The following is a 105,476-nucleotide window of genomic DNA, read 5'->3' on the forward strand; positions in this document are numbered from 1 at the left end:
CTGGAAAAGATCAGTTTTCATTCCAATCCCAAAGAAAGGCAAAGCCAAAGAATGCTCAAACTACCACACAATTGCACTTATCTCACATGCTAGTAAAGTAATGCTCAAAATTCTGCAAGCCAGGCTTCAGCAATACATGAACCGTGAACTTCCAGATGTTCAAGCTGGTTTTAGAAAAGGCAGAGGAACCAGAGATCAAATTGCCAACATCCGCTGGATCATGGAAAAAGCAAAAGAGTTCCAGAAAAACATTTATTTCTGCTTTATTGACTATGCCAAAGCCTTTGACTGTGTGGATCACAATAAACTGTGGAAAATTCTTCAAGAGATGGGAATACCAGACCACCTGACCTGCCTCTTGAGAAATCTGTATGCAGGTCAGGTAGCAACAGTTAGAACTGGACATGGAACAACAGACTGGTTCCAAATAGGAAAAGGAGTACGTCAAGGCTGTATATTATCACCCTGCTTATTTAACTTATATGCAGAGTACATCATGAGAAACGCTGGACTGGAAGAAACACAAGCTGGAATCAAGATTGCTGGGAGAAATATCAATAACCTCAGATATGCAGATGACACCACCCTTATGGCAGAAAGTGAAGAGGAACTAAAAAGCCTCTTGATGAAAGTGAAAGTGGAGAATGAAAAAGTTGGCTTACAGCTCAACATTCAGAAAACAAAGATCATGGCATCTGGTCCCATCACTTCATGGGAAATAGATGGGGAAACAGTGGAAACAGTGTCAGACTTTATTTTTGGGGGCTCCAAAATCACTGCAGATGGTGACTGCAGCCATGAAATTAAAAGACGCTTACTCCTTGGAAGGAAAGTTGTGACCAACCTAGATAGCATATTGAAAAGCAGAGACATTACTTTGCCAACAAAGTCCGTCTAGTCAAGGCTATGGTTTTTCCTGTGGTCATGTATGGATGTGAGAGTTGGACTGTGAAGAAGGGTAAGCGCCGAAGAATTGATGCTTTTAACTGTGGTGTTGGAGAAGACTCTTGAGTCCCTTGGACTGCAAGGAGATCCAATCAGTCCATTCTGAAGGAGATCAGCCCTGGGATTTCTTTGGAGGGAATGATGCTGAAGCTGAAACTCCAGTACTTTGGCCACCTCATGCGAAGAGTTGACTCATTGGAAAAAACTGATGTTGGGAGGGTTGGGGGCAGGAGGAGAAGGGGACGACAGAGGATGAGATGGTTGGATGGGATCACTGACTCAATGGACGTGAGTCTGAGTGAACTCAGGAAGTTGGTGGACAGGGAGGCCTGGCGTGCTGCGATTCATGGGGTCGCAAACAGTCGGACACGACTGAGTGACTGAGCTGAACTGAGGGCAAGCAAGCCCATGCACGAAGGGCCAGAGAGGCATGTGAGAAAATGTGTAAAAATGGAAGTCTCAACCTGGGGCTCCCTAGGGTCACGCAGGACACCAATCCAGCGACTCTCTAGCTTCATTCAAGAAACATTAAGTAAGCATTCAGAATATTCCAGGCATGTGTTTTTCAAATTGTAGTAAATGGATAATGTCTGAATTCTCTCCCGTGCTTCCGGGGGTGGGGAGGGGGCGGGAGCTCAGGAATCCGCATTTTAAAGCAGGTGATTCACAGTTCCAGGCACTGCACTGGGTGCTGGGCCCGACTCAAGGGAAGGCAGACGTGGTTCGTCTTACCACTATATTTATGTGGGAAGGGGGCAGTGAGGGAGTGAGAGAAGAGATGATTACAATAAGGTGATAGGATGCTAGAAAAGAACGACGGGAAACCACAAGAGATGCACTGGGCTCAAACTGAGGAAGGTCAGAGAAGTCTTACCAAAGGACAGCGAAACCAAACGTGGAGGAGCTACGGCTCTGAAGAAAAATGTGTATCTCACAGAAACATGGGTGTTTTCAGTTCGTAGAGTAGGTATAGCAGCGATTGTGAACTAAATGGCTGGGGGAGGGTGCCGAGAAGCAGGCGAAGGACCCAGTTGTGAAAGACCCCAAACCACCTGAGCCTCGAAGATGTAATCTCTCCTTGTCTTCGCCCGCCCTAACGCCTTCGAGGCCAAACCCACCCGCGGCCACTCGGTAGCCCTGGAGACACCATCCAGCTCCCGGACGCCTGGCAAAACAGGAGGGGCGACCCTCGGCTCTTCCGGGATGCGCCCCGCCCCCGCCGACAGCGAGGGACGTGCCCGCCCTGCGCGATGACGTCACGCGCCCGCGCGCGCCAAGGGAGGAGTGAGAACTGCGGTCCGGGAGGCTCTGACGCTCCGGTAAAGCGGGCTGGGTCGGGGGGAGGAAGGGGCGGGACAAGGAGTTCCCCCCAGAGTACGGGGTCGCGATTTGGACCCAGAGCTGGAGCCCTCGGGGAGCTCAGCATCGCGTCCTCTCCCAGCAGGTCCCCGTCCGGCCCGGCGATGGAGTTTCCGGACCTTGGGGCTCACTGTTCGGAGCCGAGCTGTAAGCGCTTGGGTAAGCGGGTGAAGGGGTGAGGGGCGGAGCACGCGAGAGGCGGGGCCGGGCGGACTGGCGGGCTCCTGGGCTGGCAGTGCCCGAGGAGGGCGGGGCTCGAGCTTGGGGCGTGGCGTAGGAGATAGTGGAGTAGGGCCAGGGTCCAGTTGGTTCCTAGTACGGCAGTGTTTTCCTGCCCCTGAGTGGAAGGCTTGAGTGAGCAGGAACGTCGAGGTCCCACTGGACCTGCAGTCTGACCCATTTCCTGCAGATTTTCTGCCGCTCAAGTGCGATGCCTGTTCGGGCATCTTCTGCGCAGACCATGTGGCCTACGCCCAGCATCACTGTGGATCTGCTTACCAAAAGGTGAGGGGGCGGTCTGAGGATGAAAGGGGGCGGGTGGAGGATGCGTGCAAAATCTCCGGAAGCCCTCCGCCTCACATTTCCCCTCCTTTATTGTCTTCTTGAGGCTCAGTGCTGGGAACATTATTTCCTTTTGCGTTTATGGAGGGCATGTCCAGGCTCTTTCAGGGGGATTCTCTCAGGACCAAAGATCTGGCTGGACTGGGAGTAGGCCACAGACCGAACCCTGCTCCCTAACTATAGGATATCCAGGTACCTGTATGCCCGCTCTGTAACGTGCCTGTACCTGTGGCCAGAGGGGAGTCCCCTGACCGTGCTGTTGGGGAGCACATTGACCGAGACTGTCGCTCAGATCCAGCTCAACAAAAACGTAAGGTAAGTGTTAGAGGGATCAACCATGGTCACATGGGACTACAAACGCCTGGAACTCTGCACAGCTGTTAGGACAGGACTGAAAAGGGAGCAGAGATCTCAGCAGAGACAATCCTTCCTACTCCACCTCAGATCTTCACCAATAAGTGTGAACGCGCTGGCTGCCGGCAGCGGGAAATGATGAAACTGACCTGCGACCTCTGTGGCCGAAATTTCTGCATCAAGCACCGTCACCCACTGGACCATGATTGCTCTGGGGAGGGGCACCCCACCAGTAGGGCAGGGTAATTGCAACCAAGTTCTCTACTTGCCTTTGGGACCTGAATGAACCTTTGTCCTAACAGTTGGGAAGCTTCACCCTATCTCCTTTGGCTAGGGAGTCTTTTCTTTTTCAAGTGCATGTTTTCCAGATCTTTTGGAGGAGCTCCCCTCCTGACTTCCTGGGTCAGGGGTGGGAGGAACTTGTAAGCTGAAGGTGCCTGGAGGCATGCCCAAAGTGTCTCTTCCTACAGACTGGCTGCCATCTCCAGAGCACAAACCCTGGCTTCTTCTACAAAGACCACCCCCAGCCCAAACCAGACCTTGCCTTCCTCTTCCTCTACCAGCAGGTAGGCCTGCCTGTTTCCCCTCCCCCTTTTTTCCCTTCGCATCTTTGACCTGAGCCTCTTGAATATCTGCCATAGAGCCAAAACTCAGTCTCCAACCCGGACAGCCGCTCCAGTGATTACTTTGCAAAGTGGCTTGGTGAGTGGGGCAGAGGTTGGATGGACAGAAGCAGACCCACAGAGAGTGAAGTCCAAGGCACCTGGTCTTATTTTTCCTTTTGCAGAGTGAGGATGAGGCTCTGCAACGAGCCCTGGAACTGTCCCTGGCAGAGACCAAACCCCAGGTCCCAAGGTACCTACTCACTGGTAAAAGGGTGGGGTGTGGATGAAGGCTCAGTTTGGAGGGAGGGAGGTGGGACTGCTGTCATCCAATGCAGGATAATAGGAACTTGGGCTCAAAATTAAGTTTTTGAACTATATGACCTTGGACAAGTTCTTTGGCCCATTAGGGTCTTAATATGTTCAATAAAATAAGGACAATACCAACATCCTGTAAAAACCTACATGTGAGAATTGAAACAGTACTTAGAAGGGCTCAGCACAGTGATGCCTAACAGAGGAGATGCTCACATTTTAGATACTAATTAAGCTGTTCCTCCCTCCCAGTTCTCAGGAGGAAGAAGACTTAGCTTTAGCACAAGCACTATCGGCCAGTGAGGCAGAATACCGACAGCAGCAGGTATGAGGATGGCGTAGAGATGGGCCCTGTGCTGGGAGTAAGTAAGGAGTTTTCGGGGTAGGGGGGAAGGCAGGGAGGGTGTTCTTCCAAGTGGTAGAGTTTATGATGGTGTTTATCCTTTTATTTTCCTTATGACTCCACTCATAGCGCATGCTGAGCTCTGCAGTAAGGACTGTCCCTCATTTCCTTGACGTTGCACCCTGTCTTCCTCTCCTTCCCTTCCCCTTGCTCCAGGCTCAAAGCCGCAGCTTGAAGCCGTCCAACTGCAACCTGTGCTAGGGTCCTGGGCTTGGGGAGGGAGGCTCAGCTGAGGAAGACTGTGGCCCTCACACCTCTAGGGTCCACAGGGAGAGGAGGCCCGGAGCAGCCAGAGTGAAGACGAAGAGGAGTGACGTGGAGGCCACCTCCAGGGAGCATCTGGAGAAACAGCATGTGGAGCTGAGCCTACAGAGGGCTCTGCTGGCCGCTCCAGCTGCATGGGAGTGAGCCGCTCTGAACTGCTCCCTGGCCAGGTCCCACTCGGCCCCCCTGCATCTTGTCATCCCCCATATACTGGGGCTCCCCTCCATGTATAGGGGGCAGGGAGGGGGGCCTAGAAACAATAAAGGATGGGCAGTCTGTAAGACAACAAAGTGGTGTGTTTCTTTCTCTTTTCCAATCAAAAACAGAAGAGTCCCATCAAGAATGCTCATCTGACCTGCCGTGGAGGCCTGCTGTAGTTCCCCACACCACAAAGTCAGTGATCCTAACACAGTCCACACTTTTATTTCCCCCACAATGCTCTTCTGAAAGTCCCCGTTCCATCACTGTAGCTAGCACCAAGACCAGGATGAAACATGGCAGGGAAGAGGGATACAGTGTATTCCCCTCAGAGCTATCCTTCAGGAAGGAAGTGGCCACACCTTTTGTCATCATGCCTTAGTCTGGGGCTTGGTGTCTTCAGGGACTTCTTGTCCCTGCTGCTGTAGCTGCCACATGTCAGCATACACCCCACCTCGGGACAGCAGAGCCTCGTGCCTGGGGCAAGGAGAAAAATGTAAGTCCCAACCAACTGTTATTTATACCCCAAGAGTCCTCGCCACCAGTCTGAGATGACGAGGAACTGGTGAGGGAGATCCTTCCAGAAACCCCTGGGATTCCACGACCTTTCCTTGGGGCCCCCACTTCAGAGGCCCTTCCCTGTTTATCATGCTGTGTCCCTTACCGTCCTCGCTCCACGATGCGGCCATCCTTGATGACAAGGATCTGGTCAGCACTGACCACCGTGGAGAGCCTGAGAGGTCAGAGGTCAGTCAGTCACCCACCACGACACCCGAGGGGGACCCCACCTGCTGCCTGTCCCATACCTGTGTGCCACCACGATGGTGGTGCGGTTGGCACAGACTTTGGCCAGAGAAGCTTGGATGGCCCTCTCATTATGGGTATCCAACGCAGACGTTGCCTACAGAGAGGGACTTAGGTAAAACTGTCCCTCCCACCAGATCCCTGGTGGGAGGAGGATGCAAGTGGCTGGCTGAGGCCTCAGGAATCAAAAAGGACCTTGTTTTGCGCTTGAAAACTGTTATGTATTTTTGTAAAACATGCATTTGTGCTGGCTCTCCTACATGAAGAACGGTGTTCAGCAGGAATGGCTGGGCACAGGCTCAGGGAGGAAGGAGGGGGACAAAGCATCTCAGGGCCCTCACCTCGTCCAGCAGAACAATGTCTGGAGCCTTGAGAATGGTGCGAGCGATGGCGACACGCTGTTTCTCCCCACCACTCAGCTTCAGTCCCCGCTCGCCCACCTGGGTATCATACCCTGCGGAAATTGCCCACCTCTCTCAAGTCACATGTACTACACATGGTTTCTGTGACCAGATGGGCAAGGACGGGGTAGAATGGATGTCAGAGGCAGTAACAGGCCTGAACTGGGTGGGGGTAGACCCTGAAGGGGAGGCTCACCTTCAGGGAAAGCTGTGATGGTGTCGTGGATGCCTGCAGCCTGAGCCGCAGCCTTCACCTCGTCGTTCCCAGCTGTGATGCGGCCGTAGCGGATATTGTTGGCAATGGTGTCATTGAAGAGGACAGTGTCCTGGGGCACGACTCCAATGTGAGACCGGAGAGAGGCCTGGGTCACCTGGGGCCAAAAGACCATATACTCTGGCCTGTGAGATCCCTCCAGGCCTGGAAGGTAGGATGGGCTGGTGGGAAGCACATGAGATGAGAGACTCTGCATGAGAGTCCTGCCTTCACCTCCCCAGACCTCAGCTGCGTGGGCAAGTCACTTAATCTCTCTGTTTCCCTGTTGATAGTAAATTCATTTTCTCTCCCTGCTGCCCTGGATGGCTGCAGATCTTTGTGCCTCATACGGCATCCTAGGAATCACTCCTATGACTACTTTCCTTATACAGACCATGTGCCGCTAGAAAGGCTGAGGTCTCCTGACCCAGCTTTTTGCAGGGGTGACAGCTCTTTCTCTACTCCCTGGATGCCCAGCACCCACCATTCTTTCACATATGGGCCCATAAATTATAGTCTTCCCTCGAGCATCCTTACCTGTGAAACATCCTGCCCATCTATTCGGATGCAGCCGGAGCTGATGTCATAGAAGCGAAATAGCAGACGCAAAACTGTGCTCTTCCCCGCTCCCGATGGGCCCACCTGTTGCATGAAAAACAGAGGGAGAAAGGACTTCCCTGGTGGTGCAGTGGCTAAAAATCTGCCCACCTGGGCACATGGGTTTGCTCCCTGGTCTGGGAAGATTCCACATGTCTCGGAGCACCTCAGCCCATGCACCACAACTACTGAGCTTGTACTCTAGAGCCCGAGAGCCATAACTACTGAGCCTGCGTGCTGCAACTCCTGAAGCCCATGTGCCTGAAGCCTGTGCTCTGTAACAGGAGAAGCCACCACAATGAGAAGCCTGTGCACTGCAACAGAGTAGCTCCTGCTCACTGCAGCTAGAGAAAGCCTTCACACAGCAATTAAGAGCCACCACAACCAAAAAAAAAAAAAAATTTTTTTAAAAAGGAAGGAAAAACATTCTCAGGCCCATTGGCTTTTAAGGCTTTCTCTCCAAGAGGCCATCAATGTCCATGGAGGCTGCCACATTCAGTACTGTGACCCAATAAGACATGGCTCTCTGACCTCCACAGCCTGGGTCCCCAGCTACCATGGGCACTGAAATAAGGGAAGCTCAAGGAGTCTGGGTCAGCTGGCTGGGTCTCCTCTCACCAGGGCCAGTGTCTGTCCAGGCATCACGGTGAAGGACACATCCTGCAGGGTCTCCCGCCTGCAAGGAAGGGTGAGCATGGTCGACAGGCTGGCTGTACTGCCAGGGTCCCCTCCACCACGAGAGCTACTACTGGGCCCTGCTACCTCTCACTCAGGCTGTCTTCCCAGATGGTGGTGGGCTGAGAAGCGGGGTGGGGGGAGGGCGGGGCAAGGGGAGGAGCAGTGTGTAAATGGACACGGAAAGGGGACTGCGGGACAGTGGAAGGGGAGGGGCTCACCCATCAGTATAACTGAAGTGCACGTTTTCAAACTCAATCTGACCCCTCTGAAAGCGAAGGGGCCCTGCGCCGGGAAGGTCCTTCACCTGGGAGAGTGCCACCATTGTGTGCCATTACAGGCCTGGTATCTTCCAGACACGAGGAACACCATGCCAGCTCCCACTCCCTACAAACCCACTCCTCTCTCCTCACTCACTTCTGTCTTCTCTTTCAGCAGGTCAAACATGTTCTCCATGTCGATGAAGTTGGTCTGAATCATCCTGCAAGAAGAGGGCTGGTTGGAGCTCCTCTCGGGAGCTGGGGAGATAACAGTGCACCCTGGACAGGTGAGGGCTGGCATCAGGTTACCTGTAGTAGGTGCCAAACCAGTTGAGAGGCATGTACAGCTGGATGATGTAGGTGCCAAACAGTACAAAGTCCCCGACCTGTGGACATACAGGGATGAGGACAGGGTCACAGGAGGCTGGTGGGCTGTCACCCTGCCCACTAGCTACCCGCTACCTCCTTCCCACCCATGAACCTGATGGCCTAGACAAAGTACCCAGGCCCAGGACAGTTCCCTCACCTGTAGCTTCTGCTCAGTGACAAAGTAAGCACAAAGCAGGGAGCCGGCGAGGAGCCCAAGTCCAATCACCAGGTTCTGGGTCTGATTTAGCAGAACCAGTGAAGCATTTGACTTCCACTCTAAACTCTTGGGCAATGACAAACAAGGAAGGAATGTCATATACATGTTGACAGTCACCAAATCCCAACCTGGGCCCAGGCACATCAACCTCACAGCCCAAATTTTACTCCTCTCAGGCCTGGTGATTCCACAAGTCCTGGCTGTTGCTCTCAGTAGGCCTCAAACCAGCATCCTCACCTGATATTTGATGATGGCCTCACGATAGCGTTCCACTTCATAACTCTCTGCGTTGTAATACTTCACCTGATGAATTTCAAACCAGTGCTGTTTCACACAGCCACAGCTTTCAGCTCCATTCCCCATCCTTCCTCCCTGATTGTAAGCAGCACACTTCGCATCCTCCCTGCTCCTTGTCAGCCCCAATGACCCCAGGCACACTCCTCTACATCTCCAAACCTCACAAAACTGCCACTGAGGTCTCCGTTACCGTCTCAAAGTTTAGCAAAGAGTCCACAGCCCGGGCCCGGGTAGCATTCTCCTGCATGTTCATAGCCCGTCGAAACTTTGTTCTCCACTCAGTGACCACAATGGTCAGGGCTAGAGAGTGACAGGAGAGGGAGAGGGAACAGAAGAGAGCAAGTCACTCCCAGCAGCAGTGACCACATGTATGTCTGCTGCTGGTCACGTGTACAATAACCCTGTGCTATAACCCAGGGGCCCAGATTCCCAAGGAAGGGAGTCTTAAGCTCCCTGAGGGAAGGGGCTGTGTCCAATACATCATCACAGTCCGCATAAAGCCTGTGTGAAAACAGTTTTGGTGAACCAATGGAAGCAAGCTGCATCCTATCACATGAAGTTCCTCCTTGACTTGAGATTCACAGCGGGAATCTAAAGTGACCAGGATGTCCTTCCCTAGGGAGAGTTGGGGTTTCCGTGACAGAAGATGCTCATCCATCACACTGGGGAGCAGCAGGAGCCTATTGGAGCCCACTATCTACAGCCTCTCAAAGCTGGGCCATCTGAGTTGGGGCAGGACTCATGTTCAAGGTACTCCATAAATGGTTCAGGGAGATGGTTTCATCAAACCATCTCTCATCACTCACCAAGGTAAAAACCCATGCACAGGAACACAATGAGGCCAAACCAAGCATTGAAGAACATGCTGAAGTAGACGATGCCAATGATGATGTCGGCCAGTGTGGGAATGATGTTGAATACTAGGTAGCTAGGAGGCAAAGTCAAGCAATGAAGAATAGTTTAAGGGCTCAGAGCCAGCAATTCTACCTAGGAGGATTTTGCCATAGTGTTTTGTTTTCCATAGCAACAGACTAGAATCAAGCTAAATGCCCCTTAAGAATCAATGCCCCTTATTATGGCTCAATAAACCATAGAATGCTTTGGATCAATTACAATGCATGAGAAAGATCTTCACGTATGAATGAGAATGTTGTTGTTTAATCACTAAGTTGTGTCTGACTCTTTGCAACCCTGGGGACTGTAGCATGCCAGGCTCCTCTGTCCATGGAATTCTCCAGGCAAGAATACTGGAATGGGTTGCCATTTCCTTCTCCAGGGGATCTTCCCAACCCAGAGATTGAACCTGCCTCTCCTGCTTGGAAGGCAGATTCTTTACCACTGAGCCACCAGGGAAGCCCAGATAAGAACACATCTCCCTAACATTTTGATAATAAAGCCATTCTGAGAAATGACACCTACATCATGATACCATCTGTTTTAGGAAACACCTCCACAATACCTACTAGTTCTACATGTACATATGTAAAAAAATGCAAAAAAGCAGAACTCTACATACTACACAGAGTGGGAACCTCTAGTGAGTGGAATTCAAGAGAGATTTGCTCTGTCTGCTTCATTGGAATTATTATGAGGGCATGTGTATATTAATTTTATAATTTCAGAAGAAAAAAGAGGACAGAGAGGCAACTCCTCCAGCTGGGTGAGTTGTCCTGACAGCCCCTCCACCAGCGTCCCCAGCCCTGCCCTCCCTTTCCATTGGCATGGCACCTGAGCAGCCCCGTGACACTGGACGTGCCCCGGTCCACGATCCGCAGCACCTCCCCTGTGCGGCGCCCCAGGTGCCAGCGCAGTGAAAGCTCGTGCAGATGGGAGAAGAGGCGCAGTTCCACCTGCCTCGAGGTGAACTGCTGCACCCGGATCCACAGGAACGTGCGCAAGTTGGTCACGAAGCCTGCGGGGAGCCAGGGAAGGCCTCAGTAGGGCTGAGCGGCCCAATGACGTCAGCCCAGCAGCAAGATGTGAAAGGTCTGAGAGCACCGAGGGGCCTGGGGGAGGGATGCCTGTGGGAGGAGGGACAGCGGCCAATACCAACCGGGGTGAGAGCAGAGTCCCTCATACCTGTACTGCCAGTGCCACCCCCCTGGAGGAACTTGAGGAAGACATAGATGATGACCGTCCAGACCAGGGAGTTCCAAGGTGCCTTCTGGGTCAGCAAGTTCACTATGGAGAAAATGAGTCCAAGCCCACTCAGAGACCCTAGCACTCTCTTTGGGAGAAAGTGCCCTAGGCACCAGCCACAGCCTCTACTAACCACCCAGTTCTCAACTCTGTCACACTTCCCTGGGCTAGTCTCTGCCACCATCCAGGCCAATGAAGGACCAGAGTGCTAAGCTGACCCCATCCTTCTCCCCCTCACCTATGTCCCTATAGAAGATGGGGACCAACACATTCAGTCCCCGCTCCAACCCCATGAGCCCCAGGCAGATGAGCACAACAAACTGCAGAGCTGGACTCCCCCGAGGCCACAGGTAGCCACTCAGTAGGCGGAGCTTCCTGCCTAGGTCTCGCCAGGTAGACCTCGGTGGCCCCTCTGTTGATGGAACCTAGGATGGTGAAACATGTAGGGGAGGGGAGCTCAGAAATCAAAATGGCATTAGCCAGAAACCCCCTAAGGAAAACGTATGGGATTATAGCTCCCAGGTAACTTGGACCCACACGTGACCCCTGATGGGCTCAGAAAGGCTAACAGGGATTTAGATTTAGGAAAGAAGTGAGTTATTACAATGAGTAGAAATGATGACGGGGAATGGAATTACAATAGACCCTAAGCTTTAGAAATTGAGATGTACCTGGCTCCTCTCTACATCTTGATCCTCTTCATTGACCCGCAAGGTATAAGACTGCGGTCGAAGTCCAGGGGCCCAGAGTCCCAGGACAAAAAGCCCTCCAGAGACCACATACCGCAGCACCCACAGGCTAAACTGAACCTAGAATTAAACACAGGCGGGGAGACTATCACTGAGGGCCAAAGTCCCATTTTCACTACTTGTAACAGGGCTGGGCACTGGGGTAGTACACACACCCAGGTCCTCTTCAGGGGCCCAGCATCTAATAGGTTTTAAAAAAGTCTACAGTGACTCAGCACTGCCACTCCCCACCAGCTGGCTATCAGCTCCCAGCAGCACTGGCCCCTCCTTTCTTCCCTTTCTTAAAGGGATTTGAAAAGCCTGGAAGCAATGTGAGCAAACACGCCACGCTTCCCCCTCCCCCCACGAGGTCCCTCACCTGCTGGCTCAAGTTCGCCCTTGCCCACCACCATTGTGGGTTGTTCCAAGACACCAGGGCCAAATTCTCGGCTGCAAAAGACACAGTCCAGAGGAGCAGGAGACCCGGACTGTGCCTGAACTTGATCCAGACGCCCATTGCTAGCTTCTGCAGTGCCTGGCTCCGTTCGGTCACGAGCATCGCCAGACCACAGGCGCTGGCCACAGTCCCCAGTACAGAAGCCAGGAAAAGGTAGCCTGGTAATGGGGCACCCTGGGCAGTGCCCACCCGGCCAACGAGGCCGGCTAGGGGCAGCGCTACCTGAAGTGTGGCCAGAAGCAGCTGCAGCACATAGGGAGCGACGCGAGGGCCGGCTGCCCAAGACACCCTGTCGGCGCCACCAGGCCCCTCCGGACGTCTGCAGGGAAAAGCCGGCACCAAGGCCAGAGCCCCCAGGGCCATCAGAATCGAGGGCACGAGCGTAAAGAAGAAGCAGGGGCTGAGCCCACCCTTCGCCCAGACCGGACCCGCGGGTCCCTCGGCCTCACAGAAGTTGCCCACAGTCACCATGGCAATGCGTGGTCACCGACCGAGACTGCGGGGACTAAGGGACAAAAGAACTGGAGCGGCGGCCGCTCGGGGCGGGGCGCAGAATCCCGAGTATCTCGGGTCATGGATCCTCTGGGCGCTGAGCCGCGGGGGTCGCCGGGCAGGGTCGCACGTGGACCCGGCCACACCACCCACTCGCTTCGCGCACGCGCCGCCGCCACGCACTCACGCCGGGCACGTACGCTATCTCCGCCGTTCGGCCGCTGCTCGCGGCAGGTGGCCCTCCGGCCGGGTCCGAGCCCACGGGAGTGTTCAACGTCCGACTCCAGCGACTCTCTTCCTCAGCAGCCCCGCCCACCGGGGCCGCCCCTGGCCCCTACTCAGGTCCCCATTGGCCGAAAGTCTCCGAAGGGGCGAGGAGGGGGATGGTGCACGCAAAGGGCAAAATAGACGGGCGGAGCCGGCATGGTCACGTGCTCAGGGCGGGAAATCTGACCGCACGTCCTGCTGAAGTCCTTGACCTCCAAGGAACCATGGTTCGGGAAGCTGCCCTTCTGCTCGCCCGCTAGGTCGGTATATCCAAGTGATCGCATAGACCAGCTTTCTCACGGGGCGGACACGCAGTTCCCAGCCACCTGGGTGGTTCACAGACTCCCCACTCCTCCTGCCCCTCCAAACCCTGCCCGCTCCGGACAACAAGCCGCGACCTAGTCAGTCCCTTCTTTATTAAAGGTTGTCAAGCTGTACACGGTCCCCCACCCCTTTCCGCTGTAAGTTCGGCTGCGTAGTTCAACCGCTCACCCGCAGCGGACACGAGCTGGGGGAGGGGGGGCGGGGGGAGGGAAAGGAGTTGGGTCCCAGCATGCAATGCGGCAGCCCACAGCAGAGGGCGAAGCCATCCTGTTGCCCCTCCATCGCCGTCTCGGGACAGCGGGATGCAGGCCAGAGCGCTCTTGCTGGGAGACAGACAGCCGAAGTCACACTCCGGCCCTTTCCATCCCATGTGCAGGTGGTACGGGGTACAATAAGCAGCAATGGGGGCCAGGAAGGCCTCAAGTCTCCCAGGGGCCCATCCTAAAATGTTGGAGAAGACAGCAAAGACTTTCCATCCCTGCTCCACAGTTTAGAAACCTTCCTTCTTAGTGTCAAAAGATAGCATGAGGGGAGCTGGGAGCTAAAGCTTCCACACCAACACAAAGCAAAAGCTGAACAGAAGGGGGGAGCAAAGGAACAGAAGGGGAGCAAGTGGCAAACATGCCAGTGATGTATGTGCAGGAAGCAGGGGAGAGGTGAGCAGGCTGCAGCACTGGGAGAGAACTGGGGGTGAGGTAAGGGCCACAGCCTGAGCTGCTCATCTGTTCGGGGGTGGGGAGGGAGGCTGCAGAGGTTGAGGGTCCAGGCCCAACCTCCCCACTCCACAGTTGGCACACGTTCTCCCTGCTTGGCAGCTTCTGGGGTGGGCAGTCCTCTGGAGACTTGCAGGGGTGGGTGCAAAGGTGGCAGTACTGGGGCTGGGCTGGGGACCAGTTTCTAGCACCACACTCTGAGCCAAGGGGGGTCCTGGGGATGAGGCTAGAGTCCCGTGTGCCCTGTTTCCTAGGCCCCCCTCTCTCTCCTGGGGCTGTGGCGAGCCCAGCATTGGCACCTCCCTTGGCCAGGCACGGACACACAAACACCACACGCGTGGAGCCAGGCAGCACTCAGGAGCCCTCCATGACGGACGCATGGGATGGCAGGGCAGCAATGGCCTCCATCCTGGGGCACAGGGACCCTCCTCTGGGATGATAGGGCAACGACGGCCTCCATCCTGAGGCATAGGGACCCTCCTCCGCCTTGTCTATACCTGTGGAGAGAAATGGGTTGGTGATGGAGATGGTCTTCAGCAATCTGCTTACACAACAGAAGCCTGGATATAAAGGAAAAGGAAATTTTGATTCTGGGGCAGGTAAGCAAAGGAGAAATCAAGTCCTGGGTTTCATAGTTGGTGAGGGGAGAGAAGGAAGTCTACTTTGGAGGAGAAGTTGCAGCGTCATTTGCTCAGGAGGCCACCTCCCTTCACATGAGAACCTTGACCTCAGCCTGGAAGTTACTACTTCTGGCTGTCGGTTTCGGGTCTTGGAGCCCTTACCTTGTGCACCTGAGGGGGGAGCTCATCCTCTGAGCCCTCTTCAGGCACAGGCTCCGGGTGCCTTGATGCTGACTGCCCATCTTCAGCCCATCCTCCCAGGGGCAGCCGAGAGAAGTGAGAGGGAGCCCGGGGCACTGTGCCAGGATCTGCAGACACAAGTGAGTACTCTTAGTCTGCACACAGACAGGAATGAGGAGACGGGCTCTGGGGCTGCTGGGGGAGTTGGAGGCACCAGGGAGGGACTAGTCTCCTTGGATCTGGTCCCTCTGACCTCTTTCCTCCCCTAGAGGCCCCAGAAGGACCACTCTTCCCTGAAGGCTCTGTGTCTTCTGTACCCCCAGTGCATACCTGTGATGCCTCCATAACGCCTCTGGAAGCCCCCCTGCAGGGCAGTGGTCTCAGGAGCTCCAGGCCGGGGTGCAGCACAGGGATAGCTGGCAGAGCGGGGGATAGGCTGGGTGGCCCGGGCCCCCTCTCCCCCCTCTTCAGGGGCACTCTCCCCACTCTCATCACTCTCCCGGCGGTGCCACACATGCCGCTCAGGTTCAGCCTGGGCCTGCTGCTTGTGGAGCTGAGAAGTGGGGGATTCGTTAGTTGGGGACAGAAAGTGAAGTTGCTCAGTCGTGTCTGACTCTTTGCTATCCCATGGACTGTACATTTTGTGGAATTCTCCAGGCCAGGATACTGGAGTGGGTAGCCTTTTCCTTCTCCAGGGGGATCTTCCCAACCCAGAAATCGAACCCAGGTCTCCCCCATTGCAGGTGGATTCTTTACTCGCTGAGCCACAAGGGAAGCAGTTGGGGACAGAAGAGTATCTAAAATAGTTTCCCTCCACCATGGTATTGGCCAGTTCTGATTTATATTGCCTCATCTAGAACCACTCACTCAGAGTACCTGTCGTGTTAATAACATGTACAATACATGTAATGTTTTCCAAGTTAAATTCTCAGCAGATTCCAGGAAAAAGCCTGTGCACAGATTGTAATGGCTCTCATTTTCCCCAGTTATTTGATTCCAGAATAAATTGTTTGTGAATTTAAGTGCCAGGAGCTCTTTTAGGTGCTAGGGATACAGCAGTAAACAAAATAGACAAAAACCCCAACTCACTCCCTGGGGCTTATATACTTGGATGGGGTGGGAAGAGATAGACAATAAACAAATAAATAAGCAAAAAATACAGTGTCAGATGATGCTAAATGCTATGGAGAGAAAAACAGAACTGGAAGATTCAGATCCCTAGGCAAGGGAGGCTTTGACTCAGGGTGGCCAGAGATGGTACAGACCTGAATGAGAAGGAGGGAGCCATGTGGATATGTCAGGGAAGTGGATTCTTAGCAGGGGAAACCACAAGTGTGGAAAAGCCCTGGGTGAAAGTAAGCTTGTCTGAAAAGGATGGGAAGAGGAAACATGGGGAATGGAAATTGCAGAGCAGGTAAATGGCAGAGAAGGGATTCGAGCCCATGTCTTGCTTCTCCATGTCTAAAACCCTCAATTCTATTTTCAGCTGCCACCTTGGTTCTACGGCCCTGCCCCTTCCTGCCCACTCACCTGGTGCATGTAGAGGGCATGTAGGCTCATCTCAGTGGATGCATATTCTGACAGCACCAGGCTCTGCAGTTGGCCTTCCCACACGCTGCTCCCGGAGCTGGCTGTCCTGGCATCCACCCTGTCCCCGCCGCCAGCACAGACAGCAGTCATCAACATTTCTGAGACCGGCACAAACTGCTGGGGGCTACTGCCACACCCTCCCCTCATGGCCCACTGCTACTCACCCAGAGCCTGTCATGGTGCTGGGAGCCCGGCCCGTGGGAGCCTGACCAGGCTGCAGAGGCGAGAAGGAGCGCAGAGCAGAGGCAACTTCAGCCCTGTGCCTGGAGCCCTGCAGGTCTCTAGGCAGTGGGGGTCCCCGGCAGGATGAGCCAGCTACCACATTTGCAATAAGGCTCAGTGGCTGTGAATAAAAGGGGTGGTAGAATTCTCAGGGCACAGGGAGGCCTCTGGGTCCCTGACGACTCTGCACATTAGGACCCAGTGGCACAGACTGAATGAACAGAGAGAAGGAAACTGACGGGGTGGACCCTTCTGCCCCACACCCTCAAGTCCCAGCTCCTGGCATCCACTCTGCCCATCATATCCTAGTCCCTAGGAACGCACCTCAGACTCGGATTGTAAGGACTGGATGGACGTAAAGAGGGCATTTTCCGGGAGCAGACCCCCTTGGGCAAGGCCAGCAGCTGCTCCATCCCGCTGAACTTGCTCCTTCAGGAAACCTAGGAAGGCCGTGCTCTCACGTGGTGGCTGCCAGCCAGGGTTGGTGATGGCAAAGTGCATGAGTGACAACTCTGTCTTCCCATCCTCGGCCTGCTGGTACACTGAGGCCTCCGTCTGCCCACCGGACAGCCACTGCACAAAGGAGGCTGCAGTGAGCAGGACTGGCCCCTTACAGAAGCCCTTTTGGTATCTTTCCTGCGGCAGAGTGGGGAGGCCTTGCCCCTGGAGGACAGAGACCACACTGCACTGCTGTATTTTGTCCAGGGGCCCTAGTGGCCACCCTGCGAGTAGCCACATACTGTGTTAGCTGCTTGGTTTGTGCCTTTCTCAGGGGAGCTTGGCCAAGGGTACAAGTTTAAGGCTATAATCCACTCCAGGCTCCTGTTTACAAAGCCGTGTGTGCCCTGGTGCATTTTGGGTGCCACTCTGTGATGCGTTGGCTCAGAAGGGGTATCTTTTGCAGTTTGCCCCAAGATGCTGCATAGGCCAGCATCACCTCTAGCCAACTGCCCCGCTCCTTTCCTAATACCTGGGGATGCCCATGCTGGCGAACATCCATCTGAGCGAAGGAGCAGGTGTCTCCAACACCGACAACTTCCACGGTGAAATTGCGGAAGAAGTCTATAATCTCCAGGGCCCGTGGGCGCAGACAGAAGATGAGGATGAGAGGTGTGACAATGGGGCTCAGTAACTCCTCCAGGATGAACACCTAGAGAGGAAGAAAGGGATCGAGGTCACAAGAGAGCAGGAGGGAGACCAGCCCTCGGCACCGAGCTGTCAGCCAGTCTCTAGCAGGCCCTGACTCCAACTCCACTCACTGCCTTGTACTGGAAGAGCTGGGCAAACTCGTCCCGGGTCTGCGAGCGGTGGGCATTACCCTGCCAGTGGTCAGGCATGTAGTGGATGTGAGCGAGGATCACGCGGAGCAGCTGCTCAGGGCAGAACACCATGTGCTGGTCTGGGATAAAGGACCTGGTGGGATCAGGGCTGTGGTGAGACGGAAGCCCTCCCCGGAAATGACAGTCAGCCTGCTCCCCCCCTGCTGCCCTGGCCCACCTGCACACGGTCACGGTGACCCCCAGGAGTGTGACGGTAGTGAGGACGTGTTCCACAGCCAGCACGTCTTCATCATAGATGGTGAGGGCAATAAGCACGGCCAGGATGGAGCCAGCGAAGAAGGCGCAGTTCTTGGCCAGCAGTGTCAGCAGCGGTGACAAGAAGCAATTCATGTACTTGGACGCAGGCTTGTAGCCTCGGTTGAGGCGGGACTGCAGCTCGTGCTCCAGCTCGTTGAAGTGGCGGAGGTAGCAGCGGCCGTAGAGCGACCAGCAGCGCGCACCCAGGGCACCCGGCTCCCGCTTGAGCACCTCGGCATAACTGAAGAAGGCGTAGAGGATCTGCCAGATGAGGATGAGGGGGCACAGCAGGAAGTTGGCAATGCCGATCCACAGGATGCGGTTGCTGAGGCGCTGGGCCAGCTCCAGCCGTTGCCCCCCACGTTTGTACTCAGCCTTGAGGCTCCATTCATTGAGAAAGAGAGAGCCAGGTCCCCAGAAGAGGATCAGCTCGAAGTTGTACTTGAGGCCCCGGGTGAAGAAGACAACCTCCCCGAGACCGGGCAGGCGGAAGCGTAGGGGCAGGAGGGACTTGTTCACCAGGGCCACCATGTAGTTCTGGAACCGGAGGATTCGGTGGTAGATGTCCAGCTCTGTCAACTCACGCTTGTGGATGCATATCTGGTGCTCCTTCTGGGTCTGCACGATCCGGGCCTGCACTTCTTGCCATGTGCAGTATGGAAGTGCCGACTGGGGTGGGGAAGAGACGGGGGATGGAAGGTGGAGTGGTTGCCTCAGCCCCTTGCCCTCCATGAGCTGTAAGGCTCAGGGGTCCTTGGGAGCCTTCAAGCAGACCCTGCCTGACCTGCCAAGGATGGAGGAGGTTGCCTGATGCCCAGGAATATACCCCACCCTTCCCAGGCGGTGGAAGACATCCTGGACTGTGGTGCTAACTGCCCAGCTTCCCAGTCTCACCATGGGGATGCGCAGAGCATGCAGGTAGAAGGAGTGGATCTCCCAGTAGCAGCAAATGTTATAGATAAACTTGATGAGCCGGTGGACCCAGAAGACACCAGCGATGACCAGGATGGTGATAAGGGAGCCATTTTCCTGAATCCTGGTAGGGGAACAGGGAAGGGGAGAAAGAGTGTGGCCTGAGGCCTCCGGGCAGAAATGCTGTTGTCCTGAAAGATTCGGAGAGGCTGAGCCTGTGTTCTGGGGAATGTTACCGCCTCACACCCCATCCCCGACCTGCTAGCTGAACTACAGGCTCTAGTGCCCTCTGACCTGTAGTGCTTACCTGGCACTACAGACTTGGGCAGGCAGAAAGGCATCTGGCAGAGTGACCTTGACGGGCTCGGTCGGGTGAAGACTGTGGTTCACCATCTTGTTGGCGAATAGGATGTCGTAGTCCACACAGCTGACCAGGAAGGTGGTAAAGGCAACCACAAAGAGGAACTGCCTGGGGAGTTGGGCAGAGGGGGTGCGGTCTGAGAGAGACACCAGTGAAATAACCGGGAAAAAGTGAGAGTCTGGAAGTGGCAGACCAAGACTAGGGAGCAGCCTCTGGGGAAAAGGAGGGCCTCTCTCTACTGCGTGGCCTCAGGAGACCCAAGGCAGCACCTGTTTTTGGCTCTTAGCTTCAGGTACCACAGAATCAGCCTGCTTTTCTATCTCATGGTAATCTTTGCCACCACTCACTCTTTTAAAGGTTTTTAGACTGTGTGGTCTCTGGTCCCCAGTCCCTGATTTCCTGTTGAGATTGTAGAACCCCTTTGCAGATTTGAATTCTTTTCTTAGGGAGGGCAGGTTTTCCACCCTTTACTCTTTGGCAAAGCCACATGGCTCCTTCCTCCTAGAAGCCCCTCTACTCAGCAGCGGGTCTAAGGTACATCCAAGGCAGAACAGAGACATTTTTCTCAAGTAAGCATCTGGCATCTGATACCTCCTGACTGAACCATGCTCATTCTACTGGAGCTCTGATGAGGCTGACTTCTCTTTGTGGAAGAGACAGGACTTGGAAAGCCTTCCTTATAAGATTGATTAAAAAAGATAAGGCTGTAAAACTTGGTGTCACACCCAGCCTTAAACTATAAAGGTTTGCGGTTTGGAGCCTTGCACCTAGTTGCACTGGCAGTTTGGGCCAGGAGCTGAGCTCAGAGACAGGAAACACTGTGATGTGTTCCTTCACCACACCATCCATCCTTGTACTTACATGAGCTCAAAGATCTCCCCGATGAGCATACAAGTGAAACCATTCTTCTGGTGTAGATTATAAACGTGCGATTGTTAAGAAAAAGTGGTCGGTAGAGGCAGCAGTTAAGAGCACAGACTTTGGTGTCATGTATCTGAGATGAAGTCCTGGCTCTCTCACTTTCGAGCCACGTGACTCTGGCCAAGTTACTTAACCTCTCTAAGCTTCTGTCTGTAGTAGTATAGTAGCACCTGTCTTATAGGATTGTTAGGTCTGAGATAGTACATGTAAAGTATTTAACAAAGAACTGACACAAAGTCAAAAGACATTAATTATTACGATTATTAGCATACCATCAAGAGAATCACCCTCAGAGAGGTTCCTTATAAATTAATACTACAAAGTACAATGCACATGGCTCTTAATAGATGTCAGATATTATTATTTATAACTGTCATTATTTCCCTGGCCTCTATTTAGGTTCAAGGTGCACTCCACTCTTCTTCAAGGGATTAGAGCCAAACCCACACCAAGTTCTTCCCCTCAAAGGGCCTGGCTTAGAGAGGGGCTGAAGGTTCAAGAGCTCCAACACAGAGACACAAAGGATATTCGAGAGAAGAAGAGGTCAAGATTTTCGATGTGGTGCCAAGGTGCTGTGGGTACAGGAGCAGAGATGTCAGAGCCTCGAAGAAACGCAAGCCCCTTGCTCCCTCAGCGTCCCTCCACCAAATCTCCCCCCCAAGTCCCAGTTCTGGCTGTCATGTCCAAGAACTCACACTTGCTCCCCTCAGGAACATGCACCAACAGGTCCTCCTCTCCAGGGGGTGAATCGCTGTAGGAGGCCTCTAGGCGCTGGTATTCAGTGTCAAACTGCGCCATCACCACCGCCCCCTGTCCACCCTGTCAACCTGTGGGTACAGAGGAAAGAGAGACCCAGGTTTAGACCTGCCTTCATCTTCTTCCTGCCTACTAGAACAGAAATGAATGAGAAAGAATCCTTGGGCTTGGTCTTCACTACTAGTCGTCTTGGATTAAAGGCAGAGGAAGAGTAGTAACCCAAGGAGAGCAACATGCTTAGGGCTTGGGAGACACTCACTGACCAATGAGGTCAGTCATTCCCGTAGCCTTTACTGAGAGTCTGCTGAGGCCTTGCTGGCCTGAAGACAGACTCTGCCCCTTTTGCGGGGGTGGGCAGCAGGGTCTGTTTCATCTTCTATTCAGTGGAGAGAAGGGGCCGTCCCACTCCCCTCCTAGAGAAACCCTGGTTTCCCAAGAGACTAGCAGTTTGGAAGCACTTTGTAAACAGAGGTTTGAGATAAGCACATGGCCCTACCAGCTCCATGGACAGTGTCAGCTCCACTCCAGCCCTCGATGCCCTGGCTCTGCAGCTGCTGGAGGAGAAGGTGTCAGGCCCCAGAGAGTGGGGAGTGGAAACAGAAATAAACCCAACCCTACCACTCCCCCCTACCCCCCCAATCTCCCCCACTCCCCACTCAGGGGAAGCCAAGCAAGTGGCAGGGAGGCTGTGAGGCACCCCTCCTAACCTAAGGCTATGCACACATCCTCCTCATATGAGGCCACTCATTCAACTCTAGGGTCCCTTGCTGTGGCTTAATGAACCTGTGGAGACTGAGTCTGTACAGGGCTGGACTGTTTCTCCATGCCCCACCTCAGCCTCAGGATTTAGGTGGACCTTTTGGGGTCTGCAAAGTCCCAAACCCAAAACCCAAGAAGAAAGTCTCTCCTAAAAAGGAGCTGCCGTTGCTTCCCTAGCAAACACCCAGCAGGCAGCCAAAGTTCCTAGATGGGATATCCTGACTGGGTCAGTGTAGACCCAGATCCTGGCTCAACTGTGGGTTCCCTTGGTCCCGGAGACAGGCATGATCTAGGTGGCACTCACCCAGTCAGTGCAGACCCTGAAGCTGTGCAGCACTGCCCAGCCTGGCCCCAGTGGGATTCCCCGAGTTAGTGAGAGCCCTGGATCCTAAGAATCTGACCAAGCCCTCAGGGAACTCACCACTCACAGGGTCAGTGTAGACCCAGGGCCCATAGAGCCCCTGTCAGCCGGGCCCGGGCTCAGGGGTTCCTGCGGACGTTGGAAGAATCGAGCCAGTCCGACAGCCGATACCCCAAGCTGAGCTGGGTTGCCTTCCTACACCCAGCTGCCACGACCCGAGCCCAGCGCGCCCCTAGACCGCCCGGCCCTAGGCCAAGGGCTCGGCTCCCAACAGCGGACAATCTTGCGCGCGGCCCCGCCGCTCACGCGCGCCCCCGTCCGCGCGCCCCCGCTATCAAAACATTCCGGCTGCGCGCTTCCGCCCCGCCCGCGGTGCCCCTTCCCCCCTTACCCGCCGCAAGTCCGCTTAGGACTCCGCGGGCATACCTGGCCAGGCCCGACACGGGTCGTGAGATTTCGGTAACCGGGCTCGCGTTTCACCTCAGGAAGGGTGACCCGGGTGATTCCAGGGGCTCCGTCGCCTCCACTGGGCTCTACCAGACCGGGAGCGCTAGGCCCGGCGTCTGCCACTCACTGTCAGCCGCAGTTAGCCTGGCCAATGAACATGGGGGTGGAGACACGACGGCCAATGCTCGGCGTCCGAGGCGGGACTAAAGGCTAGAGGCGGGCCCTGGAAGTCAGGGAACCAATTGTGCACTCCAGCTGGGGCGGGGCTCAGATGCAAGCAATGCCTTTTGTCCTCTTCGCTCCTCCGTAGTGACGAGTTTGTTACGGTGTTGCAAAAATCCCGGCTTCGAACTGTAGACTTCCGGTGCCTCTCCTCTCCCTCTAAACTTAAGTGCAGCATCTGCGGGCCGGGGCGAGTCCACGCGGTGTAGTCCCTGCTGGAACTCACCGCACGGGTAACGAGGAGAAGTTGGTTAAGGGACTGGTGATTTTAACTCTGCTGGAGTCGACTTGGTTGCTGAGTTCGCGCCCATTTCACTCTTGGTGTGGTCCGAGACGGGATTTCAGAAAGCGGGCTGGGATCACGTATTAACCTTGGGTCCACCCCTGGTACCCGGGTGAGTGGCCGTGGTGCCTTGCGGAGTGGGAGAAACGAAGTCACGCTGGCTGGGGACGCGGCATAGGAGCTTGCTTTGGGAAGCTCTGTTTCTTAACCACTTTTCTGCTCCAGCAGCTGCTTCTAAGTAAATTTCTGCTCAGCCATGTCGCCGGCTCCAGCTGCAACCCAGGCTCCTGTGTCGGTCTCCCTGTTTGACCTCAGCACGGATGCTCCGGTCCTTCAGGGCCTGCGCCTGGTGAGCCACTTTCCCGAGGAGGCCTTGGCCCAGTCTCTGCAGACTTCCTGTCCAGGTATCTGGGAAGATGTGGGGTGGACCTGAGAGAGATGACAGGACACTTTGGAGCTTATTGCTCCTCCAGGGAACACATTCTTACTGGTGTTTCCCAGCTTAGGAGCTCTTGTTGATATCTCCTTCCACTGGATAAAATTTATCAGCTCCCAACTGAAGTGTTTGTTTTTTACTTTTACGCTGAAGTTTGTGTATATTTTTCTTAACTGTTATGAATTTAAGGCAACATTTGTACATGTTTTCTGATTAAAAAAAAAAAAAACTTCACTCGATCGCTGGATTCTAGAACAGGCTCCTGAATTGTCTCCAAGCAAATCTCTTGCCATTGCTTATGCCTCATCACATTAACACCACTGCCTGCAAAAACACGTCACTATTCCTTGATACCACCCACATGTAACTATTCCAATCAAATCATTCCTTCTTGCTGAGTATAGAACAACTTACTGTTGGTTTCATATTACTTTAGTTTAACTGTTTTCTTATACTTAAAAAAAAAAAAAAAAAAAAACAACTGCATACAGTAATTGGAAATATAAGCTAAAAAGATGGTATTGGGGAAGAGTTATTTGCACAGTTTAAAAATAATCTTAACCTTACCAGAAACCATTCACTGGTGGCTCACATGGTAAAGAATCTGCCTGCTCTGTGGGAGACCCAGGTTCGATCCTTGGGTCGGGAAGATCTGGAGAAGGGCATGGCAACCCACTTCAGTGTTCTTTCCTGGAGAATTTCATGGACAGAGGAGCCTGGTGGGCTACAGTCCATGTGATTGCAAAGAGTCAGAGAACTAAGCGACTAACACTTTCACTTTCAGGATTCCTCTAAACAATCCCTGTTGTTTATTTACACACACTGTTTATATTCATCCTATGCATATCTTTTCAGAAGCATATTTATTCTATAAAGTGATTGCTGTGTCATTTATTTCATGATTACTAGATTGTTAAATTCCTTGAAGGCAATGACATGCTATCTCTCTCATTTGTATCTTCTGCTTTGTGTATCAGACACTGAGTGTAATCCTAGATTAGTGTGGATTTGGGTCCCCATTCTACCTCTGTTTACCCTCCCCTTTTTTAGGTTCAGAGGAGCAAATAAGCCCAGAAAGAAGACCATTCCAGGGAGCTCTGGATATTTCAGAGAAGTTGTTTTGTTCAACCTGTGACCAAGTCTTCCAGAACCACCAAGAACAGGTAAAAGACCAGGTGCAGAGCTAAATGTGGAAGCAAAAATGTCATGGTTGGGGTAAAGAGGTAGAAATTTGTCTTTAATGAAGGTCTACATTTTAAGTAAGGAAGTTAGTATTACCTGGTCATACTTGGTGGAGTTCTTTTTTAGGTCTCGGGTACCATAGAAGGCTGGGTCAGGCATATTTCCACATTGTTCTTCCCTCTTTGCCTCATACCAGAGGGAACATTACAAGCTTGACTGGCATCGGTTTAACCTAAAGCAGCGTCTCAAGGACAAGCCTCTTCTGTCTGCCCTGGACTTTGAAAAGCAGAGTTCGACAGGTGATGACTGGTGGGAGAGCATGTGCGAAGCAGTCATGGGGATGGAGAAAGACCCTAGTTGAGGAGCTTGAAGAAAGGTCAGAGATGGGGCACCAAGCTTTCGTATCTTTCGTTGTTCTCAGGCGATCTTTCCAGCATCTCAGGATCAGAAGACTCAGACTCAGACAGTGAGGAGGACCTGCAGATACTGGATGAGGAGAGGGCTGACTTGGAGAAGCCTACGCGACCCCAAGGCTTCCACCCGCATCGGGTTCTTTTCCAGAATGCCCAGGGACAGTTTCTTTATGCCTATCGCTGTGTCCTAGGCCCTCGCCACGCAAGTGCCAGCACATATTGTGTGGTCAGTCCCAGCCTTCTGTACACTCAGCCTAGATTTCCCCTCAGCACAGTCTGTTTCTCACTTCTTCCCTTCCTTCCTCTTCGGGGTGGGTGTCACGCTTGATGGCACAGTCGAACTGGCCTGAATCTTAGAAGGGTCAAGTGCAGTGGAATTCAATTTGGAAATAGAAGGATCTAGGTTGGAATTGTGGTTCTCCTACTTGGTCTTGACTACCTCTGCAAACCTCTAACTTTCTTATTTATAAAATGGAGACAAGCATGGAGCTGTTGTATCAAAAGAGATGGTGCCTGTGAATCACGTAGCACTGGCACTTGTTTCTTATTCCCAGTAAGTGCCACAGAGATGTTTGTGCTGCTCCTGTGTCTCCAGGTGCCCCTTGAAGAATCAGAACTGCTGCTTCAGAACCTGCAGACTGGAGGTCCCAGGGACTGTGTGGTGCTCATGGCTGCTGCTGGGCACTTTGCTGGTGCCATTTTCCAAGGGTGAGAGGGTGCTGCATGGGGCAAGGATGGAATGGAATGGATCCTTTTAGCCTGGGAGTACCATCTGATTTCCAGTACTAAGTCTGTGCTGTCTACAGACGAGAAGTGTTGACACACAAAACCTTTCACCGCTACACAGTGCGGGCCAAGCGGGGCACAGCCCAGGGGCTTCGGGATGCCCGGGGTGCAGCTGCTCACTCTGCTGGGGCCAGTCTGAGGCGCTACAATGAAGCCGCACTCTATAAGGTGAGTTACGTGCCCAGGTCTGGTGTGTCTCTAATCCCCACTTCTCTCCTCTTGATTGATTAAATGGTATAGCAGGGAGGCTGGCTCCTGTGTTCCTGTCTTTGTTCTTTCTGGGTAGATGAAGGTAGAATGGGGTGGATGCCCAGGAGTCTTAATCCTCTCATTCTCCACTCCCCATTCCCTACACGTCATCTGTACGTCAGTTTTTGGTCGGAGGTTTAAAAGTAGCAAGTGAAGAATTACAGAGCTGAGTTACTGTCTTCTCTAGGAAGTTCGTGACCTGCTGGCAGGGCCAGCCTGGGCTAAGGCACTGGAGGAGGCTGGGACAATACTTCTGCGTGCCCCCCGCTCTGGCCGGTCCTTGTTCTTCGGGGGCCGTGAGGCTCCCCTGCGCCGGGGAGATCCCCGACTTTGGGATATCCCCCTCGCTACCCGAAGACCCACCTTTCAAGAGCTACAGCGTGTAGTCCATAAGCTGACCACGTTACACATCCATGGTGAGCTTTCCTTCTAGATCCCCATACTTCCTAAATGTTCCACCCGGGCCTCGGGTTCTCATTCGTGCATCCAGATGGTTTTCTAGCCCTCGGACTGCAGTCTGATGCCATTTTCGTTGACAGAAACCTGAGCTGGCTTCTCCTCAGCTAAGTCTGTTGTTTTATGGCAGGAGAAGACCCCCGGGAGACAAGCAGGTTGGATTTACCTCAGACACACAGGAAGAGAGTGAGAGAAAGGAAGGTTATCGAGGAAGAAAGCAAAGTCCCCAGTGATGAAAATGAGGCACTCGGGCAGAACAAGGAAGCTCCCACACAGGGTTTGCACACCACCTGGCAATTGTCAGGTCTCTCTCTGGGGGGATGTCTGTCCTAGAAATGCAGTGGTAAATCTCCTGCTGTCATAACTTTACCCACTTCCCTATTTATAGGTAAGCCCTTACACACTAACCCCGCCGCCCCGCCTCCCACACACACAGACACATCTGTTCAGTACGTGGTAGCAATTACTGAAATATGTTTTGTGATTTTTCCAAATTTCCTATCATCACTTTTGATCACTGATGTATCTCTAGTTCTTAGGAAAGTCTTAGCATGAAGTCGATGCTGGCACATGTGTTGTGTGGATCTTAACATAATTTACTTGCCTTCTTGGGTGCACTGGTTTGGAGCTAGGGGTTGCTTCCCATGCTGCAGACTATCACCTGCATGGCTGTCAACTGCTCCATGCTCCTCTGTTTTGACTACCCTAAGGCTGTTATGGGAATGTCCAGGGACTCTCGTCCCTGAATAGCTTCTTCTGGGCCTGCCCTGGGGCTGTGAGCCTCATTTCTTCACATGATACTAATGGCTTCAGCTCCTGATATACTACTTTATCTTGGTTGACAAAATACAAACAATTTTATTTCAAGTGATCTGGATTATCTCTCTGTGTACATTCTTAGGCATCTGGGGCAGCCCACACCCTTCTACCCTCTTCTTATTCCTGAGATGGATCTAACATAGCAACTTTTTTCCCCTAGGATCAGAATCAGAAGGAGGAGATGGCTCCCAGGTAGAGTTGGAGCTAGTAGAGGTGACACTGGGAACGCTGGATCTTCGTGAGTTTGACGTATTTCCCAAGCAAAGGAGGAGAAAAAGGAATAAGAGGGAGAGAAAGCAAGACCTGGAGTCTGGGGCACAAATGACTCTTTCCCAGCAACCAAAGGAAGATGAGGCCCTTTCAGGGTCAGCCCCTTTGCGGCCTCCCTTGGATGAGGCCACGTCCCCCTGTCAGTCGGAGCTCTGGGATGTGCTTCTAGCTGCTTGCCGAGCTGGAGATGTGGGGATGCTGAAGGACCGACTCACTGCCAGCCCCCTACACCCTGGAGTTCTGCCTCTGCTCAGTGCCCCCTTGGGCTCCGGTGGCTTCACTCTCCTGCACGCAGCAGCCGCAGCTGGGAGAGGCTCAGTGGTTCGCCTGCTGCTGGAGGCAGGTGCGGACCCCACTGTGCAGTAAGTGAAGTCCTCATGCCGATCTCCGCTAGGGTACAGAGGATGATCTGGACGCTAATCTTGGCCTTGCTTAATTAACAGTATTTCCCTTGGTCTGCTTGGGCAATGTTGGGAGGTGCAGCAGGCAAACTGAACCTGTCTGGGGGGTTTTCGCACTTAGGGATTCCCGAGCTCGGCCACCGTATACAGTTGCAGCTGACAGATCGACACGCAATGAGTTCCGGAGGTTCATGGAGAAGAATCCAGATGCTTATGATTACAGCAAAGCTCAGGTCAGCTGAAGAAGGAAGCAGCAGAATGGGAAGGCATCAGAGATGCTGGCTAGATCTTTTCTACTCTCCTACAGTCTTATCAAGGATAGTTTGTACAGATCTTTACCTTATGCTTTCCCGGAAATCCTCCAGGTGCCGGGGCCGCTAACAGCAGAAATGGAGGCACGGCAGGCCACTCGGAGAAGGGAGCAGAAGGCAGCCCGGCGGCACCGGGAGGAACAGCAGCGGAAGCAGCAGGAGCAGGAGAAGCAGGAGCAAGAAGAGCAGCAGCGATTTGCTGCCCTCAGCGACCGGGAGAAGGTGAGGCTGGGGGTTCTTCCTTCCACAGCAACACTTCCCCAGAGGTCTGATCCCTTCCCTGGTGTGCAGCCATCACTTCTTGGACACACTCTCCACCACTGAGGCCTTGTACTTAACACAGCTTCTCTTCCCCTCAGAGAGCTCTGGCTGCAGAGCGCAGACTAGCTGCCCAGTTGGGAGCCCTCAACCCTCAGACCCCCGACCCTGCCATCACCGTCAGCAATATTCCGTAAGTGGAGGGGGCAGGTGTGGGGGGTGGGCTGTGATGTGGGCGGGGCCATTCTGTACAAGTAGAGCAAGTGCTGCTCTGTGTTCAGAAAGGCTGTTGAAGGGATTTGAGATGTTTTGGGAACCTCTGGAATAAAAACAGAAGTGACAGGGTGGGAGGGGAAAGCTTGGATTGAAATGTTTCTGGGATTCCTCTCCAGCCATTTTCTCCCTCTTATTCAGACGCTGCTGGAGTTGTGGGATGTCTCTCCAAGGCCTTGTTCCTTTTCACTACCTTGACTTCTCTTTCTGCTCCACACGCTGCCTACGGGATCATCGCTGTCAGGCTGGGAAGCCCTCTTCCTGATCTCTTAAAGCTCCACCTGGGGCCAGTGCTAGGCCCTGAGAGGGCACATTCCCACTGGCCCTAGGCTGCTTCTTCCCCCACAGAACCACAGAGTGTTTGGAAGATTAGGGTGAAGACATTCAGGAACCAGGGCAAAGACAGGGCCACAGAGGTGTGTGGAGCTGGTACTGTCTCTGGAACTTTAATCACAATAAAGTTTGGCAAGGAAACTGCACTCATACTTCCATTCAGGCCCATGGCCTTTGTTTCCTTACGGTCACCATGGCTAGCATGAAGGGATCCTGCCCACTGCTCTTGTCCCAGGTCCAAGGATTACCTTTCTTTCAGTGCCCACTTAACTCCATTGGTTCAGAGGCACTTGAGAGGGAATAGACGTACGTCCTGTGCTTGGTGCTATTGAGGATGGGCCTATCCAGGAACTGGATTTGGGGCTGAGGAGGCACATTTTCTAGCTCCAGCAATGTGATTCTGTTGTGGGCTCCCCTAGGAAACAGCAGGGGTCTTGGCACGTAGAGGGTCTGCTGCGGCCCCCGCTTTGTCCAGTAGCGGCCTAAGTTAAACCCATTGATCCAGACTTGGCCCTGGGGAGTAGAGGAAAAGGAAGGATCAGCTCTCAGAGGGGTAGAATTATCCCCTTGCTGGGGGGTGGGGGGGGCTCCTAATCAGAGGAATAATTTGTGCTCTCCCTTCTTCCATGGTTTTCCCCTCTTACCACCCTACCCCTCACCCCACCCCCACCATCAGCAATACCTTCGTCCATCCAGGTAGAAACAGAAATGTGTCCCCGCCTGAGTTTAAAATTGGGAAGGTGGTAGAGTAGAAGGTGGGGCCAGAGGGGGTCTGAGGATGTGAGTGTTTCAGCGGCTGGATGGGAAACCACCCTTTGACAAGATTATCAACTTTCAGGGGGAACATCAGCCACTGGGTAAGGATTGTCTGCCCCAGAATTGGTGGCTGTAACAGGCCCTGTGAAGAAGGCAAATGAAAATTTATCATTCACTAAGTACTAAGGCCAGACTACTGCTACTCAAGCCCTGGAATGCACCTAGTGGCCATGTCCAGATCCCTCACCAGCTGCTGCTTTGCTCTCTAAGCCCTAAGGCTATAGCTCTTCCTTTAGGCCCTTATCTTTTCTAGGGAGTTCAGTAAAGAGTATGGGGGCGAGGGAGAGGGCAAAGCGAGCTCACCTTGAAGTCACTGCTGTTAGACCCAAAACTGAGCCTCCCCATGTTCTCCAGCAGGACATCCAGTGTGGCCCCTATTTTCCCCATCAAAAATAGGTTATGTTTCATGTTTCGTTCCAAAACACCCTGAAACACCTGTGGATGAGAGGATCTGTGAAAGGGAGTGGCTCAGCATCTAGCTTGTGGCCACCACCCAGGAAGCTACATTGGGACACTATTATTTAGAGGGCAAAAAGAATGAAGCCCTTCTGTCAGTTCCTTCTAGAACCTTATCCTTTGTCAAACTCTTCCTCATCCCACCTTATCCTCTGCAAATGTGAGCAGGCAATGGGAAAAGGTAGATACCAGAAACTTTGCTGGGGAGGAAAGGAAATGGGCTCACAGGTCGCCTGGAATTAGGTCCTCACCCCATCCACCATCACGTAGGCACGGTCATGGACTCCATTGTTAGGTACCCAGAGTTGTGTTGGCTCAGAAACAGTATGGGGCAGATAGGTCCGATACAACATATAGCCATGGACCTAGGTGTGGAAGAACGAGTAAATAAGATGTGCTGAGAGACAAGAAAGGATACTGTGGGGAAGATGCATAACTGAGGGGACCCTTGGTATAGCTGTTGGTGGATTATGCTTTACCTGGTTGACAGCCTCAAAGGTCATTGGCAAGACTGAATGGATGGGCCCTTGGGGGCATAGGAAGTCTAAGAAATCCAGCAAATTCCCATCCTATTAGAATAAGGAGAAAGTATCAGAATATAAGGGAACTTTCAGAATAGAGGGCAGGACAGGCTGGGCAGAATCAGATAATAATGGAGAGGAGCTTACCAGGTGTAGGTTCAAAGGTCCAAGTGTCATCTTGGGGCTGGGGGGAGGTAAAGGTCCCAAGGGAACTTCCTGGAACTGAGCCCAAATTCTCTCAGGAGCCATAGGAAAAGCACACAAAGAAACCCTATTCCAAGACCCTAGTGCAGGGTTCTTAACCGGGGGTCCAGGGAAGGGCTTCAGGGGTCATAAAGATTCTCTAATATTGCATGTATTTGTATCTCCCCAGGAAGTCCCATCTGAGTAAGTGAGAAATGCTGCAATAGGCTGCTCAGAGGGTTTTGTGGTCCAGACAACAATCACTGACTTAATGGGACCCCTTTACAAACAATTTGGGCACCCCTCCCCCTAAATTAGTAAAAGCCTTTGGCGCTTAATGAAGTGGTAGGGCACCTTGCTGATGACATTTCGAATAGCAAAAAGCTTGGGTGTGGGGTCCCCTGCTTCGGATATGGGTGCATCGTAGTCATAGCTGGTAGTAATTGGAAGAAAGCGTCCCTTCTCATCAGCACCTAGTCAAATCAATTTAATTAATTCAATGCATCTTTCAGATGATAGGCCTAAGCAAAGAAATTCATGCAGAGAATTTTGCTCTCAGAAGGGGCAGTGGTAGCCATATCCAGCTTCTAGACATCCTAATTCACGCATTCCTCAGACTCTTAATTCCTTGCTGCCTCCCTGCCTCCACCCCAGAGACTGTCTAGACTCACCATTCCAGTATCCAAAGTTGGTACCTCCGTGGAACATGTACCTGAAGTGGGGGAGAGTGGGGAGAAAGGTAGAAGCTGACCCATTGAATCTTAACCTTCATCCCCAACACCCAGTTACAGATTTCATGTTGGCCCCAGTGCTTCCCAATTACATGTTCACACTGGCTCCCAACTTGAGCATTTTCTCTAGTCCTTTGGTTACAGCTGGAATGGAGCGTGTGGAGTGATTCTGGCCCCAGTAATCCAGCCAGCCTGTGTAGTACTCAGAGTTTACCTAGAGCGTGAAGTGAAAGGAGCTGTGAGGAAGATGGGACCTGAGCACCACCCATTCCCCACGCTGCCTCTTGCTTTGATTGGCCTCCCCTCTGGCTCCTCACCAGGGGCCCGCGGGGTTCATACTTCCGAAGCAGGCCAAAGATCTTGGTCATGTTGTCAGCTGCAGAAAGGAGGCAAAGGTGCAAGGTAAGCAACATGAAACAGGTGCCCCTTCCCCAGACTTCATTCTGAACCCTTGCTTGGGAGACCTGGGCCAAAATCTACAGTGGTATAGAGTCCCTGGAGGGAGCCACATTTGAGTCCTTCAGGTCCATCTGTGGTGAAGAGCAAGATCCTGTCTCCAAGCAGCGCTCGAAAGAGCCCAGCTAGGTGCCTCATGTAGCTCACGTCGCAGGCTCTGTAGCTACCATATTCATTCTCCACCTGCCAGGGGAAAGGAAAAGTGGAGGTCAGCTCTGAGATGGAGAAATTAAGGCCACTGGCACCTCCTTCCCCTAGCCCAGTCAACTTTCCACTGGTACCTGAATGCTAATGATGTTGCCCCCATTGTGGTAGAGCCATGGATATATCCTGGGCAGCAAGACCTTGAACCAGGAGTCCACTGCGGCAAGGAAGTCTAAAGGAAGGGGCAGTGCTCTGCTGGTTAGGGCACTGCCACCTCCTTGGCCCCCACCCCTAACATCAGTGCTAGCATCTTGAGTGCCTCCTGAACTCGGGGAAGCACTGTGTATCATCCCACTTGTCCATAACTCCATCTGGGAAGCAGTGACTTGTCAGAGGAAACTCTGAATCCTAAGCACTTGTATATTTGCATGGCAATGAAATTTGAGCATAGGAAACAAAGCAGTATTTCTTGAGAATTCACTTTTCAAATGTCAGAAAAAAATGTTAAAACACATCACATGGAGCTATTACATAACCATATATAATACTTGAGATCGCTATGATGTAGCATACACGTGTGTGTGCCTGTGTGCTCAGTCACTTCTGATTCTTTGTGACCCCATGGACTCTAGGGATTACAGGCTCCCACCAGACTCAGGTATGGGAATTCACAAAATTGTAGAATATCTGACCTGCACCCTGATGGAACTGCCAGTCCAGGACATTAAGTCAGCAAATGAAAGATCATTATATGAGGTGGCATGCCTTCAATTCTCAACTCCTGTTGGTGATTTTTGTTGACTCACCCTCAGGGTCTTCATGCATGACCTCTGCCTCCTTACCTAGGTGACTCCAACTCAGGCTTCAGGACTCAACTTACATTTCACTTCCCCAAGAAAACCTCTGATATCCTAGATGATGGTAGATTCCCCCTGTTACACTCTCTCACATCACCTCGTACTCCCTTCTCAAGTGCTTAAGAAATTAAAATCGAGCGTGTGTGTCTGTAATTGTTTCCTGTCGGTCTCCCCTACTAGTGAGCAGGAACCTTGACTGTCAGGTTCATTGGCTGCATCCCTGTCATTGAGGACAATGCCTAGCAGATAGCAGACTCTCAAAGGTGGAGTTAATGAAAGACGTTTTAGAGGCTATCTTTATATTTTTAAAGCATTTAATTCCTTTACATTTTGTGTTCTGTATAAAGGAGGGCCAGGCTGCACTGCCTCCTTTAATCCAAGCATACACTAAATCGCATCCCTTGAATGATAAAATTTTAACATGACCAGAACTACTGTTTTTCCCCCAAATGTTGACCTTCTGCCACCGCTAGTCTTCTCTGTCTTCCCTAAGTCAGTAAATGGCAGCACCACCTTGACTGGCTGGATACTTGATTCCTTTCTTTCCTCATCCTACCCACACTGTCCTCCCGCCACTCCGCCACTGCTCCCGTTCTCATCAAAATCTGTCAGTTGAGTCCTGTTGACCTTTATCTCCCACCTATAGCTCATTTCTGCCCTCTTCTTTGCATTTCCACCACTACCACAACCAGGAGCCATCTCTCCTCAACTACAATCACAGTCTCCCAGTTAAGTTTCTCCACCTCTACCCTTGCTCCCCTCAATCCATTTTCCACATGCAGGCTAACGTAATCTGAAAACAAATCAGATAATTTTGGTTAAACTCTTTCAGTGACTTTCTACTGTGCTTATAATAAAAGGCAAACCCCTTACAATGGTCTGAAAGGTCCTGCATTAACACTCACTATATAGCTCCAATTTCTCATACTCCTCTCCCCTACCCGCTGTGCTTCAGCCACGCTGGCCTCACTCATGCCAGTGTTCTGTCCTACCTCTGGGCCTTAAAACATACCATACCTGGGAATTCCCTGTGGTCTAGTAGTTAGGACTCTGAGCTCTCACTGCCAAGGGGCCAGGTTCAATCCCTCATCTGAACCATGATCCCACAAGACTCACAGCGCCGCCCTCCCCCCAGAATAGCACACCATTCCTCAACCTGGTCATTCTGACTTCACTCTTCATATGCCCAGTGCTTTCCCTTTCCTAGAGTAACTGAAATGTCATCTCAGAGAAGCCTTTTCTGGCTTTCCTACCTAAAAGAGGCCCTGTTATTCACTATCTCAACTCCTTGTCCATTTTCTTGTGTAGTATTTTAAAAATAATCTTAAAAAGGTTTTGGGTGTTTTGTTTTGTTTTTTTAATTAATGTGTCTTCCACACTGAGCCTGTCTGGTCCCTCAGTTCCCAGCATCCTGCTGGGCAGGATTAAAACAGTAAATAATTTGAATGAATGATCTCTGTTTTGGGTACCCAAATGACCCATTTTGTTATTGTTTGCTTTTTTCTGAGTCCAGTCTTTTTTTCTCTACCCACCTGGATCTGAGGTTCTCAGATGAATTTTAGGTTTTCGCAGCAACCAGGCTGGGAGACCCCCCTGAGACAAACATAATGACAACAAAAAAGTGAGTGGGCTTTGTTGTCTGAGAGTAGGATAGGGTAGGTAAGAAGGGAGGGAGTTGAGGGTAGTGATGGAAGTGGCCCTAGAGTCGGGGCACATGGGAAGCTCTGCTTCTATCCCTTCTCCAACTAACTCACCATCTCCCACTCTGCACAGATGTAAGGTCCTGGTCTCAGTATGACCAACAGGTTCGCTAAAGTTGCCTCTTTCAGAAATGCAAAGAGGTCACGGCTGCCATTAAAGTTATAGACCCCAGGCTCTGGCTCATGGTAGTTCCAGGGCACATAACTGAAAAAGGAAGAGGTTAACAGGGCCCAAGACAGGGAGAAGCCAGGGAGGCCAAGGGGCTCAGGCCTGCAGGAATCTCCAGGAAGCTGTGGGAAGGAGGTCCTGGCCCTCCCCTTTCCCACCCTTGGCAAGGAAGCCCTGGAGCTACAATCCTCATACCCAGCCGGTCTTCCTGTCCTGGTCCCCTTCTTAAGGGCAGGTAGGAGGAGCGAATCCCACCCTTCCATGGCTCTCATGAGCACTTCTTACAACTGTACTACGTTGAGGCCACTCATTCGCATCTTGAGAAGCCGGTCTGCCCAAAGCACCCGCGGTACCCGAAAGTAGTGCAGGCTGCCAGACACGTAGCGGAACGGGGCCCCATCCAGGAGGAATCTGTTATGATCCCGATCCACTACGAAAGACCGAGCGTCTGCCTGTAAGGGGAGAGACCGTGCTCACAGGGGGCTGGAGTCCGGGGTCAGCGTCTGCCAAGAGCAGAGGAGACGGAACTAGCCCTTCCCAGTATTTTGTTGTTTTCACTTTCACTCTATCCTCCGCCAGATCTGACCCTGTCTCACCGCACCCAGCGGCTGGTTCGATTCTCCCATCCTACCTGGGGCAGCAGCAGCGTCAGGAGCGGGAGCAGCAGGAAGGGAAGGCAGAGAGGTTTCTTGGGAGCCATGGCGCTTTTGGGGCTCTTCCAGTCACAGACGGTGGTCCGGCGGTCACGTGGAGGATTCCTGGGAGAGAACCTCAGCGAGCAAGTGGGCGGAGACCACCGCAAGTTGCCAGGCGATTAGCCTGGACTTTGTCTCCAGCCTGCAGCTGCCTGATACTCTGCTGCTGCTGCTAAGTCGCTTCAGTCGTGTCCGACTCTGTGCGACCCCATAGACGGCAGCCCACCAGGCTCCCCGTCCCTGGGATTCTCCAGGCAAGAACGCTGGAGTGGGTTGTCATTTCCTTCTCCAATGCATCAAAGTGAAAAGTGAAAGTGAAGTCGCTCAGTCGTGTCTGACTCCTAGCGACCCCATGGACTGCAGCCTTCCAGGCTCCTCCATCCATGGGATTTTCCCAGGTAAGAGTACTGGAGTGGGGTGCCATTGCCTTCTCTGGCCTGCTACTCTAATAGTTTGTAAAACCCTCTATATCTTGCTACTGGTTCATGAACCAGCTTCATCAACATTACCTGGGAGCTTGTTAGAAATGCAGAGTCTCAGACCCTACCTCAGACCTGTAGAATCAGAATTTGTATTTTAACAAGATTTCTGGGTGCTCTGAGCACATTCAGGATTGAGAAGTAGTTACATTGAGAAGTCCGCTACATTGAGCCCCCTGAGGATAGGGAGAGCCTTGTCCATCCTGAATCCTCTGTTGCTATCACAGGGTTCAGTATATGGCAGGTTAAATCTAGATGAATGTCAGATCCAGGTTCAGACCCAAGGGAAACCAGAGGATATCTTCTCAGTATATGAAAGGGGAGTGGAAGTTGGGGTGGGGATCAGGCTACAAGAGGAATCTTCTTCCTAGAGAATCCTGTCCTGTTTCAATAAAAGAGACCATCTAGGCCATCCTATCATCTTTGGATGTGCGCCCCTTTCCAATTTACCCCTGCCTGGGCAAGAGACATCAAAGTTCCAAGGTTTGGAAATTTGTGAATTTCCATCACTCACTGCCTTCACAGTCCCAAGCCTGGGATGTGAAGACCAGGATAAGAATAATAGTTATTATTGTTATTTCTGCTTATGGACACTACTCAGGGCTATGCATCAAACGCTATAGTAAGCACTTCACCTCTCATTTAATCTTCAAACAACTCCATGAAGTAGATAATAATCTCCATTTACTGATGAGGTGATTGAAGGATAGAAATATTAGCCTGTTAACAAGGTCACGTAACTAGTTTAGTAGCGCTGGGATTTGAATGAGGCAGTCTGGCCTCAGAGTTCATGCATTTAACTTTTGGTACTCTTACACCTATTTTACAGTTAGGGAAAGTGAGGTTCCTAGAGGCTAGTAACTTGTGCAGGTGACACAGCTAATGGGCTATTAAGATTCAGAACCCTAGTCTAGTTCAAGAGCCTGAGCTCTTAACTACTCAGACTACGGTAATAGGATACAGGCCAGAGCCCCCAAGGTTGTACTGATCAGAGCTGCAAAGGGGTGCAGGCTGCCAGCTCCCGCCCGCTCTGAGCATCCAGCTCCGGGCTGGACCCCCAGTCGGCCACCCGTTGCACGGGAGGTATGACGCCTCCTACCTCTGGCATTGGGAGATGCAGGTCCTGGGGGCCTCGGGCCGAGCCCAGCTTTGCTCCCCTTTGACGTAGGTGCCTGCGTCTTGACCCCCACTGCAGGCCAGGTGTGGAACCCTCACCCGGGTTCTGGGACCCTTTCTCCCCCAGGCCTAACCCGCCCCCGGCCTCTCAGCTCCACGCCCCCACATCGTCCTAGAGCTCATTGGTTGCTAGGATACTGCGGGCCGTTACGCCGGCGCGGACTGATGACGTATCCAATGTTTCCGGTCTCTGGCGCTTCCCTGCAGCTAAAGCCGGGTGAGTGCGGTGTTCTGGCTGGCCCACCCAGACCGAGACCCGGAGTGGGCTCAGCACGTGGTGGGTCTGGGCCTAGCACTTCTTCCCGGAACTACCCCGTGCCCTGCCTCTGCAACCCAGTAGGGTGTGCGAGTGAGGGGCCGCCTGAAGGTGGGCCGGGGTTGGAGGAAGTGGCCTAGAAGTCGCCGCGGGGACTGGGCCCTTTTTAAGGCACCTGACCCCAGCCTTTTTGGAGCTGGCGTTGCCAGGGCTTATTTTCTCTAGGTTCGGAGACTTGGGCCTGAGCGCTCCACATTGGCCCTTTAGGGGGTCTGCTGGATTGTGCCCCGCCCATGACCTGCCATTCTTTTCCTTCCAGCATGATCTGCTGGAGCCCCAGCAACTTGCCTGAAAGAGACCACTCGACCTGGACGAACCCTTTGGCAGCTTCAGGCCGTCCTTGAGGAGGATGACTGAGACACTATGGGCCACGCGCTTTGCATCTGCTCTCGGGGAACTCTCACCATTGACCATAAGCGCTATCTCTTCATCCATAAACTGGGGGAGGGGTGAGTGTTCTGGAAATCATTTAGTCCCAAGAATTGTGGTGTTTGAAGGACAGCAGTCAGCACAGGATAGGAGCACAGAGCCTCTAATTCACCGGACAGAGCCCAGCTCCTTGGTGGTCAAGAAAGTGGATTGTGGAACCAGTCTTCCTAGAGTCACCATGTATGGCCTTGATAAAACCTAGTTGCTTTATCTGCTTATTAGAGCTAATTGTGCTTCAATGGCAGGGCTGTGAGGACTAAATGAGATAATTCGTGTCAAGTGTCTCCCCTATTGCCTGATTCATAGCACTTGATAAAGGTTGGCTGTTATTTATTTAATATTTATTGAAGCCCTGCATTAAGACCATAGGACCTAGGAAGTGACTGTGTCCTTGCTCAATGTTAATAATCTTCAGACTTCTTTTTAGAGTCACACCTTGGGAGGGTTGCTAGTAAATGGGAAAGACACCCCCCCCCCCTTCCCCTGCACTTCTCCCCAGGGAATTCCTCTGGATCCCAGCAGTATGGGAGATGACCTTGGTCCTTCACTGACCCCTTTGGCCCACAGTGGGTTCAGCTTTGTGGACCTAGTGGAGGGGTTACATGATGGACAGTTCTACGCCCTGAAGCGAATCCTGTGTCATGAGCAGCAGGACCAGGAGGAGGCCCAACGAGAAGCAGACATGCATCGCCTCTTCCATCACCCCAACATCCTTCGCCTCGTTGCTTATTGTCTGAGAGAGCGAGGCACTAAACATGAGGCCTGGCTGCTGCTACCCTTCTTCAAGGTCAGAAAGTCTCCTGGCTATGGAGGGGGTTGCAACAGAGCCGTGTGTGCCAAGGGCTATTATGAGCAGTCAAGCACATTAGGAAGCAGAAGTCATGTTCTGGTTTGAGCATTTCAGATTTGGGGTTTAAGGAACCCACCTGGGGCTGTAGGGTGTGTGGTGAAATTGCTATAGATTCTGACATAGGGAAAGAATCAGGCTCAGGGAGTGGAGGCTAAAAACATCAACTGCGGGGAAACTTGTTTTGCAGAGAGGTACGCTGTGGAATGAGATAGAAAAGCTGAAGGACAAAGGCAACTTCTTGACTGAAGAGCAAATCATTCGGCTGCTGCTGGGTATCTGCAGAGGCCTTGAGGCTATTCACGCCAAGGGTTATGCCCACAGGTCAGTGGGAGGCTCCATGCACTTGCTGGACAGAAAGGAAGAGCCTCATCAAGAGAAATGAGAGATCTCTGTGCTCTTCTCTAGGAACAGTCCCTGTGATTCTTTTGCCCCGCTAGGATCCTGGCCTTCTGGTTCAGGGACGCTCATGGGTCATTTCTACTTCCCTGCAGGGACCTGAAACCCACCAATATCTTGCTTGGCAACGAGGGGCAGCCGGTTCTAATGGACTTGGGGTCCATGAATCAAGCATGCATCCACGTGGAGGGCTCCCGCCAAGCTCTGGCCCTCCAGGTAAGAGTTTCCAGAGTCCTTTGCTCATCTCTTCCCCATCCTCAAGCCCTTCTGGTGCATGCCCCAGTTTGGTCACATGACCAAGACCTGTGCCCTGCTTCTGAGCTCTGGGGCCACTGTTCCAGGACTGGGCAGCCCAGCGGTGCACCATCTCCTACCGGGCCCCGGAGCTCTTTTCCGTGCAAAGCCACTGTGTCATCGATGAGCGGACTGATGTCTGGGTGAGGAGCGTGTGGGTGGGAGTGTGGGAGGGGAGGAGTGCTGCTCTGTAGCTGCTGTGAACTGGAGGAGCAAGTCTTTGGTTTCCAGTGCATGGGGCCCCAGGAAGCATGTATGTCCCAATCCCCCCTCGACTTCCTTCCTAGGAACTGTCACTGACACTGGACTCAGTTGCTCAGGAAGTGGTATAATCTTGTCCTTTGAGCAGGATAAGTATAACTAAATGTCAGGGCTGGAGGCAGCGGCTCAGCGCAAGATGCAGAGGCCTCAGCTAACTGGCAGTTTCTCTGGGGCCCTGGTGGTGTCACGTGACTAAAGTCAGCATACTGTAGTCTCCTTTCACTACAGAATGAAAGAGAGATGACTCCATTGGTCCCCTTCCAAGGAATAACCAAGTTATGCTCAGTCCCTAGGTTGTGTGCTATATGCCATGATGTTTGGGGAAGGCCCTTACGACATGGTGTTCCAGAAGGGTGACAGCGTGGCCCTTGCAGTGCAGAACCAACTTAGCATCCCGCAGAGCCCCAGGTGAGCTCTGAAAGGAGCAGGGGCACTTCAGGCTCCTCCCTTCCATTTGCAGGAGTCAGAGCACAGGGGGCGGCCGCCCTCCTCACCCTCCCCTCCTCCTTCTGCAGGTATTCTTCAGCCTTGCGGCAGCTGCTGACCTCAATGATGACCGTGGACCCCCAGCAGCGCCCTCACATTCCTCTGCTCCTGAGTCAGTTGGAGGTGCTGCAGCCCCCGGCTCGAGACGAGCACACTACCCACATCTGAACAAACCTGTGGCCACGTTGAGAAGGTGGCCCCTGTGCCTTGGCAAGGAGCCGGCCGCCCTCCGTAGAATCTCCATCCATTCAGTTCAGGACCGCGTCCCTGTCACTGGGGGCAGCTGGGGGCTGGTACAGTTTGCTCAGTCTTCTGTCTCTGATTCTGCTGTCTCACCCCCAAGAGCAGTAACTGGACTGGAGGCCTGCCTGGGTCATGGTGGGGGATGGGGAGAGGGGAACTGATAGAATATAGTCAAGGCTCTGAGCAGGACTGCTGAGCATACATCATGATCTGCTTCCAAATCTGGGGGCAGGAGAATGTATAAAACAAGAATAAAGTGAAAGCAGCTTGGTGTGATCTCAGTCTCGTTGTTCCTGGAGTGAGAGGAGGTGCAGGGCGCCCAAAGGCTGGCTGCCTTTTCCCGGGGAGAGCCTGGGGAGAAGAGGGACTGGCGAAGCCTCGGGGGTGGCGTGACCATCCCTCCACATTGGGAGGCAGGTGTCCCTACCTTAGGTCTGGCTGGTGGGGGAGTGGGCACTTCTTCTCCTAGCTTGTCTTAGTCAAAAACTTCAAACTGCCCTGGCCTGAGCTGGTTTCTATGCCAAGAACTGGGCCAAGGGCCCCCTTAAAGCACCCTCACCTCATTCTTTCTTCATACCCATGGCTGGGTAGCTTAGTCAGAGCAGCTGAGCTGGTTTTCCAGGAAGGGGTTCTGGGTGGAGACACCTGAGGAAGCTTTGGGACAACCACACAACTGGTTTCCAGCCTCTGCCTAGGGGCAAGGGGAGTGGAAGTGGTGGACATTTTAGTCCAGAATCTCTCCCAGATGGTTCTGGTTCACACATGGTTAATGATTAATGGGGCCTGTGTGGTGTGGCAGTATCCAGCTGCCACTTCCTGCCTCCTCTGCTGAGTAAACAGGGGCCCTGCCTATGCTGGGCTGGAAACCTGTTCCCTTGGGAAGGGCACTGCGTCCCTGAATCACCAGGGAGGGCAGGGTTGGCGTCTCCTGCTCCTGAGAGTGACGCTCCTGCCCCCCTCCCCTGCCAACCGTGCCTACCCCCCAACTGCTGACGTCAGTGTGGGTCCTGGGGTGCCTATTAGCAACCTTGAAGTTTTCCCCAGGGCCCCGGCAGGAGGCTCCCACCAGCTAGCAGAGAAGCTGAGGCCAGAAAGAAAGCACAAACAGAGGGGAGATGACCTGACTTTTAATGGCACAACCCTAGGCCCCAGCAAAACAGCAAGACCAAAAGTAAGCTCTGCAAAGCTGCTGGGAGGTGCACTGACAAACAACTCTAGGAGATCGCCCTTGTTCCCTCCCAGCCCCCAAGCTTATGACTAGGCTCCATGCCCAGGAACTCTGGGCCTGCTCAGCCCCACTCCCAAGCCCTTAAAACGCACAGAGGTGTCTGGGCCAAGCTTTGCTTCCAGTGTTGGTGAATGCAGAGCAGCAGGAAGAATAGGGTAGCAGTCTAACTCTCAAATACAGAAACTGCTGGGCTTAAACTCCTACTTGGAAAGGAAGTGAAGCCTCAGATCCTTTAATGGTTCATGTTGGACAGGTCCAAGATCCAGTCCTCATCTCCCCCCTATCCTGGGCACTCCTAGGATAATACATGGGTCATGTTTCCCGGGCCTGGCAAGGGCCCCTTGGCAGGTCTAACCTTCAGCCACGGAAGGAAAAAGTCATGAGCAGCACATAGTGAGGGCAGCAGCAGAAACAGCAGCAGCAGCAGCACAAAAGGGGAAGGCAGCAAAGCTCAAGCACTCACAGAGGGGACGAGAAACCGTGCAAGGAGACTGTTTATTTCGAAAGGATTTTGCAATAAACATAGTGAGTGGGCTCCAGGCAGAGATTCTATTCTTCTCCCTCATCCTCATCCTCATAGGAGTCGATGCCCACTTCCTCGTAATCCTTCTCCAGGGCAGCCATATCCTCCCGGGCCTCGGAGAACTCACCCTCCTCCATGCCCTCGCCCACGTACCAGTGCACAAACGCCCTCTTGGCATACATCAGGTCGAACTTGTGGTCCAGGCGGGCCCAGGCCTCAGCGATGGCGGTCGTGTTGCTCAGCATGCACACGGCACGCTGCACCTTGGCCAGGTCTCCCCCGGGCACCACAGTGGGGGGCTGGTAGTTGATACCGACCTTGAAGCCCGTGGGGCACCAGTCCACGAACTGAATACTGCGCTTGGTCTTGATGGCAGCAATGGCAGCGTTGACGTCCTTGGGCACCACATCTCCACGGTACAGCAGGCAGCAGGCCATGTACTTGCCGTGGCGGGGATCACACTTCACCATCTGGTTGGCAGGCTCGAAGCAGGCGTTGGTGATCTCTGCCACCGACAGCTGCTCGTGGTAGGCCTTCTCTGCAGAGATGACTGGTGCATAGGTGGCCAGGGGGAAGTGGATGCGAGGGTAGGGCACCAGGTTGGTCTGGAACTCGGTCAGGTCCACGTTGAGGGCGCCGTCAAAGCGCAGGGAGGCTGTGATGGAGGAGACGATCTGGCTGATGAGGCGGTTGAGGTTGGTGTAAGTTGGACGCTCGATGTCCAGGTTGCGGCGACAGATGTCATAGATGGCCTCGTTGTCCACCATGAAGGCGCAATCTGAGTGCTCCAGAGTGGTGTGAGTGGTCAGGATGGAGTTGTAGGGCTCAACCACGGCCGTGGACACCTGGGGGGCTGGGTAGATGGAGAACTCCAGCTTGGATTTCTTGCCATAGTCAACAGAGAGCCGCTCCATCAGCAGTGAGGTGAAGCCAGAGCCAGTGCCCCCTCCAAAGCTGTGGAACACCAGGAAGCCCTGAAGTCCTGTGCACTGATCAGACTGAAAGACAAGAAGGAAAAGAGCAATGTGGGTGGGGAAAGGGCCTCAGGATCTCTTATGTTCTGGCTTCACAAAAGTCTAAAATTTCTCAGGTGTTAAGGCAGACTAATGAGTATCCCACAGCTGCAGCACACTCTGGGACATGTACAGTTAGAGATGACTCCATGAAATGGATTTGGAAAAAAATGTTTCTGACCATTAGCATCGTTTCAAAAGCTTCCTTCTTTCTACCCCCAATTCTCACCAGCTTGCGGATCCGGTCCAGGACTGGGTCAATGATTTCCTTGCCAATGGTGTAGTGACCACGAGCATAGTTGTTCGCCGCATCCTCTTTCCCAGTGATGAGCTGCTCGGGGTGGAAGAGTTGCCGGTATGGGCCGTTTCGGATCTCATCTGAAAAGGCATACACCACATCGTTACAGCAGAAACCACAGGCTATGCTCAGCACAGACCTCCCTCCCTCAGCCTGGTGGCTGTGGTCAGATATATGGAAGCATTCATCTCCTGCCAGCCTGAGATAGCAGTGTGTGAGAGAAACCCAGAGCTGCTGCCCAGGCCAGTCTGCGATCAGCCTCCTTTCTTCAGCTTCCAGCAGGGCAAGGGGTTTTCAGGGCCAGGAAAGCCAGGTCTAGACATCCTCTCTCCAGAGAGAAGCTTAGAGTCACTTTCCAGCCCCTTAATTCCACCCTCTCTTTCTCTGCTCACCAATTACGGTAGGCTCCAAGTCCACAAAAACTGCCCGGGGCACATGCTTTCCGGCACCGGTTTCACAGAAGAAGGTGGTGAAGGAGTCGTCCCCTCCACCGATGGTCTTGTCACTGGGCATCTGTCCATCCGGCTGAATTCCATGTTCCAGACAGTAGAGCTCCCAGCAGGCATTGCCCATCTGGACACCTGCCTGCCCCACATGGACTGAGATGCATTCACGCTGAAGGGTAAAGAGAGGGGACATGGCATAAGCCCCACATACATAAGTCCTTACCTCATGAGCCTCTCTCCCATCCAATCACCTACCAGTTAGGATGACTCAGTTGGCAAAAGGGCCTGAGCAGAGGTCAAAGAGGCTGGCATCCTGCCCAGGCTCTCCTGCATAGGACTTCCCAACTGGAGGCACCCAGTAGGGCAGGCCAGTTCCCTTAGCCTACTTCTCCATGGGGACCTTGTCAAGTAAGAGCTGTGGCTCCATATGACCCTGCCATATTCACAGGGCACTCAGGCAGGACGGAGAGGTCAAGTGCATATGAGACAGGCAAGACACTGCAGTCACTGAGACAAGGACAAGCGATTTTTTTCAGCTGTTCCCAATCCCTACTCCCACAGATCAGCTTCTCAAGTGCCTGAGAAGGGACAGAAGGTTTTCTAGAGCCACGAATTTATAGCTAGAGGTCCGCTGTTGATTAATTCTTTGCTTTGAGGATGAACAACTAGAATATCATATAACCCTCTCGCCCTTTCATTCTTGCGAACTATAGAGGTGTCTCAGCCTTCCAGTCAGGCATCAACTGACCATGCTGGCCAGCAGGATGCCCTGGCTCTCACCACCTTTAAATCCCATCTGGCTCTGGGGATCAATCCCATCTGGCTGCTCTCCCCATCTCTACCCCCACACCCTGGGTATCTTCACCGCGTTCATCCACTGCGGTGCCCTCACGGAAACTGCAGAGAGCAAAAAACGGCAGGCGCCGGCAGTGAGGGTTGTGGGCACTGGGGCAGTCGCTGCCCTAGGCTCATTCCTGCCAGTCTGGAATTAACCTCTGAAGAGCCAAAGTGGTACAGAGCAGGGCCGGCGCGGCCTCCCTTTTCGACACCGAAATGGCGGGGTGACGGTTTGCAAACACCCAGAAAAGGAAACGGAACCTGCGGTGAGGCCCCGAAGGTAACCTGCCTTGCCCTGGGCGGGGTGAGCGCCATCCCGCGCTCTGGCCCCGTATTCGCCCCTTCTAGATTCTTTCCAGGTCCATCCCAGTGGAAAGCGAGGATTGGATTTCGGCCCCCGTCCCTGGGCTATAAATACCACCCCCTACACACACCTCTTTCCCCTCCCCCCAACCTGGCCTCGGCCCGCGCTCTCGCTCAGCGCCAGCTGTCTCTGCCCGTCCGTGCACGCGGACTCTGGCTGGAGAGATTCCGGCTCGCCTCACTAGGCCGAACCCCATTCTCGCCACCCCTCCAGGATCAAAAGAGGGGTGCTGAGTCACGGGGGGGTACTGTGGGTAGAAGGGATGCGCCCACAGTCGGAGGAAAGGGGGATGCTGAACCAAGTGATCTGACCCCTTCCCACCTTCTTGCACCAAACACGTGTTTGGTCAGTTCCAAGGACCCGGGAGTGAGAGAGAGGCTAGGGGCGGAGGGCAGCCAAGCGGGGTCTCCCTCGACCGCGGAAAGGACGGGCCACAGGACCGCGTGACTCCCCTCAGGAGGGTTAGGACACAAATACTTGGTGGAGCAGGAGGGGATTCCAGGAGGACTCCTCTCTGCTACTGATGATTCCCACCCCGCTCTACCACCCTCCCTAGCATCCGAAAGTGGACAACTTGGCCCAGCCAAAGCCACCGGGAGGGGGTGGGGGAAGGCAACCCCCCACAACACCTCGAGACCTGAAACTCCGGATAGAGGGCCCTGAGCAGCCCTAGAGAGAGGTTCCCCGAAGAACAGGAGAACTTAGGGGACGGGCGCGATGCCGGCGGGGCCGCACTCACCATGGTGAGTCCGGGTGGTGGGTCTCACGTAGAGTCCGGGTGACGGGTCTCAGTGAGAACTGCGCTAGCTGCAGTGCCGCACCGCTCTTATATGCGGGAGGCGGGCCCGCGCGCTCCGACCGCCCACTAGGAGCCGGGCGGCCCAAACGCCACGCCCCCGAAAGGTAGGCGGCCCGGAGGGGGTGGGGCCAGGGCGAGTCCCCTCCCCGGGGCGTGCCAGAGTCCCTCACCTGTCCCGCGTGAGTGAGCAGTAGCGACCCGAGCTTAAACCCTTCTCTCCCCGCTTTGCGCCGACACTCGGAGCTCCCGAGCTCCGCTGTTGGGACGCAAAGCGCGGTGCCGGGACGTGTCTCTCCTGCACCTGCGTTGTGGGGGCGCCTGTCTCTAAGGTGTTCTGACTTAGGCAGGGTGCTGCAGAGGCTGTTTTTCCGGAGTGGCTGCAGCCAGCCTTCGCCTGTGCCCTCCCCGCCCCGCCTCTCTGGAGGCTCCGGCCGACTGCCTGGTTCTGGCGCTTCCCCCAGGAACTGCTTGCAGTCGCACGAGGCCTGCTGGTCCCCGGCCGGGACGGCTGGCCTTCGCCAACGCCCGCGGGCGGCCGAGGACCGGGAGCTGCACAGTCTGAGCCCCAGGTTGCCGATCCCTTAGGTTGCTCCGCAGAGCCTAACCCCACAGTCTGTCTGCGAGGGCCGACCCCCGGAATCTGTCGCGTCTCTCCAGCTGCCCACTGGTCAGTGGCCCCGTCATCAGCACCGTCACTATTAGCCGGCCCTCGCCATAGCCACCTGCCCACTTTCCTGCAGCCAGAACCGCCGGAGCTTCTGGGATTCGTATCCTGACTGCCCTAAGTGACCTTGGGCAAGTGACTTAACCACGCTGAGTTCTTGGCATCTTCACGGGTGAAAGGAGATAACGATCCTACCCCCAGAAAGCATTGTAAGGTGTTATAACGTTTGTTGACTCTGAAGAGGAAAAAAAAAATGGAGATTCTGATGTCATGGCTGGTGTTGACTTTCCCATCCTCTTCTGTCCTTAAGCCATGGGCAGGATCTGCTACCTGCATCTCAGAGCCCTCGGAGCTCAGGCAGAGGTCTCAGCTAAAGCTATTCCTTCTTTCTACTTTTCAGCCCCATGTCTCGCAAGAATGGGCTTTTCAACCTACTTCTGCTTTCCCTTGCATGCCTTACATTTTCTACCTGTCTCTCTTCACTGCAGAAATCATCAGAAGTACCCTACGTGCCTATTGGTACATCCTGTCTCCTGGGAAAAGATTCACCTGTCTCTCCTATTTGTTTCTCCTAGTGTTTCCTAGGGCCAAGACTGCCTGACAATGTAACACAGCAGGATAAAATAACAAGCAATGGCAACTTTCTACCAACAAAATAGCTAACTGATACCTTACTTTACCAAGGCATGGAAAGAAATACCGTGAAATATGACAAGGTCTCTTTTCCCAGTAGACTAACCATATGGTTGGGAGAACAAGACTCATTCATAGAAAAGAAACCTGGCAAGGACACATAATGAGGTTGCTTTGGGAAATGGGGTCACGGTCTCTACAGAGCAAGGAGCCTTGGTGACTACAGAACACGTGGCCTCGTTCAGACGTTCCCTAGCCCTCTGTTTTCCTTGTGCAGCCCAACCCTGCAGAGTGAGTATTTTAAGAGACTTGTGCTATCTTAGGCAAAACCCAAAACCTATTTGTTCTTCAGGTTCAGCTTCTTTTTCTGTAAAACTGGGATAATAACTTGGATTGTGAGGACCAGATGAACTGGAGGATGCATACGTACACAATAAAGCACTATGTATCCAGCTGCCTGGATTCTTAGAGCATTTTGTTCATTTATTTTCATGCGTGTAGCACCTATGCTGCAGTTATTCATGCATATGTCCATTTTATTAGACAGTGATCTTGCTGAAGCAAAAGACTGTGTCTCATTCACTTTTGTGTTCCCCAGTTCCCAGTATGGCACTTGGCACATGGTAACATTTGCTAAGTGTGTGTCAGATGAATTGTTTCACTATAGAGATGGGACTGAAATTAAGGTAAAATTCTTAAGAAGCCAGAAATTTCAAATTGGAAAACAAATTCCCTCTCTGAAATGTTTTATCTGGCCCCCACAGTGTTAACTGCTATTGCGTTTAGAATATGAAAAAAAAATTAGGAACTTTTTCTGTATGGGGCATTGCCAAAGACCACCCCTATGTTAGGAGACTTACTAGACAGACTCACAGGACTCAGCATAAACTCGTACTCACAGCTAGGGTTTATTACAGTGATGCAAGAACAATACACAGCTGGATAATAAGGGGAAAAGACACAACAGGAGTCTGAAGGAATCCATGTCCTGTCCCTCCCATAAGGGCTTACACAATGTACTCGTTTTCCTAAATGAAAATGGAGCAACATTTCCCTGCAGTGCTTTTGCCCAAGAAAGCCCATTAGAGACTCAGCACCCAAGGTTTTTAGTGGGGGCTGTTCACAGAGGCACTTCTGCCTTGCATGTGCCAAAATTCCAGACTCAGAAGAAAAATGGGTGTTCAGCATAAATCACATTGTTTACACACACTGTCCAGGCACAACAAACCATCCTGATCAATCAGCTGTTGACTGGGAGTACTCTAAGAGCCAAGTTCTCAGATGCCAGCCGAGGGGCAACCATGTGAGCAAGCCTTTCCAAGGATAGCTGTCTCAGGCCTGCTAGGTTAACTGTTTTAATCATGTAAAAATCCAGGTCCTAGCTTATCATGAAACAAATTGGAAGAGATGGCTATTCTAGGCCTGCATTCCCATTTAGCAACTGTGATAGGCAGAATACCACTCCCCCCAAGATGTCCACATCTTAGTCCCTGGAATCTGTGACTACGTTACCTTCCATGGCTAAAGACAGTGTGAATATGATTAAGGTAAAGGTCTTGAAATGGGGAGATTTTGGATTTTCTGGGTGGGCCCAGTGTAATCACAAGTCCTTTTTTTAATTAAAAAAAATTTTTTTAATTATGAAAGTATGATAACACATTAACAGGAGACTTGGAAAATACAGAACAAGGTTACATATAGTTCCACTATACATTATAGTTATTTTTAAAAGTAGATGAATTAAGATTTTTAGTTGGGCTTTCAATATCAAACTCTCAAAAATTAATACAATGAATACAATACCATTTTCTCAAAAAATTAACAATTCTCTTCTACAGAGTAGAAGGATCTAGTAGACCTGAAAAGCACTATGAACCAATTCAACAAAATTAAGATTTATACAATTTTCACACAGCAATAGAATACAAATTCTGTTCAAGTTCCCCTAGACTGTAAACTAGAAGACACTGGAATAAAACAAGGTGCAAAACTTTCACTGTCTAAAGGTATTGAAATCATACAGAATGCTCTTATCACTGTAGAATCATGTTAGAAATTAATATCAAAAGATATTTGAAAATAACCCACCTACTTTCAAGTGGAATGTGACATTTACCAAGAGAAATAGAAGGGTCCTTCTAAATGGAAGAAGGAGGCAGGAGAGTCAGAGTCAGGGAAGGGGAGAGGTCAGAGTGAAGGCTCTCAAGATGGAAGGAGGCCATGGTGAAGGAATGCAGACAGCCTCTAGAAGACGGAAAAGGCAAGGGGCATATTTTCCTCTAAAGTCTTTAGAAGGAAAGCAGCCATGCCAACGCCTTGAATTTATCCGTAAATAGGTTTCCAATTCCAGTGGTGGGAGAGGGGGCTTCCCCACACACCACCAAGCAATTCTCAGACACCAGCAAGGGGTTCTAGAATACAGCTCAATTCTGCACTTTCTGCCTGGAGATAGCATCAGGTTCCGCAGGTTAAAGGTTTGATCCTACAAAACTGTCCCCCCATTTCCTGTTTCAGATGTCAGTCACAAGTCCCAGTTGTTACCTAAGCTTCTGACCCACCTGCTACAAACTGGAAGTTCCAACAACTCCCCTCCAACTCTGGATACCAACCACAAGTCCATATGGTTACTCGTCCTGACTGATGGGCTGCAGATTAGAGCTTACCATCACCTCTTTCTTGGGTTCAACTAATTTGCTAGAGAGGCTCGTAGGGTTCAGAGAAACGTTTTACCGACTAGATCACTGGTTTATTATACAAGGATATGAGCCAGGAGCAGTCAGATAGAAGGGATGCAGAGGGCAATGTATGGTAAAAGGACATGAGCTTCCATACCATCTCCAGGTGCTCTACTCTCCCAGCATCTTCCATGTGTTCACCACCCCGGAAGGTCTCCAAACCCCATCCTTTTGAGTTTTGATGAAGGCTTCATTTCATAAACATGGTTGATTAAATCACTGACCATTGGTGACTGAACTCAATCTCCAGCTACCCAACACTCTCAGGAGGTCAGAAGGGCATGATGGGACTGAAATTTCTAAATCTCTAATTGCTTAGTTGGCTCCACTGGCAAGCAGCCCCCATCCTTGCTGCTGCTGCTGCTGCTAAGTCACTTCAGTCATGTCCGACTCTGTGTGACCCCATAGACAGCAGCCCACTAGGCTCCTCTGTCCCTGGGATTCTCCAAGCAAGACTACTGGAGTGGGTTACCATTTCCTTCTCCAATGCATGAAAGTGAAAAGTGAAAGTGAAGTCACTCAGTCGTGCCCGACTCTTAGCGACCCCATGGGATTTTCCAGGCAAGAGTACTGGAGTGGGGTGCCATTGCCTTCTCTGGCCCCCATCCTTAGGTGGGTCCAAAAGTCACCTCATTAACATACCAAGACACCTTGGCCACTCTCAACACTTAGGGAATTCTCAGGGTTTTGGGAACTGTGAGCCAAGAAGAATGGGCAAAGACCAAATAATATATAAGAAATACATTTTGGTCATATGAGTAGCCAGTTTTTTCTTATAAATCATAATATTGAATTCCCCATAAGATATATTTGGACTTTTGATCTCCAGAACGTGAGATAATACATTTGTGTTGTTTTAAGCTACTAAGTTTGTAGCAATTTGTTACAGCCTGGATAGGAAACCATTGCGGCAACAAATGTAGCTGGGTGATGGCTATGTTCTTAGGATGGGCAACAAGCTGCTCCAGTTCACCCAGCTCTCATTATGCTGTGTCTCCCTGACACAGAAGACCAGTGCCCACTGTCATTTAACATCACATGCTCAACCCACATCACACATTTTTGTTAGCTTGGCTCTTGCAGCAATGAGTTCACAGCCCTAAGCAGGCTTCCTGGCAGGGAAAACGGAGAAGACAAGGGTGCAGGGAGACACACCCAAGGCATGTTGGTGGAATATAGAGTCTGCATCTGGTTGGGAATGTGTGTCTGAGCGTGCATGCTCATGCACAAACAGGCATGACTGAGTGTATATCTATTTTCTCAGGATATAGACAGATCCCCTGAATAAGGGCCATAAGCTCTTGGTAGGTGAGCAGGTAATAGTCCATATTACCAAACAGAAAACTCTTGGACATTCACATAGAATCTAGAAGACAATGCCAAACACTCCCTGATGAGGTATTGTTTAGTCCACTCACCCAGCGTGGGTGTCAACTCTCTCTTTGGATAGCTCTCTCTCTTCACGGTGCCTACTGTTATCTCCATCTTTCCTAACTCCTTCTCAGAGTCTCACCTCCATCTTGAAGCAGTGTGGCAAGGTCATCAAAGTTCTTTGTTTGCTGTTGGCTGTGCCACATGGCACATGAGAGTTTAGTTCCCTGATCAGGGATCAAACCTGAGCCCCTTACAGTGGAAGCTCAAAGTCTTAGCCACCAGGAAAGTCCCCATCAAGGTTTAAAATGTCTCCATGGATTCCATTTGGGAGAGGTGGAGCTGAGCCTTACCGCACATCCATTTTTTTTTTTTTTTTCAGTAGGAGCGTCTACTAGCTGTCCTCCTCCTCACAGCACCATCTTTCCTATGGGATAGCTCCATGTCTTCTCTCCTTCCTGCTGTCCATGCTGGCTTGGTTCACATGCTCCACTGAGATGTTCTTGCTAAGGTCACCAGTGACCTCCATCTTGCCAAACCAGAGATCATGCCTCTCTCTTCATCTTTCTCAGCCTCTCAGCAGTATGCAAAATAACTGATCCTTCCTTTATAGTGTTTCATAGTTGAAGTACTTCCTTCTTGGCTTTGATGACACTTCTGCTCCTGGTTTTTGTCCTAGCCACTCCTTCTTGGTGGTCTTTGATGGCTTACCTCTAAAGGGTGTTCTTCATAGCTCATTCCCAGGCTTTCCACATGCTTTTTCTCCCTGAAGGAGCAATAGTTGAAAGTGGGTGATGAGTATATGGGATTTTATTATGTTATCTCTACTGTGGGGTGTATTTTTAAATGTCTGTAATTAAAAGCAATTGTAACTTATCTAGGGTTACTCAAAAAAGAATAGCTAGAGTATAAACATCCCAAGCTGCAGTGCAAGAATAGAATAAAAAGAAAGCCATATCACCTATATGTTGATGGTTCTCAAAAGTACTCCTCCATTTTGGACCTCTCCTCTGAGGTTCAGAGTCACATGACTGTTTGGCTTTTTGATATCATACCTTGAAAACCCCTTAGACATCTCAACACAACACAAAGTAGAATTCTTATCACACTCCCTGCCAAACCTGCTTCTGTCCTAGGCTCCCAAAAGTGAAAGTCGCTCAGTCATGTCTATACCAGTCCATGCAATTCTCTAGGCCAGAATACTGGCACGGGTAGCTTTTTCCTTCTCCAGGGGGTCTTCCGAACCCAGGGATCAAACCCGAGTCTCCTGCACTGTAGGCAGATTCTTTACCAGCTGAGCCACAAGGGAAGCCCCAAGTCTGAGTAAATAATACCACCTTCCTCCCAAGTCCTTAGGTAAAAATGGAGGACTGTCCTCTATTCCTATTTCATTTTCTTCCTCCCCTCTTTTATTAATTAGAATGTTTTAGCTTCAAATCATGGAAAGCCTAGCTACCAGCAGCTTAAACAATGGGTGTTTAAGAAATCTGAATGGAGGGCAGTTCCAGGATTGGTTCAGTGATGTGACCAATAAGTCCAGTATATCCAGCTTTCTGCTCTGGCATCCTCAAAGGCCTGGTGATGTCTTCTCTCCTGATCACAGGATGACTACCACAGCTCCAAGTATCATGCCCTCATATGACACCATCCTAAGGCAGGAAAGGGGGGCGGTGGTTTCCTCCCACATCTCTTTTTATCAGAGAGAAAAACCTTTCCTTAAAGCACCCCAACAGACTTTCCCTTGTATCTCCCTGACCTCAGGCCTAAACTAGTCATTGGAAGGGGGGACTGGAACTACCATGAATGGTTTGGACTAACCTATACTTACCCTTGGAAAACGCAATGGCACCCCACTCTGGTATTTTGCCTGGAAAATCCCATGGGTGGAGGAGCCTGGTAGGCTGCAGTCCATGGGGTCACTAGGAGTCAGACACGACTGAGCGACTTCACTTTCACTTTTCACTTTCATGCATTGGAGAAGGAAATGGCAACCCACTCCAGTGCTCTTGCCTGGAGAATCCCAGGGACGGGGGAGCCCGGTGGGCTGCCATCTATGGGGTCGCACAGAGTCGGACACGACTGAAGTGACTTAGCAGCAGCATACTTACCCTTAGGTCTAGAGAAAGGCCATCTTCCTTGACCAAGTGGAAGGGTGAAATATTATACAAAATCAGGACCACGACAGCAAAGAAGACATGGAGGCAGGGGTCAGGTAAGGCTGTTGGGTAGGTCTGCACAGCCCAGATTAGCATGTCCTATAGCTTCAACCCAGCTACTTCCCTCACCCCTAGTTTAGTCCAAGCTACCATCCCCTCATTACCGGATATTAGCCATGGTCTCCTCACAGCTCCCTGCTCCCACTCTTGAACCTCTATAATGTACTTTCCACATAGCAGCTGCAATACTCTCTCTAAAACAAAACACGAAGTAGGCCATGAGGCTTGCTTAACCCCCCATCCCCCATCACACTTGTAATAAAAGCCATTCTCAGGACTTCCCTGGTAGCCCATTGGCTAAACCTCCAAGCTCCTAATTCGGGAGGCCCGGGTTCCATCCCTGGTCAGGGAACTAGATCCCACACACCACAGCTAAGTTTGCATGCTGCAGCTAAAGATCCCGCAGGCTTCAGATAAGATCTGGTGCAGCCAAATAAGCAAATAATTTTTTTTTTAAAGCCATTCTCCTTCCCAGGTCCCTTTACCTCTGTGAACTCCCTCCCTCCATTTCCTTATACACACCAGACTTGCTCCTTTGCACTTACTATTCTCTCTGCCTAGAGCACTACAATTCAGATCTTGGTGTGTCCCATTCCTTATTAATTTCAAACATCACCTTCCTGGAGAGTGGCTTCTTCTCAGTAGTAGCCCCCTCTCCTACTCTCCCCCTACCCTGTCTCCTTCTGTGCCATTATCTGTTTTGTTTTCATTAAGTGTTCATTGCTATCTGAAATTTTCTTGTTTGTTTAGTTATTCTGTCTTCCCACAAAAATACAAACTCCTTGAAAGCACAGACTCTTTTTGTCTACTACCACTGTATCTCTGGCAACAGTGCTTGGCACACAGCAGACAGTAAACATTGTTCAAGGAATGAAGAATATTGATTACCTCTCATTTTATAACTTAGATACATTACATGCTCTTTAAAAAAAATCTCAGGACTTCCCTGGTGGTCCAGTGGTTAAGGCTTTGGCTTCCAGTACAGGGGGTGGGGGTTCAATCCCTGATCCGGGAGCTAAGATCACATATGCCTCATGGCCAAAAAAACAAAACATAAAACAGAAGCAATATTGTAACAAATTAAATAAGACTTTTAAAATGATCCATATTAAAAAAAAAACTTAAAAAATAAGTTTCTTTACTCTTGTTTTATATGAGATTCCTCCCCCTGCCTGCCTTGAAGAGAATTTTCTCTGCAGAATTAGTGTTGTCAAGGTTGACTTTGAGATGCCTAACTTCAAAGACCAGTTGGGAGAAGTTGGAGTGCTAGCAGGAGACTCTGGGGCACAGTGGGCCCCAAATCCTTCCATCTGGATAATAATTCCAGAGGTCTATGGCTTCGTGGATCAACCCAGTGTAGACTGGGCTTTCTCACCTTTGAAGTGTTGGTTGGCTGTGTCTTCTCTCCAGGGATCCTGGCCTTTTAGTTCCAGGTAGGAGAGAGAAGCAGAGAGGGCGATGGCACCCCACTCCAGTACTCTTGCCTGGAAAATCCCACGGACGGAGGAGCCTGGTAGGCTCCAGTCCATGGGGTCGATAAGAGTCGGACACGACTGAGCGACTTCACTTTCACTTTTCACTTTCATGCATTGGAGAAGGAAATGGCAACCCACTCCAGTGTTCTTGCCTGGAGAATCCCAGGGACAGGGGAGCCTGGTGGGCTGCCATGTCTGTGGTCGCACAGAGTTGGACACGACTGAAGTGACTTAGCAGCAGCAGCAGGAGAGAGAAGACCTCAGTTCATGGCCCAAACCAGGGTTAACCATCTTAATACTCTGGGTCACACCCTGGTATACTAGGATGAAAAGGGCTCTGATAAAGCCCCGCCCTCAAGATAATTCTTTCACCATTTGCCATACTGACTGAAGATTCACATTAGAAACTACTTCCTGGAGAGGGTTGCTATTAATAGACAAGACTCTTATTTGCTAAATCTGACATTCCTATTCCTGGTCACGGCGCTGGCTGGAAGTATGACTGGAGAGAGGCAACGTGGTTTCCAGGCAGCATTAGGGACCATTTGAGGTTAGTGGTCATGCATTTGAAGTTAGATCAGTCAATATAGTTCTGGGGTTTTCTACAGCCACTGTTTAGTGGGTCAGTGCAGGCAGAATTGGTGAACAAATGGATTTAACCAGAGTTGTGGTTTGGTCAGTCAAGGAAACTGAAGCTAAAGGGAGACAAGGGAGTTGAGGAGTATGTAAGGGAATGATCACCACTGACCACGGAATTTAAAATAAAAACACAGGAGAGGATGAGGAATATCGAAAACTCTGCCATGTGGAAATGGGAGAGGCACAGACCCTGAGTCCCAGAGGAACCATAATTCTGCCCCTAATTAACTCCCTCGTGCCAAGAGGCAGCAATTTCCTTTTCTTCCTCAGGGAGTAGAGGCCTTCCCTTGCCTACCTCACACAAAGTTGTTGAGGGACTCAAAGGAGATAAGGGCGTGGGGGGGTGGTGGGGGGTTGAGGCTGCCCTGGGAACAACAAAGCAGGATACAAATGGGAGAGAGTAACATTTTTATTGTCCCAGGCCATATGGTGACTACTTCTGTGGGAAATAAGGCCAGACTAGACAAGCAAAGACTTGCATTAGAACAGGGAGAGACTGTTAGGAATGGCCTTGAAACCCTGCTAAGTATCTTGCCTTGCCTGTGGACTACAGCCAGTTCTGGACTAAGAACATGCATCTTGTTTAATCTCACAGTATACAACCTCTCCCCAGTCTACAGATGAGAAAACTCAGGCAAAAGAAGTTAAGTGTGTGCTAAGTCACTTCAATCATGTCTGATTCTTTGTGACCTGTGGACCATAGCCCACCAGGCTCCTCTGTCCATGGGATTTTCCAGGCAAGAATACTGCAATGGGTTGCCATTTCCTTCTCCAGGGGATCTTCCTGACCTGGGGATCAAACTCATGTCTCTTACGTCTCCTGGAGATGGGGCTATCCTGAGCTCTAGTTTCTGCTGTTCTCTGGTATTCTGAGTTTCCACCCAGAAAGGCCCAAGTTGATCTCCTGCCCTAGGTAACTCATTATTTCTGGTCCACTGCAGGCTTTTCTTAGCCCCGCCCACTCCTCTTCCAGTCCTCACCAACCCTGGGGGGCTGGGAGGGGTTGGGGGTAGTGCTGCAGCTCAGACAGCTTAGTTTCTAAATCCTCTCCCACCTGTGAGGGCCAGGCTGAAGCACCAGGGGTTGTGTGACTGAGCAACAGACACCGTGTACCCAGAGACCTGGATACCTGTGTGGGGCTACCAGCGGGCCCCTCCTCTGCAGGCACCTCCTCCCCTGCCTGGGCCCGGGCCCAGCGCCTGCCTGCTGCCTGGTAACCAAGTCAACAGACCTGCCCTCCTGGGGCTGTTTCTAACAACATTCCCCCCCACTGAGAGCAGACCAGAGAGTATAAGGAGGCCAGCAGGCTCTGTGTCCCTCACAGACCTGTCCCCAGCTTTGGTCTTGCAGCAGACAGACAGACGACCCCAGCTAGTCCCAGCCAGGCAGCATGGTAAGCAGAGGTGGGGGCTGAGGATGCAAATGAGGGTCCCTTGTGTCCAGGGGTTCATGGGCTGTAGTGTGGAGGCAGGTGAGGTAGGGGAAAGGGAAAGAGACTTGCAGATGGGAGTGTGGCCCCCCAAATGTGCTAGTATGCAGGGGCCTGTTTAGGGGATGGAGAGGGACAGGTGATGGTAACTAGGACCTGGGTAAGAGCCTGAGCAGCTGCTGAAGGGCTTTGAATTTAGGGGTAGGGAGAGTGGGATGAGCAGGATGCAAGTAGAAAGTACAGGTAATTTCCTGTAAACCTGCCCCTGCTGGCCTCTGGTTCCAGCCCCCAGCTGTAAGGACCCATCCTCCTAGCCAGTCCTTTCCCTGTGCCTTGATCTGACTCCTCATTTCAGCTATGTACCGGGGGGAGAGAAATTAGGGGTGGGAGGGTGCTGTGGGGGTGGGGTGGGGCTTATTTGATATCTGTTACGAAAACCTGCCCCCCAGGCAGGACAGAAGAGCAGTTAGAAGTGTGGTTGGAGCCAGGCTGTCCCTTCTCTGAATATTCCTGGTTTTGCTCATGACCTTGAGCGAGTTGTTTGACTCCTCTGAGAGTCAGTAAAATAGGGTAATAAAAATACCTACCTAAGGGGGGCGTTATGAAGATTAAATGAGATCGTGTGTGAACCGCTTAGCACAGTGCCTGGCGCCTAATCAGTGCTTAACATATGGAACTAAGCACCCAAATGACAAAGCCTGCAGAGTATGAAATTATACTATTTTAACCAACAAGGAAAGGCAATGGGAGAAGCCGCCTTGAAGCAACTCTGTCCACGTCCCAGAGGGACAGGGGTTTGAGGCCAAGTCTGTGTGACTCCAGGGCCTGGGTTCTGTGCCCATACCCAGAGTGAGGGGCATTGTTTCCAGAGTCTCAGGCATTCTCCACGTCAGACATGCCTTGCATGGGCCCTCAGCTGTGGAGGCCTGGTCAATGTCTGGCTCTGTGCATGGGACCTGGGCAGGCTCTGAGATACAGCAGCAGGCATCGGCCCTGCTGGGTGATTGATGAGCTGAGTCAGCCCTCCCTCATGGACCTGGGGATTTCTGGAGTCCTTTGACCCTGAACCCTTCCCAGCTTAATTCATTATTTTCTCTTTTTAAATTTTTCTTTCTTTCTTTTTGTCTGTGCTGGGTCTTTGTTGCTATGCAAGCTTCCTCTGGTTGTGGCAAGCAAGGGCTATTCTCTAGCTGCGGGGTGTGGGCTTCTTGTCATGGTAGCTTCTCTTGTTGCGGAGCAACAGGCTCTAGGGCGCTCGGGCTTCAGTAGCTGCAGGTCAAGGGCTCAACAGTTGCGGCTCCCGGGCTCTAGAGCACAGGCTCAGTAGTTGTGGCACACGGGCTGAGTTGCTCTGCGGCATGTGGGATCTTCCTGGATCAGGGATCGAACGTGTGTCTCCTGCGTTGGCAGGCAGATTCTTTCCCACTAAGCCACCAGGGAAGTCCCTGTGACTTTCTCTTACTATGACCCCCGGGGTTGGGTGATGGGGGAATGGATAAGGGGATCCAATAGAAATATGGCCTGACCTAGTCTGTGTTGTGCAGTGAGCCAGGCAACTTGCATTCTTTCATCTGCAGAGTAATTCTAGGAGGGGGCTCTTATTATTGTCATTTCTCATGGAAGATGCCCTCAGAGTATTGAAGACTCTTGCTTGAGGCAAGTGGGGAAGTTATGGGGCTGGAATACAGATGGTCTCTGTATTAATCCCAGTCATCCAAAAAAATCACAAGAAGTTAAGGCCCTTGTATCACATTTACAAAATCAGAGAAGTGTTCAATTTGTGGAGAAAGCATCTTCTTTAAAAAAATTCTGAAATATTTCAGATATGCAAAAAGGTATAAAGGATAATATGATGAACACCTGCTACCCAGCTTAAGCAATAGAATCCTCTGACTGCATTCACTTCCCTCCTCTACCAAATAAAACCATTATTCCAAATTGGGTGTTAATATTTCCTTTGCTTTTTTTATTTTTGTAACACATTCCAAGAATATATAGCAAACATAAAAATGTATCTGTAGATGATGCATACAAGTTGAAGATTCACATAAATAGTATCATGTCATGATTCCTCTTAATTTTCTTCTTTTCTGGTAAGAATGTTTTGGAGTAAGATTCTTTCTTGTATTCACCCACGCCCACTTCTGAATCATTCTTTATCTACTTTCTCCTGTTGAGGGCCTTCTAATTGGCTTCTGTCGCTATGGTGCTATGACTGTTCCTGCACCTGTTTTCTTGTGTACCTGTGTGAGAATTTCTCTAGAGCAAGAGCATCTTCAGCTTTTCTGATATTGCTAAATCACTTTCCAAGACAGATGCATCACTTTGGGCTTCTAGCAGCAGTGTGAGAATTCTCATGTCTCCACAACTGCCACATGATTAAGCCTTAAAGCTTGGGGAAATTTGGTGGGTGTGCTTGAGTTTTGTGTTTTTCTTTTTTTATTTTATGGCTATACAATGGGACTGGCAGGAACTTAGTTCCCCATCATGGACTGAACCCTGACCCTCATCAGTGAAAGTACAGAGTCCTAATTACCGGATGGCCAGGGAATTCCTTCATTTTGTTTTTAAGGTCTGCCATAAACACTTCTCAAAGGGAGCAGGAAGAAACACTCTGGGATCCCACTTCCCACACTGTCACATATCTTAATCATATAAAAGTCTCCCTTTCCTAGACAGTGAGCTTCTTAAGCACAGGGACCAAGTGTTAAGTGTTATGAATTTCCAGTATCTGCACAACGTCAGGCACATAATGGAGGCTCAATACAAGATGAAGCAAGTGAGTCAAGTCTCTCTGATGCTCATGGGTGCTCCCCAGAGCAGAGACCTTTCTCTTTTCTAGGACCAAGCGGGTTACCCCAGTCCTGCTTCAGGGGCAAGAGTTCTTTGACCACCAGCCTTGAACCATGTGAGGAAGAACTTTCCTCCCAGACTCTCTTCACTCCAGAACCACACATAGCCAAGAGGAAAGAACAGCACACACACATCCATTCCAGGCCCACGTTCCCCTTCTTCACTGGCATTTCTAACTGTAAAGTGAATCCAGAGTTCTTTCTGCTCTTATAAACCTCATCCTTGTCTCTCAGCCCTGAAACCTCACTTGGTTCTTGCTTTTCTTATTAATGGATGCTACTTTCTTTCTGGATGTGAGTCAGTTGACTGTTGTGCTCTGGCAGACTCATCTGAGCCCCTCAATGTTCTTTAAGATGCTTAGTCACTGAGAAGGACTCTATAATCTTAGAAATGGTCACATCTTCTGCTTCCCCTGAGGGTTTTATCCGCACCCTACATCCCCCGGGAGATGGGGCACAGAGAGCAAAGTCTAGGAACTTCTGCTCTCAGCTGGAGAACCACTCAAGGAAGGAAGGCAGGAATCATGTCCAGACATGATACCCTTCTCTCTGCCCTTTGCCCACTCAGCGTGAGTGCATCTCAGTCCACGTGGGGCAGGCCGGCGTGCAGATTGGCAATGCCTGCTGGGAGCTCTACTGCTTGGAACATGGGATCCAACCAGATGGGCAGATGCCCAGTGACAAGACCATCGGGGGAGGGGACGACTCCTTCAACACCTTCTTTAGTGAAACTGGGGCTGGAAAACATGTGCCGAGGGCGGTGTTTGTGGATCTGGAGCCCACTGTGATCGGTGAGTGATGATCAGGCCCTGTCACGCCTTGTCCCAGGTACCCCGGCAAGTCATTCTCCATAACTGGAGAGCCCTGGAGTTGCGGTTTCCAGTTGCTGCAGCCAATCAGAACTCCAGATCTGCTATCACTCAGCTCCAGAGTCTCAAGGTCACCACACATCCCTTTCCTTTTTATTGACGTACCCTTAAAGCCAAGAGCAATAGCGACTGCCTGAATGGGCCTGGTGACCCCACCCCTTCTGTGTACCCTGGGGCTCTGGGAGCCAGGCTGCAAGGGGCAGGGCACCTACAATTCTGTCCATTGCAGATGAGGTTCGGACGGGCACATACCGCCAGCTCTTCCATCCAGAGCAGCTCATCACTGGCAAAGAGGACGCTGCCAATAACTATGCCCGAGGCCACTACACCATCGGAAAAGAGCTCATTGACCTGGTGCTGGACCGGATTCGGAAGCTGGTGAGAGAAGGGTTGAGGGCTGGGAAGGGAAATTTGCATTCCTGTCGTGAAGTGATCTGGAGGCCAGATGAAGAAGGGCAGTTTCCATCCTTGGGAGAGTCTCCCAGACAAGAATTAAACACACAGGATCAGGACTAGTAAGGAGGGGAGGCAAAGGGTGGGTTCCAGTCCATAACTGGGTGTCCCCTTTATCTCCTACAATAACTGGCCCAATGCTGTGCAGAGTGGCCACCAGTCGATTGGCTGCCTGGCCAAGCTACGAACGCCCATACGCAGTCCCAGATTGTCAGCCTGTATTGTAGGGATGTGGACAGAAGGCCCTGTGAAAAACAGGGATCCAAGTAACACCAGCCCAAGGCTCTCTGATCAACTTGGGCCTTCAGCAAGGATGTGGACCAGGTTTCTAGGTTGCTGATCTCAGTAAAGAAGCCCTCCAGAGACATCAGAAGTTAGATCAGGAGGCGGGCATGGATAGGAAACCAGGTGGAATTGGAAAGTTATGATAATAAATGACTGTTGGCACAAGAGTAAAGAGAAATGTCTGTGGAAGGTCTCGGGAGGTTTGAGAGAGGAGGAGGGGGAAGGAGAGGAGAGTGGGACTGCCATATCAGAGCCTATATTTTGCCCCTGGAAAAGTCTTCCAAGGATTTTATGAAACTTTTGGGGAAATCGCAAAGAGCACAAGCTGGTTCTTTGCTGTTGGTCAGTAGTGCTTCAGATCCCACGTTTCTCTTCGCTCTAGGCTGACCAGTGCACGGGACTCCAAGGGTTCCTCATCTTCCACAGCTTTGGAGGGGGCACTGGCTCTGGCTTCACCTCACTGCTGATGGAGCGGCTCTCTGTTGACTATGGCAAGAAATCCAAGCTGGAGTTCTCCATCTACCCAGCCCCCCAGGTGTCCACGGCCGTGGTTGAGCCCTACAACTCCATCCTGACCACCCACACCACCCTGGAGCACTCAGATTGTGCCTTCATGGTGGACAACGAGGCCATCTATGACATCTGTCGCCGCAACCTGGACATCGAGCGTCCAACTTACACCAACCTCAACCGCCTCATCGGCCAGATCGTCTCCTCCATCACAGCCTCCCTGCGCTTTGACGGCGCCCTCAACGTGGACCTGACCGAGTTCCAGACCAACCTGGTGCCCTACCCTCGCATCCACTTCCCCCTGGCCACCTATGCACCAGTCATCTCTGCAGAGAAGGCCTACCATGAGCAGCTGTCGGTGGCAGAGATCACCAATGCCTGCTTCGAGCCTGCCAACCAGATGGTGAAGTGTGATCCCCGCCATGGCAAGTACATGGCCTGCTGTCTGCTGTACCGTGGAGACGTGGTACCCAAGGACGTCAACGCCGCAATTGCTACCATCAAGACCAAGCGTACAATCCAGTTCGTGGACTGGTGCCCCACGGGCTTCAAGGTCGGTATCAACTACCAGCCCCCCACTGTGGTGCCCGGGGGAGACCTGGCCAAGGTGCAGCGTGCCGTGTGCATGCTGAGCAACACGACCGCCATCGCTGAGGCCTGGGCCCGCCTGGACCACAAGTTCGACCTGATGTATGCCAAGAGGGCGTTTGTGCACTGGTACGTGGGCGAGGGCATGGAGGAGGGTGAGTTCTCCGAGGCCCGGGAGGACATGGCTGCCCTGGAGAAGGATTATGAGGAGGTGGGCATGGATAGTGTGGAGGGGGAGGGAGAAGAGGAGGAGGGGGATGAATACTAGCGGAATCCTTTGTGTCTGTCCTAAATAAAGTGCTGTGGCCTCATTGTCTCCCAAAAGTCTTTTTCTCTTGGGAAAACCACTGGGGGTGGGTTCCTTCATAAGAGATAAGAAGGCTAGTATCTTAGCCTGGGTTCCCCAGAAAGCAGATCTGACTTCAGATTTCATTCCAGGGAGCAGAATGAAGGCTGAGGTGGGTAAAGCAGAGAAGGAGGGAGAATTCATCCTGGAGAGGATGTAGCGGGATAAATGGCATCTTAGAACCATTCCTTGGGAGATTGGGCAGGAGAGGAGGTGAGGGTGGGGAATTTCTACACTGGCTCCATTCTCGCCTTGGTTAAACCTTCCCCGCATCAAGCATTAACTCGCCTGTACCTCCAGGTTGCACACACTTGGGCGGCAGGGTCAACAGGGAAGACCTGGGGGCAGGAGGTGAGGCGCTGTTAAGTTGTGAAGCTGGTCTGAGCCACACAGGGCTGCAACAAGAGCCTGGTTGAGGCCAGGAGATTCGACATGGTGTCTGACAGAGGTGTCTGACAGAGCTGGTGCTCACTAGCGCCCCTCCTGTCCTCTTCAGGCAGGAGGTTTGAGTGAAGAGAGGTAGAGAGTCCCGAAGCTGGCATTAAGGAAGAATGGTGGCACAGTGGCAGCAACCGTGGAGCAATGGCTGGGGGTCAAGAGGGAGTCTACCTCCCTGAAATCATCATCTCACTCATCACTTTTAGATAAAGACAAACGACCTGTCTTCAAACCTATGGCACAAGCACAACTTCCAACCGGACGACTGCCCCCAAATCCTTGTGTGTAGATTTTCTGTAATGCCTTCTGGGCTGAAGGGATGGTTTGATCACTGGAGGTCTAGAACTAGGGCAACCCCCACCCCTAATGCAGCCCCAGAGATGCAGTGCCTAGTGTTGTCCTTGGCACTGTCCTCCCTGCAGCCTCCCTTTCCCAGGCTTGGATGCTGGCAAGGAAATCCCAAAATCAGCAAAGCCAGGAAGCTGCTATCACCCTTAGGGCTGGAAGAGTCAAGGTATGAGATGATGGTGCCAGAGCTTTGGAGCCAAGATCACCAGGTGACATCTGGAGCCACAGTAGAGCTACTCAGAGGGACCAGGAGTGGGGAGGAGGGTGGGTGTTTGTCAGGGTCTTCCCTGGTGGACTTAGACAGTAAAGAGTCCACCTGCAATGCAGGAGACATGGGTTTGATCCCTGGGTCAGAAAGATACCCTGGAGAAGGGAATGGCTACCCACTCCAGTATTCCTGCCTGGAGAATTCCATGGACAGAGGAGCCTGGCGGGCTACAATCCATGGGGTTGCGAACAGTAGGACTGCTGCTGCTGCTGCTAAGTCGCTTCAGTCGTGTCCGACTCTGTGCGACCCCATAGACCATGACTGAGCAAATAACACTATACTATACCAGAGCCATGCAGGAGACGCAGCATCACCTGAGTTACTTTCTGATTTTGACGGGAAGAGAAACAGACTGGCTTCGCCTTTCCTTACACCCTCAATCTCCAGCCAGTGGTTCCCACTGGGTGAACCGAGACACGCACTAGTTGGTAAGAGAAGACCTAGGAAAAAGGGGGTGCAGCCTGTGAGATACAAACCAGGGCAGGAAAGGTGGGTGATTCTCAGAACGAGGTGAATAAAACACATACCTCCACACACCTGCACCTGGGCCTAGCCCAGGAGGCCACTCAGGTAAAACTGGAAAGGCAGTGACTCCTCCCCTTCCCCATATGGTCCCCCTCACCTGTCCCTGTCACTCTTGTCTCTTGTCTCAATAATTATTTTGTAATTAGAGGATGGAGTGGCGGCACCACGATGGTGAGAAGTTTAGAGCAGAAAACAGGCACGCCCGGCCCAACAGTTTCCTCCCTCTATTTTGCAATGATTTTCTCAGAGACAGAAAGGATTCTCAATGCCTCTCTGAGGATTTCAGCTGACAGGTAAGCTCTGTCCTGGGAAGACAGAGGCCTGCAATTGTGTGTCTACTTGTGCGATGGGCTTCGGAGAATCATTTAATTATTCTGAAACCCATTTTGGCTGAATAGCTAGCTCAGCTGTATCCTCCAGTCTGCTTTTATTGATTTTTTTTTCCCCTCTAAAAGGGCTGAATTTCAAATCTCTATCCTGTGTCTTTCTATCAACTGGATTCAAACTTGGGGAGGGAAGAGGGGTTATTTGAGGAGCTTTTAAAACCCAAGAAAAATTGTTGTTTATTAAGCACCTATTATATACTGGGCCCCACATTCATACTATCTTTTTGATTTTTTTAATTAATGATTTTTTATTGGTCACCCCTCAAGGCTTACGGGATCTTAGTTCCCTGACCAGGGATCGAACCTGTGCCCCTGCAGTAGAAGCATGGAATTCTAACCATGGGATCACCAGGGAATGCCCAATACTACCTTCTTTAATCCTGAGGTAAATATAATTATTGTACCCACCGGACTGGAAGGTCCATGGGAACAAGGCCTATTCTTCTCTCAGGATCTAGAATGCTGCCTGACACATATTAGATTCTCAAATCTGTTTAATGAATGCCTCTTTTATAGATGTGGTGACAGAGGCCTGGAGAAGTCACGTGACTTGCACAAGGCTACTCAGCTAGGAAGTGGAGGAGTGGGGATTGAAACCTGGGTCAGTCTGGCCAAAACTGCTGCCTCCTCTTCCTTGGTGTTCTCTCCTCCCACCTGCAATAGGTCGGGGCACCACTCCAGAGGTCACCTCGTCTAGACCTGCCAGGTCCCCGGTGCCCAGACGGTGACTCAGCTGCCTCGAAGGCAGGGAGGGGGTGACGCTTGACACTCCCTTGCCCAGGCACCGTGGGAGAGGGCGCGGGGGGCCGGTGCAGGGACCCAGCTTCCAGGGCTGAACAAGGGCCAAGGCGTCTCTGGGGCCAAGCTTCAAAAGCTCCCCACAACTGACATCCAATAGGTGAGGGAAGGCCCTGAGAAAGGTGAGGTCTTCACCTGCCAACATGGCTGGGCATCCACAGAGGTGGCCAGGCTCCCCTCCTGATGGCTGTACCAGCCAGCCCACTCTGGGCAGTTGGAGGACCACCTCCTCTCGGATCTGGTGAGGCCTCCCAGTTAGTAACTCTGTGGGCAAGTTCTGGCAGGCTTAGGTTGGGCTGGGTGTGGGTGTGGGAGGTGGCAACCCAGATCTCCATGGGGTAGCTGGGAGTGCCCATCTAGCCCGGCTCCTGAGGACTCCCTCAGTGTAGGGGAATGCTTTCATCCCCGAAGCTTCTAAAGCCAGGGTACAATTACCTCCTGAAGGCAGACACAAGAGACAGAGCCCCAACTTTGGATTCCACCCAACACATTTCCTCCCTTACCTCTGATGTGTCAGGAACATGCCTGCCTCCAAAGTTGCATTCCCTTCTAGCCTCCCTCCCCCTCCTTGCCTCACTGTTGCCATTCCTTCCAGTTTAGGTCACAGTCACCCAGAACCCATCCAGCTCCAAGACCTCTCCTTCCTCTAGAGTCTCTCTCTTCTGTCTCTATTGCTCATTTGATACTTGGCATGGATCGCCTTGTAGCGTAGCACTCAGCTTCTTTCTGATATCCCATTTCCCCAACTAGATTTTAAAAGATTACATGTGTATTTGACCAGTTATTATGTACACACACTTCAGAATTCAAAAGGTACCAAAGAGATTTACAAACAGCAAAAATAAGTCCCCTTCATTTATTCCCCTCTTGGCAGCCATCATTGTTCATGCTTTTTGTTATTATGGTATTTCCTTCCAGACTGCTGAAGTGTGCACACTAATGTATACTAATGTGTGCACACATTTAAATATACTTTGTTCTACATCTTGTTTTTTCACTTAACAATAACATAGCATTACATATAGATATGCCTCATTCTTTTTGGTGACAATATAGTATTCCATAGTGCATTGTATCATTACTTATTTAACCAGTCTGCTATTAATGGTGTAGTATTTAGGTTATTTCTAATTCTTTGCTATTGAAAAGAATGCTGCAACACTTGCACATACTTTTTTGCATATATGTACAACTACAGATTACTACAATTGGCATTACTGGGTCAAAGGGCACACACCTTTAATTTAGATATATATCTCATACTGCTCTCTTTAAAACTTATATCCAAATTACCCCTCCCACTACCAATATATGAGACCTCCTGTGCTCACAGCCTTTCCCATATAACGTACACTTTTTGATCTGCATCAATCATCTGAGGAGTGAAAGTATTTTCTTGCAGCTTTCCTTTATAATTCTCTTACTATGAATGAGTTTGAACAGCTTTCCACATTTAAAAACCAGTACTTTCTCTTCTGTGAACTGTCTTTTCTGTGCCCGTTGCCCATTTAAAAATTACATTGCTCGTCTTTGCTCATAAGTTTGTTGGAATCCTTTGTGAACAAAGGAAATTAACCCTTTGCTTGCTACTCGTGTTCCACATAATTCCCTTCAGCTGTCGTTTGTCTGTGCCCCAACAAGGTTTTCATCTCCCTCAGTACAGGGACTGAAACTTAAATCTCTTTATATTCCTAGTCTTAACATAATACCACATACATGGTAAGTGCTAGACAAAAGTCTGTTGAGATAAGAGAAGTAAAAAGAAAGAGATTTGGAAGACTTTGGAGTGACCTAATCAAGAAAAGCTATGACAAACTTAGACAGCATGTTAAAAAGCAGAGACATTACTTTGCCATCAAAGGTCCGTCTAGTCAAAACTATGGTTTTTCCAGTAGTCATGTGTGGATGTGAGAGTTGGACTATAAAGAAAGCTTAGCACCGAATAACTGATGCCTTTGAACTGTGGAGAAGACTCTTGCGAGTCCATTGGACTGCAAGGAAATCAAACCAGTCAATCCTAAAGGAAATGAGTCCTGAATATTCACTGGAAAGACTGATGCTGAAGCTGAAACTACAATACTTTGGCCACCTGATGTGAAGAACTGACACATTGGAAAAGACCCTGATGCTGGGAGGGATTGGAGGCAGGAAGAGAAGGGGATGACAGAGGATGAGATGGCTGGATGGCATCACCGACTCGATGGACCTGAGTTTGAGCAAGCTTTGGGAGTTGGTGATGGACAGGGAAGCCTGGCATGCTGCAGTCCATAGGGTCGCAAAGAGTCGGACATGACTGAATGACTGAACTGATTGAACCTAATTGATTCCTTCCTCTTATACCAAGGTCAGTCAAGACTGGAAACAGTAGAAACTCTGGCAAAAAAAAACAACAACAGGAAATCATCCACCCAATCCCACCCCCATCCAACACACACACACACACACATATAACTGGAGAGATACTGGGTAGCATACAGTATCGATACAAGGGCTGCCAAATAAGACTCTGCAAACAGGTAGCCATCAAGGGAAGTTGGGCAGTCCGTACCACAGTCAAGGTCAGGGCATGGGACAGACTGCCTAAAAGACCCCTGTCCCCTCCATTCACTGCAGAGAGGCCTCCTCCCACCCAGGCATTGAGGTTGACATTCCCTCCTCCAGACACTAGAGGCCACTGCTGGCTCTACTGCCACCGCTGTAGAAATGAATTCTCAACTGCCCCTGCTTCTCTGTGACTTGTTCCAGATTGGAGATTCCCAGTTGGCCCTCCCGACTGGCAGAGTGTCTGGCTTTTGCCTGCGCCCTTGGAGCCAGGGAGTCTGGGAGAGAAAGTGTCAGGTTTTGTGGCAAGTAGTGGCCTGCTTCCCATCAAAGCCTACACAGTGGGAATTCACCAGGTGTAGGTAGGTAGGAGGCTCAGAGACTGTGAGCAGCCAGGAAAACTGGACAAATGCACTCCAGGCTCTGCTTTCATGTCTGGCTCAAGCCCTTCTCTTTGATGAAAGTATTTCTGGGTCACCCAGCTTAAAATACTGGATTCACATAACCATTATTGTTCAGCCTGTAATGATGCCAGAGTTTTTGTACTAAGAGCCTGTGCTGTGTGCCTAGTAGTGTCTGACTCTTTGCGACCCCATGGACTGTAACCTGCCAGCTCCTCTGTTTATGGAATTTTCCAGGCAAGAATACTGGAGTGGGTTGCCATTTCCTACTCCAGAGGATCTTCCCAACCCAGGGATCAAACCTGCATCTCTTGTGTCTCCTGCATTTGAAGGTGGATTCTTTCCCACCTGTACCGCCTATTCACTATACCTCATGTGACTTTCAAAGAGCCCTAGGCATTACCTGTATTTAGGGAGAAAAAAAACGAGTCCTTAGAAGTTTTCCTGTCACACAGTAGCACCAGGTTGCAAAACCAGGTCTGTCTGTTTCCAAAGCCTTGGGTTTTCCTAGTGGTCTATACTGCTGGGCTGGTATCTTAGGTTGGAGCTCTGTTAAGTTAGGGACTGGGCCACAGTCTTCTTTTTACATCCTGGCAGCATCTACAATATATAAGATACTCAATTAATGTTTGTGCATTGGCCTGGATAGCAAGTAGAAGCCAGTTCTAGAAGGTTCTCTCAATTTCCCATGAGGCCATGGGCTAGAAATCACTTTAAAATGGAAGAGGTCTACTCAGGATCAGTTTGGAAAGAAAAACCTCGAATCTGGGGAATTTCCTCTCTTTCTGCCCCCCACCCCAAATGTGTCAAAACCGTTAACAACATGTTCCCATCTGTTCATTATTTAATCATCCAACGGATTATTTTTGAATCCCACTAACTGTCCTTAATACTCTAGTGAGAGAGAGAAAAAAAAAAAAGGACATAATCTCTACCCTCCGAAATTGACATCCTAGTTAGGGAGGTGAATGTCAGTCAAATAAACAAATGCTAATCTGTATCTCTGACCAGTGTGAGGAAATATGCCAAGAACAGCTATGAGAGGCAGGTCTGACCTACTCAGGAAAATTGGGCGGCCTCTTTTGAGGATGGGGCTGGAGCAGGGATCTGAAGAAAGGGGAGGATTTAGGCCCCGAGGGGAGTCTGTGGGCCCTTGAGGTGGCGATTTTCCCCGAGTCACCGAGCCTGTCTGTAGGAAGGCCACAGAGGGGCCAGGGACTGGGAGGCTTGTTTGTTGGCGAATGCGTCACGCTTGAATGGAACCTGCCGCTGTCTCCCAGGTCCCATCTGGGGATGACGTTGTTCTGGTGCAAGCCCAAAATAGCCGGCTCCGCCTCCATCTCCCGGCAGCCCCTGCAGCAGCACGGCCCCCAGTCCACCCCCCAGGTGACAGGCCGAGCCGGCCTCCTCTGGGTCTCTAGTAGTTTCCGTGCCGCTGACGCACGCTTGCGCGCACAGCTGGGCCGGGCGCGTCCTACGCAGCAGCCGCGAGCCGGGCAGCCGGTGCCAGACGGTTCCCGGAGGGGGGCAGGGGCGGGGCGCTGCAGGAGGCCAGGAACTCCTGGCGGAGGAGGTGCGGGCGGGAGGCCCCGGTTAGGCTGGGGGGCCCTTGGCGTTTGCGGGCTGCGATAGGGCGCCCCGGCTCTGAGTCCCGAGATAGCCGGTGGCACCCGCCTGCCAGGGCCGATAAGGCTGCCGGAGGGAGTCTAGTCACCGGCCGCGAGGAGAGCCAGCGGGCTCTGCAGCCCCCTGAGGGGGTCTTCAGCCCCAGGGAGGGGCTCTCGGTTCTTTCGGGTCTGACTCTACCTTCTCTACCCCGCAGCCCTCAAGGAGACCCGCCTGACGACTAACGAGTTGCCATGGCATCCTACTACGAGATCCTAGACGTACCGCGAAGTGCGTCCGCTGATGACATCAAAAAGGCGTAAGTGCCTCCGCCGTGCATCAGAAAGCCACTCACCCCACCCCACCCCCCCAGCCACCACCCCCGGGCCCTTCAGAGGCAGTGCGGAGAGAGCCAGGTCCTTAGAAAGGACTGGGGTGGGGTTGGAGGCTTCCTCAGAGAGTGACCCCCTGTAGGGAGGAAGGAAACCCCTGGATGAATAGGGGAAAATGTGTAGGCAGAAGTTCTGTTTAGGAGCTGCAGTGTGGGCTTTTTTTCCAGTGCACCCTCCCGTCCTTTCCCTCAGTCTTCACTCCTACCCCATCCCCCAGCGTCTTAAGTGTGGGCTTTCTGAGCATGCAGTGCAGACATGCTCAAGCACTGAGACCAGGAGGGACCAGCGGCCTCTGTACCCTCCATGGACACGTGTAGCAACCCCAGACCCAAGCTAGCCCCAGGGAAGGGTTAGGGCTGGGACTTTCTCCCTCTCAGGTTATCATCTGCTGATGCAAGTATGTAGTCCTAGCACTGGCTGCAGAGGGGAGAGAGAGGGACTCCATTAAAACACTGCTGCAGAGGCAGCCCTAGCAGCTGGGACTGACCTGGATCTGAGTGGTGGAAGGGCCATGGTGCGCTAACAGGAAATGGGTCATTGTGTTTCCGTGTGGGAAGTGCCTGCCTTTGTCCCCTGACCCTCCCCTCTGAACCCACTTCCTGCAGGTATAGGAAGAAGGCATTACAGTGGCACCCAGACAAGAACCCAGATAATAAAGAGTTTGCTGAGAAGAAGTTCAAGGAGGTGGCCGAGGCGTATGAAGTGCTGTCCGACAGTAAGGGCCAGGGTCAGGGGTCAGGGCAGGCCAGCACCTGTCACTCCCACTTCATGCCCATCACATTGCTTCCCAAAGCCATGCTGCCACCACCCTCGTCACCTCCATGCCTCTTTCAACCTGGCAATTAAGTGCTCCTCTATCACAGGGACTCTGGAATTCTTTGTTTCAATTGAGAGGAGCACCTACTCTGTGCCAAGCACCCTTTTATTTTTCCCCTGATCCCCTGTCTCAGTGTCTGTTCCCCAGGGTCTGATAGTTGCGGCATACGTCCTGATAAGGGGAAGGAAGCAAGGCAGGGAACCAAGGTATGCTGAGCCTTCTCTGAGCCAGGCCTTAGGGGGTGTAATCTCCATGAGTCTTCATAGCCATTCTTCAAGACAGGATTTATCATCCCATTTGGCAGGCAAGAAAACTGAGGCTGAGAGAAATGGGGTAACTTGCTCAAGGAATATGACTCCAGGTCTTTCATTCATTAATTCAAAAAATATTCACTGAGTGCTCAAGGTACCAGGCTCTTGTTGGGCAGAGGAACAATGAAGGACAAATAGGCTATGTCCTTGCCCTGATGGGTTTATCACAGTCTGGTCAGGAAAGATGGACATTAACCAAGTAAATGCAGAGACAAGGTTATTCTAAAGGAATAATAGGGTAATGTGATAGGGAATAGGGAATCACAGGCACCAACTTTTGTTAGGTAGTCACGGAAGGTCTCTTTGACATTTAGGTTAAAGCCCTGATTAATGATAACACAGTGATCATTAGTTAACATTTATGAAGCACTGAGTGTCAGGGACTGTGCTAGGCAGTTTAGGTGGATTATCTCATTTAATCCTTGCAGCTATGAGGTCGGTGCTGTTATTGTGTCCATTTTACAGATGGGAAGGATCCCTTGTGTGAAGGGCTGAGCTGCTGCTAAAACCATGGCCATGTTCATGTCCCCTGTTCACCCTCCTGCCCCCCAAGTGTCAGTCTCTGGACAGTCTTCAGACGGGCCTAGCCTGGAATTTGGGGGTGGGGGGAGGTGGCCGTCATCCTAGAGGAAGGGAGAAATGATCCAGTCTCTCTTTTCAGAGCATAAGCGTGAGATCTACGACCTCTATGGCCGGGAAGGGCTGACTGGGGCAGGTAGGTGGAGCGGGGACACCCCGGGACAGAAGTGGGTCAGGGAGAAATAGGGAGGCCAGTCTTCTGCAGTGGATTCTTGCTCTCACTCCAGGCTCCTGGAGTCTCCGAGCCTCGGGTGGGGTCCCCTCACTCAGGGCAGGGTGCCTGCCCTGAGCCCTCTCCCCATGCTGCCTTTCCTCCAGGAACCGGCCCGTCTCGCGCGGAAGCTGGTAGTGGCGGACCTGGCTTCACCTTCACCTTCCGCAGCCCAGAGGAGGTCTTCCGGGAATTCTTCGGGAGTGGAGACCCTTTTGCAGAGCTCTTTGGTGAGTGGACTTGGTGGGCGTCTGACGAGCTGGACGTCTCCCTCCAGGCCCGCCCTCCATCAGCCGGGAGGCCTTAGGCAGGAGCTGAGAGGGAAACAGAATTCCACAGACAGAAGACTTTGTGGGGGTGGATCCAAGTGAGCGCTGGGACAGAATCTCACACATGCCAGAACCCTCGTGACCTTATAGTGACACTTCAGAGACTCGCCTTACGTAAATGATAACAACAGTAATTCATTGTTAAACCTCCACAGTGACAGCCATGCAAGCAAGACTCAGAACATCATGGGACAGTGATAATGCCATTACAAACAACAATAGACGCTACCTATTTGAATGGTTAAATGAACCCTGGGAGATAGATAACTTTATCCCCACTTAGAGATGAGAGAACTGAGGCACATTCAGATAACTTGCTTAGAGTCCCACAGCAGATGGCAGAGCATCTGCCTGACATCACACCAGGCTTATGCCTAAAACTGAAGGAGATGTTCCTTCTGCCCGCCTTCCTGTATTAACGGTGGCCGCAATTGACCAGGGAACTTTTTCATATATAACACTAAAAATGAATTTGATTTATAAATCAGTCCAAGCTGAAATGTACCCAGTTGCTTAGCAGCTTCTATTTCAAGACTAAGACTAAGCAGGGTTCAGGGTCTTCTTTGGTGGTCCAGTGACTTAAGACTCTGTGCTCCCAATGCAGGGGACTGGGGTTCAGTCCCTGGTCAGGGAACTAGATCCCACATGCCATAACTTACACCCAGTGCAGACAAATAAATGTTTAAAAAAAAAAGAAGGGTTCACACAGTGGGGGGCGGGGGAGGATCTTTTCACCAGATGATGGTTCATCTGCTTACTCATTGCAGATGACCTGGGCCCCTTCTCAGAGCTTCAGAACCGGGGTTCCCGACACTCGGGCCCTTTCTTCACCTTCTCTTCCTCCTTTCCTGGGCACTCTGGTAAGTGCCATTCTTTCCCATGCATGCAAGCGTTTGGAGTCCTGGAGCCCCTCACCTCAGCTTGTTGTTCTCCCACGCCTTCTCTCTCATGTCTCCAGAGCCCTGCCTCACAGAGGTTCTCGGCCCTTTGTGAGCACAGCCTGCCTGCCGAGTGCAGCCTCTGTCTAATGCCCCCTCCTCCCCCACCCCCCTTGTCCCGATGCCAGATTTCTCCTCCTCGTCTTTCTCCTTCAGTCCTGGGGCTGGTGCTTTTCGCTCCGTCTCTACGTCCACCACCTTTGTCCAAGGACGCCGCATCACCACACGCAGGTGAGGGCTGCTTCTGGGACCATGCCAGGGCTGGAGGGTGAAGTGGCAGTGGAGGGGCTGCAGACGACTCGAGAGGCAGCTCCCTGAGGGCAGAGCCCAGTACGTCTTGTCCAGTGCAGTGCAGAGCCCGGACAGACTCCCGCAGGATTCAGGCCCGCCTGCCCAGTGAACCGTGCTGTCTCCCACAGGATCATGGAGAACGGGCAGGAGCGGGTAGAAGTGGAGGAGGATGGGCAGCTGAAGTCTGTCACAATCAATGGTGAGGAAGGGCCCAGCCACTGATCCCTGGCAGGAAGCCCGAGGCCCCAGAGCCCCCTCCCCAACCTACTCCTCTCTGTACTCCCCTAGGCCAGGGAGGCCAGACTGGCAGGATCGGAGATGGTGATCCAGGGAAGGGGTAGGGGGGCCGGGACACAGAATCGTGGGCTCTCAGAGTGCCCGCTAGTCACCATTGTCATGAGTTGGGATGTCTGGAGTTTGCAGAGCACATGACTAGTTTCAAAGCCCTTGCACACACACCACCATATCCCCAATATTCTTACAGGAACCAGGGGAAAGCAGGGCAGTTTGCACTCGCCCTACTTTTCATTTGCAGAGATGGAGCCTGAGCATAGCTAAACGGTCCTAACTCCTGGGCAGCCCCATGCCCGAGGCTTTGACCTACTTAGTGAAGGGTGAAGCCAGGAATGAAACTACAGGATGCAGGGTTCCTGGGGCTGACCTCTTCTTCCCACAATGCCATGCGGTACAGGATGGTCACCTTTTGGTGCCCGCTGACTCTGGGAGCTCTGTGTGCTAATAAGGGCACTTCACAAGCTGTCTTATTTAATCACTGGAACCATTTGACAGTGTAGGCACTCTTGTCATTCCCATTTTATGGATGAGGAAACGGAGGCTTAGTGAGATTGAATAATTTGCCCAAAGAGACAGCTTGTACCTGCTGAAGCTGAATAACTGGCCATGCTCATAACCATGCTAGGTTTCAAAATGCATGCACCCCCACTTCCAGAGGAGGGGCTGAGAGTGGCCAGAGTGCATGAGGCCACCTGGCAGGCTTCCCGCGGCCTGGATCAAAGGGCCTCATGGTGGCTGTGACTCCTGCAGGTATCCCAGACGACCTGGCCCTGGGCTTGGAGCTGAGCCGTCGTGAGCAGCAGCAGTCTGTCACCTCCAGGTCAGGGGCCACGCAGGTCCGGCAGACCCCTGTGTCACGACCCCTTGACGGCAGCCTCTCTGAAGAGGATGAGGACCTGCAGCTTGCCATGGCCTACAGCCTGTCAGAGATGGAGGCAGCTGGGAAGAAACCAGCAGGTGGGCGGGGGGCACAGCGGCGACGGCAGGGGCAGCCCAAGGCCCAGAACCACGATCCAGGCGTGCGGGAGCCCCATGAGGGTGCAAGGGGTGACACAGCCAAGCCCAGCCCCTCTCCGGAGGAGAAGGCCACACGCTGCCTCATCCTCTGATCACCAGGCCCAGCCCACCCAATTCAGGGGCACTGGGAGTCCTGGTCAGAGAAGGGCATGGCCTGAGTTGCAGGAGACCCTCTCCACCTCGGTGCCCCCTCCCAGGTCCACCCCTCCCTCCAGCGTGGATTTGCTGTGCTCAGCCCACGGCTGAAAGGTCCCTGGTGAAGTCCAGGGTGGGGGGACCTCAGGGCAGCGGGAGGGCCTGAGGAGCCAGGATGAACTTAATTCTTATTAGACGGGGAGTTTCTAAGGGGCATTAGTGGCTTGGGTCCGGCCTTCATGCCCAGGCCTTCTGCCACCTGTGTTGCTGAATGATGTCAAGGAAGGAGGACTTGGCCTGAGGTTCTCTGAGCCAGAGTGGGCAGCCACAGCTCTCCTGGTCTGCTGCAGACACCCCTACCCCGGTTTCCACGCGCAGTGTTGAGCTCTGACGTCTCTGTTGCTTCCCTCCTGGTGCTGCTTCTCCTCCCTTGCACTCTTCTCTCTGCAATTCCCCGCGAGCTACATCGCTTGCTTTCACTGCCTCCTGCCTGGCTGGGACTCCCTTCTTCCTTTTCCCCAGAAGGCCTCTTTGTGGCGAGGAAGATGCTGTGGCCCGTAGGGCCATAAGGTCTTCCGGGGAGGCTAGCTGGGTGGGGCGGGAGCCTCTCGGCCCGTCCAGATTCAGAACCGGAGCCTACTCCTCCTCCCTTCCTCTTGCTGCCTCAGCCTGCCCCCAGCCTCCGGACTAGCCAGAGGTGAGGCCGGCTAACCCTGGAGAGGGGGGATAGGGCCAGGGTGCCCCAGGAGGGAGGTCTAGGAGGGACCACACCCCATCCTCCCGCACCATGCATCAGGGCTCAGGGAGAGGCCACAGGGCTAGCCCAGGGCTGCATGCTTAGCTCTGCCCTCCACGGCTTGCGGCTGATCCTCTCTCCTGTCACCCCACCCCTGCTCTCTCCCCAGATGTGTTCTGAGCTGGATGTCCGGGACCCAGAGTTGCTGCACAGTTCCAACAGGACAGCGCCCAACCCTGTGCACTGGGAGGGGACCCTCCATCCCTCTCCCTCACCCGTGCTGAGCATAGAGCCGGGCCTGGGCGGTGGGCGGGGGCCGGGTGGGAGGTAGGCTTAGCCTGTAAACGCTTCCCAGGGTGTTTGGTGCTGTTTCCTAGGGACTACAAGTCCCAGAATGCAATGCACCTCGCCTCCTTTCTGTTAGATCATGCTTGGGGGAAGTGGTGTGCAGTTAACTGAGCTGTGCATCTTGGGATATGTAGTTCCAGCTCTGGTCGGCCTGTTAACTCATTGTGAGATGGGGACATCTTGTCATTTGATTTGTCCCTGGCAGGGGTGGCAAGAATGTGGATGAAGGGGGAATGGTCTGAGCTTCGTTTCCCCTGATATCTCTTGCTAGCGCTGGGGTTAGAGTGTACAAATCAAAGCCCTGAGGCATCTGGGAGAGGTTATTTTCCTGTGGGCAGTCCTGGGGTCTGAGAATGAGCCAGGGCGGATTGGCTGAGCAGGGCATGGTCTCAAGAGGGCTGATGGGCATGGGCTGGTGAGAGCTTGGAAGGTGGAAGGCCACCCTAGCGCTCTGGGGTGTGTGTGTGTGTGTGGGTGTGTGTGTGTGTGGCTGGAATCAGCATGTGATGGGTGCTCCGGGCATGCTGCTGCTTGTATGGCTCCTTTGGCCTCTGACCCTGCTGCCCATTCTTTCTCTCCAACACCACAGAAGCTGCCTCTCCTCCTCCCTCCCTGGGGAGCCCAGTGGCCGGGGAGGGAAGTGGTGGAGCCGGGGTGTTGCCAGCCCCTGTGCCGTTGAGTCTCAGTGACCTATCAAAGCCAGCTGGGCTGAGCTCAGACCAAGAGGGAAACACTGGAAGTCAATAAAGCTGAGTTTCGAGAGCTTGGTGGTGTGCTGTGTCCTGTGTGCTTCCTTCCCACCGGCCAACCCTGTGGGGCCAGCGGGTGACACACCTCCCTTTATTTCTCAGGCATCCAGAGGTCGCAAGCCTTCCCGGCTGACAGCAGAAGTCCCCTCTTTGACTAGGCGGCCCTCCCCTAATATGGTGTGGAATCCCAGGCCGTGCTCACATGCCTCACCTCTGGGGGCCCCACAGCGGGCTTTCACAGGCAGCTGTTGTTCTCCGAATGCAGGACCCCACCACCCAACTACTGCAGGGTCTGCAAGCACAGCTAGGACCAGATCTGACTGGACTGAAAGCTGAGGCCAACAGAAAGCCAGAGACATGTGGTGAAACACCTCTCCAAACCTCCTCCCGAGGCCCAGAGACTGAGCACCCCCTCCACAGGTCCTCTTAGCTTATGGCTAGCATCCCGTGTCAGAAGCCTGCCTCTCTTGCATGGAGTGGCGTAAGTCTGCCCCACGCAGGGTCCAGGGCCCAGGGAGGTGAAAACTAGGTACCTCCCCCATCCTGTCTCTTCAGACACCTGCAGAGATGCCCTCCCAGCCACAGGACAAGCACTTTTCCATCCTCATGCAGGGCAGTGTGGTCCGCCTCCAACTCTCTCTTCCATTTGGGGGTAAGCACTGGGCTTCATCCTCAATGGCCAAAGGACCTATATTGTATTTTCCTCCAAACAAGGAAGCGGCATGCCCTGAAAGGAATTTCAGGCCTCTGTCTTGAGAGAGAGAGAGAGAATCTGTTGGAAGTTTCTGCCCACTTCCAGCCTTTTTGATTACCAACAGTGGTGTTGAGCTGCAGCAGAGCACAGGTGAGGGGTGGGGGGCCAGAGATCCACTCACTGTCCCTTCTCTCTCTGAGCAGGACAGGTGGTACTTGCCCATCTTTCATGTGGGGGCCTGAGCCTTGGGCTTCCCTGGAGGCTCAGATGGTAAATAATTTTGCCTGCAATGCAGGAGACACAGGTTTGATCCCCGGGTCAGGAAGATCCCCTGGAGAAGGAAATGGCAACCCACTGCAGTATTCTTGCCTGGAAAATTCCATGAACAGAGGAGCCTGGTGGGCTACAGTCCATGGGGTCGTGAAGAGCTGGAAAGGACTGAGTGACCAACACTTTGACTTTCTGAGCCTTGGCAAGGTGAGGTGGCCCTAATTCCTGAGTAGCTCCAGGCTCAAGGCTGTTTTTGCCTCATTTCTGTGTGTACCACTGTTGTCCAAGGAACACGCGGATGGAGTCTCCTCTGAGGCCATACAGAGTGGGGGCATTCCAGGGGAATGGGGAGAAAGTGCCCTTTGCCCCGAGGTGAATGAATGTTGTGACATCTCACAGGCCTAGTCTGTGAGTCGTTACCAGAGTTTAGCTAATTCTGCTTAAGCTGTGGTGAGCACTTGGCCTGTATCACCTCATTTAGTCCTAACCTCCATCCTGCATGATGTATATTATTCCTGAGGCCGAAGGGTGCGAAGCTGCTGCCCTAGAACTGAGAGGAGATGCAGCAAAGAGGCCAAGCATGCCTGTGTTGGAATCCCAACTCCACCACTTAACTAGTTGTGGTACCTCAGGCAAGTTCTGTGCAGTCTCTCTGTCTGTAAAATGGGGCTAATTGGTAGCGTGTCCTGAAGATTAAACCAGTTAATGGTTGTCAAGCACCTTGGAGGCTATCAGACATGTAGGAAGTACAGCATAAAAACTACTGCCCGATTGTCATTTGCTTCCATGCAAGCCTTGAAGAGCCTGACTCCACCGCCCGGCTCTCCCATAATTGTCTGCACCTCCTGAAACGCAGCAGGGCCTGCTCCAGGCTGAGGCTGGGGCTGAAGCCTGGAAGCAAAGCAGAGAAATGCGTAGGAGGTCTGGGTTGCAGCTGCACACACGACACACTAACTTTATTCACATTGATACAAAAGTAGATTTTTCCAGAAATGTTCTCTTGTGCCAGGGGGAGCGAGTTGAGTGGCACGTGGCGGAAGGGTGAGGGGAGGGGGCAGGAGGGGCAAGGGCCACAGTGTGGGTCATGGAGGCAGGACAGCGGGCAGCAGGGGCTAGGGGAGGAGGACGATCTGGGCATGGTGGCCCCTCTGCCCCATTCTAGCCACACTGGAGGGCGGAGGGCGTCCACACAGACATATTGGGAGCATCCAGAGTGGCGGGAAATGGGGGTCAGGGAAGTTGGACAGGAGGAAATTGTGGGTAGAATTTGGTGCCCATGACTTTCCTCTCCTTCTGACTGGCTGCCAGCTCCCCCAGGGGACACCAGGGGTTCCTGTATGCCCCATCTTGCTTCCCCTTCCTTACACGCTCCTCTTGGAAGGGCTGGACATGCCCAGGAGGGGCCAAGGTGGCGGGTGTGGTGGTGAGAGCGAGTGCACAGATAGATGCTCACACAGGCAAGGAGGGAGTGGAGGCTGGGCTGCCCACAGAGGGGCTCCAGGGGTCTCACTGGGGCAAGGCCTTGAGGATGGCATTTACCTCCTCCGCCACAGCTGTCAGGGCAAACTCAAACTGGTCCTGGGGAAGGGTAGAGGGAGGAGGGTTATGGGGAGGCCCGGCCTCTGCTCCTGCCCTGGGATGGGGGGGTGGGCTTTGGGGCGGTTACTTGGGGGAGAAGGAGAGAGCCCTCCTTGGGGAGATTTGGAGGCAGGCAGGAGAGGCAGGCCACTGCAACTTTCCCTGGGGAAAGGTCATGGCTAGGGTAGGTGTAGAGAGAAACAGTCACCTTAGAGCGAACAAGGCCAGGCCGCTGGTCACGGACATGCTCCAGGGTGGCAGCAATGTCGATCTCCTTCACTCCTGGTGGGAGGGGTGTGGGGATACACAGATGCTCAGAGGGTGTCCAGAGGAGGGTAGGACCCAGAAAGCCTAGGGCATCTTGGGATGGGAGGCTCAGAGGATTACCTGGGGGTGTGGCGACCTGCCCTCCACGAACTCCTGTGACCCCAGGGGCTGGGGAGACTCTAATCTGGGGCTGGGCTGGGGACATGGTGGGGAGGGGCCTTACCTTTTGCCATGCGGTTCAGTACCATGTCGATGAGGATGTAGGTGCCTGTCCTCCCTGCACCATCACTGCAGTAGGAGATGGTGACAGGCTGAGCTGGGGACCCAGCAGGAAGGGGGAGGGGAGGGGACATGGAGGCTTGGGGTAGAGACGGTGGTGGAGCCGTTAGGGTTAGCTGCGGGGTTGGATGGCATGACTGAGCCGGGGATTAGGGATGGGGTCATAGCTCCTGGGTCCTGGGAATTGGGCCTTGAGTGGGGAGCCTGTGACTCATGGGGTGTCTCTTGGGCAATGAGCCAACTGAAAAGGAGAGCCCTGGCTCCACCCTGAGGTGGAGGCAGTGAGAGGGAATGGGAATAGCCATTTCTAGCCACTGGGCAGGCTTTCCTTCAGCCAACGTCTTATGTAAATGGCAAGATGGTAAATATTTTCAACTTTGTGGGCCACATATAGCCTCTGTCGTGTGTTCTTTTTTTTCCTTCAACTATTTAAAAATGGGGACATCATTCTTAGCTCATGGGCCAATAAGAAAATAGATGGTATGCTGAATTTGGCCCGTGGGCTGTTGTTTGCTAGTATCAAGGGGACAGTCAAACAGTGTGCTTGGGAGATGCACACGGAGAGCAGGACCAGAGAGGGGTGGGAACCAGGATGTGCCCCCTTCAGGGCCCCCTGGCTTGGGCCTGGCCTGTCCCCCCACCCCCCACCCCCTCCAATCGAGTACGCACCTGCAGTGCACGATGATGGGGCAGGAGCGGCCCCGGTAGCACTTGTTCACCTTCCTGCAACAAGAAATGGGCATGAGGCCAGGGGGCACCAGCAGAGGCAAAGGGGAGCTGAGACACACACCTGTGGGCTTGTCTTCCTTTTCTCCCCACCTGCCCAGGGCTGAGGAGGGAAGACGGCTGGACGGAGGAGTTGTGGCTGGAGGCCAAGAACCAGAGATGGTGTTGGGGGGCACTGGGCTTGCCTTGTCACTATGGGCCTAGGCTATGCACCTGGAACAACTGATAAATCAGTTGCTCTGATTTATCAGATAAAACCTGATAAATCAGATCAACCGATAAAAACCTTTCAAGCCCCAGTTTTCTTACCTGTAAAACGGGTATGATAGTAATAGTAACCTCCTTCTTAGGGTTCTTATTACATGGATTATGAGATAATCCATATAAAGGACTAAGTGCTAAATCTGGCACACAGTAGGTGCTCATTAAATGATGGCACTATTAAAGATAAAATGTCATAATATTAACAGTCTCCCCTGCCTGAAGTTCAGGGAGGATAGGTGTTCAGGTGACTTCAAGAGTGTCAGAGCACACTATTGCTCTGCCCCTGGGTGTTCCCCTCCCACCCAGGCTCCTTGTGGTCCTCACCAGCAGTGAGGCCTGGTTGTAGCTCTGGGTGCAGAGTTCCTCTGGTGAGGGGATGACAACCCCTCAGCTCTGAATATACTGCCGCCCACTGTCTCCCTGGATAAGTCTTACCCCAGCACAGGTGCTCTGTGATTGGGTCATATTCAGACTATGGGTCCACCTGGACCTCAGACTCTGCTTCTTGGACCACAGCTCAGCAAGGAGCAGGTGGGTTCTCCCTCTCTCATGGCCCAGTCTAACCTGCCCTTGTTCCTTATGACATTCCTGACTTGAGAGTCACTTGCAGACTCCTGATACTCCCAAAGGACAAGGGCAAGGGAAAACCTTTTGAGGGGTTATTAGAGCATTTCAGAGGAGCTTGGAACTTAGTGGTCTCCCAGTCTGGTACCCCCAGGCTTGCTGGGGCCAGGTGACTTGAATGGTTTTCTAGAAGTCCACGTGATTCCTTAGCGTATCGGCTGGTAGATCAGGGCTGGGGCTGAACAGAAGTTGTCACGGTGGCTCCCAATCAGTTAATAATAATGACAACAAATAGTACTTGGAATTAACAGAGCCTTTGCTATATGCTGGAGCTTCCCTGGTAGCTCAGCTGGTAAAGAATCCACCTGCAATGCAAGAGATCTGGATTCTATCCCTGAGTTGGGAAGATCCCTTAGAGAAGGGAAAGGCTACCCACTCCATTATTCTGGCCTGGAGAATCCCATGGACTGTATAGTCCAGGGGGTCACAAAGAGTCTGACACGACTGAGCAACTTTCACTTTTACTTTTGCTATGTACCTGGCACTTAAAGTAGATTTTATAGATTTCATGCTACTGATTTTTGTAACAATCCCTTAAGGTATGGGTCATCAATCTCATTTCACAGGTAAGAAAACAGATGGAGGTCAAGGAACTTGATCAGTCATTTTCTAAGACTTCAAAATTTATTTTGCCTTCCCTCTGATAGACCTTCACCAAAACATTATTTATTAAGCAGCAATTAATTTGTTCTGGGTGTCTAAGCCAATTGAGTTTACATAATTCCAGCCTGAAGCAAAGAAACATAACCTTTTCGCTTACCTGTGCAGCCTTAAAATAAGTCCATGCACTCATTTTATAAAGATTTTTAAATATGGAAAACAAAAATTACCCCTGATACCCTTGATGGTGCCTTCAAGAAGCCTGTACCTTAGGTTGCATGGACCCCAGTTAGAAACCATTGTCCTGAGGCTCAGAAACTACCCCCAGGTTCCTGCCCCAGTTCTGTTCCTCTGCTTTCTGCCCAGCACCTAGAGACCTCAGAGCGGCCCGGCAAGGGGCAGAGAAGCAGGAGGAAGCTGCAGTGTGGGTGAGGTCCCTGCCATGGCAGCAGGCTTCTCAGCCACCTATCTGTGGAGGGAAGGCAGGGCACTCTGGAGGCCTGGACACGGTTTTAGCATCTGAAGAGGGCAAGTCCCCCTGTTGGTTTCCTGTCCCAGCCCCCACCTGGTTCCATGAGTCCCCAAGAGTCCAGAGATTCCCGCCCACCTGCAACTCCCTTTGATAGTATTTGTCCCTTCCCTGAATCTCCCCAGCCCCCAGCTCTCCCATCACCCTTCAGGGTGGTCCCTGGGCCACACGTCCTCATGTCCCATCCATGCAGCGGCCACACCTGCCAGTGATCACTTTTGTGACTATGCAACTGGAGTGAGAATACTAGCTGCAGATCACAAAAATGACGCTGGCAGCCGTGAGAGAGAGAGAGAAGAGGGAGGAGACAGAGAGGGGAGACAGAGCAACGGAGAGGCAGAGACATGTAGAGAAAGAGAGGAGGGGGGAGACAGAGACAAAGAGAGGCAGAGTAAATAGGCAGAGATGGGAGGGAGGTGAAGGAAACAGCTGAGAGATGAAACAGGGAGAGGTGCAGAGCGGGGAAATGTGGATGGAGTTGGGGAGTGAGACAGACTGTGAGACAGAACGATGGAGAGAGAGCTGAGGGGGAGAGGGAGGGTGGGGGAGAGAAAAGTGGGAAGGAAGGGAGAGAAAGAGGGAAAGAAATAAAAACAGAGGCAAAGAGATACAGAGGGTAAAGAAGGGGGAAGGCAGGGGGGAGTGAGAGAAAGCAGGGGGACAACAGACATAGAGACTGGACACCAGGAAACACAGGACAGGAGGAAATAGACAGCAAGGACCAAGGAGAAGGAGAGAGGGAGGGAGGGAGCTAGAAACAAGATGAGCCTTTCAGGGTATAGCGGGGCGGAGGGAGAAGAAGGTTATGGAGAAAGAGTGGGAGATAGAAAAAGAGGGCAAGAGAGAGGGAAGAGGCAGCCAGCCAGCAGAGAGAGCGAGCAGTCAGGAGCTGGACCACAGCAATGGACGGATGGGCACAGCGAGACAGAGCGTCAGTCCTGGTTTGGGGGGTGGTGTTCGGAAGGGGACGCCAGGAGGTCAGAGTCAGTCCTGGTTTGGGGGTGTCTAGAAGGGGACACCAGCAGACCAGAAGCTGAGGCTCCAGGTCGGGCGAGAGGGCCTGCCTCTCCTGACCTGGGGCCCCAGGAGGAGCTGATAGGCTGCGGGGAGGCGCCAGAGCCCGGCTCCCGGCCCCCTTGCTCCTAGGCTGCTCTCTCCCGGGCTTCTGGGAGCCTTCCTCGGGCCGCCCCACCTCCCAGGGGTGCCGGCTCACCTGCGGAAGTCCAGGAGGGGCCGGGTGGAGGCCGGGGTGCCCTCTGCCGGCCAGCTGAGGAAGTGGAACTGCGTGAGCGTGCGCGTCTCCTGGGTCTGCACGTTCTTCAGGTAGAAGCTCCGCACCAGGAAGTCCTCGCACCAGATGTGCTCCGACACCAGGTTCACCTGCGAGGGTGGGCGCGCAGGCCTGAGCGCGGCAGGGCCTCTCCAAATCCTCCCGGCCTCCCAGGCCAGTCAGGAAGCTCACTCAGCTGTCCCCAAGAACCCTAGCCATCTGTGTCTAGGACTTATGGACTGCTCAGGACAACTGGAGGCTTTTCCACCTAGACACAACTAGTCTTTTTGGCCGCATAGCGGGACCATAGCTCTCCGACTACGGATCGAACCTGTGCCCCCTGCAGTGGCAGCTCGGATTCTTAACCATTGGACCCTCCGGGAAGTCCTGTGTGCTTCCTGAAATCAGTGTCTCCTTCCTCTTTTGTGCAAAGACTAGCACAGTGTCTGTGTTACACACCATAAACTTTGATAAAATTCTGTATTTTCATTTGATTTTTTTCTTTAACCCCAAGCAGGACCAATTTTTAAAGCTTAAAATGAGAAAGTATTGTGTGCTCATCTAATGCTGAAAATTTGTTATCCAGAGCTCATTTAGAGACAAGAAGCTTCTGTTGTGCAAATAACATCTCTTGTTTTATTGGGGGGGGGGTCACTTCCTATTGGTCAGGAATGTTTCTTCTTCCTCTACAGTGTCTCTGCCCAGACCACCCCCAGTGTTTTTCTATTTTTCATAAGCAACATGTGTGATTGGCAGCATTTCTTTCTTTGCTTTGGCCTCCAGGAAACTCAGATCTAAACTAGACTCAATAAAAGTAGGACTAAGTCTTGGTCTTCGAGTATACTTATCTTCCCTGTCTCAAAACTGTACTCCTGGCTCTTAGCTTCTTACCTTAGTTTCAGTGGTTTTATAGTTTTATATCTGTACCTTTCATCATAGGTCCCTACAAGTGCTTTTCAGCCCTAGACTAGACACACACATACACACATGTATACGCATATATGTATGCATGTGAATGCTTTCCTGGTGGCTCAGACAGTAAAGAATCCACCTGCAATGCAGGAGACCTGGGTTCAATTCTTGGGTTAGAAAGATGCCCTGGAGAAGGGCATGGCAGCCCACTCCAGTATTCTTGCCTGGAGAATCCCCATGGATAGAGGAGACTTGCGGGCTACAGTCCATGGGGTCTCAAAGAGTTGGACACGACTGAGTGAGTAAGCACAGCACAGCATGTGTGAATATGTGTAATACATGGATGTTTATATACATATACAGTCGCACATGTATGAAGGGTGCACCACCCACTTTCCCCACCCCCATTTTCTCCTGGCCGTGGGGTTCTGCTGACCTCATATACGTGGTAGAGGGAGGAACCCTCGTCCGGCCAGTAGCGATCACACTGCTTGACACCATCCTCCACCAGCGGGGTCAGCATGACGATGACAGTGCAGCCACTCTCCCACACCATCTAGGGACAGATGATGTCTAGCACCCAGGTAAGCTCCATTCTAACCTCCCTGGGACCTGGTTGGCCCTGGCTTCCCACAAGGGACCCCGGTCCCTGGAGACACCCTCCCTCCAAAAGCCCACCTGCCAGAAGTCTGCAATGGTATGCGACAGCGGTCCCTGTGTGGCTATGTAGGCTGGCATCCGAGGGTCGTGCTCAATCTGGGGGCAGGGAAAATGCATCATGAACCAGAATAGGAAATGCCATTATGGAGAGGTCTGGTCAAAGGGAGCAGGCCAGGGTCTGGGGGAGCCTCAGAACTCCCATTTCCATGCCGGATATCAGGCCCACAATTCCAGGACCTTGGGGAGCGGGAAATGGAGTCTATAGGGGCAGGATGAATATGGGGGAGGAGATGGGAGCCACTCACAATGGGGCTGGCATTGATGTAATCACTCCGAGAAGGGCTGCTCTCCACCTTCAGCTTGATGCGAGCATGGTCATCTGCACAGACCCCACACCCCACCCCAGAAACCCCTCTGGTCACTGGGGTCCTGGCACCTCTGCCACTCAGCCTCAGCCAGGAGCCCAGCCCCTACCCCAAGCCCTCCGGACTCCCAGCAGACAGAAGGCTGGGCCAACAGGACTCACTCACAGGGTAGGAAGTCAGGGTGGCGGTTCTTTTTGATGTTGCCCTCACCCTGGGCAGTGGCACAGGTGTTGGGCTCCGCCTGGTAGGCACACAGGGCCTGCCACTCCTTGGCCAGGCGGTCCCTGTTCCGAAGGTGGTCCTCCATGTAGGCCTGCAAGGACACCACAGCCTGGCGCCGGCCCCCACTGCCAGCCCTGCCCCTCCCACCACCCGGTCCCCTCCCTGCATCTGGGCCCATGCCCCATCCTGACCAGAATCATGTGTCCCGTGGAGATGTCCATGTTGGCTTGGGCGGGCTCCTCACACCAGGACGGGGTGCTGCTGTGGGAGCTGGGGCTGGCCTGGGCAGCATCGCTGAACTGTGAGGACACGCTGCTCACCCGAGAGGGCTCGGGTGGACCCTCCGCCCTGTTGAACAGGGACTTTGTAGCCATATGCTGGCGGCATAGATCCTGCAGAAGAAGGACAGGGCAGGATCCATGTTCTCCTGAAGCCTTTTCAACAGAGTCCTTAGGATGGTCCTGGATTGCTTTTGAATGAAACCTGTCTCCTCTGGGGTGGGGTCTTCTGCCCTGGGTCTTCTGCCTCATCCTTTCCAGGGCTGTTCTGCTTGGGTGTGGCCCATGACAACTTCAGATATTACAGAGCAGAATCCAGAACCCCCTGAATGGTGGTATTGGGGAGAACTTCAGGAACCACCTGTTCTCAATTCCCATCCATTCAAAATGCCCCCACGACATCCCCTTGCTGGGGCTTCTCCAGCCCCTGCCTGGATATCCAACTCCCTGCCCTCATCTTACATGAGACCCAGACTCCTGAGCCCCTTCCATTCCCTTTCATCAACAAGCTTCTGGGGCTGCACACCTGGTACTCAAAGGTCGTGTCACCATGGGCCCCCTCGGGTCCCAGGGCGGCCAGGCGCTCCTTGTCCCGCTGTCGTGCATGCTGCCGCACACACAGAGCCACTGCCAGGGCCACGAGCAGCCCAGCCACACCCGCCAGGGCCACCAGAGTAAGGAGCACGGACCGCATGGGAGAAGTGCTGTGGGCCGGTCGGGGAAGGATGGCGGCTGCCTCCTCCCTCTGTGGGAACAAGGTTAGAATCAAGGTGGGCAGTGGTGGTGCGGGGAGACTTAGGAGCTGCTCCTCACTCCTGTCCCACACCCCACTCCCTGCTAGGATATCTCCTGGGGAAAAGCTGAGAGGCAGGGACATGGTGGTACAGGCAGAGGGACTCACGTAGACCCAAGATCCCTCTTTCTCAATCCCCATGGGACCAACTCAACCACATTGTACTGCCAGAGACTTAGTGGGTGACTCTCCCTAGGAGTTTTTGCATTAAAAAATGGATGTAGAGAAGTATAGAGACCCAGGAAGTCAAATAGTAGAACACGAGGCATCAGTGTTGGATGCATAATAGAAGCATATTTTGAGTTCAAAGTCCTTTCTGTGTAATGTTTTCCCTTGGAATCTGAGACTTTGCTCTAGCATATCTATGGACGGCTGGGCCATCTCAGGTAGTTCTTCCAGGTGAGCTGGCTGCCTATAGAAGGCTGATCCTACAGGGAGCTGGAGCCACTGGGGCCATCTGCTGGTTGGAAAGAAAACTGCATGGAGGAGGGCTGCTTCAGCAAAGGTGGTGTATTTCAGCTCCTGTTCTGCCAAGACTGCCTTCATTTCTGGTGGGCAGCATCAGCCAGCGGGGACTTTGACTGATTCTTCAGTTATCTCATACCTGTCCCACTCCTGTCTGCAAGATCTGGAGCCCTGTCTGTGCTTCCAGTTCAGACTTCACCAACCCTGCAGGGAGGACGGAGGTCAGATCCTCTCCAGCCCCAATATGGTCTCCACCCCATGCCATGCAATGCCCCGTGGCAGGCCGGGCCCATATGGCCCGGGTCTGGGAATATTCCTGGGTCTGGGAATGTTTCAAGGAGAGCATCAGCCACCGGTCTGGGTCTATACAACTAGGGCTCGGGTGAAGAAGTAATTACCGGCTTGCTGGGTCACATCAGCCAAAGACAGGTTCTGTTCATTGTGCCGGATGCGGAAGGTAAGGGCTGGTCCCACGACACTGCCGAATAGGAGGTATATTACTGCCTCACCCATCACAGATCCCAGATTCAAAATGAGAGATCCGCTCTGGTCCTCTCCCTATTAGAGGATGGGGCTGAAACCCATGCCATACGAGGATGTTTCAGGAGGGAAGATACTGGACAGGCCAGCAGCAGGGCAAAGTGTGGCTGTACCTTCAATGAAGCTGGAAACATCTGTGACCTGACCTCGGCCCCTTACCTGGAGTTTGTCTTCCCCTCCTCCCTTGAGCCCCCTAGGCCCCACCCCCTTCAAGCTACCTGCCGCCCCAGCCAGATTGAGCCCCACCTGATGTTGATGAAGCTGCCCGAGGACATGTGCACGTGCTCAGCCAGGATCTCCAGCAGCCTCACTCCTGCAGCCAGACTCAAGGGCCTGGAGTTGCAGAGCCGGTAGAGGAAGGAAAGTGGGGACCCTCTTGGCCACTTTCTTGAAACACCCTCCAAGGGTGTCAAGACATCCAGAGGTGCAGACCAGTCCCCCCCACCCCCATCTACTTCACATCTGCGTTTCTGCTCTCTGCCTCCCAAGGCAGGCCAGCCCAACCCCCAAGGGAACAAGAGGCTGCCCCGCGCGGGAGCCCTTACTTCTGGTCGGTGACAATGTAGCCGTATTCCTCTGCTGATGGCCGAGTGGAGGGCTGCCCCGCCATGGTGGGCTGGCTCTGGCCCAGCGGGCTTTTCTTCTCTACCAGGACTGGAGTGGCGGGGGGGCCAGCAGCTTTCGGGGGCTCAGAGGATCTGGTGCTCAGCTCCTTCTGGGCTTTATTGGAGGTGGAACTGCCAGTGGGGGATCCAGGCAGGGAGGGCATTGGGGGTGGAGGCTCTGCTGGGTCTTCGCCCTGAACCTGCTCCTCCATTGTCTGTTTAGAAGAGAGGATAGAGGTAAGGTCTCTAACAGTGAAGGGGTTAAGGAAAGGGGGTCTACAATCTGGACCCTGAGTTCCCATAGGGGTGCTTATGACTCGTTTCTCTTTCTATCCCCAGACCCAGGTCAGCATTGGGTACTGAGAGGGCATCCAGGAAAGTGAGCCAAGTGGATGAATGAATGAATGAATAAAGGGCTGAATGAATGATTATTCATGATAAGTAATAATTGACAGAATGGGGCTGGAGTGGGGAGAAATTCCAGAGTGAGGAAAGCTGGAGTTAGGGGAGAAGATGAACAGGCAGCCAGTGCTTTTTCGACTTTTGTTTAGCCACACAATCTTAGAAATCCAACGTGTGAAACGGACAGAGCCTCAAGCTGTAGGGCAGTCAGGAGCCTGCCTGCTCCCTTCCCTCCCTTCGCCTAAGGATCTCATTTCAAGAGCAAGGTCTGACACGACTGCAGTGAAAAAAAAGCAGTGAATCAAGAATTCTCGCTTCTGGTCCCAGCTCTGCCTTCAGCCTGAGGTGAGACTTTAAACAATGACTTGCAGCCTCCGGGCCTCTGTTGAAGGGTCAGAGAATACAGATTCTGGGTCCTGAGCCTGAGATTTAGATTTCAGCTAAGGGCGTTTGCTGCCTTACGGGTCAGGGAGGTGTTGCAAACTCACTTTCTTGATGTCAGCTCCAACGTTTACAGCTCCTCCTGTAGAGACAGGAAAAACAAAACTCTGGGCAAAGGGCCAAGGCCAAGGTCCACACAACGCAGGTAGGAGAAAGGGCTGGTAGCTCTGAGTCTGTGGCATCTGCTATGGGCTCTCCCCACAGTCAGTAACCAAGGCTGTTGTTGAGTTCATCCTAAGCATGGCCTCATGCCTCTGAGTGTGTTAGTCCCTCAGTCATGTCTGACTCTTTGTGACTGCAGAGACTGTAGCCTACCAGGCTCCTCTGTCCATGGGATTCGCCAAGCAAGAATACTGGACTGGATTTCCATGCTCTTCTCCAGGGTATCTTCCTGACTCAGGGATTGAACCCACTTCTTTTGTTTCTCCCGCATTGGCAGGTGGATTCCTTACCACTGTACCACCTGGGAAGCCCCATGCTTCTGGGCTTCTGCATCATGGGCTCAGTTACTTCAGTTGTATTCGCCTCTTTGTGACCCCATGAACTGTATCCTGCCAGGCTCCACGGGATTCTGGAGCGGGATGCTGTGCCCTCCTCTATATCTTCCCAACCCAGAGATCAAAGCCACATCTCTTATGTCTCCTGCATTGGTAGGCAGGTTCTTTACCACTAGCACCGCCTGGGGAAGTCCCTTCTGCTTCATGCATGCACGCTCAGTCACTTCAGTCGTAACTGATTCTTTGTGACCCCATGGACCATAGCCCACCAGGCTCCTCCACCCGTGGGATTTTCCAGGCAAGAACGCTGGAGTGGGATTGCCATTTCCTTCTCCAGGGGATCTTCCCGACCCAGGGATGGAACCCGGGTCTCCCACATTGCAGGCAGACTCTTTACCTTCTGAGCAACCATTGCTTGATCAACTCCTCCCTATTTTTGGCCACATCCCTCAAAGCTATTCTTTGCACAGTCCTCTCTTACCTGTCAATTAGTGGCTTCTTGGCAATGACCTTAGGTCATCAGCATCTTCTGCCTAGCCTTCCCAGTGCCTCCAGATCCCCAGCTCACACCCTCATTGGCTTCTTTCCCCATTACTTCCATCTCCTAGTCCTTTCCGGCTCTAACTCCTCAGCTCACCACCTCACCCCTTGCTTCCTGACCGTGGCTGTCAATGACTCCGTGTCTCAAACCAACTCCCTCCCCTGAGCTTGGCCCTTCCCCTCTAGACTGTTTCTTGTGGCCTTGAGAAGTGGGGCAAGAGGCCTCTGTGGGGTTGGCAGTCTCTCTGCCCTGACACTCACCTGGATTTTGTCTGGCACCCTTGGGCAGCAGCTGCAGCAGGGTCGAGAGGGTAGAGAGCTGCTCTGGGGTCAGCTGATGCAGCTCCACACCATAGCCCGCCAGCACAGCGGCCACTCTCTGCAGAGTCACATCTGCTGGGAGCCAGACACGGAGCTCAGGACTGGTGCCAGGATGAACTTACGGGATGAGTTTGCAGGTGGGTGGGGACCCCCACATTTAGGAACTTTTCAAACACCAGGACACGGATGCCCTCCCCTTCCCATCTTTGTCCACACTTTGGGGGAAAGCCCTTCAGGTGTCAAGACCAAACTTCAGGCCCAGTAGGGACTCCTCGATTCCCTAGCTGGAGAAGGCATGTCAGCTCCACCCACTACTGTATCCTCAATGCCTACTTATGCCTGGCAGAGAGCAGGCAGTCAGTAGGCATTAGTTGAGTGTACAGATGACTTTAAGGACAAATTAACAAGTGCATGCATAGTCAGGACAGACCCCCCCATCTCTGCCCCCGCAGAAAGCAGCCCCATAGGCATGGAGTGGATGCTGAGGCCACGGTTACCTGGCTGCTCTGCTGGGGCGGGAGGTTTCTCCTCACGACCCTCTAGTCCTTCCTCCTCATAGCCCTCCGAGGAGTCCCCTGCCCGGCTGCTGCCCCCTGGCTCTGGCAGCCTTGGTGCCCTGGTCCTGCTGGGCACTTGTGACTCCTGGGCCAGGTAGAACAGCTCTGACTCCTGGAAAAGCTGAGCAGGTGGAGGCCCTGGAGGGTCCCCATAGGAGTGGCCAGGGTGAGCCCCAAACATGCCCTTGGAGCCAGCTCGACTGAGGAAGGCAGGGGCTTCAGCCTTGGGCAGGGGGTCAACACTGACCATTCCTGGGGAGCTCTCTGAGCCCCGGGAGCCATCGCGGGAGCCAAACTGTGGGAAACCAGAGATTGGGATAAGAGCAGATGTCAGCATGGGGATTAGGGTTGGGAGGGGGCCAGTGTCTAGAGCTCACCTGATGGAACAGGTAGGGCTGCAGCAGGGCAGGTTCATAACTCAGGGCAGGATGCGGGGGCTGTGGGGGCAGCAGCAGATGCTCCAAGAGAGGGGGCAGCAGCTCAGCCTGCAAAGGGGACAGGGGGGAGCCCGCCCCAGCTCTGCCCCCACCTACTGAAGGTCGAGGAAGCCGATGCTGCAGAGCTGGGGCAGAGCCAGTGGGGATGCCCTGTAAAAGCAGCTCCCCAGCGGGACCAGGTCTCCTGGGCACCAAGCCAGATCTGAGGAGGAAAGCAAAGTGTGTGTGTGTGGGTGTGGGTGGGTGTGTGCGCGCGCGCGCGCGCGTGTGTGTGTGTGCATGTGTGTTGGTTGTGTGGGGCAACAGTGTACAGAATCTATGAGGCAGAGATGCTGGGGGCCAGGCAGGCTTAGCCTAAAGTAAACCTGATCTCTCAAGAGATGAGGTAGCCTCAGGAGAGGAGAGAGTAGCATGGAGAAGGGCCAGAGGTCTACACCTGGGTAGAGGTCATCACCTCCCTGGTAAGCGTGCCTGGGTCCCTGAAACACAGCAGCAGAGCTGATGAAGCATGAAGCTAAGGACAGAAAAGGGGAGAGTGGGGAGCAGAGGAAGGGAGCTGGGAACTGCTCTAGAAGAACTGTGGCTGCAACTTGCCCCGTTGCCCCTGTGTGCACGTCCCCAAGCACACATCCAAACATTCAGTGCCGTGTCCCGTCCTACCCAACTCTGCCTTCTTCACCTGGTATCATCCTCTGAGCCCCAAGCCCTCATTTACTTTCCTTTGCTTTACAGAGCCTGAATGATGCCTTCAGAGCCCCTAACCATAATAGGAAGATGGTACCTCTTACCATGTAGTAATAAAACTGAACATTAAACAGCCGCAGTCTGACAAAATTCTAATCTGTTCCATGATGACTGCTTTGATGCTTCTTTTAAAATACCAAATGTCCAAATGTTTCAAAGTAGTCTTTAACATTGTGAATCAACTATGCTATGATAAAAATTTTAAGAAAAGACTTTATCCGGCAAAAAAAAAAAAAAAATCCCCCAGTTTTGAATGCCCTTGTTTTGCTAGATCCCCAGGGATGAGCTCAGCTCATGTTGGGCATGTGGGAATATCAATTGACCACTCCAGAGCCTTTTTCACCCATGCCCCAGCCTGCTGGTCTCTGTACATACTTTCCTCTCTCCATCAGGAGGACCACAGATGCACCAGCCTTGCAATGCTAGAGCTGATGACAAATGATGCCTACCTGTCCCTTGGATGAGGCTCAGGGGGGCGAAGCCTGGGGATACGCTCCATCTCCTGGGAGATCACATACTGGGTGAGGTCATCATGCCAGGACAGTCCTTCCAGGGAGAGAAAAGAGTGAGATGGAGATTGTCCCTCAGGCTTGGGACAGTCTGAGGGCTCAGTAACAGGGGCCAGTGCAGATCAAAACTGCACCCTCTACCCTGCAGTGTACTGAACTGGGAAGAGCCCAGGAGCAGTGGAGGGGGTCCAGAAACCTGGTGGGTGATCTGAGTTGTCCTTTCCGCCTCCCCCCACCCCACCCCCAGGTGCAAATCTGGAAGTGAGACTGCTTCCGGTGAGACTGGGTTTAAATCCTCTGCCACTTACTAACTGTATGTCCTTAGCTGAACCTCTGTGAGCCTTAGTGCTCTTATCTGGAAAATGGGGCTTTATACCTCCTAAAATTGTTGTGATAGTTAAAACACAATATAAAATGGTTAGAATAGTACCTGACACATTATGAGTATTCAATAAATGCTATCATTATTACTCTCATCAATATTATTATTCACCTTATTTTTATTGATCCTGAACCTTAGTTTTCTTTATTTGTGGTGGTGGTGGTTTAAGTGGGAATAACGTATACTTTATGGGTCTGTTCAGTTCAGTTCAGTAGTAAAGATTAAATGCAATCAGGGACTTAAAAATGCTTGGAAACCTCCAAAGCACTTATACACCTGTTTTAAGCCTTCATTATCATCATCTTATCCTGAAGGCAGATCTGTTTGACCATTTCCCTCAATGAACTCTGCTTGCAGGAAAAGTCAGTCATCTATTCTAAAAGGATAACCTCCTACTCTCCAGTCCCACCTACTCCCATTCCTTTTTGCTTGCTTCTGGATTAATACTCATATTGCTTTTAACTCATATCATGGGATCTATACCTGCCTTTTTGCCTATTAACATAAGATGAACTATCTGTGTTTCTATAAAAGGCCAATCCTCCACTTGGGCACTAGATTTCATCCCCTGCTAACCTACTCAAGAACATCTTCCCCACAATTCTCCCCTTTTTCCTATATCATTGTTTTCTCCTGTTGTCTACTGAATTATTCCCATTCATATACAAACACAATGCAATTTCTCCCATGTTATAATAAAAATACTGTTTGAATCCCACATTCCCCTCCAGCTGTCACCCCATTTTTTTGTAGCAAGACTCTTTGAAAGTGTTATCTCTGCTGGCTGTATCCACTTCCTTCCCTTCCATTCTCTCTTACCCACTCTATTCAGGATTTTTCCCCCCAACTACTCTACTAAAACTATCATCAAGATCACCAGTGGCTTCTGTATATCTAAATCTAGGGTTACTCTGGAGAAGGAAATGGCAACCCACTCCAGTATTCTTGCCTGGTAAATCCCGTGGGAAAGGAAAAATAAATAAATAAATCTAGGGTCAGTTCTCAGATCTCATCTTACTTAAGCTACCACCATCATTTGACACTGTTGATCACTCCTTCCACCTTGATACACTCTCACTTAGCTTCTAGGACACCAAACACTCTTGTTTCTCCTTCTACCCCATTGGGTCTCCCTTCTCAGCCTCTCTTGTTGATTCCCCTCCTTCTCCTGGTCCTCTTAATAGAATTCTTTAGGGTTTTTCTTCATATTGACTCAATCCCTTGACTTTTTCATCCATCTCATGGGTTTAATTACCATCTATACACCAAAGAATTCCAAATTTATGTCTCTACTTCAGACTTCTCTCTCTCTTTCAAAACCCAATCTTATATACTCAACTTTCCATTCTAATTGAGTGGACATCTTAACTCAGTATAATCAAAACTGAGCCCCGCCCCTTCCCCAAGTTTATACTTCTGAATAGTTAATATTTTAATGTTTAGTATTTCTGTTTGTACCATTGATTCCCTACATCCTATTCTCAACACAGCAGCAAGAGTGATCCTTTTAAAGTAGAAGTGATATCAAGTACCCCTATGCTCGAACCTTGTGATGGTTTCCTCTTTTACTCAGAGTATGGTCAGAGTCCACACATTCTCCTATAAAATCTTAGAACATCATTACCTACCTGACTGCATCTTCTGCTCTGCCTCTGCATCACTCCTCTACAGCCTTCTGTAGAGGTGTTTTCCATGGTGTTCCTCAAACTCATGCTTAGGGCTTTTGTTCTAGATCCTTGGCCAACCAAAATACTCTTTCCTAAGATAACCTTCTGGAAAACATCTGCACCTCCTTGATGTATTTATTCAAATTTCATAGCCTCACTAAGATCTATCTTGACCACTCATTTTAATAGTATGGCTTCCTACCTCACCATTTCTGATCCCTTTATCCTGCTGTAATTGTTTTTTTCCATGGCACTTATCCCCTTCTAACATACTAGTATTTTCTAATTTATATAATGTAGCACCTCCCTTCATCTCCTGAATATAAACAATAGTAGGCAGAGATCTTCATTTCACCCCTTGATAAATCCTAAACACCTAAAACTATGTTTGCCACATAGAAGTACCCAATAAATGAATGAATTTATTTGAATGAATGAATTGAATGAGTGGGGTGTTCTCCTGGCTGAGGACCCCAGGATTACCTCTGGAATACTCAGTCAGTTCCAGAGAGTGGGCTGATCTCAAAGAGATGAATGCTGGCCTCTTCCAGTGGCTTCTTCCAGAAGCCTTCTCTGGATTCCTCCAGAGAATCTAAGTGTGAACAGCGTATCTCTAGGGTTCTACTCCCACTCCTGTCTCCAGTAAGGTCTGGGAAGTTGAGGCTCCACAGTGGGTGTGATAGGAATGTCCCATGAGAGAAAACCTGGAGTCAGATGGTCCCTCCCTTCCCCATTTCATCTAACCAAGTTACAGCCTCTCTCCTCCAGTGCATCTAGACCTCACCTTGGGACATGAGCTGCCGGAGCACACCTTGTAAGCGTTGAAGAACTGGGGATGTGACTTGCAAAAGGGGCCGGGCTTGCCCCACTCCCACCTGGCACTGTCCAAACAAGCCATCTAAGAGCACAAAAGTGGTGTCAGCAGAGGGCTTGGACAAGAGGCCTTCCAAAGTCCAGGTTGCAAATAGACAGCTCTGTCTCTATCTCCTCTTTTGGCTTCAGACGGCTTTGCTCCTCCAGGTCATCCCCCCTTCTCTCCAAGTGCAATTCCTCTTCTGACTTCCAGGCACCCCCCCCCCACACACACACACACTACTGTCTCACTGTGTACCCTCCCCCCACCCCCCAACCGACTTGTAAGTCTTATGTTCGGTTTCACTCACCCTGAATACAGACTTCAAGATGAGAGCAGAGTCTGCGGTCAAACAGACAGCCTGTAGAGAACAGGTGAGCAGAGAGGCTCAGATACCCCTATGCATACAGTGGTCAGATGGATGAACAGGCTAGGGAAGGGGGAAGCAGATGGGATCCAGTCTTTCATTCTAAGGAAGGCTTTAAGCTGGGAGGAGAGGAGGGAAGAGGCCTCCTCTTCTTAAGAGGGTACTCTGGCTTTGGATTTCAAAGATCTGCAAGTTTGGATTCTTTCCCTAAAAGCCTCAGTTTGTTTAACTAAGTAATGGGGAGAAGAAGCCCTTCAGGTGCATGGGGATGGTGATGGTGGAGAATCATAAACTTCTACTCTGATAGAATTACTGCGGGGTAGTTTATGTCCAAATTCAGAGGGAAAAGGGACTTTCCTTCCCATATCTCCAAAAGTATCTTATGCTGGCCTGGGACTCAGAAGAGATGGGAACCCTAGCACACTTCCGCTTCGCATGGGAAAGGGTGGAATGGCTCTAAGGCAGTGCTCCCCACACTGTCCCTCTAAGTTCGGGGCCCTAGCGCTGTTGGCGCTGTTCGCGGTGCTGAAGCTCTGAGCCCGGCGCCTCTGAGGGTTTGCCTGGAAGCAGTTATGGGGGAGGGAAGGGCGACCGAGTGAGGAGCCTTTAAAAGACTTGACCTCTCCGCCATTCCAGCCTTCATCTTCCACCCTAACCAACCCGCAGCGCCACAGGAAGTACCTTGCCCTGGCCTCCAAGCCCGATGGGGACGGAGGGCGTCAGACTGCGAGCTTGCGCCCCTTCCCCCACGCGCCCCTGGCCCCTACCCTCCCCCTGCCCATGAGTCAGCGCTGACTGTCTCCGTCCGCTCAGATGTGAGTCAGCACCAGGCCTGACTGTGGGGAGGGGGCGGGAGACGACCCCTCCCTCTTCACCCTCTTTGGCCCCCTTCCCCAGCCTTCTGCTTCTTATCGGAGATCAGATTACAGCGATCAGCCTCTCCCACGCTAAGAGAGAAACCCTGGCCCTTCCCTTGGCCTGATCCTCTACGGAAATATGGGACCCCAGAGCTCGTGGGCCCGACTTCTACTGCCTGGAAATCAGGGTTCTCTCTCCTTCCTTCCCCTCCTCCACCCCTCAGCGCCGCCACTTTTTGGCGCCTCGGGGACACTTCCTTCTCTTGTATCCCGTCTCTAGGTCCCTCTGTCCACACGCACCCTCATTCCTTCTCCCCAAACCCCAAACTTGCCCTGAGCCCTCTTCTCTTAGGTCCCGCCCCCGGGTTCCCAGCCCCACCTCCAGGCCTACGCCCCTTTCCTCGCAGACGCCCTCTCTTCTCTCTCCGCTCACCGGGCCTCCCCCTACCCCACTCCACACACACCTTCCAGCCGAGGTTCCGACCTTCGTGATACTTCCCATTCCCTCCCCTCCACACCCCCAGCACACCCCACCGAGTTCTGCTCTCGGCACCCGCCCCCACCCCCCATTTCCTCCTGACCGTGGGCACTAATGGCGTTGCAGCCTCCCGGGCGGCTGCCCAGCAACAGCAGACAGAGTAGCACCCGGAGACCCCCCGATCCCCCGGGACCCCCAGGCCGCCCCGGGAGCCGCATCCTTCCCGGCTCGGCTCTCCAGCCCGGCAGCCAGAGCCGCAGCGACGCCAGCCCGAGCCTGCCAGCGGGGCCGAGGCGGGGCCTGCCACTCCCCACCCACTGAGGCGGGGTCTACACGCCCCTCTCGCCGCAACTCTGCCAACCCCAGGCGGCTGGTGACGACATTCCCACCCCCGGCTCTGGCGTAGATTTGCGTCATTCATGGCGTAAAAGCGCAGTCTTCGTGGGGCTCCTACTTATCCCAGCCCTCCTACACCCAACTGTAGGTGCCTCTTTAGAATTTTCGCTTGGCCTCAACTTGACATATTCTTCTCCCCAAGGGCCACTGCCTCTATCACCCAGTCTCAGGGTTGGCAGGAAGGGTTCCCGTTGGGTGGGGACCAGGAAGGATAAGTGATAAGGATAACCTTAAGATGTGGAGCATAAAAGTGAATAGAATGTGTCCTCTTTCGCATCTCAATTAATGATTTCTCTGTCACTAAGATCATGGCATCCGGTGCCATGACTTCATGGCAAATGGATGGGGAAAAAATGGAAACAGTGAGAGACTTTATTTTGGGGGGCTCCAAAATCACTGCAGATGGTGACTGCAGCCATGAAATTAAAAGACGCTTGCTCCTTGGAAGAAGAGCTATGACCAACCTAGGCAGCATATTAAAAGGCAGAGACATTACTTGACCGACAAAGGTCCATCTAGTCAAAGCTATGGTTTTTCCAGTAGTCATGTATGCATGTGAGAGTTGGGCTATAAAGTTGAGCACCGAAGAACTGATGCTTTTGAACTGTGGTGTTGGAGAAGACTCTTGAGAGTCCCTTGGACTGCAAGGAGATTCATCCAGTCAATCTTAAAGGAAATCAGTTGTGAATATTCATTGGAAGGACTGATGCTGAAGCTGAAACTCCAGTACTTTGGCCACCTGATGCAAAGAACTGACTCACTGGAAAAGACCATGGTGCTGGGAAAGACTGAAGGTGGGAGGAGAAGGGGATGACAGAGGATGAGATGGTTGGATGGCATCACCGACTCGATGGACATGAATTTGAGTATGCTCCGGGAGTTGGTGATGGACAGGGAAGCCTAGCATGCTGCAGTCCATGGGGTTGCAAAGAGTGGGACACAACTGAGCGACTGAACTGACTGACTGATTGTCATCCTTAAGAGCAGGAATGGTTACACATGTGTGCTTGGACTCCAGTTTTAGAAATACCACCTACTAGGGGTATAAGTTTGGGCAAGATGTTTAACCTCTCTACTCCCAAGTTTCCTGGTCTGTGAAATGAAGGTACCAGTAGTACGAGGTGGCTGTGAAGACTGAGAGAATTACACTCATGTGGCTCACTTAGAACAGCCATTGTACTAAACACTGGATACGTACTGGCTTTTTTTTTTTTGTTAGCCTTGCCTCACCTTTCTTTCACCCCCTTCCATGGCTGGTCTATTAAAATCTTATGGTTTCTGCTTGAAAAATATATCTCCCATCATCCCACTTCTCTCCATGCTCATGGTCCTACCCCAACCAATGTGCTCTTTCATGACTATTGCAGTAATCATCTAACTAGACTTTTGCTTCCATTCTTGTCACCCAATAAGCTTGGGAGTGAGCTTTCTAAAGTTCAAAATTGATCACTTTACTCTCTTGCTTTTCAGTAAAACTTCTCCAAAATACAAAAAAATAAATAAAAAGATAAAGAAGATAGTGGTGCATAGTAAATAGTCATATACTCATCACCTAGACTTAACAGTTATTATTTTGCTATATTTACTTCTTTTTAATACTTAAAAGTAAACAATAGATATTGTATAGTGAAAGTTGCTCAGTTGTGTCCTGACTCTTTGTGACCCCAAGGACTGTAGCCTGCTAGGCTCTTCTGTCCATGGGATTCTCCAGGCAAGAATACTGGAGTTGGTTGCCATGCCTTTCTCCACGGGATCTTCCCAACTGAGGGACTGAAGCCAGGTCTCCCACATTGCAGGCAGATTCTTTACCACTTGAGCCACCAGGGAAGCCCAACAATACTGGAGTGGGTAGTCTATTCTTCTTCCAGGGGATCTTCCCAGCCCAGGAATCAAACCGGGGTCTCCTGCATTGCAGGTGAATTCTTTACCAGCTGAGCTACTAGGGAAGCCCAAGTTCCCTTCTAAATATTTCAACATGCATCTCCAAGAAATAAGGATATTTTCCTATACCACCAAATTGCCATTGTGACCTAACAAAATTTACAGTAATTTCTAAATAGCATTTCATACTCAGTTCATATTGAAATGTCTCAAACCATTTCCAAAAATGTCCTTTTTCCGCTGTTTCGTTCAAAATAGCAGTCAATCAAAGACCACCATTGTATTTGGTTATATTTCTTAATTCTCTTTAATAATTTTAGCTTTCCTCGCCACCCCTCGCCCCATTTTTGACAGTTTCTTGTAGAAGAGATCAGGTCAGGTTTTCTAACTCCTCACCTTCCGGATTTGTCTGTTTCCTCATGACATGTTTCCCTGTATTTCCCCTGTATGTATACTGTGTAGCCCCTGTATTTCCTGGATAATAGGAGTTAAGTCTTGATTGGATCAGGTAAAAATATTTTAAAATTCACAGGTGGTGCTACATGATTCCAATTACATTATTTCAGGAAGTGCATAGTGTCTTGCTGTCTCACTATTAGTGGTGCTAAAATTTATCACTGATTTAAGGTAGAGACAGCCAGATCTCTATGGTAAAGTTACATTTTTCTCTTGTGACCAGTATGGATGCAATCTGTCAAAAAATATTTTGGTGCTGTGAGAATATCTAGTCCCCCATCAACTTTTCACCTAATTGTTTTGCCATTCATTGATGATCCTTGACTAAAATCATGATTTTCTATCATTCATTTTTTTGGGGGGTGCATATAGGGTACTTTTATTGATGGTACACAACAAGGCAGGGCTCCCTAAGCCCCTCCCCTTCCTCAGGGCCTTGGGGATGGAAACGTGTGGAGGTCGGGAGATTCTCAGTGTGGTGGAGGATCGAGGTGGAGCAGGACTCCCCAGCAGCTGAGGAACTCTCTCTTCCTCTCATGCTCCTGCTGGGGCTGGGGATCCGGGGACCTTACTCCTTGGAGGCCATGTGGACCATGAGGTCCACCACCCTGTTGCTGTAGCCGAATTCATTGTCGTACCAGGAAATGAGCTTGACAAAGTGGTCATTGAGGGCAATGCCAGCCCCAGCATCGAAGGTAGAGAGTGACTGTCGCTGTTGAAGTCACAGGAGACAACCTGGTCCTGAGTGTAGCCTAGAATGCCCTTGAGAGGGCCCTCTGACGTCTGCTTCACCACCTTCTTGATCTCATCATACTTGGCAGGTTTCTCCAGGTGGTAGGTCAGATCCACAACTGACACATTGGGGGTGGGGACGCAGAAGGCCATGCCAGTGAGCTTCCTGTTGAGCTCAGGCATGACCTTGCCCACAGCCTTGGCAGCGCCAGTAGAAGCAGGGATGATGTTCTGGGCAGCCCCTCCGCCATCATGCCACAGCTTCCCGGAGGGGCCATCCACAGTCTTCTGGGTGACAGTGATGGCGTGGAAAGTGGTCATAAGTCCCTCCACGATGCCAAAGTGGTCATGGATGACCTTGGCCGGGGGGCCAAGCAGTTGGTGGTGCAGGAGGCATTGCTGACAATCTTGAGGTTGTTGTTATACTTCTCGTGGTTCATGCCCAGCACAAACATGGGGGCATCGGCAGAAGGCGCAGAGATGATGACACTCTTGGCACCACCCTTCAAGTGAGCCCCAGCCTTCTCCATGGTAGTGAAGACCCCAGTGGACTCCACCACATACTCAGCACCAGCATCACCCCACTTGATGTTGGCAGGATCTCGCTCCTGGAAGATGGTGACGGCCTTTCTATTGATGATGAGCTTCCCGTTCTCTGCCTTGACTGTGCCGTGGAACTTGCCGTGGGTGGTATCATACTGGAACATGTAGACTATGTAGTGAAGGTCAATGAAGGGGTCATTGATGGCGACGACATCCACTTTGCCAGAATTAAAAGCGGCCCTGGTGACCAGGCGCCCGATGTGGCCAAATCCATTCACTCCGACCTTCACCATCTTGTCTCAGGGATGTGGCTGGCACAGCACAGAAATTACGGCTATCTGTCGAACAGGCAGGAGCAGAGAGCTGTCTATCATTCTTTTAACCGATCTTATTTCCTTTAGCTGATCTTATTTCATAAAGAAGAATTCGGAATTCAGAAGGTAGTCTCTTCTCTTTAACTCTTCATTTGCAGAGTAATGAGTTGGTATAACAGTTACTGTCAAGGGTGGCAAATAAGTTTCTAAACATATTTGTTATCACTTTTCTTGTTTGAGCATTACTATGGAAGTATGGATTTTTATATATTCAATGTGTATCAGTCAATCACAGTAATATAAAAATTGTCCTGAAGTAAGTGAAAGCCTTTTAAAACTGGCTCTTGTTTCCTTCTGAAACATCCCATTAATCACTTAAAGCTCCTTTCCTTGCTTTGTATTATAGAATAATATATTGGTAGACAATTTTTATATTACTGTTTAGAAACTTATTTGCCACCCGAGCTGACTCATTTGAAAAGACCCTGATGCTGGGAAAGATTGAAGGCAGGAGGAGAAGGGGACGACAGAGGATGAGATAGTTGGATGGCATCACCAACTCGATGGACATGGGTTTGGGTGGACTCCGGAAGTTGGTGATGGACAGGGAGGCCTGGTGTGCTGCAGTTCACGGGATCACAGAGTCAGACACGACTGAGTGACTGAACTGAATTGAAGATGTGTTAATCTTTTTTATTCCTTGCCCCAGACATGGAAGCAGCCATTCCTCCAGAGATTTGGTAGCTTTTAGTAAAGACTGATTTTAGGGACCATAATGTGGATCCTAGGGGTCATAATGACTACTGAGATGATTGATGTTGCTCCTAGGTCCTTTCAGTGCATAGACTTAGGATATAAAGATACACTCACACATATACACACACCTCACTCACACTATTTCCAATTAAAATTTAGCTGTGATTTTTACTGACCTCTTAATTTTATACCTGTATCTCTTTATTATACTGAAAAATTTGGTTTCTAATAACACCAACACAATCATTTATATGTTTGATCCTACAATATGCACACAATAACTCACAAATAATATAAATATTACTCTCCTAATAAAACAGCTAATATACCTAAGACTTTGGGTAGTTTATTTTGTCCTTATAACCCCTAGGGTTCAGTTCAGTTCAGTTCAGTCACTCAGTCATGTCTGACTCTTTGCAACCCCATGAATTGCAGCACACCAGGCCCCCCTGTCCATCACCAACTCCTGGAGTTCACTCAGACTCACGTCCATGGAGTCAGTGATGCCATCCAGCTATCTCATCCTCTGTTGTCCCCTTCTCCTCCTGCCCCCAATACCTCCCAGCATCACAGTCTTTCCCAATGAGTTAACTCTTCGCATGAGGTGGCCAAAGTATTGGAGTTTCAGCTTTAGCATCATTCCTTCTAAAGAACACCCAGGGCTGATCTTTAGAATGGACTTGTTGGATCTCCTCGCAGGCCAAGGGACTCTCAAGAGTCTTCTCCAACACCACAGTTCAAAAGCATCAATTCTTCGGCGCTCAGCTTTCTTCACAGTCCAACTCTCACATCCATACATGACCACTAAAAAACCATAGCCTTGACTAGAAGGACCTTTGTTGGCAAAGTAATGTCTCTGCTTTTCAATATGCTATCTAGGTTGCTCATAGCTTTCCTTCCAAGGAGTAAGCGTCTTTTAATTTCATGGCTGCAATCACCATCTGCAGTGATTTTGGAGCCCCCCAAAATAAAGTCTGACACTGTTTCCACTGTTTCCCCATCTATTTCCCATGCCATCAAAATACTGTGTTCTAAAGTCATTTGAAATAATTCTTTTGTTTGTTTAGTCATTTTTTACCAATCTGATATATAATTTGGTTTGTTTATTTTCAGTATTAGGATTTGCTTTTTATTCTTACACTTTTATTTTTTGAATATGTAAAATATTTGCATTGTTTAAAGATCAAACTCACATAATAAAATATACTTCAGAAAGTCTTCTCTACACCATCCACAATTGCCCCTGCTATATCTATCACTTCACCCCATTTATTTCCTTTTTAAAAACTTTGTAAATTGTGAAACATAAAAAACAGAAAAATGCA

At 51.8% G+C, this 105,476-nt stretch overlaps 10 protein-coding genes and 1 pseudogene across 48 annotated transcripts; 5 read left to right on the forward strand and 6 right to left on the reverse strand.

The window, feature by feature from the left end:
- Positions 1–2,169: 2,169 nt before the first annotated feature.
- Positions 2,170–5,093, forward strand: ZFAND2B (zinc finger AN1-type containing 2B). 5 transcript variants are annotated; one of them, XM_019977237.2, is made up of 10 exons: positions 2,170–2,264; positions 2,390–2,463; positions 2,714–2,808; positions 3,049–3,180; positions 3,310–3,461; positions 3,690–3,785; positions 3,861–3,921; positions 4,007–4,074; positions 4,389–4,461; positions 4,800–5,093. In XM_019977237.2, exons 2-10 carry the CDS (start codon positions 2,409–2,411, stop codon positions 4,851–4,853), a joined length of 786 nt encoding a protein of 261 aa, XP_019832796.2. In that variant the 5' UTR covers positions 2,170–2,264; positions 2,390–2,408; the 3' UTR covers positions 4,854–5,093. The 5 variants fall into 5 exon arrangements, with proteins under 5 accessions (XP_019832796.2, XP_019832812.2, XP_019832805.2 ...); XM_019977253.2 differs by having other exon boundaries at positions 2,171–2,264; positions 4,696–5,093; XM_019977246.2 differs by having other exon boundaries at positions 2,183–2,264; positions 2,387–2,463.
- Positions 5,094–5,204: 111 nt separating this feature from the next.
- ABCB6 (ATP binding cassette subfamily B member 6 (LAN blood group)) lies at positions 5,205–13,133 on the reverse strand. 4 transcript variants are annotated; one of them, XM_019977037.2, is made up of 19 exons: positions 12,121–13,115; positions 11,685–11,822; positions 11,252–11,438; positions 10,954–11,055; positions 10,603–10,786; positions 9,681–9,802; positions 9,065–9,174; positions 8,815–8,880; positions 8,518–8,643; positions 8,301–8,377; positions 8,149–8,212; positions 7,953–8,038; positions 7,675–7,732; positions 6,997–7,101; positions 6,403–6,577; positions 6,147–6,259; positions 5,808–5,902; positions 5,666–5,734; positions 5,205–5,478 (listed from the first exon to the last, which is right to left on the reverse strand). In XM_019977037.2, exons 1-19 carry the CDS (start codon positions 12,667–12,669, stop codon positions 5,373–5,375), a joined length of 2,532 nt encoding a protein of 843 aa, XP_019832596.1. In that variant the 5' UTR covers positions 12,670–13,115; the 3' UTR covers positions 5,205–5,372. The 4 variants fall into 4 exon arrangements, 1 of the variants encoding a protein (XP_019832596.1); XR_011561902.1 differs by lacking the exon at positions 6,147–6,259 and having other exon boundaries at positions 12,121–13,125; XR_011561904.1 differs by lacking the exons at positions 5,205–5,478; positions 5,666–5,734; positions 6,147–6,259 and having other exon boundaries at positions 6,403–6,641; positions 12,121–13,133.
- Positions 13,134–13,356: 223 nt separating this feature from the next.
- On the reverse strand, positions 13,357–22,837 carry ATG9A (autophagy related 9A). 14 transcript variants are annotated; one of them, XM_019977047.2, is made up of 16 exons: positions 22,680–22,837; positions 21,630–21,687; positions 21,073–21,204; positions 20,906–20,949; positions 20,318–20,382; positions 19,403–19,564; positions 19,078–19,219; positions 18,104–18,852; positions 17,866–18,019; positions 17,577–17,756; positions 16,931–17,179; positions 16,549–16,727; positions 16,325–16,442; positions 15,125–15,347; positions 14,777–14,922; positions 13,357–14,491 (listed from the first exon to the last, which is right to left on the reverse strand). In XM_019977047.2, exons 3-16 carry the CDS (start codon positions 21,173–21,175, stop codon positions 14,486–14,488), a joined length of 2,520 nt encoding a protein of 839 aa, XP_019832606.1. In that variant the 5' UTR covers positions 21,176–21,204; positions 21,630–21,687; positions 22,680–22,837; the 3' UTR covers positions 13,357–14,485. The 14 variants fall into 14 exon arrangements, with proteins under 14 accessions (XP_019832606.1, XP_019832676.1, XP_019832619.1 ...); XM_019977117.2 differs by having other exon boundaries at positions 19,403–19,592; XM_019977060.2 differs by having other exon boundaries at positions 21,630–21,684; positions 22,680–22,836.
- A 188-nt stretch (positions 22,838–23,025) lies between these two features.
- On the forward strand, positions 23,026–29,538 carry ANKZF1 (ankyrin repeat and zinc finger peptidyl tRNA hydrolase 1). Of its 4 annotated transcripts, none has more exons than XM_019977134.2 (14): positions 23,031–23,317; positions 23,431–23,609; positions 24,692–24,804; positions 25,020–25,122; positions 25,245–25,462; positions 25,832–25,944; positions 26,043–26,190; positions 26,459–26,687; positions 26,858–27,004; positions 27,707–28,178; positions 28,339–28,450; positions 28,583–28,750; positions 28,888–28,979; positions 29,201–29,538. In XM_019977134.2, exons 2-14 carry the CDS (start codon positions 23,462–23,464, stop codon positions 29,322–29,324), a joined length of 2,187 nt encoding a protein of 728 aa, XP_019832693.2. In that variant the 5' UTR covers positions 23,031–23,317; positions 23,431–23,461; the 3' UTR covers positions 29,325–29,538. The 4 variants fall into 4 exon arrangements, with proteins under 4 accessions (XP_070628742.1, XP_019832697.2, XP_019832693.2 ...); XM_019977128.2 differs by having other exon boundaries at positions 23,434–23,609; XM_019977138.2 differs by lacking the exon at positions 26,858–27,004 and having other exon boundaries at positions 23,029–23,317; positions 23,434–23,609.
- GLB1L (galactosidase beta 1 like) lies at positions 29,479–37,835 on the reverse strand. Of its 3 annotated transcripts, XM_019977153.2 has the most exons (17): positions 37,699–37,835; positions 36,057–36,183; positions 35,711–35,877; positions 35,311–35,461; positions 35,089–35,149; positions 32,837–32,931; positions 32,564–32,738; positions 32,417–32,475; positions 32,192–32,313; positions 32,040–32,080; positions 31,723–31,841; positions 31,333–31,407; positions 31,144–31,233; positions 30,916–31,029; positions 30,512–30,643; positions 30,075–30,290; positions 29,479–29,905 (listed from the first exon to the last, which is right to left on the reverse strand). In XM_019977153.2, the coding sequence occupies exons 2-17, from the start codon at positions 36,123–36,125 to the stop codon at positions 29,648–29,650; spliced, it is 1,944 nt and encodes a 647-aa protein (XP_019832712.1). In that variant the 5' UTR covers positions 36,126–36,183; positions 37,699–37,835; the 3' UTR covers positions 29,479–29,647. The 3 variants fall into 3 exon arrangements, with proteins under 3 accessions (XP_019832712.1, XP_019832730.1, XP_019832723.1); XM_019977171.2 differs by lacking the exons at positions 35,311–35,461; positions 35,711–35,877; XM_019977164.2 differs by lacking the exons at positions 36,057–36,183; positions 37,699–37,835 and having other exon boundaries at positions 35,621–35,845.
- Positions 37,836–37,862: 27 nt separating this feature from the next.
- Positions 37,863–41,326, forward strand: STK16 (serine/threonine kinase 16). 5 transcript variants are annotated; one of them, XM_019977198.2, is made up of 8 exons: positions 37,863–37,992; positions 38,351–38,540; positions 39,088–39,307; positions 39,558–39,691; positions 39,862–39,982; positions 40,108–40,203; positions 40,608–40,729; positions 40,837–41,326. In XM_019977198.2, the coding sequence occupies exons 2-8, from the start codon at positions 38,455–38,457 to the stop codon at positions 40,973–40,975; spliced, it is 918 nt and encodes a 305-aa protein (XP_019832757.1). In that variant the 5' UTR covers positions 37,863–37,992; positions 38,351–38,454; the 3' UTR covers positions 40,976–41,326. The 5 variants fall into 5 exon arrangements, with proteins under 5 accessions (XP_019832757.1, XP_019832784.1, XP_070628787.1 ...); XM_019977209.2 differs by lacking the exon at positions 37,863–37,992 and adding an exon at positions 38,119–38,142; XM_019977225.2 differs by lacking the exon at positions 40,108–40,203.
- A 1,428-nt stretch (positions 41,327–42,754) lies between these two features.
- On the reverse strand, positions 42,755–46,632 carry TUBA4A (tubulin alpha 4a). Its single transcript, XM_019977187.2, has 4 exons — positions 46,499–46,632; positions 44,505–44,727; positions 44,044–44,192; positions 42,755–43,799 (listed from the first exon to the last, which is right to left on the reverse strand). The coding sequence occupies exons 1-4, from the start codon at positions 46,499–46,501 to the stop codon at positions 42,828–42,830; spliced, it is 1,347 nt and encodes a 448-aa protein (XP_019832746.1). The 5' UTR covers positions 46,502–46,632; the 3' UTR covers positions 42,755–42,827.
- A 10,925-nt stretch (positions 46,633–57,557) lies between these two features.
- LOC109571090 (tubulin alpha-1D chain) lies at positions 57,558–63,593 on the forward strand. The gene is made up of 4 exons (XM_019977288.2): positions 57,558–57,684; positions 61,141–61,363; positions 61,671–61,819; positions 62,562–63,593. The coding sequence occupies exons 1-4, from the start codon at positions 57,682–57,684 to the stop codon at positions 63,543–63,545; spliced, it is 1,359 nt and encodes a 452-aa protein (XP_019832847.1). The 5' UTR covers positions 57,558–57,681; the 3' UTR covers positions 63,546–63,593.
- Positions 63,594–70,697: 7,104 nt separating this feature from the next.
- Positions 70,698–78,093, forward strand: DNAJB2 (DnaJ heat shock protein family (Hsp40) member B2). 10 transcript variants are annotated; one of them, XR_002182599.2, is made up of 10 exons: positions 70,760–70,901; positions 71,151–71,252; positions 71,931–72,040; positions 73,115–73,168; positions 73,351–73,473; positions 74,340–74,432; positions 74,639–74,741; positions 74,930–75,000; positions 75,846–76,944; positions 77,153–78,093. XR_002182599.2 is itself a non-coding variant. In XM_019977306.2 (10 exons), exons 2-10 carry the CDS (start codon positions 71,188–71,190, stop codon positions 77,161–77,163), a joined length of 837 nt encoding a protein of 278 aa, XP_019832865.1. In that variant the 5' UTR covers positions 70,765–70,901; positions 71,151–71,187; the 3' UTR covers positions 77,164–78,093. The 10 variants fall into 10 exon arrangements, 9 of the variants coding, with proteins under 9 accessions (XP_070628858.1, XP_070628831.1, XP_070628853.1 ...); XM_019977306.2 differs by having other exon boundaries at positions 70,765–70,901; positions 75,846–76,052; XM_070772730.1 differs by having other exon boundaries at positions 70,716–70,831; positions 75,846–78,093.
- A 1,879-nt stretch (positions 78,094–79,972) lies between these two features.
- PTPRN (protein tyrosine phosphatase receptor type N) lies at positions 79,973–99,359 on the reverse strand. The gene is made up of 23 exons (XM_019977316.2): positions 99,177–99,359; positions 97,682–97,732; positions 97,303–97,416; positions 94,410–94,506; positions 93,157–93,418; positions 92,720–93,074; positions 92,163–92,294; positions 90,912–90,946; positions 89,962–90,236; positions 89,663–89,749; positions 89,275–89,354; positions 89,016–89,080; positions 88,145–88,363; positions 87,532–87,732; positions 87,284–87,431; positions 87,059–87,132; positions 86,772–86,849; positions 86,530–86,649; positions 85,125–85,291; positions 81,838–81,891; positions 81,113–81,177; positions 80,831–80,904; positions 79,973–80,622 (listed from the first exon to the last, which is right to left on the reverse strand). The coding sequence occupies exons 1-23, from the start codon at positions 99,289–99,291 to the stop codon at positions 80,551–80,553; spliced, it is 2,940 nt and encodes a 979-aa protein (XP_019832875.1). The 5' UTR covers positions 99,292–99,359; the 3' UTR covers positions 79,973–80,550.
- A 2,963-nt stretch (positions 99,360–102,322) lies between these two features.
- On the reverse strand, positions 102,323–103,437 carry LOC109571114 (glyceraldehyde-3-phosphate dehydrogenase-like; annotated as a pseudogene).
- Between the last annotated feature and the right edge of the window lie 2,039 nt (positions 103,438–105,476).

The sequence above is a fragment of the Bos indicus genome, chromosome 2, assembly GCF_029378745.1.
Source record: "Bos indicus isolate NIAB-ARS_2022 breed Sahiwal x Tharparkar chromosome 2, NIAB-ARS_B.indTharparkar_mat_pri_1.0, whole genome shotgun sequence".
NCBI lineage: Eukaryota > Metazoa > Chordata > Mammalia > Artiodactyla > Bovidae > Bos > Bos indicus.

Excerpts from the sequence above, each read along its gene's own strand:
- ZFAND2B (XM_019977237.2), top strand. The coding sequence starts at position 2,409 with ATGGAGTTTCCGGACCTTGGGGCTCACTGTTCGGAGCCGAGCTGTAAG. Across the intron at positions 3,922-4,006 it reads TTACTTTGCAAAGTGGCTTG|AGTGAGGATGAGGCTCTGCA; the intron begins GTGAGTGGGGCA and ends TTCCTTTTGCAG. Across the intron at positions 4,075-4,388 it reads ACCAAACCCCAGGTCCCAAG|TTCTCAGGAGGAAGAAGACT; the intron begins GTACCTACTCAC and ends CCTCCCTCCCAG.
- ABCB6 (XM_019977037.2), bottom strand. The coding sequence starts at position 12,669 with ATGGTGACTGTGGGCAACTTCTGTGAGGCCGAGGGACCCGCGGGTCCG. Across the intron at positions 9,175-9,680 it reads GTGCATGGGTTTTTACCTTG|CCCTGACCATTGTGGTCACT; the intron begins GTGAGTGATGAG and ends GTCACTCTCTAG. Across the intron at positions 5,479-5,665 it reads CGCATCGTGGAGCGAGGACG|GCACGAGGCTCTGCTGTCCC; the intron begins GTAAGGGACACA and ends TCCTTGCCCCAG.
- ATG9A (XM_019977047.2), bottom strand. The coding sequence starts at position 21,175 with ATGGCGCAGTTTGACACTGAATACCAGCGCCTAGAGGCCTCCTACAGC. Across the intron at positions 15,348-16,324 it reads ATGCCCTCTACATGCACCAG|CTCCACAAGCAGCAGGCCCA; the intron begins GTGAGTGGGCAG and ends CCCACTTCTCAG. Across the intron at positions 14,923-15,124 it reads GCGTTATGGAGGCATCACAG|ATCCTGGCACAGTGCCCCGG; the intron begins GTATGCACTGGG and ends TTGTGTCTGCAG.
- ANKZF1 (XM_019977134.2), top strand. The coding sequence starts at position 23,462 with ATGTCGCCGGCTCCAGCTGCAACCCAGGCTCCTGTGTCGGTCTCCCTG. Across the intron at positions 26,191-26,458 it reads ATGAAGCCGCACTCTATAAG|GAAGTTCGTGACCTGCTGGC; the intron begins GTGAGTTACGTG and ends TGTCTTCTCTAG. Across the intron at positions 28,980-29,200 it reads ATCACCGTCAGCAATATTCC|ACGCTGCTGGAGTTGTGGGA; the intron begins GTAAGTGGAGGG and ends CCTCTTATTCAG.
- GLB1L (XM_019977153.2), bottom strand. The coding sequence starts at position 36,125 with ATGGCTCCCAAGAAACCTCTCTGCCTTCCCTTCCTGCTGCTCCCGCTC. Across the intron at positions 35,150-35,310 it reads TCTGTGCAGAGTGGGAGATG|GGGGGTCTCCCAGCCTGGTT; the intron begins GTGAGTTAGTTG and ends TGTTTGTCTCAG. Across the intron at positions 30,644-30,915 it reads CCTACGTGATGGTGGATGGG|GTGTTTCAGGGTGTTTTGGA; the intron begins GTGAGGACCTAA and ends TCTCATCCACAG.
- STK16 (XM_019977198.2), top strand. The coding sequence starts at position 38,455 with ATGGGCCACGCGCTTTGCATCTGCTCTCGGGGAACTCTCACCATTGAC. Across the intron at positions 38,541-39,087 it reads ATCCATAAACTGGGGGAGGG|TGGGTTCAGCTTTGTGGACC; the intron begins GTGAGTGTTCTG and ends TTTGGCCCACAG. Across the intron at positions 39,308-39,557 it reads TGCTGCTACCCTTCTTCAAG|AGAGGTACGCTGTGGAATGA; the intron begins GTCAGAAAGTCT and ends CTTGTTTTGCAG.
- TUBA4A (XM_019977187.2), bottom strand. Across the intron at positions 44,193-44,504 it reads CTTGGAGCCTACCGTAATTG|ATGAGATCCGAAACGGCCCA; the intron begins GTGAGCAGAGAA and ends ATGCCTTTTCAG. Across the intron at positions 43,800-44,043 it reads TGGACCGGATCCGCAAGCTG|TCTGATCAGTGCACAGGACT; the intron begins GTGAGAATTGGG and ends CTTGTCTTTCAG.
- LOC109571090 (XM_019977288.2), top strand. Across the intron at positions 61,364-61,670 it reads TCTGGAGCCCACTGTGATCG|ATGAGGTTCGGACGGGCACA; the intron begins GTGAGTGATGAT and ends TGTCCATTGCAG. Across the intron at positions 61,820-62,561 it reads TGGACCGGATTCGGAAGCTG|GCTGACCAGTGCACGGGACT; the intron begins GTGAGAGAAGGG and ends TCTTCGCTCTAG.
- DNAJB2 (XM_070772730.1), top strand. The coding sequence starts at position 71,188 with ATGGCATCCTACTACGAGATCCTAGACGTACCGCGAAGTGCGTCCGCT. Across the intron at positions 72,041-73,114 it reads GTATGAAGTGCTGTCCGACA|AGCATAAGCGTGAGATCTAC; the intron begins GTAAGGGCCAGG and ends CTCTCTTTTCAG. Across the intron at positions 74,433-74,638 it reads CTCCTTTCCTGGGCACTCTG|ATTTCTCCTCCTCGTCTTTC; the intron begins GTAAGTGCCATT and ends TCCCGATGCCAG.
- PTPRN (XM_019977316.2), bottom strand. The coding sequence starts at position 99,291 with ATGCGGCTCCCGGGGCGGCCTGGGGGTCCCGGGGGATCGGGGGGTCTC. Across the intron at positions 93,419-94,409 it reads GAGCCTCATCCAAGGGACAG|ATCTGGCTTGGTGCCCAGGA; the intron begins GTAGGCATCATT and ends TTTCCTCCTCAG. Across the intron at positions 90,237-90,911 it reads TTGGAGCTGACATCAAGAAA|ACAATGGAGGAGCAGGTTCA; the intron begins GTGAGTTTGCAA and ends TCTTCTAAACAG.